We start from the raw sequence: 144,179 nt of genomic DNA, 5'->3' as shown, positions 1-144,179 counted from the left end.
CCAACCTCCTCAGTAGCTACGGAATACAAAAACTTAAGACGCAAAAACCTAAAAACAGAGGGATAAATCCAGCTGCCTGCCCTTTCACCGCATCCCATAAAGGCGTATAGACCCCCTGGGTCAGGGGCTCGGCCTGAGGGTCCCAGCTGGGCCAGGTCCTCATGAACAAGCACAGCTGTCCTCCCAGCTGCTCCCACCTCCCCCTTCAGAATCCTTCCCCTGCTCCCACCTTCCAGAGATGCCTCAGCAGCCTTCGCACAGACCACCCTTTCTGCCCGGGACCCTGTCCCTCCACTCTGTCGAGCAGCCTCCCTCCAGAGCACAAGCCTCTGGCCACCCCTGCCTGCCTCCTTCTTCCTTCCCCAGAGCCGACGCCCGCCTGGGGCTGGCACATGTGTCTACTGCTTCCCGCTTGCAGACCATGCTCCCACGGTGACCGGGCCTGTGTCTGTTGCTCTAACTGCCCCGGAGTGCTCCTTAAAGATCTGCTCAGCTGGTGACTTCCCTAAAGTGGCATTTTCAGGCACAATGGCAGGACAATATTTTCAAGATGGTCCCACCATCACCTCTCAAAAATCTACTGACGCCAAGCACCATCCAGGTCCTGTGTGAGGCCTGATTAAGTCGCTGGAGTGGTGACCTATCTTTCTTCTTTGTTTCCTTCTGACCAACCATGGAGCTGTTGGATCTATTCCAGAAAAAAATTCACTTTTATCCTGAAAAAGAAATGAGCCTTGCCAAGAGCCAAGATGACAGGCTAGAGCCGAATGCTCGGCTCCAGAGCTCCTTCCTCAATGTCCCTGTGCACGCCCAGCATCCAGGAAAACTGTCCAGGACCCGCCACACTACCCGGAAAGAGAATGGCCGGGGCCAGCTGGGGCCTTTGGGGCTGTGGCTGCAGATGCTTTTGTCCTGTGGTTTAGACACCAAAGCCACCTCCACACATTTCATGCCACTGGCCGTGACTGACCCCCACTGCCCCTGAGTGACGTCACACTTGGAGAACCCTGCTCCGTAATTAGACCCCTCCATAGGGCCAGCTGGAGACATTTCAGAGTTCTCTCTTGCTACTTCAAAGCCTTGGGCTCCCCCAACCCCTTCCTTAATTAGATAGTAGCTAAGGGAGCCAGTTACACAATTTCAAACCAGAATCCTTTGCTGCTTGTGACTTTGCTGTCACTCCTTGGAGAATCCATTGTTAGCTTCCAAAGTATGTGTATGGGGGGTGGCAAACATAAAAGACCTCTAAAGCAATTACCAGTTCCCTAAATTCCTGTAAAATCCTACCCCAGGACAAGGCTACCTATGCCCACCTGACAAGGCAGAGCTGAATGAGGAGCTGGGTACATTAATACTCCTTCTAGCTCTCTTTTCCCACTAGCCCCACATCCTGCAATCAGCCATTCTGCAAGTCTTATTGTTCCCTCCATACATGACCCTCAATCTCAATTCTGAGCCTTTGCACACACTGCTTCCATTCGTTCCCAGAATGAACCTATACCTTTACTTAACTCAAGGACTCCTGCACATCCCTCAAAGCCCAGCCTCAATAACCCCCTTCCAAGAAGCGCCTCCTCACTTCCCCCACAGATTCTGGTTCCTTTCTCTGTGCTTCTTCAGCCCAGTGTGCACAACCCAAATTGTCCTCCAGCACAATAATGTGGCAAGATTGTCCTTGTACAATCCCTGCACCAGCCCTAACCTCAGGCCTGGTTTATCACCGGCACCACGAGTGCCTACTTCACTCCTGAGTGTTTGGTTTAAGACCTGGACTTGGCACTGATTGCCTGTCTGAGTCCAGGCAAGTTACTCCACTTCTTGGGCCCCCAGATTTCTTACCAGTGAAATGAGGGACAAGAACCTGCCTCACAGGGTTCTTGTGATGAGGGTTAAGAGAAACGAGGAACGTGGAAGTAGGATGAAGGAGCACATTCACCTTCTCGATAATGAATCTAATAAAGGGATCGTTACCACTGCCATAGCTTCCTTTCTTCCTTTCCTCCTCCCCTTCCCCTCAGGTCCTCCCCACTTCCTGCAGCATACAAACGGGATCTCTGGGGCAGTTTCCTCAGTCACTGAGAGACACACCGGCGTGAAAACCCCCAAAGCCGCACGGCCCAGGGAGGTGAGCTCCACTGGAGTTAGCAGCGGAGTCACTGCACCATTTCACCACTCTGTTAAGACCCGATCGATCTCTCCGGCAAAACCTCCTGCAACAGCAAAACTGTGGCCAACAGATTATAGGAGGATTAATCACCCCGCCCCCGCACTCCCACGACATTTTGTACCTACCTCCTCTAAGTACAGTTAATCAAAGGCTGTACAAAGGGCCTCCCCCCGCCCACTGGGGTGACATCACTTTATGCTGTACAACACCACTCAGGCGTGACCTCTGGGGGAACCTCTTCCAGACTCCCTTTCCTGGGCACGTGCTTGGGGCCCACCGTGCCCCCTCCCACTCGTCCCCACTGTCAAGCTGTCTTGCCAGCCTTGTCTGTTGACATCTCTGCATTCCTGGGGGTCTGGGTACCTGGGCAGCAAGGTGCTGGGCTTGGAGACCAATTTCACAGCTTCTCTGGGGCCGCGGAGACCCACTTCAAGAGATTTGCATTGGAAAATTCACATCAAGGCAAACCACTTCTCTTGAACCCCAAGGCATTTATAGAAGAATCACAGTTTCTGCAGAGAACGTGGAGGGCTCCATTTACCCTGTCTGAGCCTCCACGTCCTCATCTGTTAAATGGGGATTGTGATTCTCTGCCTCGCTAGGTCGCTGTGAGCTGTTGTCAAGAAGCCCAAACACAGGGCTTAGCCACTCCTGAAGCTCAGTACCAATGGGCGAGTTGTGTCGCTGCTGTTATCAAGACAGACACAAATCGATGCATCACACGGGAAAAAACGGGGTCTGAGGGGAAAAGAAAGGACGGATTCTATTTTGTGGGTGACCATTGCCACGTTTGGGGGGAGGGGAGAGGGATGGAGGAGCTAGAGCAGTAGCTGCCCCCTGGGGGGCTCCCACAGCTCCGCCCCCAACACTGCAGGCAGACCCCACTCCGAAAAGATTGTTAGCAGGGACTGAGAACAGAAAGAGCCTCTGGCCCCATCTGACCCACAAAGACCCTGGTGACCAGAAAGGGCCAGCCCTAAAACGGAATGATGTCCTCGTCCACGCTACGACGTGGAGGAACCGGGAACCGTGAAGCTCAGTGAGAGAAGCCAGACGCAGAAGGACCCCACATCGCACGAGTCCATTCAAAGGAAACGTCCAGAACAGGCAGATCTGCAGAGCAGGAAGCAGACTGGAGATCACGTAGGGCGAGAGGGGATGGGGGCAGTGGGTGAGAGCTAAAGGGTACCAGGTTTCTTTTTGAGATGGTGAAAGTGTCCACAAATGACAGCAGTGATGGTCACACAACTCCGTGACTATACTAAACACCGTCGAGTTCTACACTTCAAATGGGTGAATTGTATAGTATGTGGATTGTATCTCAATAAAGACTTTGTAAAAAGAAAGAATGAGAAGAAGAGAAACGGCAAGGCACGAGCCCAAAGTCAGACAGCCAGAGAGTCTCGAGGCGGGACTCAGCCCCAGCGCCATTTCTCAGCGCCCAGGCATCAGGGACAGTTCTGGTGCTCAGCGCCTGCCGAGCGTCCACCCCAGGGCAAAGCCCACGGGGCCCTGTTTCCAAAAGCATGAACCAATGATCCATTTCCTGATCACATAAACAGTCTGAAGCTGTGAGTTTCCAAGGGATGGTACTTTCTGGAAGCCCCCCACTTCCACAAGCACCAGCTTATCTGATCTGGTGCAGACAACTGTAAATAAACAGTTACAGACTGCCCTGTCTGGATGAGACATTTTCCGAGATCATATGAACTTGCTTTTAAGTAGCAGCTTTTCACAGATCGGTTGCTATGAGGCACTTTATTAAAAACCACCCATTTGCAGCTAAAATCCAGCTCTAACCAAATCCAATTTTCGTATCTGCTGCTTTTTTAGACATAATGATCAGGACATCGTTTCTGTTTCTATGGGGAAGAATGGATTCAAAGGGCTGTTTTTCTCTGTGTTTTCTCTTTCTTAGCAGGCAGGTAGACTATGCATGTTTAAGGCTGCTGTTTGCCATGGCCCTGGAGACCTTCAATATAGACCAAATATTTATGCTTTGTTCTCGCATGCAGACATTCTCGGTAATGTTGATTAGTGCTTGGGGCTGATCTAACCAAGGTCAGGGGCTTGTGCCCCCCTAAACTGGGCCCATTAGCTTCTCTTAGAGGTAAAGTTTCTGCTTCATTGTAGCAACTGCAGCTCACACAACAACCTCTCTCCAGCTAACATATATTACTGATCATAATGCAGATTGAACGGAATACATTGGTGGGTGGAAAATGCTCTGCACTAGGATGAAAACAAAGAACATGCCCTCTCCATAATGGGTCCTCAACAGGACTTTTGCATCATTCAACCTTTTAGAAGCCCAGAGATGGCACGCATGGCAAAGAGAGGCAGGAACTCGAAGTCCACCAACATGGACGCGCTTGCTCTGCTCAGGCAGCGCCTGGCGGGGGGATGGGGGTGGGGCTCCATCTCCAATGAGGGGGAGCACAGGCCCCCCGCAGAGGATCTGGGGATGGCCAAACAAGGGAACAGGTGCAAAGCTTTCGTTCGGCCCTGTAGATGCTCAATCCACAGCAGCCATGTCATAATGATAATGATTACTCTGGTTCTAAAGGTGGTATGTGTATATTAAGAGTCTTTTCAACTCTTTTTTCCAGTCATCATTTGATCTAATAATTTGCAATTCACTTTAAAATTTGTTAGAATGGTGGATCATTTGGTTGGGCGCCGTGGTTCATGTCTGTAATCCCAGCACTCTGGGAGGCCAAGGAGGGAGGGTCACTTGAGCTCAGGAGTTCAAGACCAGCCTGAACAAGAGCAAGACCCTGTCTCTACTAAAAATAGAAAAATTAGCCAGGCGTGGCAATGCACGCCTGTAGTCCCAGCTACTAGGGAGGGTGAGGGAGGAGGATCGCTTGAGCCCAGGAGTTTTGGAGGTTGCTGTGAGCTACGATCATGTCACTGCACTCTACCTGGGGCAGAGTGAGACTCTGTCTCAAAAAAATAAAAAAATAAATAAAATGGTATTAATAGATCTCATGTTAAGTGTATTTACCACAATAAAATTCAAAAAAACTGATTTGAGTTGGAAACCGTCTCTTGGAAGCCTTCTGTTTATCAAACTGTCCCTTGGATCTTTCTCCTCCGTCGTCCTGGGTTTGAATCTGTGTTCATTTAATAAATGTTTGTGGAGACCTGCTGTGCAACAAGCCCTGCAGGAAAAGGGGAATTTCAAAGGAGCAGGATGCAGACTGTGTCCTGGAGGCCCTAGCATCTCCTTGAGGAGTCAGATGGAAACAAATCCAGTTCATAAGCCCCGTGATCCAATACATATAGCAGGAATATATGTGTAGCGGGTCCAGAGGAAGGTGCAGCTGTCTGTGCTTTGGGGGATGAAGGAAGGGGAGGACCTGCAGGAAAGCAAAGGTTTAAAAGACAGAGAAGAGGGGCAGGGCATGGGTAAAAAAAATAAAAATAAATAAATAAATACATAACAGGTAAGAGCTGCCCATGGGGACAAAGGAGGGGACAGATGCACTGCAGGAGAAATGTCAAACAAGGAGTCCAGTGTTGGCTCTGGAGCACAGAAGATGGATGAAAACTGGAGTTAGAGACTGGGGGGCCCCTGTGGTCTGCAAATTGTGGGAGGGGGCGCTCATCCAGGGAGAGTGGGCAACTAGGGAAGAGCTAGGCGGGGTGACACTTGTAAGAGAATGCGAGGGAGGTGCTGGAGAGGGCTGCATCGTGGTGCAGTGAGGAGGGGCCCTTCCAGAGGGTGACCCTAAACTCAACGTGCAGTCTGTCGAGGGGTTCTCCCAGTTCATCACTCACTTTGCGTTTTGTGAAGGCGGCTGGTGCTAGCCCTGGCCTTTTCCTGTAGGAGCCCTTTTGGTTCTCTCTACCCGTCTCCCAAACCAGCCCCAGCACCTGGGCTGCTGGCAAGGACCTTCTCCTGGGAAGTGGCCCCTGGACTTCAGTGTTTGGGACAGGGAGGGAATAGCTCACTACTTAAAAAATTTAAACACCCAGCCATGAGGCTGCAATAAAACTCTTGCCTCTGCAACAACTTCAAAGTAGAGATTAAAGGCTGATCTTAAGACTTAAAGGCACTGTGTTGATGGCTTTGGGTGGGAGCTTGTTTCTGCAGAATTACTAGTAACAGCAATTCTAGAAACAGGGTATAATAACAGCACTTACCAGAGACACACTATGTACTAAGGTCTCTGGGATGATAAAGTAGATGGAAATAGCTTATTTCCATCCCCAAATTCACTAACGGAGAACAGTTAGCTAGGACAGACCCTGGATAATGACGCTTAGTTGTCCGTGAATTAATTTCTGGACAGTACTGCCAGGAGCTAATGCATTTTTCAGTGAAGAAGAGCATTGAGAAATCTTGATGCTCCTGTGGATTGGTTAATCACTGCATATACATCATCTTGGTGGGGTGAGGGGCCAGCTGGAATGTCCTCTGGGGTTAATGGACATTTTGGAAGATGCGAGAATGCAGCCTGGGTGGGGGGGAAAGACCCGTAAGCCGTCTATCTCCCCCCCGGGGCTGAGAAGCTGTCCACCCTCAGGACTGCTGACCTGCTGCTCCGTCATGTTGGAATTAAGGATGCATTTATTTTCTGATTAGCAGAGTTCAGCTTCTTTTGTGAAACTTCTCAGACAGTTTTATTTCCTGGTTACCTCCACATTTATTCTCAAATCTCTCCTGCGCGGAGAGGTTGCTGTCAGGGTGGAATTGATTCGGCAGCTTAGTGTTACGGTGATTTATCGATAGCGGTGTGAGATAGTATACAAATTTGCCTCCTCATCGTGATGCATTGGCCATACCTGATGATAAGGTATGCATTACTATAAAAATAAACTCATTGTGGCTCCTGAATGCCTTTTTTTTTTTTTTTTTCTTTTTTGGCTGCACAGCATTCCGGGGAAATGATTAATAAGATGTTTCATTTAAGTACCAAGCAATCTAGAAGGCAAGCAGGAGCACAGGCACCCGGATGCAGGAAAGCTTGAAATTAACAGGCAGCCATAGAAAGTATAAGATTAATTTCATTTTCTTTTCTTATCTTATGCTCTCTTTTATGTCTTTCCCTGTGTAAAGGTGAGATTAATTAATCCGGGAACAATCTTTTTGTTGGCAATTTTATATTATGTTTGACTACTTAATAGAAATCCGAACTACGGCGAGGCAGGACGCGGAAAGCGTGTCCCGCGGGAGAAGGAGAAGTCATTTTTGAACAGAGGCAGCAGATTTCACGGCTACTGTCAAAGCCAGGAGCTGGGAGAGTAAAGCAAAGGCCCCAAGGCGTCCATTCATTCACTGACTCATTCATTCCACAGACATTGTCCCACAACGGGACGCAGAGCCATGTTGAGGAGCTTCACTCACTCTGCCTGCTCCTTGAGAAAACCTCTGGGCTGCACCGATCAAGTTTTTAGGGGAATTTGGAACCAAAATGAAATGCAGTTCAATTTAGTAAATATTCACTGAGCAGTGGCCATATGCTCTCCACCATCCTGGCTGTGTGGGGAATATCAAAAGGGGGTGAGATGCAGTGGCTGTCACCAAGGATCCCACATCTAATTGGGGAGATGAGATATACACACACAATACGAGACAATTATGGTAATAGCACGCATTTAAATACCACTCTCCTGTTTGCCCACATTTTCATATCACTCTCTCGTACATTGCTGGAACCTCTCAACAACTCAGGGAGAGGAGGCAGGGCAGATATGAGTCTCGTTTTGCAAATGAGGTATCTGAGGCTCAGCGGGGTGGGAAGCCTGGCTTCAAACCACCCAGCCATAAACGACAGCACAGGACCCCAGCCAGGGTCTCAGACTCCCAGTCTGTGCTGTGTTTCCACTAATCAGCTGCACTGATTAAATGCCCACAGCGGGGGCAGGAGGCGGGCTGAAGGCAGCACCAGGATCCCTCGGCTGGCTGCGGACGCTGCCGGGCGGGAGAGCCGGCCCTCAGCCAGCCTCCAGGGGCTCCCTTCTGGGCAAGCAGGGGCAATGTCAGTCTTGCTGTGAGTCCTGCCCTAAGTCTCCACCAAGGACCCCAATGGCAGCAAGGCAGGAGGCCCCCCTCTCCTTAGTGCCCCCGTCCTCTGAGCAGTCTGTTCCACCTGGAGGGGGAAGAACAGGCGGTGAGTCAGCACAGGCCATCTGGGAGGCAGCCTGGGGGCAAGGGGGCCATTCAGGAGCTCTGGATGTAGCGAAGTGGTGCTGACCACGTGCAGACCACCTTTTTACCAACAGGCAGCACGGGTCTCAGGGTGCCACACCAACCAGGGCACAGGAGAGGGCAGGCCCAGCCCTCCCCAGGACCCCGGCAAGGGGGTGTGGCGAGCCAGGCACGGTCAGTGGACAGCCCTCCTCCCCGAAGGGCAGCCTTCCCTGGTGCCCGGCCCATTTTTGCTCAGTTTCTCCTTCGGCCCCTTGTTCCGAGTTAGAAGACGGTGAAATCAGTCCTACTCAGGCCCATTAACCACGTGGATCAATGGCAAGAAATAAAGTTTGGATTTTTCAAATATCTGCACAGCAGACGGCCCCAGGAGACCAATTGCAGGCTAAAATATGACAAGATTCCTAATTAAATATAATTAAATAAGCATTAAGAGAGAGACGGATGCTCCCCTCTCCACATCACACCACTCCATGCCAAAGAGTACAAAGCAGAGAATGTCATCTGGAAAAAGCCACAGAGATCCATCGGCCAAGCCTCCGGTGACTGAGGGGGGACTGAGAGCACCAGGTTACAGATGCAACAGGGGTCTGCAGGGATGTGGAGAAGGGCAGGCTCAAGCACAAGTGCCTGGTTTGGGGTCACGCCACTGGCATCTAAAAGGCCCTGCCATGGGCATGCTGTGTGACCTGGGCAGGTTACTTTACCTCTCTGTGCCTCTTTTCTTCCTCTAGACCAGTGACAGAGATATAATACGAACCACATCTGTAATATTTTTAATTTCCTAACCACACTTAAAAAATAAAAACAGAGGTACAAAGTCAAAAGAATATAATTTTAACAATACATTTGATATAACCCAATATGTCCCAATTATTATCATTCCAGCACTTAATCAATATAAAAATTATTAATTAAGTAGTTGACAGTCTTTTTTTTTTTCCTGCCCTAAGTCTGACATCTGGTGAACATTTTGCATCTGCAGCCGCTGTCCACGTGGACCGGCCACAGGTCAAGTGCAGTGGCAAGTGGCTACCAGTGGCTGGCGCATGTGCGGGAGATGGGCCTGAAATAGAGTCTAGCACACTGTCATGAGTTTTCAGGTAAACAAGACGAGAAATGCACTTAGCAACACCCCTGCGTGTCATTAGCAGCCAGTAAATATTAGCTGCAATTATAATCAGAAAGCCCATGTTCAAATAGTTTACCCAGAAAGAGCTATGATCCACGGCTCCTATTTATAAAATTTTCTCTTTCAAATCCCTTCCACAAAACAACCCTGAGCAGAGCAATTGGAGGGGGGGGATTTCTTCAGTCTCTGGGCAAAGCTATTAAAAGCAAATGGCGGCTTCTCCAGCTGCCCTTAAAGCAATCGGTGGATCCCAAGATTAAAATTCAACGGCAGCCAAATTCTGTTATAAACGGCTTCACTCCACCTGGGGTCTGGATGCCGGGCAGATGTAATCCCCTCTCCTGGGCATACAGTGATGGAAACCCCGCCTCACTCCATCACCCAAAGCCTTTAAATCAGCCGTGATTCCCGGGCCGGACGCGAGAGTTACAGCAGGGTTTACAGGGCCTCTGCCGGGCTCTCTAAATTTCGTGGCAGTAGCTTCCTGAGGCTCATTCTTACCCAGCAATCCAAATAAAAATAGCGCTATTGATCACAAAGGCATCAATAATGTCAGCCCCAAAGCTACTCGTGCACATTTTTAATTGTCCTGTCCCTTTTTATGTCTTTAAATATTACCATATGCGTCCTGGAGACTCACTACCTCTGGTTGGGAGCAAGGAAATTATCCCTCCTCTCCGTCCCACGCATGGGAGAGCAGTAGGGGGTAGAGCTCTCCCACAATGAATAATTGCAAAGTCCCTATCTGTAGAAAAGAAAATAAAATACAGGCTAGGCGTTTATAACTCGTCAGGAAATGCGCCCAATTACACTTAATTTCTCATTGTTTTTCCGACCTGTTTGCATCGCAGTAATTATGCTTCGTTTGCAGTAACAGGGAAAAGTAAAATGCCCAGCTGGTCGGCTGATCAGAAAGCCGAGGTCCAATAAATTAGCCAAGGAATAAGGAATGAACGCCATATTCGATGTTTGCAAATCACACATGTGGATCTCCAGATGTTTGGACTTAATTTTTACCCCCATAAAAACCAAGAAAGAGGAAACTGGGCGTGACTCCAACAACCAAGAGAACCCTCCTTGGCAAAGTGACTGCCGAGCAGCCTCTGGAATCTTCTCGCCTTCTCGTAGGCAAGAGAAATGAGCAAGGCTTCACTTCAGAGCCTTGAACACAGCCCTTTCTGGGGCCCATGCAAGTGTGTGCAATGTGGAATGAAATTATTGCCTCTGAAATTCGACAAGAAAGCCGCAAAATCGAAATTAATAAATGCTTCGTTAAATGCCTGCCGATGGCGGCAATGTGTCCTCCTCACTGCTTGTTGGATGCAGTATTCATGATGTAGTAGTCATAAAAACTTCATTACGTTTGAGAAAACAGTTGCAAGAATTCCTAAGGATGCCTATTGGTTGTGGGGTAAATCACAGGTAATTGCGACTTTGATGAATGACCCACTGCCAGATAATTTAAGAAGCAAAATCATTAAACTCCTTTCAAATACTTTTACTGCAAATAAATTATAGTTAAATCGTGGGTGTGTTTTAATTTGTTTGATATGATGGGGAGCGAGGCTGCCAAATGAAAGACCCCCTGGAGCTACCGAAGGGCTTAATGCAAGCTCAGGTGTGCAGCCTCCAAGAGGTCCCCGTGCCTGGGAGGCCCCGCTCCCTGACACAGGTAGGTCAGGCAGCTGCAGTCACATGCAAGGAGCTGGCAGCTGCATCCCAACAAAGGCCAGCAATGCACGTGCATCCTCCAAAGGGGACGGACACCATCATCCCCGGCATTCTTGTCATGCTTCCAAGGCCCCCCCGCCTCCTGAAATGAGCTACCCACTTCTGCCACTGCCGTTCTCCTGTGAGCCCACGGCTGAGGGTGTACAGAGCTGGTAATTACATGCTCGCTTAGGCAGGGACACTTCCAAGCAGCTCAGGAGAACTGACTAATAACCTGGTTTGCGGGCGCAATTTGAAGGGGCACCTGGGCGGCTGGCCACAGGCGGACGTGCACACAAGGCAAACATGCACTCTGCACCAAGATGCTCTCTGTTGTCCTGGGGTCTTGGTCACTCGGCCGGAGGCCCTGGGGCTTTGCACCTCCCCTGCCAACATGAAGGCAAACCCAGGGTCAGGTGCGAAAGGGCTCAAGGGACTACACTTCACCATGAATTGCTACCAGGGTGATTTTTGCCCCCTCCCACCCCCGAAGCATTTGGCAATGTCTGCAGACATTGTTGCTTGTCACAATGGAGAAGGGGCTGCTAACAGAAGCCATCAGGTGGGGGCCAGGGGTGCTGCTAACATTCTACGATCCTGAATGACGCAGCCCCAAATGTCAGTGGCACTTTGGCTGAGAACCCCTGCCTTAGCCGTCCAGACCAAGGCAGCTTGTCTCTCAAAGGGCCTTTCCTGGGGACCAGTGACCACCCAGGAGGGCAGGAAAACTCACCAGTTCCCTGCAAACAACAGACCCAGGTCTCTAGGCTGGCGGGGAAGCTGTGTGGGGTCTCCTGGGTGGGAGAAAACCTACTTTTTTGGCAGCTCTTGGAATGGGATGTGTTTTTGATGGAGTCAGACCTCAGATGAGGCTGTGAATCACCAACTTTCAGGAAGAAAGAGCCTCCCTCTTACAGCCATAAATTAATGGCCAGGCCTCATCATGGCAGTCTCGGTCGCCTCAAACCTCCGCCAAAGGGCTCCCTGTCCTTTCTCCTCTGCAAGCAACATTCTCTCCCCTCATGTACATTTCGTACATTTCCCTTTTAAGAAGAGTTGATTCTGTCTGGGGCCGGTTTTAGATTATTTTTTCAAATAAAATAACATCAGAAGAGATTAATCATAGCTTGAAATTGAAAGGGATGCAGTCACATCCCATTCTGACCTTCTCATTTCTGTCGTGATTGCCTGCCCAGGCTCGGATGAAGCCTTGTGCCGAGGCGGATGGGGGTTTTTTCAAAGTGGCCCTCAGCTCTGAACCCCATTCACTGCCATGGCTACGACAGCTTCTTGGATTTATGAATTAAGTGGCAACCTTATGAGTATTAGCTCGGAGCCTCACAATGGAAATAATGATAATAAACACAGCTCACTAGCAACTACGCTTTCAGATATAATTTGGGGGCTGTTGATGGAATTGCATTGTGTTGGCAAAGGTATGAGATTACCGCTCTGAAAAACAATGACTAATTCCTGTGTTCCTGTGAGCAGGGCAGATATAACTCTATTTTCCAGGAGATGAAACTAACACAGAAAGGTTAGGCAAAGCTTGCCCCACTCCATAGGGAACTAGTGGGGTGGAAATTAGAACCCCAATGTTGTGGGCACCAAACAAGAGATAAAACCTTCATCCACATGATAAATTACGGTTTGAAAAATCCGTGCATCAGTGCTCAGGCTTGAGAGCACCACATAACCACTGATACGAATGAAAATGAGGATGGAGAAGAGAGGAAAGGGTTGCTGAGCAAGACGGTAGGAGCGGGAAGGGTGCTTATTCCCAGAAGACACGAGAGTGCGGGAACCGTGAGCCTTATAGTGAGATTTTCCCCGTGAGACACTCCAGCTGTTTCCCAATTCCAAACACCTTCCCCAGAAATAGGAGAATGCGAGAAACATCTTCAGAGGCAAAGCCCAGTCAGTCAATTCCAGGGCTCACAGCTCGGCTGCAAGACGCACGAGAGGCCCAAGAATGATGATTATTAATCGTGAGGAGCAGAGTTCTGAAAAATGACCCCATGCTTCCTTTCATAACTTTCCTGGAAACGCCGCACAATTATCCTTTCTCTTCCCTCGCTTAAAAGTTGAACTGAAATTAATTTTTTTTAAACGAGCCGGTTATAAAAGAAAAGCATAATGCCTTGCCACTGGGTAATTCCTTCTTGATTAAAGACAGGGGCTGTTGATAAAATTGATGCCCACTGAGCTCATAACGGATGAAGACCCTTGTCTGATGCTCTTTTATGACTTGAGCTGCATCTGGATGGGTTTTCCAGGCGGGGAATGAACATTTTGGGGTATAATTTTTCTCCTATGAAAATGGAACAAGGCACACAGGAGCGAGATGACTGAGGAGAGGGGGACACCATGGATGAGGGGTAAGGAAATCATATGGGACAGTTGGTAGCCTGCTCCTGCCCAAAATTAATTCACAGTTTTTCTAGTAATAATCCTTCAATTTTACCTTGAAGTTTCTCAGTCCAAGTTGATAAAAGGTTGCCCTGGAGGAACCCCTCCCAACCTCCCTGCCTCTAGGGAAGGACACATGACCCAGCCTGGTCATTCACTCTCCAATTAGTTCCTGCTCCAATGGGGACAAGGTGCTCTCTTTTTGAGGTGGTTGCAAAAATGGCAGGACACAAACCTGCACTGCTGACAGTCATCATTGAAGCCAAGAGGGGAGATAGTTCTGAGAATAGAGCCACTCTGGAAGAATCCAAAACCTGGGAACAAGCCAGGGCCACCACATACAGTTGAGCAGGTTGTGCACTGCACAATGTCTTCCAGCTGAAGGGGCAAGTAGGGACTGAAAGCTAGCTCATACTCTGTTCATCAAGCCACATACCTGTAGGGGCACCTCTTTCTAATCTGCACGAAGGCATGAGCTGATCATCTGGAGCTGTGTCTGCCCAGAGGAGGTTCGTCTTCTAAGTCACACAAAAATACTACATCAGCTAGTGTTGGCCCAAATGGTTTGAAGCCATTCTGATCCTAAGCTCCCCAGTTAAATAATCCAGTAAGTTGTTGATTGGTTGCCTAGGCCATTGGAGCTGGATATTTATCACTTGCATCAGAAGAAGAGACAGGAATCAGTACTGAGCACCAGGACCCTCTTCAAAGATCAAAGGTGGGGGTGGGGCGGGCAGGAGGTCCTCCTTGGAGGGGAGTCAGCCACTGACAAGACTAACCAGGCCAAAGGGGCTCTCTCTCTCAGCAAAAGCCAGAGATGCTATCAAAAGGGCATTAAGAAAAGCTAGACTTTTCCAAATGTACTGTGTTTTATAGTTTTGGCTTTGGAACTATGAAACTATTTATATAATTATATAACAAAGGAAAATTTAAGTTAAAAAAGCAGTCCTTAATAATTGCAAACAAAGAAACATGAATGTGGTCGTCAAGGTGGTGGTTTAAGCCAGGGGTTGGCAAACTATGGCTTGCAGGTGGGCCAAATCCAGCCCACTGCCTGTTTTTGTAAATAAAGTTTTATTAGAACACAGCCAAGCCCACTTGTTTACATAGTGTCTATATAGCTGCTTTTGCACTGTATCAGCAGAGGTGAATAGTTGTGATGGAGGCAGTATCGCCTGCAAAGCTAAAAAGATTTATACTTTGGCCCTATAAGAAAAGATTTGCCAACCCCTGGTTTAACCAATCAGAGAAGAACCATTTCAGGTGATTTTTAAAATGCACTGACATGGAGGTACATTCTGGTGGGACAAAAAGCACTGCAAAGAGATCTTAAGCTGTTTTCAGGAATAATCATATCATTAGCAATATTATTGGTATTGCTAATTCAAAACATATACCTATATATAGCCAAAAACAATTATTTTAATTATTACCAGCCTAAAAGAAAACTACAAACACAAAATCAAAGTAATTAAGTAAAAACCCATCATCTTAAACTTGCAATGAAAATATTAGTATGAAAGAATTGTTCTCGTATCTGTGCCCTAGCTCTGTCCACTGAAATTGCCTGGAGTAAAGGTTCAGTCAGTCCAGTAGCATCAGGCACCCACATGGCCCAGTGTTTAGTGGTCTCTAAACACTAATTCCCCCTGAAAGAACCGGAACTCCTTGGAGAAATGTCTGATTCCAAGTCTGGAACAGGAAATGTACAACATGAGCGAGCTGGAACTTTTTAATACCGCAGAAAGCAAGGATGTCATCAAAGACTCCTGGAGGCCCAGAGGAGGGTGTCAACAAGGCACAGACAGCAACTTGAAGAGGCTCCCGCTGGCCAAGAACAGAACAATTCGAACATCAAAAAGAATAATTACTGCAATGAATTAAAACTCATCAAATACGTTGGAATCTATGAATTCATAATGATACTCAAATTTTAAACTCATTGGTCCACCTTTGGAGGTCCTAGGGACTTAACTTCTTTATTCTGAAAATTACTAAATAAAGAGAAAGATGTAAACGTTTATTCTGTCTTTCCTCTACCAACTAGATCTCAGGACAACCAAAGACTTAATGAGGAGATGTTCCTTATCAGAAGAATCCCATCTAACGAATGCAGAAGGAATAATACCATCCAAGTACCACCACTTTGCAACTCTACTGATGCGATGGATCCCGGCAATGATCGTGATTGGCTGATGCAACCATTCCGTGAGAGGCCAAAGGGATGCTTGAGCATGGATGGGTCAGGCCGACCGCACCGGAAGCCTCTGATCAAACTTAACAGACAAGTGGACATCACCTGCCTCCTGGGAACACACAAAATCAAACGTGAATCCCGCCCAATTTCTAGATCTCACAGAGAGTTAGAGCTAACTAGGGCTAGCAGGAAGCACAGGGGCCCCAGGGACATGATAAAAGATGCCACGCAATCAGCAAAACCCAGAACGTGGTGAATTCTACAGGACAGATGATGTGGTTTTTGACAGAAAAACAGCAAGAATAGAATAAAGGGCAGGGAGACTCATCCAAGATTTCCAAAGACGAATCAACCAAATGCGACGTGTGGCCCCTGGTGGGATCTCAGTTTGCATAAGCACTGCAAAGAGGCGTTTATGAGCCCATCAGTGGGATTGCAACATCGACTGGGTATTATACAACATTAAGGAATCATTGTTCATTTCTGAAGCACAATAACGGTGTTACATTCTAGTGAATGACTTATGAACAAAAGGATAGGATGTGTTGGACTTACTTTGAAGCAACGGTGGGAAGGGAGTATGAGAATGAGACACGACTGGAATGTTGATAACCGTTGAAGTGGGAGCCAGGGACGTGAGGATACACTAGTCTATTTTTTTATAGATCCAAAAATTTCCACAATGGATTATTAAAAGAAAACAAAGGCACCTAGAAATGGCAGGATGAAGAGTCCAGCACCCACCCCTCAGTGACGGGCTGGCACCGGTGACAACTTCTCAAATGCTACAGGGGTAAGTGACAGAAACCGGGATCCAGCAATAAGCAGTCCAGACCCCGCCCCGTGGGACTCAGCCTTGTGGGGGAGACAGACAACAATCAAATAGTCACACCACACATAACTGCACGCTGCTGTGTGTTGGGGGGCGTCTCATAAAGTAGCCAGTTGGGCACACAATAGAATGCCCAGACCCAGCACAGGGGTCAGGTACCGTGTCATCAGTCATTGACGCAACTCTCCAAATATCCCCGTTCTCGCTCCCCTTCTGAGCACATGGTCAGACGGAACTCCCTGCCCCCGTGGTCGATGTGGCCATGTGACCAGCACTGGTCTCCGAGGTTAGAGTGGGAGGGCACATGAGTCATTCCAGGCTGGGCACTAATACCCTGTGTGAGACCTGCCTGAGCCTCTCCTCCCGCACCACTGCACCTGTCGATGTCCCAGGTAAGGACTGATCTGCTGGATTCAGCCCTGGAACAAGGATGCAAAAATATGGGAGCAGAGCACCCAGCCACCCCACAGGGGACATGAGGGAGGGGTGGGCAACAGACTCTGACGATTTTAAGCAACTGAGAGTTTGCAGTTGTCTGTTATTGCAACTTAATGGAGCTTGTGCTGCCTGGTACGAGGACTTCCCTGAGGACGTGACTTTGGAGCTGAGATTCACAGGATGGGTGGGAACCAGTCAAGGGGGATGAAAGGAGAGGTCACTTCCCAAAGCAGAACCTTAACGAACAGTAAGTGATGACAGCAAATGCTCCCATCCCCTTCAGCATGTGCTCAGCACCCTCCAGGGCCTTCCTGTAACTCACAGCTACACCCAAGGGTGGGATGATCACTGCCACCCCTGCGTGACACACAAGGAGTGGAACCCAGGCCCTCTAGCTCCAGAGTCTGGGCCTTAGCCTCTAAGTCACATTGCCTTTTGCCAGATTTGAGGACAGAAAGACAGGGGCATTCGAGAGGCTACAATGTAGCTGAAGGAGAAGCCACACAACGGGCAGCCGCTGGGGGGCTGGAGAACTGTGGCAGGCCACGGCCCCTCCAAGGCTCTGATCTATGAAGGAGGAGAAGCCAGGAGAGCAGCATGACCAGATTTCTCCTTTGAACAGATGCACTTTGGTAATTAAGTCATGCACATGACAAAAGAGTCACATCCAGATTCTACAAGGAACTATTACAAGTCAGGAGAAAATACAATAACTTGATACAAAAATGGGCAAAACCTTGAACAGGCACTTTGCAAAGAGATATCCAAATAACCAATAGGCACATGAAAAGAGGCCCAACCCAACTAGGCATCAGGGAACTGCAAACTAAAAGCACAGTAAGACACTCTACACTTTCAAGGAACGACAAACTAAAGAAACAAGAAAAAAACAAACACAAAACCCCCAGACAAATAAGCCACATAAGCAAGGGTGCAGAACAGCTAGACTCCTCGGTTGTTGCTGCTGGAAGTGTGGAAATAGGACCACTGCTTTGGAAAACTGTCTGGCCTGATCTGTAGAAACAGAACCTACAGATACCCCGTAACACAGAAAATCACCTTCTGCCAACAGCAGTGTACACACCTGGACAAGAATGTTCATATATATGTTGTTTGTAGTAGCCCAAAAACAGAACCGACACAAACATCCACCAAGAGAAAAAGAGGCAAATTGTGGCATGTTCATAAACAGGCCACTATGCAGCAAAGACAATGAAAGAGCTATACCCACGACAGCACGGATGAGCCTCAAAAAATGTTATGCAAAAGGGCATCAGATATAACATAATACAGTCCAAGTTATTAATAATACACCATTTAAAGAAATACAGGTGGCCGGGCGCGGTGGCTCACGCCTGTAATCCTAGCTCTGGGAGGCCGAGGCGGGTGGATCGCTCGAGGTCAGGAGTTCGAGACCAGCCTGAGCAAGAGTGAGACCCCGTCTCTACTAAAAATAGAAAGAAATTATCTGGCCAACTAAAAAATATATATACAAAAAAATTAGCCGGGCATGGTGGCTCATGCCTGTAGTCCCAGCTACTAGGGAGGCTGAGGCAGTAGGATCGCTTAAGCCCAGGAGTCTGAGGTTGCTGTGAGCTAGGCTGATGCCACGGCACTCACTCTAGCCCGGGCAACAAAGTGACACTCTGTCTCAAAAAAAAAAAAAAAAAAAAAAAAAAAAAGAAATACAGGCAAAATGAAATAATAACATTAGATGTCAAAACAGGGGTTCTCTTTCCAGGGTGAGGAGGGGCAGTGTCTGAGATGGGGCAAGGGGGTGACTTCCTGGTCAAGGTCAAGGTTGCACAGAGGTGCACCGTGTGATAAGTCTCTGAACCCCTTCTCTGAGTGATGTCACAGTTCAGTCGGGAGAAGAAATCCCTTTGGCTTTCGTGGGCAATAGGATGGGGGTGGGGCAGGAACAGGGAGACAATTTCAGCAGCTGTGACACTGTCAGGTGAGAGGTGAGGATGGCTTGGACCGCCGAGGTGGTGGGGAGGACGAAGAGGATATTGGTGAACACAGACTGGGCCAGACAGGCCTGTGGGAGGAAGTGCTGGGAGACGGGCCACGCACGACCCCAGGCTCCTGCGTGCTGAACGGCTCTGTCCTCCTCTTTCCGTTCAAGAGGGGGGAGCCCTTGTGGACCTGGGCTGTCTTGCCCTTAAGAAAAGGTTTGCCAACTCCTGGCTTCACTAATCAGAAACAAATCATTATTAGCAATAATATTGGCATGATTTTAAAATAGGTAGAGCCAATGAGCAATTATTTTAGTGATGTTCAGACTAAGAGCGAAACAAAATGCCAATACAAAATCAAAGTAGCCAAGTACCATAGTCAGGATTCGATATGCAGGTGTTGGCAGGGGCCCGGCCTGGAGGGCAACGCTTGTGCTGGAAGGTACCATGCACTCCCTCCCCCCACCGCCCGTCCCTCAGGAACCCCCCTCATCCTGCAAGCCTCAGCCCAAACTCGGGTTTTCAAAAAACCTTCCCAAGTTCTTGCCCTCTAAGGCACCATTTTTCGTCAATTGCATGTGCACATGCGTGTGTATGTGTGTGCGTGTGTGTGTGTGTGTGTGTGTGTGTGTAATTACTTGGTACCATCAGCCCCATCGGCAGCATCACAGCCCGCACACTAAGCATGCCTGGCAGGACCTCCACACACTTACTGAGTGAAAGTTCGAAGACACAGGAATAGCTAATGTTCAGTGAGCACTTACTGCACACAGGCAGGGTTCGCTGGAATCCTCCCAGCAATAATAATGGCTAATATTTAAGGGGCGCATACTCGACGCTGGGCCCCACCCTACAAACGTGACGTACGATTCCTCATCTACTCTGCACATCAGTTCAAAACCATCCGTGATGATCGGTCTCACAGGTCGACGTGGCTGGGCTCTAGCCATTCAAACTGCAGGCATTGCTGGGAAGGTATTTTGTCCACGGGGTAACACCCGCAGTCAGGTGACTTCAAGTAAAGATTACCCTTAATAGTCTGGGGGCCCCATCCAATCAGTGGAGAGGTCTTAAGAGCAAAATTGAGGTTTCCTTGAGGAGGAAGAAATTTTCCCTGTGGACTGCAGCCTCATCTGCCCAAACCCAGGGACCTCCAGCCCCCCCTGCAGATTTTAGACTCACTAAGCCAGACCCCACAGTCCCGTAAGCCAATTCTTTAGAATAAATCTCTTCATGTGTACATCCTACTGATTCTGTCCGGCACAACCCTTACCAGTACACCATGCCCATTTCTCATCAGGACACCAAGCCACGGGCAGGTCTCTGTTGCTTGCCCAGGGTCGGTGCATGCTGGAGCCGGGATTCGAACTCAGGCAGGCAGGCCCCAGAGCTGGCACCGTTGACTCCCACCACACTGCAGCAAAGAAACCTTCCTTCCCCACCCATTCTCCTCAATCACCGGCAGGGCGGGGTGGCGTGTGGAGGAACCGTGTGCAGAAGTGCGGTTCTGCTGCAGCCAGAGCTGAGTTAGAAATTCCTGCCGCGCCTGGACGTGGGTTGAGCTGGGTCAAGGGTGGCAATCGATACGATTAATAAAGCATAGCTGGAGTTTTTATTCCCCCTGTCGTGACGGATGAGGCCTTTGAAGCAACGAGCGGAGGCCTCACCCTGAGCACCCAGGAAAGATTTGTGGGCACATTTATATGAAGGAGCGCCTTCCAGCTCCCCACGCGTGTTTAAGTTGACTTGCTTCAAACCAAGATCAAAGAACAGGCTGGAGATATTGTTTCACTGCTTTGTATAAATCAGGCAGACAAACCGTGGCCTCGACAACTACTGATGTTTCTCCAGTTGGAGGTAACTTGTTAAGAAACATGTCAGGCAGCTGCAAAAATCCGAGCCTCCTTGGGAGAGACGCAGGGAGAGGAACTGATCGCTTGCCGCCTGACTTTACCTTAACTCTTTCCGAAGCCACAGTGGAGAAGGCCCCAAGGTCCAGTTTTCACGTATCCTTCAACCTTTCAGAGCGGATCTGAGTGCTCATTTTTAACACTAATGCCTTATGTGTTTGTGGAGCTTTCAAACGGTCACAGGCATTGTCCTGTTTCAACTTCATAACAGCCGTACGAAGCAAGGGCAGCAAAGATCTCTGCTCTCCTGCTGATGGGGAAGTGGGGCTCAGAAAAGTCACGGGGCTGGCCCAAGGTCACCCAGACACACGCTGACAGAAGTGGGCCTAAGCTGGAGGTCTCTCCCCAGCCACACATCACTCCCTCCCTCTGTAGATTTCCTTCTTCCCCTCACTTTGCCAATGTTTCCCGGGTGCTTTCTGTGACACCCGTCTTGGGCTGGATATTTTCCCTGTCTCTTGCTCTCTTTAAACATTTCCGGACCTACACATCTTCTCTTGCCTTGAGATATGCTTCAGATGGTGGCAAGTTCAGAGAATCCCACCAGTGAGCAATCTCACACCACACACACACACACACACACACACACACACACACACACACACACACACACAGCTAGAGTCTGGGGGACATGGGAATTACACAGACAAAACCCACTTCATTTCCCATCCGTGTGCATCTGGGCTCCTTCCATTGTGCAGAGATGTTCTTTAGATCTATGTCAATTAATATCCTCCATTGATTTTATTAATCTAACAGAGAGCTTAACAGCAGCCAAGCACTTTTTATTTACTAGCTCTTTTCATTCTCTGGGTAACGTTTGATCTCCTTTGTACAGATAAGGAAACAGAAACTGAGACTCAGAGCGGCCAAGCACCTTCTCCGACGTCACGCGGAAAGCATGAGATGGAATGCTGGTCCCAAGGCCCTTTGTCCCTAACCTGGCTTAGGTGCTTTGTATCATTTATTTTCCTTCATAGTATTTGCTTTGCTTCACAGTAATCACTTATCAAAGGACACATTATTTTTACTGGAGAAAATTTATTTTTAAAAGAAGGTGACTGCTTTAGAAAGCCAGAAAGAGCATCACTCCCATCCTTACCACTGCAACAAAAAACAAGCACGATGATGTGAAACTTTGCAACTTTTCTTTAATCCAATAGAGAGCTGAGACTACAACCAACTAACCTGAAATCTAAGGAAAGAGCGATGCCTGTAAGGAGAGACAAGACTAAAACACATGTTTACCTGGATGAGATACCACTGGACACTGGTAGAAAAAAAAAAATCAGCTAGAATATTTACCGAATTGCTAAAGGCTGTGTTAGCTGGCAAGATAATACATCACTGGGAGCCACACAAGAGGAATTCACTCCATACACAGGTTTGTTTCCATGGCTGCCCAGGTGCTCACAGAAAGGTGGGATCCTGAGAACACATCCCTCACAGAGTATCCTGGGAGAGGGGAGCAGCAGCCACTGCAGGAAAAGCACCAAGCCCCACCTGATCTCCCCAAAACATCTAGAGGAAGGGCAATAAACCTGTGACCATCAAGGCATGAGTGAAAGCCATTGAAGCTGACTGAAGGAAACAAGAACAACAACAAAACCTCCATTCCTGTGGTGCTTTAGGGTGGGCTGGAATACATCCTGAGCCCAGACCTATAGCTGGAGCTGGACAGGATCACATAGGGCCTGGCTAAAAGTGGGACACATTCAGAACAAGACAGAACACTCCCCACCCCCACCACCAGGCAAACAGGCATGGAGTAACAAGTAACACTGGTCCACTTCTGGGAGAGGGACAAGAGCAAGGAGAGATACTCACTCAGTACAAAAGTGCAAAGGAAGGCTTAAAGCTGAGGGTGGAGCAGATGTTGATAAAAACCCGTTAGCAAAGCAGCCCCCCAACCTAAACACAGGCTAACGAAAATGGACTTTGAAATTACACTGGGGTTAACTATGGCAACAACAAAACCTAAGCCTTGCTGAACTCCTAAGTAGATCAACTCTACTCCCCATACTAAAGGCCTAGCAAGAATAAAGGCATGTTCCATTCCCAGACATTAAAACTATTTACCTCAGTGCCTACTGTCCTACACAAGATGTTTGGCTTTCAATAAAAAAGTGTGAGGTATTCAAAGAAGTGAGAAAGAAAACAACACACTGTCAAGAGACAAAAGAATCAATAGACTCAGACGCAGCTATGATATAGATGTTGAAATCACTAGATAGGAATTTAAAATAACTATGATTAATATGTTAAAGACTCTAGTGGAAATGAGGACGTCATGAATTGTAACATGAGTAATTCCAGCAAAGGAGTAAAACTATAAGAAAAAGTCAAATGGAAATGCTGGAAATAAAAACCATGCTAACAAAGATAAAGAAGGATTTTGATAGACTCATTAATAAATTTAACGTAGGTAAGAAAAGAATCAACTAACTTGAGGATAGGTCAATAGAAATTATTCAAACTCATACTCAAAGAGGAAAAGGAGTTTAAAAAAAAGCAAAGTATCCAAGAGTTGTGGAACAATAATAAGTGGCCTAACAGAAGCATAACTGGAATCTCAGAAGGACAAGACAAATGAGGCAGAAAAAAATATTTGAAAAAAATAACTATCTAATTGACATTCATAGAACAGTCCATCCATGTACATAAGAAACATTCACCAAACAAACTATATTCTGGACAATGTCAATACTTTAAAATAATTGAAATTATACAAAGAGCATTTTCCAAAACTAATGACAGACCCCAAACCACAGACCCAAGAATCTCATAGAACACCAACCAGGATAAATGAAACAGAAACAAACACCTAGGCACATCATACATTCAAACTGCTAACCCTAAGGATAAATAGAAAAATCTAAAGATGGGCAGAGAAAATGATACATTAAATACAGAGTAAAAAAGATAAGAATTACATCGGACTTCTCATCAGAAATTAGGCAAGCCAGAGACAATGAAAATGACATCTTGAAAGTGCTAAAAGAAAAATACTATCAACCCAAAATTTATGCCCAGCTTGTGGGCCAAATCCAGCTCACTGTCTAATTTTTATAAGTTTTTACTGGACCAAACCCATACAAATTCATTTATGTATTGTCTATGACTGCTTTTACACTATGGTGGTAGAGTCAAGAAGTTGTGACAAAAACCATATGGCCCGCAAAACCTAAACTATTTACTATTTGACCCTTTACAGAAAATGTTTGTCAACTCCTGGTCTAAAAGATAACTGAAACAAAAGATAACTTGAAAACAAAAGTAGGAACAAGTCATTGTGTACTCACAGCCTACATAAAAGTAAAACATATGACACCAATGACACAAAGCATTGAAGGGAAGAATTATTAGCATATATTTGTAAGTTTCTTAGACTGAACATAAAGCACTATCATATTATTTAAGGTTAGAATTTTTAATTAAACATGCATATTGTAAACCTTAGAGCAACCACTAAAAATTTTTAAGAGATATAAATAAGCCAATAGTGATGATAAAATGGAATCATAAATAGAAGGAAAGAAATAATAAAGATAAGCATATAAGTTAATGAAATTGAGAACAGAAAAATAACAGAAAAAAATTAAACCCAAAGCTACTGCTTTGAAAAAAAATCAATAAAACAGGCAAATCACTAACTAGACTGACCAAAAAAAAGAGAGAGAATAACACAAGTTATTAATATCATCAATGAAAGATTGGACATCAATCTTTATGCCCAATAAGGGAATATTACAATCAACTCTATGCCTCCAAATTTGGCAACTTAGATGAAATGGGGAGATTTCTTGAAAGACACAAACTGTCAAAGCTCACTCAAGAAGAAATAGATAACCTGAATAACCCTATATCTACTAAGGAAATTAAATGTATAATTAAAACCCTCTGGAAGAGAAAACTTCAGGCCCAAATGGCTTCATTGGTGAATTCTACCAAATATTTGAGGAAGAAATAATACCAATTTTACACATATTTTCCCAAAATACAAAAGAAGAAATGACACTTCCTAACTCATTTTATGAGATCAGCATAACCCTGATACCAAAACCAGACAAACACATTACAATAAGAGAAAACTACAAATCAATAATTCTCATGAATATAGATAAAATCCTTAACAAAATGTAAGCAAATCAAATCCAACATTATGTAAAAAGGGCACTAGATTATAGCCAAATGAGGTTTATCCCAAGAATCAAGGCTGGGTCAATAGCCAAAAGTCAATCAATGTAATTCATGATGTCTGCAGAATAAAGATTAAAAATCATATGATCATTACAAGAGATGCAGAAAAGCATTTTATAAACATACATTCATAATAAAAACTCTCAGAAAATAAGGACTAGAAAAATCATGCTCAACCTGATAAAGGCATCTATAAAAAAACCTACAATTAATGTCATACATAATGGTAAAAGCCTGAATGCTTTTCCCCTAAGATCAAGACTGAGGAAAGGACACTGGCTCTCAACCCTCCTGTTCAATATGGTACCAGTGCAACAAGGCAAGGGGGGAAAAAGACATCCACACTGGAAAGCAAGAAACAAAACTGTCTGTATTCATATATCACATGATTATCTACATACAAATGTCAAAGACTCTATTTTAAAAACTACTAAAACTAAAACGTGAGTTTAGCAAGGTCATAGAACACAAGGTCCATATACAAAAATTAATTATACTTCTATAACCTCCCACTCCCCCGAGGCTAGCCATAGAAACCAGAATCTTGTTATCACCTCAGATTAAACAAATATTTCTTAGATATGGTCCTAAAAATATAATCCATGAAAGAAAAAAATCTTAAATTGTACTTCATCAAAATAAACAACTTATGATCTTCAAAAGATGCATTAAGAAAATTAATAAGGAAGCTAAGGACACATCAGGTAAAAGACTCACATTCAGAATATCTAAAGAATACTTAAAGCTCAATGATAAGAAAATGAACAACCCAAATAAAAAATGGGCAAAGGATTTGAAATCTTTACCCCTCCCCCCACAAATATGATTGCAAATGATCCCATGAAAAGATGCTAAAATCCTCAGTCGTCCAGGAAATAAAAATTAAAACCACAGTGAGATCCCACTCACCACATGCCAATTAGACCAACAAAAGCCATAAAACTGTGACGGTATCAAGTGCTGATGCGGTTGTAGAGTAACTGGAACACTCATACCCTGCTGGTAGGAATGCAAAAACAGTGTGGCCACTTTGAAAAACAGCTTAGCAATTTCTTACAAAGTTAAACACACATTTGTTATACAACACAGCAATCCCATTGATAGGTAACTACCCAAGAGAAATGAGAACTCATGTTCACATAAAAAGCTGTACATGAATGTTTAGAGCGGCCTTATTTGTAACTGCCAAAGGGAAACAACCCTAATGTCCCCCAACAAATTATGGTCTATCCCGACAATTGAACACTACTCATCAATGAAAAGGAATGCACCACTGATAGGCACACAACGTGGATGAATACCAGATGCGTTCCACTAAGTGAGAGAGGCTAGGCTCAAAAGGCCACATGCGATGTGATTCCATTTATGGGACATGCTGGAAAAGGCAAAATTATAGGAACAGAGAACAGATCATTAGTGGCTCAGGAGAGTGAGAAGGGGTTGTCACTCCCAAGGGAGCATTTAGGGTGATGGAACTCTTCTGTATCTTGCTGTGCTGGTAGTTGCACACTGCCTACACTTATGAAAATGCACAGAACTGTACGCTAAAAGGCTCAACTTTACTGTACACAAACTATACCTTAATGAAAAATGGGAAAAAGCAGAAGAGGGAAGCAGTCTCTCTCATGGCAAATAGAAGATAACCATCATTTTCTAAGGGCAGTGAAAACAAAGTGTCAAAATTAAACTTTGGTGAGATACTGCTCCCTACTCACAAGCTCTGAGCCTGAGGACTCCTTTACCTTGGAGTGGGTAAGTGTTAAGTGGTGTTGACGAGACAGCAGCACCCAACAGAGACTTTCTCTTTAACCATACAACAACTGAGAAGGGAGTCAATGATATTTCATGCTGTGTCCACAAAGCACCTGAAACCATCTCAGCTGTCTCCAGTGGGGAACTGCACACCTCCTGCTGGGCCCCATGGCAGGTAACATAAGCAGGGTCCCAGCCACCTTCTCACTGGGTATCCCCACCCCCTTTCTGGAGGACACACACTTTGCAGCCTTCTTCCTAGGCCTCCTTCCCCTAGGTCTTGCACTCTGCCACCCACAGAGTTGAGAAAACATCACTGCCTGGTGGGCCCTAAGCTTCAGCTCCTCCTTAGAAAAGGAGCTCTTTCCCTGGGGACCTCAGAGACTCAAAGGATCCTCCTCTCCTGGTACAACTGCCGACACCTGAAAGCAGACATTTGGCTTGCTGTGCTGCCCAGCTGCCCTCACTTCACCCACAGCAAAGCCCACATTTTCACCCCATTCCCACCAGGGGCTCACCTCCTATCCCTCCCAACGGGCATTTGTTGAATGAATGCTGAGTGATGGGTTTTCCTGCTTTTTACAGCTTTCTGCAGTAGTGATGTATTCCACATTGCAATAAGTAAAAGAGAGGAAAGATACCTGCATTCCAGGAGACAGACCTTCACCTCCACGCAATGCACCTTGGATGTCTTATGGATGAACAATCTGAGTCCAGAGGGGGACAGAGACTTGCCACCACTGCTGGACGGTGGTTTGGCTGGGCTAGAGCCAGGACTCTGGGCCCCAGTAACCTCCTCCTCCTCCTCATCGTCGTTGCCAGGGATCAACATTATCCAATGCTGCCTTATGCCAGGCTCTGGGCTTGGGGCTTGACCCATATCATCCCGTTTACTCAGAATAGCTGTCCGAGACTGATTAATGTGGTCCAACAAACGTACACCTTCAACATCAGTACCCTCCTCAGAATGGTGCACCGCCCCCACTAGCAAAGGCCATGGGACCCTGTGTCCCTGAGGGGAGCAGCACGGTTGTGGCTCCTGTCCTGTGTCCACAGGGTCTTAGTGGTAACCACCAGGGCAGGGTCACCAGCACTGGTGCCTTAGCTTCCCTCCCCACCCCTTTTACATTTTGTGTAGAGTAGAGATTGTTGAAATCCACCATACACGCTACTTCCCAATAACCACGCAGCCCTGAGACACAGCAGGACCTTGTGGATATAGGTGAGGAGCAGGAGCAGGCCACCCACAGCCACCTTGGGGACTGGCTTCTGCTGGTCCCGGGTCTGCAGGTGGGTCTGCCAAAGCATGCAGACACCCACCAGCTTCCCCCTGTGGACCAGCCCACGGTCTGGGCATGTCACCCCAGAAACCCTTTCTGTTCCCCTTTCCCTGGAGCTACCAGGCCACAAGCATCCGAACTGTGATAAATGTGGTAGCAGAAAAGGGCACAAGGTGGACCGTCCCTCACACCACCCTGTGGCACCCACGGCTCCCTTCTCACTCAGTGGCCAGCCTCCACGGCTGGCAGGGTCCAGAAGCAAGGCCAGGAGGACTCACACCAGGATCTCGGTCGTGATCCTGGGCCTTCAGTGGGAGATTTTGTTTTAGTTTGTTTAAATTGTTTGCTAAAACTAACAGCACGTTTCTTAATCTCCCGGAGCTTTGGGAAAACAGGCCAGAAAAAAATCAGCCTCTGATTCATTTTCTCTCCACCTTCCCCAAATGAAAGAGAAAACTGAATGAATGTCTGTGGTTGATTAATGTGAGTGGCTTAAATCAAAGCCCTGCTTCCCCCGTGGCCGAGTCTCAGCAGAGTGTAGGAAGCTGGCTGCTTTCAACGCGTTTTGGTGAGAGTGCCCTGCTGGTGACGGCACGAGCAGATCTCAGCTGCATCAAACCCAGGTGTTCATCACCCTGAAGCCTGGTGGGACTCTTGGGGTGAGGGGGTGGGGACAGCATGGAAGGGACAATATCTTGTTCATCTTTTCTCTTGGGGGCAGTTTGCACCCTCACTGCCACCCCAAGCTGCACTCACCTTGGTCTTGAAGAATCGGGACATTCTGCTATATGGTTTACCGAGTTCTTTTTTTAAGCTAGCATGAGCTAAATAAAACAGGTAGGTGTCCAGACCTGTTTAAAAAGGATAACCCCCAGCTAAGCGCATAAGTAACAGCCCACTGCCTTTTATCATGCAAACACGGCCAGAGATTCGAATGCACTAAACAGCCTACACACAGATTCTCGTTGTTATCTCGTTAAGCCAGTTAAATATGTAGGAAAGAAAATGCCTTCGCATCTTGGGCCTGTTTTAACCTATCAGGCAACAGATTAGAGTTAATTAATGCTGTGAACTCTGAAGCTGCCAGCCGGGAGGCTCTCCGTGGGATCCAGGTCCACACCTGTCGCAGATGTAGGTTCAGAAAATCTAAGTGGACACTGATGTGCCCCCTACACGCCTGCTGCCCCAGGCGCTGGAGCCCCAGGTGCCTGATCTGTGACTCACAAGTTGGGATTGAGAGCTAAACCCCCACCTCTGAGACAGAAAGTCGGTGGACTCCAAGCAGAAACTGTGTGAAGGTCTCTTGCCGGAGCTCTGGAAATTGCCAGGGGTTCCAGGCCGCAAGGCGAGACTGCTAAGTTGCTCAGGCAAGTTGGAGAGAGCTTATCAATTATTCATGCAACTGGATAAACACGGATTTTATCTTGTAGCATGAATCAAGAGATAAAAATTCCATTTCAAGCGGGGGTGCGGTGGTGGGGGTTGGAGATTAAACCCTGAATGTTAATTGTAAACTGAAAAAAAAAGAAGAGAAAAGGAAGGAAGAAAAAAATAAGTAAGGTCTTCTGCTTGGGTTGTGCTGTGAGCACTTGTACGGTTCCCACTCCCACCCCCAAATGTTGCTTCTCCCATTTCCCAAGACCCCTGAACCCGGCAGACAGCCAGAAGAGAAACAGAGAGCACCGTCTGTTCACCTTGAAGTTAGCCAGCCTGCCCCTTGGCGCTGCACCAGCCCTCTTATTGACTGAACGCGCACGTGGTAGCTGGTGGGGGGGTGGATCTGTAAACTCTCTAAACAATACCCCTTTCAGGTATTTCTATTTAAAATCTATTTGCTGTTGCAGACTGAAATCCAAAGCTGAGGAAAGTTTACAAACAGCTGCCTGACAAGGCGAAAAGCTCAAAACACAACAAAGGCAAAACCGACATGTGGATTATTTTGGCCAAACAAGGCTATGAATTCCTTTTTGTGCCCCTCCCACCCTGCCCATGGTCCGGCACTTGACAGTTCCTTAAAGGCTGGCAAATTAAGCCCAAAGATGAAATTGGGAAATTAGTGGTTTATTTAGACATTCACATTATTAAATTTGACCATAGTTTGGAAAATAAATATCAGTGGAGAAAAAAAATCATACATCCAAGTGACAGCAGGGGCTGTCCCCGAGTGTAGGACTATGCAGGACTTTCATTTTTCTTCTATTTTCTCTGTATTTCCCAAATAGTGTATTAGGAACACTGTTACTCTTATAATGGGAGAGAAATAATAAACGTTGTACTTTTAAAATACTATATTAGGAACAGATATTGATTTTTTAAATAATAGGAGACAACAATAAACTTCACGATTGACATGGTTTGAAGACACACGTTCCCAAACTTTTCTTCCCCCTGCCCCAATAAAAGCCCCTCAAAAGGCAGGAATCTGTCACAATGGGTTTGCCTTTTCTTGCCACCCAGACAGTAGATGGGTCGGGGCTGATGGGTGTGGGAAGATGAGACCCTGTCCCCACCCTGCAGCCCCTCTGCAAACGCTGGTGGGAATGAGACAGAACCACACCCACTCTCTGGCCTTGGCAGAGTGGCACTGAGGGGAAAACCAGCAGGCGTCGGGAATTCCAACTCGAGTGTGACACCCAACCACCATTTTGGCAATCCCCTTCCCCTCGCTGTGCCTCAGTTTCCCCGTAGCTGAGAGAGGGATCAGAGGTTTATTTTCTCTTTAGCTTATCTTACTTTTTGCTGCCTCAGATGCAGAAAGTTCCGTCAGTATTCCCAAGTTCATGGCTTGCTAATAACCTCAGTCTATGTTAGGATCCTCATTTGTCCTGTTTTCTTATTTTATAGATTTTCCTCTTTGCTGCCCCATCCGCATGCCCATTTCCTTCCTTCCCCGAGTATGTGCCATGGGCTGCCTTAGACACACACACACGAAAACCACGTCTGCGTGCAGGTTTGTGGTCTGGGTTTACACCAACGAGCTGTTCTGCCTCTTCTTTAATGAGATGCTGTCTTGCTTCTCGATCTTTCCACCACCAGCATCTCGTTCAATTTCCAACCGCCATGGATCCCTCCTTGTAGTCCTCACATTTGACAGACACCTGGGGGACACCACTAGGAGGAGGGAGGGCTGGGGACTGTTCTTTCTGCCTGGCTCCTGTCCTCTCGTCCCTGGGAGGCCCCCAAGGAGCCATCTGTAGAGGAGTGGACCAGATGATGGGTAGAGGCCCCCCAGCTCCAGCGCCTGCAGTGATAAGCCCAGCATGGGGTCCTGGGCAAGGGGAGCCACTCACCCACAGACCCCCGTGTCCCTGTGAAACAGTGGTGACATCCACCACCTTACCCAGGACCTACAACCCACAAAGCCCCATGCCAAGAGCTGTCCTTGCATCACCTGGCTGCATCCTCCCCCAAACCCTGCAAATTCTCACTGTTTAGGTGACCAGCACAAGGCTCAGAGAGGTTGTGCCCAAAGGCCCACAGTCACACAACTCATGAGTGGCCGCACCAAGATGTGAACTCCACCGGACGCCCCACACCTTCCTTCTCCCTGGGGTGGGCAGACTCTCCTCAGTCCCGGCATCGACAGAATTTCTCTCTTGCACTGAATTGTCTTGTTCTCAAGTAAACTGGACCTAGCCAGCCCATTCTCTCTACAGACTGCCTGCCAGCCTGGTGTGTCTAAACACCTCCAAATGTCCATCAGTCCCATGGACAGAGGGCACCAACCAGCACCAAGTAGACGAAGCTATCGTGACCAGAGGGGACAAATGAGTGTCAGTCACTTGGTGACCATGGGCTCTTCAGGAGAGCAGACACATTGTTTCCCTGCCTCAGTTTCTCCATCTGTAACATGAGATCTGGGCGACTCTGGGCCTGGCCAGCATGCTCACTCTGTGGACAGAGACTGTCAGGTCACCAAGAGGGGCCCAGCCCACGCTGGCCAGCCGTTCCCAGCTCAGGAGGCCAGCCTGGATGTTTAGCTGGTTATTAGATAACCAGGCCCTGGGCCCGATTTCTTTGATCAGACTCCCCTGATAACAAGCAGAGGAAACAGACCGTTTTACAGCCAGATTTTGTGGGGTCCCGTGGTGTTTGTAACAGGGACAAGGATGAGGAGAAAGGTGTTTGGAGGGGCGGGCTTAGGAAGAAAGGCCCTGTTCTGCTCCTGCCCACCTTTCGGGGACACTGATTTTGGGGGAGGGATGGGGTGGGAGATAAACACGGAGCAGGAAGACTGGCCGACACTCACCACACCCTGCTCACCGCCGCCTCCCTCACACCCGCTGTGCCTGTCCCCAGCAAGACACCCTCCCCCGTCCTCGCCAAACCCTGGGCAACTCTGACCACCTGGGGAGGGCCCTTGTGGTTAACAGCCCAGAAAAGCCCAGCTCTGGAGGCCACAATGCTGTGACGCCCATGGACGCGACTCCCAGCCAGCACTGAACCGGCCTCTCCCCCACACAGCCATACAGTTGCTGCCATCGAAAATGCCTCCAGTGCTGCTCTGTACCTAAGAAAGAGGCTGGGAACCCAGCGAGCATCACCCTTCCTCGAGCAAAAGGCAAGGTCTGGACAACTTAACTATTTTCTTTTTCTCTCTTTTTTTTAATTGGTTAAAAATAAATAAATGTTTGAAGCCAATCAATGAGTTTTAGCTTTGGTTCCTTCTTTCGCTCTTGTTTGATGTCCTTGTGACTCAAGGAGAGTCTGTTCCAATGCTATTTGTCCATTTTCTTTGCTTTTTTATTTTTTGGGAGTAAAATCTGCATGGCCTTGGCACGTGTGTCCTCGCCTGTAGGACGAGGATGGCCGGAGCCGGTGGCCCGGATGCCCTTCCTGGTCTGTCCCACTTGTCCAAACATGGCCCTGGCGCTAGCATGAGGGTGCAGTGGGCACAGGTCCCACTTGTGACTCTCAGCCTTAACAGCTGGAGTTTCACTAAGACTCAGAAAAAGCACTTGGGGACCATGCTTCCTCTGTCACCCCTACGCCTCTCAAAGACAGGCTGTTATTCCAGAAAGGGCCTTTTCACCTGGGATCTTCACATTTGGACTGGATCTGGGTGAGATGGGGCAACCCATGGGGACAAAAAGCACCGCGGTCACAAGGGACCCTGAAGTTCTGATGCCTCCCAGCTGTGCGCCTCAGGACAGTCATCCACGTTCTCTGAACTCAGTTTCCCCATTCTGTAAAATGGGGCTGACAATAATTCCCACTTCTCATCAGGTTGTTCAGATTTAAGGTGCGTGCACATAAAACACTTAGCCCACTCCACACCTGGCCCACGCCACAGTCACGGTCACAGGCAGCAGTCCCTCTTACACGCACCTAAGCCAATGCAACTGTTAACACGTGAGTGCCGTACTTGGTGGAGAGGTTTTTAATTTTAATAGCTGCACGGTAAGTTCTAAAAGTACCAGATTATGACCTCCACCTGTTGTCCCCCCAACAACAAACCATTAATGCTTAGATCCCCACCAGTGGCCTGGGATTTCAAAATGTCCACATTCGGAAAGCCTAGAGGGTGATCTCAAACAGTTATGGCCAGAATAGCGTGTACTTTTAAAACTACCCATAATTGTAAATTTTGCAAATTTGCCACAAATAATCAGAATTATACAATCATAAATAATCACCCTGCACAACTCTCCTCTTGCCCATAAAGATCATCCCTTTCACGAGAACTTAGTATGTGGCATGTAGCCATTTTCTGCCAGGGAAAGCATGTACCAATTTCAGTTTCAGCAAAGCCACCTCGAGTCTCACACTGTTCTCAGTAATCCACAGAAATCAGAAAAAAAAGTCATTTTCAGGAAGGAAAGTGATAGTTTTCCTCACATTTCCATTTGTGTAAGATCGTGCTGTGGCTGCACTCTGCACTGTTTTCTCTGGAGAAGGGGAAAGCTAAGGACAGCCAGGGGACCCCAGTTAAGGGTCCCCGGGGTTGAGGTTGACCGACTCTGGTGGCTCCTGGAAGTCTCACCCGAGTGTCTGGTGAGGAACCAAAAGGTGAGGCGGTGTCCCCGATCCCCCAATCCCCTCGGCCCACAAAAGCAGGACAGATGAAGCTATGAAACCTTTCAGAGGGGCGGCCAGCTGCTTGGACGTGCACCCCGATGCTCAGACGTGCACCCCGATGCTCAGACGCACACCTGGCACGGGCACTGCCCTTCTCCAGGCCCTTCCCCAAGGAGAGGTCTCTCCTCTCTGCTCTGCTTTCTTACTCTCACCCTTCTCCTCCCCTTCCTCCTCCCCTTCCTTCCTCCGTTCCTTTCACTCCCTCCTCCTGTCTCTCTCGCCTCCTCCCTTTCTCTCCCTGTCTTTCTCTCCTTTTCTTCTTTTCCTTTCCCTCTTTTTCCTTCTCTCCCTCTCAGTTCTCTCCTCTTTGTCTCTCTCCTCTCTCTCCTTTCCTGCTCCGCCCCCTACTTTCTTTCTGTTCTCTCTTTCTTTCCATCTTCTTTTGCTCTCTCACTTTCTCTCCCCCTCTCGGCCCACGGCAGCACAAGGACACGGAGCTGTGGTCCACACATCTGCAGCCCCCCCACCCCCACCCCACACAGTTTTCCTTCAGTTACCCGGATGATCCAGGCAGGTAGGAACAATCCAGTTAGATTTTCCCATCTGAGTGATCCTCTTTCTTCCTCCTCATTCATAAATCCAATAACTCGCCATGACTTTCCCCCCCAGGGGCCCACACTCCTTTCTCTAAGGCTTGTCAGCCAGCCCGGATGCCACCAAAGACGCCTGGTGCCTGGGGTGGGGTCCAGAGGGGACTAGTTTGGGGGCATCTTGTCCGCCCGCCTCACAGCTGCCTTGCGTCTGAGCTGCCACCCTAAACTGACTCACTTGGATGAGAATGGGGTGGAAGGGCCGGAGGAGGAGTCGGGGGGAGGAGGAAGCCTGCCTGGTCGGCTCCCTGCGAGCTTCAGTGTGTGCAAGGAAAGGGGGTGGCGACCTAATTACAGAGAGTGGCTGCTGGCTCCTGGGCGCCCTGGGCTTGGCAACTCTCACTGCGCTCCTGCGCTTGCTGGGATCCAAGTTGACGCGACTTTTCCAAGAGAATCTGGAAAGCCCGAACAGAAACTTCAGGGGTCCTGGGACCAGAGAGGCTTAGAGAAACTCCCTGCCACCCTTGCCCTTCCAGGGAACGGCCTGGCTACAAGTGCGCTTTGGCGCGAGGAGCGCATCGCTCAGTCTTGGCCAGAGCAAGAGTTTGGGGGAGGCCTCCCTGCCCACTGCGAAGACTCTGGGGGAGAGCCCGGGGACGGAGGGCGTCGGCTGGGGGTCTGCATGGCAGGAGGGGCCGCGCCAGAGGGCTGGGCGTGCCGCGCGGGTGTGCGCAACGCCCGGGGGCTGTCTCCACCTCTTCTGGCAAGTTGGACCTATGAGGGCGCAGCTCGACTTGCAACTATCAACAGCCCGGGAGGGTGAGTGCATGTGAGCCGCCAGGGGGGCGCAGGACCCTTGCAACTTCTCCGCAGGACCCCAGCCTGGCCGCCCGCCTCCGCTGCCGCCGGAGAGCCCCGCGTCTGCGCTGCCCTTGCGCGCCCCGTGGCGGCCCCGACGGGATGCCCGCAGCCATGCTCCCCTACGCTTGCGTCCTGGTGCTTTTGGGAGGTAGGTACCACCCTCCCGCAACCCGCTGGCCGGCCGAGGTCGGAAGGGAGGGAGCTCGCCGTCTCACGTCCCCCAAGGGCCCTTGGGGCCTGAGGCTCTGGGCCTGTGCACCGGCGGTGATGCTGTGCCTCCGCAGCCCCCTCTCTGTCTCACCTGGCCCACACCTGCCGCTGAGGGAGGGAGTCGCGTCACCGCTCAATGTGTGCGACCCTCGAGGAGGGGCAGGACAAAAGTTCTGAGCACCCACGGGTCCAGGACTCAGTGGGCCCCAGCTGGGCCCCAAGACCAACCTCAGCAACCTTGGTCTGGGTGGCTCAGCGTTTGTACCTTGCCATTGGGGGTCTCAGTGGGCCTAAGATCCTCTTGCATCTTCTTGGAGGCCCCTGCTCCCCCGGGGGCCCAGCACAAGGGGCTTTCCCAGGGCCCTGGAGGCCAGGCCCCCCGGGAAACCCCAGTAGAAGAGATAGCATCTTCTCCAGGACTAGTAATGGCTTCTCTGATGGCTCTTCTTGGGGGTTGGGGGGTGGCCAAAATTCTCTACAATTGCCAAATGACTGTGACGCTCCATCGTGGGGGCCAATCACCACGAGCAGAAAACGACAAAACGGCCACAGTTATTGAAGTGTGCCCAGCCCCAGGCTCAACCCCAAGCACTCCCACATTGTGAAGGGCTAAGAATTCTGGCCCTAGAGTCAATCTGGCTGGGAAGCCCAGATCAGCTTCCCATCAACCTGCATGGCCTTGGGCAAGCATGCCCATCAGTTCTCTCAGCCTCAACTTTCTCAGCTGTCATATGGGCTCCCAAAACCCCCACCTCCGTCTGGGATTATTGTGCAGGTTACGGGAGAGAGCGCAGGAGGGGCTGGGCACTGAGCAAGTGTTCAGCGGATGCAGCCAGTACCGCAGGGCTGTGAGGTCCTGCAGGAAGATGTGCTGCCCACGATCCCACAGGGCACTCTCTGCTCCATTTACAGGCAAAGAGCAATGATCAAGGCTACTCACAGGGGCTCACCAATGCCAGTCTTTTCTCCCCAGCCCCAAATTTCTAAGCAATGTATTCTGAGAAGAGATGAAAGGGGTTGGAGCCAGGGCCCAGGGAGGGGCCCAGTAGCAACCTGGAGAGCTGTAGATGCCCCGGTCCAAAGGCACGTTCATCAGGGGCTGCTGTCCCTGCAGGCTGGAAGGGAGCTGTCACAGAGTCCCTCATCATCGTAACAAGAGGCTGAGCCAGCCCTGCTGGTCTGTTGGACAGGGCAGGGAAACAGGAACTGGAAGGGGGGCAAGAGGCTGACCAAGGTTGCCCACGCTGGGTGTTGAGACAGGGAGGATGGGAATCGAGTGTCCCCTGCTCTCCTCCACCTCCTCCCCAGGCTGTTCCATCCGGGCATGGGGCAATAAGAGCAGGAGGACACACTACCCCAGGAACCTGCAGTCTGCGTCACAGCACGGGGCTGTTGTCTTTGGCAGGCCCTGAGCTTCCCGTCATGCCAATAAAATCAGTGCAAGTTCAGCGTCGTGGCTCGCTCCTGGGGAGACTTGCTGCTTTGCTGGTCGGTGGCCTTTTGCCACAGCAAGTCGGACAGACTCCACAGCAGAGCAGCCAAGAGCGCCCGGTGGGGCCGACGTGAGTGGGGGAGCCGCTCCCGAGCCCACCGGCCCTCGATTCGGGTGCAGCTGCAGTTCCCCGCTCTAAGTGGGACACCCTTTTCCACACTGGATGCTTTTTTCAAAAGTCCTTTTCACCACTGGCTGAATCACCAGACGACGAGATCCTTTCGCTTTAGTGAAAGGAAGCAGAACCCGCTTAATCCTTCAGCTACTTACATAATTTAGGTACCTGAGCTGAGGCATGCCTGAACTCCATGCCTCGAGGTTCCAGAAAGTTTATGTAATGGTGGCACTCCAGCCCCTGCCCAGGGGAGTTTGGAATGAGTCTACACACACATCAGGGGTTCTCAATCTCATCACTGTGGATGTGTGGCACCCGCTGATTCTCAGCTGGGGGGAGCAGGGCCGTCCTGTACATTTTGGGGAGTTTAGCAGCATCTGTGGCCTCTTCCTACCCAATGCTGGTAGCACCTCCTCCCAGCAGAGAATCCCTGGTACGGATGTATCAACCCAACTGGTAGCTTTTCCGATAAATCTTTGTCAAAATCACTGGGTTGGATGAATTTTGTTATTCTTGCTCGGAACAATCAGGAAATCAAAGGCGCAGTAGGGCCCCAAGAAAGACAACATAGCTTAGGTGGTTTCTAATTTGGACGTTGATTTTTCCCATTCGTTCTCCCTCCCTCTTGTATCTGAAAATGTCTTCTTGGTGGACGAGTGAGCCGGGTTGTGGGTATGGGCAGTTACCCGCTACAGCACGCCTTCCTCCAAGCCCTGCAATGCCAGATGTGTCTGTGACAATCCTCCAGCTGCCAGCTTTGGTTCACTCCACAGCAATTTCTGGCTTTTAAAAATCTCCTTACTCAACAATTTATGCTTGAGGGGGAAAATGAGAAACCATAGCTTCTTTTTTTTTTTTGCACTTGTATTTTTTTTTCTACTTTCAGTTCTGCTTTTATCTCTAGCCATATACTTTGCAATGGCAAGTGATCATTTAGAGACAGATTAACCAAGATGAAATCACAGACTAGTCCCTAATAAATTAGTTGTTGATGTGGAGCTCTGTTTTGAAACCCAGAATAAAAAGTGGGAGGAAAATTAACTTAAATACATGCATCCAAAAATCAAATGTGAATGGAGATCAGTAATTGTATTAGTTGTTTAAAACAAAGAAAATTATCAACGGGAACTTCCTCTTGCCGGGTTGTGGGTTGCGAGGCGCTTGGCGAGGACGCATCATTGTGGCCAACTGTTTCACTTATCTCCTGACCGAGGCTGTAATCTCTAAATTCAAAATAACCAGCTCAAGGCAAATATGGCAGCTTTCTTGATTTCAAAACCATCTGGATGGCAAACCAGTTAGGAGCTACACGTGAGGAATGTTTGCACAATGTGTTGGAAGTTAACTCTGCTAATGGAAGCTTTAAGCCGGAATGAGCCCTTGATAAAACTTCTAAGACACAGTGGTTCACCCTCAAAGTCGGTCTGGAAAATGGAGATCTGTAGCCCAATGTGAAGGAAAAGGGAAGGCAACTTAAACCAGTTTGAACTTGAGGGAACCTCAGCTGAGCTGGGGGACAGTAGGGAAGGATTGGAATTCCTGAGTTGGTGCTGGGGGTGATTATGAGTTATAGCCAGGGGTTTGGTGTGGTCATTCCTTAAATGGGAATGACTTGCAGAGGCCTTTTGTGTGAAGCCAGCCCTGTCCACCCTTGGATTTCCAGATAGTTTCAAAAGATACAGGAAACTGTCTGAGTCCCCCCGGGGAGTGAGGTGTACAGCAGAAAGGCAAGAGTGAAGATGCCACATTGAAACCTTGTCCCAGAGAACGTCAGACCTCTGGGCTAGAGGGGCAAGCAGCAGGCCTGTGGGCACTCAGGTGGCAGCTGGAGGCAGAACCTGTTCCCGCCCGAGACCTCTGCCTGTGCGCCCAGAGCTCGCAGGGCGGGGCTCAGTCCCCACGTTGCATGTGCTGCGGAGCTCGGGGGCAGCATCTTTGGAGTTAGACAGACCTGGGTCCTGCCTGGCCTTGTTACCTTTCCGCTCCGTCCCCTGGACTCATGCAGACTCCCTGGGCCTCTGTCCCCATCAGAGAGTTGGGAATGGTGGTAGCTCTGGCCTCGGGGGTGCTGGAAGGGTTCACCGAGGTGACGTGTGGTCAGTACTGAACACTGAGACCCCAGCGAGCCTGCTGTGCTGCTCCTGCAGGGAGGCAGACCCTGCACGAAACTCCCCAGACCTGCAGTGGAAAGAGGGGGGCACCCGGCTCTCTGCAACTGGAGTTTCAACTTGAGCTGGGGCGAGTCACTTCATGTGCATCTCCTTTTCGGGGGTCTCCGTTTACCATCTGCTCGTCACTACAGGGTGGGCTGCGCAAGGGCAGGAACTGGCCTGTTTTATCGACGGTTGTTTCTTGGTTTCTAGAACGGTGCCTGGCACACAGTAGGTGCTCAGTAAGTTCTCACATATAGTGCAGGCAGCAGCGGACACGCAGCAAGGGCAACAGCTGAGCTCCAGGGTCCACCTGCGCCCTGTGCTGCAGACCCTCCTCGACTCCTCCAGCCTCTCGCCAACCGCCGCCCATAGCTCAGTCCCCTGGCTCCTCTGTCCTCATCTCTTCCCACCACCGACAGGCACCTAAACAAGGACGTCAGCCACTTCAGGGGCATTTGGAGATTTAAAACACTTGTCTGCTGCCAAGATGTAAGGCACGTGAAAGGCCACCTGCTGGAGTCTCCCCCAATTGACGGCACTCAACCTCAGCCAGTCCCAGGATGGCCTCCTCTGCTCTCTCCCTTCCTGTGCCCCACAGTCCCCATGTGGCCTTTGTCCCCACACACTCACAGGCAAGCTCTCTTTCTTCTTAGAGGCGATGGTGGCTGCCAGGTGGGAAACCCAGGGCACACCATGACACGGTCACACAGAATCTGTCAGTCTGTCCACAGAGCCACATTCCTTCACACTGTAGCCTTCGTACGCACACAGATGCTGTTCCTTCTGCTTAGAACACTATTCCCTGCCACCAGCCTCCCCTTCACCTACAGATTTTAGTGTAAATACCTAGCAGTGGAATTGTGGCAAAGTGTGTGTGTGTGAAATTCTTTCACTAGCCTTCCTTCCAAATGGGTTGTACCAGCAGCACCTATGAGATGGCCTATGAAAGCACCAATTTCTTAGATCCTCGACAACCCTCACCATTATTATCCTTTAACAATCTTGCCAGTGGCAATGCTTGGTTGTTCTGATTTGCATTCCTATAATTATGAGCAAAGAGGAGCATCTTTTTGTATTTTTATGGACCTCTTATATTGCTTTTTGGATGAACAGCCTGGTCCCATCTTTCACCCATTGTTATGTTGGACTTTTAAGAAATTCTTTTTTCTTATTGATTTGTAACTGCTCTTTATATACAGAAAAGTAGCTATCTCCTATACATGTTGCAGTTTTTTCCCAGCTTGCTGTTTGTTCAAGCAAGCGTCCTGAAAGAGAATTTGCTGTTTCTCTTCTCCTTCCCCTTCACTCCAGTGAAACGTGTGCAGCGGCGCATGGGTTATCAGCAAATGTGCACCTTCCCCAGAGGGGAGAACAGATGGCCAGACGTTCCTGCCGCAAATGACCACATCTGACGCGGGTGTTTGGGGCTGGGGAGATTGACTTTCCTTAAAGGAAAAAGACAGCTCAACAGTTTGCACCTTGTGCTAAGTATGTTACAAACGCCACCTCATTTGGTCCCCACAACCTATCTATGCAATAGACACCATTTTAGGGAAGCAGGAAGCGAGGCCACACACTCGAGTCATCCAGCCAACAAGCCCAGCAGTGTAGCTTTGAGGGCCACCAAGCTGAGTGCCTCACCCACCCCCTTCCAGCGAAAACTCGGTGCCCAATCCGTGCACACACCTTCCCACTCTGCTGCCTGTTTGAAAGAACCACAATTACAAGCTGAGTCTGGGCTCCAGGAGACACACGTGCTCAGAGGCATCTGGGCTGACTGTTTACATAACATGGCTTAATGGGGAAGATTGCAGTGGGGAGACCACAGACTTGCTACAAGAACAGTTTTTAAAATCCCCAATTATATGTTAATCTGAGAGTTGTTGAAAAGAGGAGGATCCTAATTGTCCATCTGCAAACACTGCAGAGTGGGCTGGACTCTGGAATTCTGCCACCCAGGTCCAAATTCCAGCTGCTGCGCTGACTTGCTAACTACGTCATCCATCCGAGCCTCAGTTTCCTCCTTTGCAAAATCACATCTACCCCATGGGACTGCTGTGAGGAGGTGACACTGTCCACGTGCAAAGCTTATTACAGTGCCAGAAGGAGTGTTCAGCAGATGTCATGCATGTTGTGTATGACAGGACACTCCCCTGCAGGTTCCAACCTTGGAACCCAGCGAGAGATGCTCTTAGAAATGCTGGTACTTGTGGGAGTTAGCTCCGGGAACAGCAGGGCCCCAGATATTCATGTTTTGAGAGAGTCCTGTGCCCTCCCTGCTGTGAGGAGAGGGGGGTGCCAAAGGTATCCTGTCCCCAGTCTAGCGGACTGGAATTCTAGTAGGGTGACTGAGGCCAGATTCTAGCTATGGATGGATCAATATCAGCAATACCTAACATCCACCGTGCATTTTGCTTATTAAGCACTACAGGAGTATTATATTATTTCTTCACAACTGTCTTGTGATTTAGGTACCACTGTCTGCATTTAACACCGGAGGGAATAGATGCCACTGGGCTGGGGTGTTTCTGAAGGGACAGAAGCCTGGGAAAACCGCAGCCTGATGGGCTCTTGGTCACTCATGAGCCAACCAAAGCATGTGAAAGACTGGACCCAATAAGCCCAGCACTCACTGCTGCCTGGTAGCCCTGACGTGCCAACAGCCTCTCTGCATGGTCATCCCAGAGGCAAGGAGACCCATTGCCACCACAAGAAGAACCAGGGCAGGTGGGGTCCTTCACCAAAGCCAGGGAGATGCATTCTGCTGCTTGTTGGTACCATTAGCAGTGGGGCCCTTGCCCTGAGGAGTCCCTGCCCTCCCCCCTGCCCCTACCTCAAGTCCTGTTCTGCTGGAAACAAAACCTCAGTGGACGCGTGCTGGTTTTGCCCACCGAGGCTCCATTCTTCTTCCTTTGGCTCCAGTCCCGGAGGGCTTGTCAGTCAAGGTGCCTGGGCTGTGAGTCTTCAGCTGGGCTGATGGGACTCTTGCTCTAGGACCTGGAATCTTAAGTGCAGTGACCAGAAGCTAAGTGAATTCATGCCCACGGGGCAGTCCTGGAGAAACCACAGAGTGTTTCCCACCAGCCGGATTCCCAGAGCATCCCTTGGCTCATGGAGGACCCATGCTCTCCTAAGGAATCCCTTTTTAGCTTACGTGAGTCACATGTAGCTTCTGTTGCTTGCAGCTGAAGCATCTAACCAATATGCCTGCAAAGTTTATTTAGAGATCATGCTCTCTGAGCGGTTAGGTAAATAGTGTTCATTGCCATACACCCCCATTGTTAGCTACCCCCAAAGCTCAGTGTGCATTAAAAATATCTGAGCTACTCCCCCAAGCCTCAATCTTAAATCACATAGAAAATAGGAAGAAAAGCAATAGCTCTCACCCAACCCCACTCTTTTCCAAAAGTATCCATAAGTACAGAGAGCAAGATATGGATGTATTTAGCTCGGAATTACTAGTGACCACAGTAAAACAAAATTACTTGTTCTTTGAAATGTATAATTAGAGTTGTTTTAACATGTATTTTTGGTGGTTGGGTGTGGTTTCTAGATAGTTTGAAACTTAAGTCTACTGCTTGGCCCATCAGCTTTAACCAAATTCTGATGGGCTCCAATTTCCTTAACAGCAGCCCACGGTTACTGAAATGAAACCAGCTTGCCAGTGAGAGTGCCCGGGCTAGCACGATAATCAACGTTTAGATGTGTCATTTCTCCTACCGTCGTACTGTACTTTTGCATTTTCATCTGCCTCTTGCAGGGAGTCACTGTAAGGTAACCATCGACATCTCAGAGAAGGTAATAACCTCCGTGATTGAGTGAGTGACTAGCTGCATTTTGCTAGTAAACCCCATGCCAAGCTTTCAGGGACTGTAAATGCCGGCTTGGGATATTCGGAGATGTGTGCATTTCTGTCTCAGAGGGTGATTGGAGGCAGTCTGACCTCCAGCAAAATCACAGTTCCAAGTTACATGTGAAGAGCCAAGTCCGTTCCCATCCAGAACATTCATTACTGCTGCTGACAGGGACCCAAGGAAGAGAGGTTAGGACCCTGAGGCTCCACAATCCTGTAAGGGCTTCAACAAGGGCAGGGAATCACTTTGAATTTGCATATTTATTGCCCAAGAGCTTCTAAGAGTGTGTGAGACCAGAGCACTGGACTTCATTATTAAGTGGGTGAAACACATTCCATGTTTACATAGATAATTTGCTTAGAAAGTTCTTCTCTTTTTTTATCCTGCTTAAGTACAAAGACAAACTTCTTTTTCTCTCTGTCTCAGATTCTAATTTAGGAGAGTGTAAATGCATGAACATGTCTTTACTATGTTTTTAGGTAACTTCCTCTAACTTCATCTCCGTGGTGGGAATGTCTCTTCATTCAAGGATTCAGCTCTTCAAGGAGCATTCAAGCGGCACCTACTATGTGCCAGGCACTGTTCTATACCCAGGGACACAACAGGGAAAAAAATGGGCCTGGGGTTGCACCCATGGGGCTTGAATTCTAGTTGCTGGGTGGGGTGGAGATAGCACAGACAAGTTAGAAAACAAATAAATAAACGAGAAAATGACAGGTGGTGATAGGCACTACGAAAGGAGAAAGAAAGGGAGTGGTGTGAGAGTGTCCAGGGAGGGTGGACTGTTAGATGAGGTGTCCCTGGAAAAGCTTCTCCAAGAAGGTGACACTGAAGCTCAGTCCTAAAAGACGAAGGGAGCCAGCCCTGTGAAGGTCTGGGATGAACAGAACCAGCTGAGGGAAAGTCAGGCTGGCCGGTGGAAGAGGGATGGAGCAGGGGGACAGGTGTACACCAGTCATGGAGGCACTTGCAGTTAAGTCTCAGGGCTTCGGAAAGCCAGTGGCATGTTTAGGGGTCCAAAAAGGCCCTCTTGTTGCCAAGTGGAGAATCTATCAGTGTGAGGCAGCGATGATGGCTTGGTGACATTTGTAGGGAAGGAGAGAGGGGCAACTATTTCTGATGCATTTGCAGGCAGAACTGTCAGGCCTAGTCAGAGGATTGGATGTGGGGTTGTATTTGTTTTCTGTGGCTGCCATAACAACGTACCACAAACAGGCTGGCTTAGAACGGCAGAAACTCATTCTCACAGCTCTGGAGTCTGGGAGTCTGAGATCAAGGTGTCAGCAGGGTTGGTTCATGCCCAGGCCTCTCTCCTTGGCTTGTGGAGGGCCGTCTTCTCCCCACTGCACCCTCACTCGGCTGCTCCTCGGTGAGCACACATGGCTGGCGTGTCTCTGCATGTCCACGTTTCCTCTTCTTATAAGAACACTAATCAGACTGGATTAGGTCCACTCTAATAGCCTCATTTTAACTTAATCACCTCTTTAAAGGCCCTGTCTCCAAAATACAGTCACATACTGGGGGTTAAGGCTTCCACATATGAATTTGGGAAGAACGTGGTTCAGCCAACAACAGAGGCCCTTAAAAACCAACAAATATATCTGAAGGTATACATTATATACTGTATAGTCAGTCATAACCATTCAAGGGCATGATTAGTCTAAAATTCAGGACTGCAGTTGCCTCTGGGGGTAGGGCAGGGAAGAGGCACACAGGAGGCTTTGGAAACAGTGGGAATGTTGTAGCTCTCAGCCTGAGGATGCGTTCCTAGGGGTTCATCTTGACAGTGGCTGTGTTATATATTAATATAACACTGCAGTATGCTTGGCAGCATGCGGAACCTCAGCGAGGCTGTCACAGTGGTCACCAGGATTGACGGCAGCAGGGCTGCGGGAAGCAGGCAGCTCCAAGAGTCCACAAGAAGTAGAATTATCTGGACGCGGTGACTGGCTAATAGAGAGCTAGGAGAAAGGGTCGCCTGGTGGGTGGTGGCTTCCTTAACTGGGTGGCTGGAGCAGCTGGGCCTATTCCCTTGTGAACTGGTTGACTTTGAAGTGCCTGAAGACCTTCCAAGAGCATGCTGCCTCAGGACAGTCAAAGGTGTGGTGAGAGGAAGGACAGGATGTCCTAAGGGGATGGGTGGGCATGGTGAGGGTGTGGGCGGGAAGGAAAGCCAGGGGGTGGACGAGTGAGCAACCAGCCTTGGCTTCCCCACCTGTAAAATGGGGACACGACACTTCCCTACTTCAAAACACTGCTGAAAGCATCAAATGAAATAATATGTCAAGTACCTAGTGAAGTTTCATTCTCGAATGTTTCTGAGGAGCTGCCTCGGGCCAGGTGCAGGACTGAAGCAGAGGATGGAAGGTGAGCAAGGACAGACCAGTACGGGAAAGCGCATGGCAGACAGGCGACGTTGTGTGGATGGAAAACACTCTCTACAAATTCAGTGAGGGAGAAAAAAGGCAAAGTGCTTTAAATTTATATATTAATATATATATATTTCCCCCAGAAGGACACTCAAGGATCTGAGTGGAATGTTTGCTTAGGGAGAGAAGGACGAGGGTTGATGGAGACAGAAACTTCATTTTATGCCTTTCGGCGTCGAACACTTTGGAATTTGTTCTTTTGTTTTCCTAAGTGCCAGCTCTACTTAAAAACTAAAATATTGGTTCGGGCTTTTTTTTATTCCTGGTGTGCGATAGAAGTGCCTGGTTCATAGTAGGCACACAGACAGAACAGTTGTTGAAAGCGTCAATGAACAAATTGAGGCCAAGGGAGGGTGAGCGGAAGTTGAGCAGGCTTGAATATTTATGAGAAAGGCTGCAGATACAGGAGGGAAGGGGGCTGCAGATCCAGGAGGGAGGGGGGCTGCAGATCCAGGAGGGAAGGGGGGCGCAGATCCAGGAGGGAGGGGGGCTGCAGATCCGGGAGGGAAGGGGGGCACAGATCCAGGAGGGAGGGGGGCTGCAGATCCGGGAGGGAAGGGGGGCACAGATCCAGGAGGGAGGGGGGCTGCAGATCCAGGAGGGAAGGGGGGTGCAGATCCAGGAGGGAGGGGGGCTGGGCTGGAGAGCAGAGCTGGCGAGGGGAGGGGCTCCGCGCGGGCTGAGGGCTGACGGTGTCATTGTCTTGGTGACACGGGCAGAGAGCAGGGGCAGGGGAGCAGTTTCGGGAGTGAGGAGGTTTGGGAGGGGCCCCAAGGTGCCGGGAGACAGCGGTCCCAGGGCAGTCCCCGTGCCTGGCGAACCCCTCCTGTCTGGGGACTTTCTCCAGAAGCTCCCGGGGGCTGGGGAGCTGGGTTGAGTGACTGATCTTCGTGAGACCAAGTCGCAGAGGTTGTGGCCTTGAGAAGGCTGACAGGATAAGAGACTGAAAATTGTGACCTCGTTCACTGAATGAAATGAGAAGCTGGAGGGCTCTGCAGGGGACCGTCACCCCACGGATGTGTGACAGAGATGAGATGAGATTCCAAGAAAGGAGGTAGGGAGGTGAGACAGGTACCTGTGGCCTCGGGGCCACCAGCAGTCAGGGCCAGTGGCTGAAGACAGCATCCACCAACAGGGCAAGTATGGGGTGAACCTCCCAGGACAAGGGTTTTTTCACAAAGGAGGAGGCGGTGTGTTCTAGAAGCTCTGGCTTAGCAGGGAGGCTGACCTGCAGCGGGAGACCAAGGTTACCAGGGCGGGGGCAGGGGATGCAGCTGGCCTCGAGGTCCAGACAGAACTTGCGTGGCCAGTTCAGATGGCTCTCAAACCTCCTTCAGCCCTGCCGGCCCTCAGCACCCCGTTCCTGGCCACACCAGCCCTGGCCGAGTGCGCCCCGCCCAGTGGCACCTGGCCTTTCTTTATGCACAAGTGCCCAATTCAGGAAATCCAAGGATATTAACTGAATCCTCCCTTTTTTTCTTTCTTCAAGAAATTATATCCTTGTTAATCAGGAAATGCAATATCTGAAAACTGCATTTAAGCACCCTTTAATAGGTTCCCAATTACAGAAGGGGTTCATTTTGGAGGCTAAAATTTCAGCATCGCCGCGAGCAGCCTGCCCCCCGGCTCGGATTAGAATGCTGCCCCTCCAAGGAAATTTCATTATTGAGCAAGATGCTTTTGAAGCTAGTTTACATTGTCTTTGCATGGCTGACCTCGTATGCTATTGAATTGGAAAATGTGGTTTGTATTGTAAGGCCTCTTAATAATGTATTTTTTTTAAAACAAGGGACTTTTCCATTGCAAATGAGACAAAGAACACCATATTTAGCACAAAGAATGCCTCAGTCTATTTTGAAACATAATTTTCATTAGCCAGGTTTTTCACTGTAACAAAGATTTAAATTTTATTTTAAAAACAGCCTGCCAGCCGCACCCTCCCCACACATATATTTTTGTATATGCCTCCATAGAGAAAGGTCTGGAAAAACACACTAACCAACAACAGTGGTTGCTGCTGAGAAGGGGTGAGGAATGATTGAGGCGTACGTTATGGGAATTCTGCTTCCCGGCAGGGGATTATCTTTTAATATGAGAATATATTAAGAGGCTGCGCAGGGTCCTGCCTCCCCGCTGCCTCCCCACGGTGTGATCTTGAGTTGTGGGTTGTGGATTGAATGTGTCCTCCCCAAAATTCGTATGTTGAAGTCCTGACCCCTGGGACCTCAGAGCGTGACTCTGTTTAGAGGGAGAGTCTCTACAGAGGTCATTAGGGTGGGCCCCAATCCAATGTGACCGGTGTCCCCATAAAGAGAGCATTTGGATGCACAGAGGGAGGTGACGTGAAGGCGCAGGAGAAGGCTGTCGTCTGCAAGCCACGGAGTGAGGCCTGGAAGATCTTTCCGGAAAGGGCCAACCCCATCGACCCTTTGACCTCAGGCTTCTGACCTCCAGAACTACGAGAAAGTAGCTTTCTGTTGTCTAAGCCCCCCATCTGTGGACCCCCCTCCCCACCTGCAGGGAGACTCCAGGGCAGGGGGCTGGACCTCCCTCGAGAGCCCAGGAAACCCACTGCCCAGGTGGCTCTGGCCAGGCTCCAGCTTCCTTCCCCCATTCCGTACCTGCCCCCCAGGCCTCCACCCCTGCCTGCACCTTGGCCCCCGAGGGGCCCCCAAGCACCTCAACGGCAAGGCTCAGCTCCCCTCCCCCTCCAAAGCCATTCTGCCCAGGGCTCTCAGCGCCCCTGCCCCCATCCCACGGCCTCTGCTGTCCTGGCCGCCCGGAGCCCTCTCTCCAACTCACCCCTGCACAGTCTCACTCCTCAGAGGGAGCTGTCTGACCAGGCTGGTGTCTGTAAGTTCGGACATTTCCGTTTACATCTGCATATTTGCACCGTGACTTTTAGTCTGCGGTCCCCAACCCCGGGTAGTACTGGTCTGTGGCCTGTTAGGAACCTGGCCTCGTGCCCGCGCCCGAGCTCTGCCTCGTCCCCACCTGCCCCCACCCCCACGCCGGTCCACGGAGCAATCGTCTCCCGTGAAACACAGCGGCGGGAGGGCGGTGGAGCTTCACCTGTGCTCACAGCCGCTCCCCATCGCGGGCATCACCGCCTGAGCTCCACCTCCACCTGGTCCATGGAAACGTTGTCTTCCATGAAACTGGTCCCCGGTGCCAAAAACATTGGGGACTGCGGCTTTTAGTGACTTTTCTACATGGTTTGGGTAACTTTTTTCTTTCACAGAACAGTGGATGAGAGTGTTACAGACCACACTTCCCCTCTGCTGCTCAGACCGGGCCGCACCCACCCTTGCCCAGCCCCCTAGGGGCCTCCCCAGGGGTCTCCCTGCCCCTCCCTGGGCTCCCCGCTGCTAGGAAGCGCCCCCCCCCCCAGCTCGGCCTGCTCAGGGCCTTTGCACTTGCTGTTGCTCAGTCCCGCTGGGCGCCCCCCCAGCTCTAGCTGACTCTCACCTGTCACTTCCCAAGTGGGCTTCCCGAGCCCCCAGCCGCAGGCAGCCCGCTCACTAGGTTTCCTCAAAGACCTGTACCAGCATCTATCATCACAGTTTCATCTGTGAGGTGACTTGAACATTGTCTGTCCCCCCCCAGTCTGAGGGCAGGCACCAGGCTGTCTCGCTGGGCCCCGTCCTGCCCCCAGCCTGGCACCTGACGTGAGAAGGGCTGCTCCAGTACCTGGCAAACATGGCCTGCGCCCCCTGGGCCCCCCCCTGCAAGGATAATTTATCTGGGGTCTGGCTCGGGCTGGCCTGTGAAGCCCTCAGGCGCCGCAATCACAGTTCCTCTTGGTGTCTCTCCCACGCCTGACCCCTGGCTCGGCACAGGTTATTGCTAAATAAAAGCAGTAATTGTATACACTAAAATGCCTTTTCAGGATTCAGAAAACCAACCTGAACTCATTAACCTTGGGAGCGCTGGACTGAGTGGAAATGCCCAGTGCCCTCCGCTGCTCATAAAAATGATCATGAGGCGTCGGCCTCGTGTCGGCCCGTGGCGTGGCAGAGCCGCGAGCTCGGTGCCTGGCCACCCTCTCCCTCGGTGCCCCCTCGGGTGCTGGGGATGGAGGATGCGGGTGCACTGAGCCCTGGGCTGCAGGCGAGGAGCTGCGAGTGCAGAGAGGTGAAGCCAGGTGCCCCAGGTCACTCAAGCCCCGGACTCAGAGCCCAGGGGGCCAGGCTGCCGCTCTGCTGGCGGCCCCGTCGGCAGCTGAGGAGATCAGGGTGCGCCAGGCCGGGGCCCAGGGTGACGGGTCGCACGTCTGTCCTTCTGTGCTGCAGGAGGAATTGGCGGCACAGATCACATCCTCCCGCGTGGCAGCACCACGAGGAGCGCTTCACCTGCGTTATCTCTGTCCCCGCACATCTCTGACCTGCCGTGCACATGAGGACACGGAGGCTTCTCGGGTGAGGCACAGGCATCTTGCCCAAAGTCACATTACATGGAGACGGGAGGGCCTGGGTTCCAACCTACATGTGTCCGATTCAGCCTGGCTCCAACCGTGGGACTCTGCAGCCGGGGTCCCTGCTCTAAGGGGCCCCAGGCACAGGCAGGACGAAGGGCAGGTGTGTGGGGGTGTGGGGAGCCCCTGGCTGCTCAGCCTGGGAGGTCCCACAGGCTCACAGTGAGCCCGTGCCACTGTGACCCCACACCCTGCTATATCTTGTTCAGGCTGCGGTTCCTCATGTGTTCATCTGGCCACGAGGGCCGCGTCCCGGGCGTATCACCGGCTGTGCGGTCAGGCTCAGTGCCCCACGCTCAGAAGGGCCTCGCACTGGCTTTAATGCTCTGCCGTCAGCATCTTGAAATTCTTAATATTTTTTGAACAAGGAGCCCTGTGTTTTCAATTTGCCCTGGGCACCACAAACCGTGTCTCTGGTCCTGGTGGCCAATATCTTCTGCACGGCCCTGGCAGGGACAGCACTAGGATTGGCAGATAACAAGTTGAGTGAGACGGAGGCGACCTCAGCACCCGCCGAGCTCACAGCTGGCTGAAGGACATGTGTGATCAATAAGTGTCCTCATCTGCACTGACTGGTCCGTGTCAGAAAGGGAGCACGCAGACCCCGTTATTCTTTCTCTGGGGAGGCAGAGAGGGGAGGGGCAAACGGTAGGGAACACCAGAGGAACCAGCTTGAGGTAAGGTCATCTCAGCTCACTGAAGAGGTGACACTTGAGCTGAAGGGTGAGAATGAGCTAGAAGGTCCAAAAAGAGCATTCCTCGCAGAGGGAGCCCCAAGAGCAAAGACCCTGGGGTGAGCACAGCTATGATGATCAAAAACAGACAGTGGTTTAGTGATGTTCAGAGCGCAGGAGAAAAGGATAAGAGAGGAATCAGACTTGTAGGACTTTGTAATGGAAGGGGTTTTAAACAGGAAGGTGACAACCAAATGTATTAATATATTTTTGTTACATAATATTTGATAAGTACAAAATATGTGTATACTTTGAAATACAGTTGACCCTTGAACAACAGGTTTGAACAACAGGTTTGAACTACATGGGTCCACTTACCCAGTGGGTTTTCTTCTGCCTCTGCCTTTCCTGCAATAGCAAGACCAACACCTCCTGTCCCTCCTCCTCCTCAGCCCACTCAGCATGAAGACCTGCATGCACCTAATGAATAGTAAATATATTTTCTCTTCCTTATGATTTTTACAATTTTCTTTCTTTCTTTTTCTTCTTTAGAGATAGGGTCTTGCTATGTTGCCCAGGCTGGTCTTGAACTCCTGGGCTCAAGTGATTCTCCTGCTTTAGCCTCCCTAGTAGCTGGGATTATAGGCTCGTGACACCGTATGAATTTCTTAATAACATTTTCTTTTCTCTAGCTTGCTCTATGGTAAGAGTACGGTGTATAATACATATACGAAATCTGTGTCGATAGACTGTTTATGTTATCGGGGAGGCTTTCAGTCAACGGTAGGCTATTTGTAGTTAAGTTTTGGGGGAGACAAAAATATGTGGATTTTCAACTTCATGTGGGAGTCAGTGCCCTTAACCCCCAAGTTGTTCAAGGGTCAACTGTACAACACAAAATGGACATCTGTGAGTCTACCTCTCACCCCCAAACCACACATTGGCTGGGTCTTTGTTCACCCACATGTACTTCCTTTCTGAATTTTGTGTTTAGCCTGTCCTTGCTTTTGCTCAGGGTATGATGTTCCCTAAACAGTGTATCATTTAGCCGTGCTTGTTCTTGAGCTTTATAAAAGTTATAGCTCATTGTATGTATTCTTCTGTGCTTGCTTTTGTCACTCAATATTGTGCTTCTAAGGTGTGAGCCTCTCTTAGGTGTGGCTGTGGTTCCTCCATTTTCACTTCTAGATAATATTCCAATGTGTGAGGAAGCTGCAAGTTATTTTTCTGTTCTGTCTACGAACATCCCATTTGTTTCCAGTTTCTTGCTCTTACAAGCAAGGCTGTTAGGAACCTTCTTGTACTTGTCACCGATGCACATGTGCAAGAGTGACCAAAATCGAAGTCATGATCTATTAATGAGTCATGACTCGCATTAGCAAGGCCACCCGGTGCGTTGTCTTTAATGACTACTCAAGAGCGCATGTTTCATAGTGAGGGCCAATACTGTTTCCTGGAACTTCCGTTTCCATTATATGCGTGTGTGTGTGTGTGTGTGTATACATGTGTGCATGCTTGCATTGTGTGTGTGTGAGCCCATGTATACATACCAGATGGTGATGTAAAACATATTTCTGACTGCGATTCAGAAAAAATGCTTGTAAACCACAGCTCTCACGCTGTAAACGTCTATAAAATTACTTTGACAAAGCAGTTATCCCACTTTACGCTCCCACAGGCAGGCTTCTCATTGATCCTCACCAACACTTGCTGTTTTTGGAATTCATAAATTTTGCTAAGCTAGTGAGCACACAATATTACCTCATTGGGTCTTAATTTTCATGGCCCAGACTATTAATGAGTTTGAATGTCTTCACGTGTCTTTATCTACAATTTCGGTTTCCTCTTCTGTGAAACGCCGATCCTGTCTTATGCTTATTTTTCTATTGTATGGTTTGTCATGTCCATGAGATTTGCAGGACTGCTTTACACAGCCTGTATCTTAATCCTTTGCTGGTCATATTTAATATGTGTCATGAATATCTCCTCCCAGTTCCTGGCTTTTCTTGTCACTCTGTGATGTCTTTTGAGTAACAGAAGTTCCTCATTTTAATGTGGTCACATTTACCAGCTTGTCTTTCAGCACTTTTTGCATGTTTGCATTTTGTTTAAAGAAATCCTTTGCTACCTTGAGGTCATAAAGATATTCTCCTACATTTTCTTCTAAAAGCTTTAGCATTTTGCCTCTTACATTTAAGTCTTCTCTCCACTGGAAATTGATTTGGAGGTATGATGCAAGGAAGGACTCCGATTTCTTTCTCCTTTCCACGTGGATAACCAGTTTTCTTGGCCCTATTTATTGAACCTCCCCCTCTTCTCCACTTACCTGCAGCGCTACCCAACAGCGAGTTTCTCAACATTTCAGGATTCAGGATCTGAGCTCTGTATTCCATTCTTTTGGTCAGTTTGTTTCTCTCTTTGTAGAATATACACTGTTACAATTACTTTAGTTTTCATAAATCTTGATCTCTGATACAGCACACCCCTGTATCTTTTTTTTTTTTCAGTTCCTGACACCTTTGCTCTTTCATATAAATTTTATAAGCATCTTCTCAAGATCCTAAAAAAATAAAGTAAGATAACCTGTTGGGATTTTGACTGGAAACCATTGTACCTACAGATCGGCTTGTAGAGCATAAGCATCTCTTGCTATTTCCTAGCTATGAATATATCTCACTTCATTTATTTTTATCTTCTTTCAAGAAATTTTATAATTTTCCTCCAAAAATGTCTTGCATATTTTTATGAAATTTATTTCTAGGTATCTTATACTCTTTACTATGGTTGTAAATGCTACCTTTTCCCTCATCTGTTGCTGTGACAGAATGTAATTGATTTTTGTACATTGATTTATTTTATCTAGCCATCTTGCTAAATACTTGTTTCTAGTAATTCGTAGATTTTGATTTTTTTCATAGACAATCATAGAATCCACAAATAATGATCATTTGCTTTCCTTTCTAGCCCTATGCCTTTTATTTCTTTCTCTTGTTTTGCTGCTAGTCCCTTCAGTAAAACGTTGGGAGTGATTGGCATGCACTGTGACAGGCATTCATGTCTTATCCCTCATCTCAAAAGTTCAGTATTTCACCACTGAGAAATATCATTTAGCATAGAGATTTTTGGTGCATAATACCCTTAATCAACATGAGGGCAAATCAAATTATTTCTCTTTTGATATGGGTTTTTAAAAATTGCAAATGGGCGTGGAATTTTATCAAATGTACTTTCTGCATCTGTGAATAGATCTTTTAATCTGATGAATGTGGTGATGACATTTACAGATTTTTCTAATGTTAACCACTCTTGTGTTATTGCAATAGACCCGCTAGGGACATAATGTATCATCTTTGTGTTTCATGTGCCAATATTTTATTTAGGACTTTTGCAACCATAAATGAGATTGGCCTGTAACTTTCCCCTCGCATTTGGTCACTAACATTTCTTCCTCATGCCATCCTCAAAGGCATCAGGGTCTCTCTCTTTCAAGGGTCTTTTCCAAAACCCAGACCGGGGAAGAGGCATAGGAACCCTAGCAATGTGTTCACATGGATGTAAGTTTTTGTAAATATTGAGAACATATTTGAACATTAATCAATGAAGAGACAGTCTCTTGCCATGCTTCCTTTCACTGGTTCTGTCGTCTCTGACCTGCTTCCATCACACTTTGCCTCTTGCTGTAAAGTACTGAAGTCATCACAGGCATTTTGGGATGCAGCTTAGGAAGATGAGCTGGGAATTCTTTTAGTTGGTGGCAGATATTTACATGTTCTGCAGCCACTTTCATGGGTCCCTGTGTTCTCGCTGGCAAAGTCAGTGTGGGACTGACTTCTGGAAAACACTTGCTTCTCACTCTAATACCCACCCACCGCCATGACATGACGGTGCTTAGAGAATGTGCCTTCGTACCAGGCATTTGGGAAAGCAAGGCATGACACGTGCAGAAGCAGAAGAAGCCAGTCTACAGAAAGTTGTTGCAAATCTCATAGCTCATATGTGAAAGAAACCTAAGAAAGGGTTTCCAAAATTTGATAACAATCCTAAAAATCTATGGCATTACAATAAGGAGTTGTGGGGCTGAAAAACACTTTCTAAATTATCAGTAACAAAAGATGTTTTTAATCAACAGAAGAAGACTGAATGGCCTCTCTAGTCCTGCCATAGAAAATGAAAATACAATGTCTTTGTCATATGAAGAGGCAATCAAAGATTATACAACCTAAAAAATGTAGAAAAACACTGTCATAGAGGACTCAAGCAGCCAATTAATAAAAGCAGTATGCTGTTTTTCCAAATCTTGTTATGTTCGTGGTATTTGTCAGCTTTATAAAATGTGTATTTTATTGTTATTTTTTTCCCTTCTAAATAAATATTTACTGTTACACCAATTTTGGATTTTTGTATAAATCTGCATTGTTTTCCTTAAGAGGGTCCTCCAAATCGAATAAACTTCAGGCTCCACAAAATCTGGATCTGCCCTTGAGAATAAGAACTCACAGCATGAGCTGGAGATTGCACTCTCTTTTCTACCCTCTGAAAAAGTGCTTGTAAAATTAGAGTGAGCTGTTTCTTTAAAGTTTAGTGGAACTTATTTGTAAAAACACCCTGGCCTGTTTTTTGTTTTTGGTTTTTTTTTTTTTTTTTTAAGTTTTTTGGTTTGGTTTGGGTTTTAGTTTTATTTATGTTTTTGGGGGGTGGATTTTTAGTTATTCTCAATTTCTTGAACAGTTATAGAATATTCAGGTTATACACACACATACGGAGAGGATCATAAATTTCTTTAAAAAAAAAAACCTGCTGGATCTATAGTTTTATCACTTATCATTCTCAATGTTTATTCATTTCTCTCTCCTCTCTTCTCCCCCCACCTACTCATTTTTCTTTCCTTTTCTTTCTTCTTTTTTTGACCAGTCTTACCAGAGGTTGATGTATTATAATTTACTAGGGGGTTCTGAGAACCATTCATTCTCTCTTAATGGCTTTGTTTTCCATTTTCTTAATGTCTGCTTTTTTACTTACTGTCTTCTTCCTTCTACCTTATTCGTGATTACTCTATTCTTCTTTTTCTAACTTCTTAAGTTGGATGATTATCTTTAATTTTCTCACTTTCTTCTTTTAACTGTAAGTTCCTAAGCCTATTATTTTACCCCAAAGTATTACTGTCTCTGCATTCCTCAAGTTTTGATGTGTACTATTTTCACTTTTTGCTTAGTTCTAAGATCTATTTTTTTGATTTTGATTTCTTCATTGATGCCTGAGTGTTTTAGAAGCATTTTTAATTTCCAAACACATAGGAAGTTTTAAGAATATTTTTATTACTAGCTTTAAACTTATTTGCATTGTGGTCAGAACTGTAGCTTGTATGATACAAATTCTTTGCATTTGGTGAGACTTATTGTATGGCCTAATGTGGGCTCAGTTTTTGTAAATGTTGCATGTGTGTTTCAAAAGAATGTGCATTCTCTAATTGTTGGGCACAGTAATTTATACATGGGTATACAGTAGTCCCCCCTTATCCATACAGGAGACATTCCAAGACACCCGGTGGATGCCTGAAATGGATAACGCTGAACCCTATATATACTACATTTTTTCCTATACTCAGTTGTACAGGGTGGCAAGATTTCACTACTCAGAATGGTGCTCAATTTAAAACTTATAAATTGTTTATTTCTGGAATTTTCCAGTTAATATTTTCAGACTGTGGTTGACCTTGGGTAACTGAAACTTCAGCAAGCACAATCACAGATGGGAGGACTACTGTATATCCTACACTTACACAAAACACACACATACACAGGCATGCGCGAAAACGCACACACACATATATAAAATGAATTAAACTTTGTTGTGTTTTTAAATCTTTTGCATAATTACTAATCTTTTGTCTACTTGTCCTATAAGTAATTAAATCTCTGATAGATTTGTCAATATCTTTCTGTAGCTATAGCAATTTTTGCTTTGTATATTTTGATGCTATTTTATCGTCATCTCCTCCTGGAAGATTGGATCTTTTATGGAGTGATGAACTTTATCTCTAATAATGCTTTTTATTATATATCCTACTTTATCTGATATTGATGCAGCCACTCAGTTGCCTTTAATTTAGTATTTGCTAAGTAAGTTTTTGTCAACTCCTTTACTTCCAACCTTTCTGTGTCCTCATGCTTCAAGTATGTCTGTTGTAAATAACACTGGAGCTTTTTAAATCCAATTTGATAATCTCTGTTTGTTAATTGGCAAGTCAATCAATTTACATTTATTCAGATTTGCTTTCAATCATTTTTTATTTTCTACCTATTATACTTTTTATGCACTTCTCGTCCTTTCTTGTCTTTTTTTTAATATTTAAGAAATTATTTCGGTCATGTTTATTCCTATTTCTTTCTTTTCTTTCTTCTGATTTGGAAGTTATACAGTATTTCTACTATTTTAGTAGCTACCCCTGAAATTATAATACCTAAGCCTTCTCCTGATTAATGCAAGAAATTTAGAATACCAATATAATCATTACTCTCCCAAATTACATGCTTTTATTTTCTATTATTTTAGTTCTGTCCCTTTTCCTCATTTTTTGACCCCACAAATAGAAATTATTTTATTCCCATGTTTTTAGGTTTACATTTTCCAATTCTTTGCTCATTATTTCTTTTTAAAAATCAGACCTTCCTTCTAATAAATTTTCCTTCTTCATAAATTCCTTTGTTTAGAAGTCCACTTAATAGAGTAGTAAACACTCTCAGTATCGTTTATTTGAAAATGTCTTTGTTTTGCTCTCATTCTTGAAAGATTATTTTGTTGGGTACACAGACATAGCTTGGTAGCTATTTTCTCTTCTTTTTGTCTTTGATGTTTTGCAGGTTCAGCTGTTGATTTCTTTTTATTAATCCTACTTGGTAGTCACTGTGCTTCCTGATACCAGTGAGTTGGTGTCTTTTATCACTTCTGGAAAATTATCTTTCTGCACCTATTAGTTTTCCTCTACCCTTTCTTTTCTTGCCTTCTGGGAGACATTAGTTAGACTTTATCATTTTAGCTACTATGTCTATTAACCCCTTTCTCTTAGTTTTCAACCCCCTCTCATTCTTTCCTAAATTTGGGGTAATTTCTTTATATCTATTTTCCAGTTCACTAATCTCCTTTTCAACTGTGTCTAATCTACTCCCTAAACTAGCCACTAAGTTCTTATTTCAACAATTATATTCTTATTTCTTAAAGTTTTATTTGATTCTTTTTCAAATCTACTTAGTCATTTTTATAGGCTCATGTTGTTTGCTCATTTTTTAAATTCTTTTTTTTTTTTTTGTGAGACAGAGTCTCACTCTGTTACCTGGATTAGAGTGCCGTGGCATCACCCTAGCTCACAGCAACCTCAAACTCCTGGGCTCAAGCAATCCTTCTGCCTCAGCCTCCCAAGTAACTGGGACTATAGGCATGCGCCACCATGCCCGGCTAATTTTTTCTATATATATACTTTCAGCTGTCCATATAATTTCTTTCTACCTTCAGTAGAGATGCGGTCTTGCTCTTGCTCAGGCAGGTCTCAAACTCCTGAGCTCAAACAATCTGCCTGCCTTGGCCTCCCAGAGTGCCAGGATTACAGGCGTGAGCCACCGCACCCGGCCTCATTTTTTAAATTCTATATTTTATTTTGTTAAACATTTCATTCACATTATTCTGCATTCTGTGATAGACAATTCCAATATTTGATGTTCTTGGAATGTAATTTTTCTTTTTGTGCTACTTATTACTTCATAGTGGGTTGTTTACTTGTTCATTTGGTGATCTTTAGTTGAGAACCCATATTTGTTTGATCTTAATCTGTGAAAATACTGGAATCTAAAATAATAATGTTCGTGAGCCAAGCATGTGGCATGCACTTGTGATCCCAGCTACTAGGGGAGGCTGAGGTGGCAACAGTGCTAGAGCCCAGGAGTTCAAGTTCAGCCTGAGCAATATAGCAAGACTCTATCTCTAAAAAAAATTTAAAAATAAAAAATAATGCTTTCCCCAAGAGATCATTCATATTTGTTTCTCCCAGGAGCCAAGAGGTGCAGCAATCAGCACTCTAGCCCCTGGTCCCCCAACCTCCTGCCACAGGCAAAGCTGACATTGACATTTGCCCTCATGAGGGGTCCTACAGGTCTGCCTTCAGCTCACTTTGGGAGCCAGAGGCTTCCCAACTTTATGAATAAATATAATTTATATCAAACCTAGTCGTGCCCAGTGGGAGAGTTCCTCAGAATGTTCAGATAGCCATATTGAAGAAGCAGAATGCTGATTTGCATATTTTAAAGATCATGCTTGCTGCTCCGTGAAGAATGAAATGCAGGGTCCAGAGTGGGTGCCAGGGAAACAGTGAGAGGCCCCTGTCAGTCTTTCATCTGAGAAATGATGGTGGCTTGAGCCAGAGCAGTGGCAGTGAAAATAAACAGAAGGGTATGAGTCCAAGTTACTGGAGTGTCTGCTGATTAACTCATGCTCCTTGTTTATTTGTTAGGCACAAAAAATGTGTGATTAACCACAAACCTTCATTAACTTGTCATTTCTCTTCCAGTGTTTTGTATGTTAGAATTGCAAAAATGAAAATTTTGCTTTTTCTATTCGATAATATTGAATGTGGCCAGAGGTCTAAGGACGCAGGTACTTTCATACATAATTGGTGGAGGATAAATTTAAACAGCATTTTTGGAGGACAATGTGGCCAAATCTGTCGACATGTTAAACACACATAAAATTTCTCTGTTTTCTCCAATGGACACACACAAATTTACACCAAGATATACTTAAAAGGATCTCCAATGTATTGTTGTTTTTGATAATCACACACCCAAAGAATTGACCACAACCCAAATGACCGTTAACAATGGAGGACTGGTTAACTACATCAAGATTCATCTATATAATGGAATACTATTTTGTCTTTTCCATAAAGAAATAAGTCTGAGATGCAAAACTATCTCTGATAATTTAAGTGTAAAAAGCAAAATGCAGAACAATGTGTATGGAAAGATTGCATGCATAAAAAAATTTTAATAGCCAAATAAAAAACATATACATTTATATGCAGAGATCGGCATGAAGCCATTTTCTGGGAGGATGCACAAGGAACTGTTAAAGTGATTCACTTTGGAGAAAGCAACCAGGGCTTCAGGGTAGAACTCGACTTGCACTTTTCATTTTACACCTTTTTTATACATCTTGAAAATTCCACTGCAAGCCACATATTGCTTTTGTTTGAAGAGTGTAGCCTGTTTTTATTGGACTCTTCTTGATTAGGGCACTTGCTTCCCTTAGCTATTGCGTCTCCTTCTGCCACTTCATCATCTCTGGTTCCTCCCCTGCAGACTGTGAACAGTCTGTGAATGTGTTAGTCTCTCTGTCTTAAAAAAAAAAAATCAACCTTCTACAAAGACCTCTAAAATCTATTATTAAGTTAAAACAATAGATTTCAAATAACATGTATAGGGTTATCCTATTTTTGTGAAAATAATTGAATAAATGCTTGTGTGTATAAGAAAGAAAAATGTCAAGGAAGATTTGTTTATTCATTCAACAAAAGTATATTGTCTGCCTACCACAGGCCAGGCATTGTTGTAGACACAGAAGTTCAGAGGGGAGCAGAGTTCCTCTGCTGAGACTCTGGGCGGCCCAGACTCACGCATCTGGAGGTCAGTGTGTACCAGCAGGTTAATGGCAACTCACTGTGGGTGAGGTGACTGTGCATAAGCTTTTAAATTATCTTCATGCTTTTCTGTATTTTCTGATTTTTTTGTTGCCCTGTGCATGGCATAAAAGAACTTATATAAAAATAATAATTAAACCATTAACCACAATCTAGCTCACAAATCTCTCTGGTTTTGTCTCTCTCCTGTGTCCACAGCCAAACTCCTACACTCATCTATGCAATATCAGGGACACACTGATACTAAAAAAATTTCTTGTTGTATATCTGGAAATCAAATTGAAGTAGGCATCCTGTATCTTATCTGCAACCCTACTTAGAAAACAACTTGCTCCCTGTGTTTCTGTATCTTCCCGAGTGTCCTTGCTCAGTCTCTGTGCCCATCTGCCCTCCAGAGCTGCTTCCCTGGGGGTTCTGCCTCTGGTGGGCTTCTGTAGCCACATGTACATTGTGAACTGGTGGCTGGTCCCAGCTGGGTGCTCTCACTTGATGCTCAAAATGCACACCAGAAAACGGAACCCCTCCCCAGTTCTGCATCTCAGCAACCCGCACCCCATCCCCTCATCCCCCAGGCCGAGGACCTGCATCCCCTCCCCTCTCCGGTGGCCTCAGGGTCGCCTGTGGTACACCTCGACACCCAGTGGCCCCAGCCTCGCCTCCTCACCCAGGAACTGAAGTGGTCCCTGCAGGTCCTCTCAGGCCCCTCCTTTTCCCAGACCCGCACACGTGCCACTACCACATCCTTAACACAAGCTGGCAGGGGCCTTAGCGCCTTGGCCCCCAACTGCCTGTCCCCATGTGCCACCCGGCCATTTGGCCACATCTGTTTGCTACTGTCCTATAATTGAGTCAATGTTTCTCTCCAGATCAATTCATTCTCACTTGCTTTTAAAAATAATCTGTCCCTCTGTGCCTAACACCAACCCAGGCTTGATGGATCAGTTATTGAGTTGAGTCAAAAGAGACATGAAACTAATCTGCTGTGAAACGTCCACCAAGACCACCCTGGAATCACGGGCAGCGCCACCCAGCAGGAACAGCACTTGGGAAACACTGCTCTTCCAAGCACACACCTCATCTCATGCCTCCCGCCCCCGCCTCTGTCTCCTGAAGGACACTCCAGGTCCCGAGGTGGCTGGCGACGCCTCCCTCTCCAGCCCTCCCCATGACAACCCTCTGCGCACCACACCGTCACAGGGACTAATTGTCCTCTTCCAGGGCTCTCTGCTGCTTCACACCTCCCTGCTACCTGTGGAGCTCCTGCCCGGAGTACCCATTACGGCTCTTGCCATCTGTCAAGCAGCTTCTCGTCTTGCAAGACAGGCAAGCCCCTTCCTGAGGGCCCCCGGTTTGTGTGCTTTTTGGTGCACGGGCCCAGCCTGGCCGAACCCCAGCCCAGATCATCAGGCCCTGAGCCCTTGGAGAAGCATATCTTTCCAACCCATGGCCAGGCACACAGTAGGTGCTCAATAAGTATGGAGTCAGGACTAGGGGCTGTAAGAGCAGGTGGAAAAAGATTGGGCCTTTTACAGTTACCAGACCCGGTTTTGGGTTTAGGCCTCTCCCCATAGGGGTTGCATGTCAGAACGCGCCTCTCCTGTCCGCGACCCGCCCCAGGGGCTGTCCTGGGGTGGAGCAGATGCATAACTGCGGGCTGAGCAGGCCCGAGAGATGTCTAAAACTGTGCGGCCTCGACACCCCACGACTAATCCTCTGTGGTCATCAGTGTAGTGCGACCTTGTCCCCTAGTGCGCATGTACTCCTCGGAGGAGAGGGCGCGAGCCCGGGGTCGAGAGGGAAGGCCGACTCGCAGGCCTGTCCGTCTAAGGTTTCGGAAGCCGACGCGTTTCCCTGCGCCTTGTCCGCAACACCTAAGCCGTATTTGCGTCTCTGGGATTCTGTTTGTATGGTAATTCAAAGATAGGGTTTGGACTTACCTTCGGCCTTTCTCCTGAAACCCTGAAAGCACATTAATTTTTCTAGACGGTAAAATAATGCCATCATTAAATATTACCATTTCTCTTAAAATGAAGTCTGGTAACTCCTAACAAAATGAGTTTTTCAAAACATGATGTTGGTTTTTCCCACAAAATTGCATTCGAAGGAAATTCCTTATCTGGAATGTATGAAAGAGACCACAGACTTCATCTCAACACAATGTAAGAAAAACCGATGTGTTAAATTACAATAATTTTCTTGCATTTAGAATCTTGGCGCTTCCTATGGCGGCGGACCCCCCACGTGCGTCCTTGGAGAGGGGCCCGGGAGCCCGGATGTTCTGTGTGGGTGGTGGCGAAGCTTCCGACACCCCCCTCTGTGTTTCCAACCTGAGCTGTCGCTCTCCTTTGTGTTTCCAACCCGAGCTGTCGCTCCAAAGCGTCGCCAACTCCTCCGAGAGGAGGCGAGGCCAGGTGGCTCCATGGCCATCACCTTGAGATGCCTGGGTCTCAGGTATGTGCTCCGTGCGAGGGCAAAGCACGGTCCCCACGTGGGCGGAGCCGCGGCCCGGCGCCGGCCTTCCTGGGCCGCGTCCCCCGACGGCGGCGGACGGAGGCCCCAGGAGGCGGTGCCGGTTCCGACCCGGGCGCCCGGGGCTCGCGACCGCCCCAAGCGCAGCTCACGAGGGCCCCCTTGTGGGGACTTCCCCGAACAGCCCAGTAAGCGGTGCGCTTCCCCCGCGCCGGGGCTGCTCCCCGTGACCTCCGACGTCTTCCGACGGTCCTCGGACCCAGAGAGGCTCCGTGGCGACCACCGGCCTCCATCCTTCTCTCCTCGAAACCTACCTAGTTCTGAGACGCGAGCAGGTGCTTGGCCCCGCTGGGGAAGACCCGGTGGAGCGCCGGTTCCCAAGGCCCCGTGTAGACTTGGGTCCCCAAGGTGCCGCCCCGAGATTCCTTCTCATGCGCCCTGTTCTGGGTTCTGCGGGGAGGCTTCGCCACGATGAGTACAGACGTCTTCTTTCTTACTGGGGGTGGCAAAGCCTCGCGGTTATCTTGCCAGATTCCTGTTCTACAGAACAATGAAAGCTTCAGTCTTCTGCCAAGAGAACGAATAGGGATTCGGTCCAGCGGGAGACTCCTAGTCACACGTTCTGTTTAGCAGACACTGACTGTAACTACCCCCCAGGGCAGGTCCCGGAATGCTCAGCAAGACCCACCGGGAGCCGCGGGACGCCCCCAGCCCGGCTCCTCACAGCACCAGGTGGAACGCTGGCATCTACGCAGAGCGTTGACCAAATCCGGCATAAATTATGAAGGTCTCAGGGCCAACTGCAGCTGGGAACGCGGGCGCCGAGGTCGGCCTGATGCGGTCTTGTCTCCAAGACACCAGAACATCTGGAAGGAGAGCGAAAAACTTCCATCAATCACCCTGATGCCTTGGCTGTTTGGAACAGCTGGGCTTTGGCCGGAATTTTCCAGTTTTCATCTGGGTGGAAGCCCTGGCCAGAGCGAGAGAAATTAGCATTATCATGGGGCTGAGGAAGAGTTTTGATGTGAACAGTTTTTGTTCTGGAACATTCCTAAACAGACAGAAAAACTGGTGGGCCCGATCTTGTCTCAGCAAAGCCCCCGTTCCTTTCCCATTCCGTGAGCTCTTCGCTTCCCTTTCCCTGAGCAGGACGTGAGGCCCCGGGAAGACGTCCTCAGCACCAGCTGCTCCCCTCACAGCACGTTGCACACAGACAAAACAATCGCCTTCTCTGGGAGGCGCCAGGTGAGGCTCACCCTTTCCAGCCGGACCTGGGACTTCTCATGGAGAGCTGGGAGGACAGTGACCAGCCAAACTGCGACTTCTCAGTGGGAAGGCCCTCCTGCTTCTCACGTCCCTGAATCTTTGCCAGGTGCCCAGTCTGTGTTGAATGTCTTGGGGCAACTGTCTGCTGAGCTCGCCGAGCACAGGTGGGCACACGTCAGAGGCCGGGCGTGCGGAAGGGCGTGGGGAGTGGAGTGTACTGGTTCTAGAGCAAGCCGTTTCTGCACTTCCCAGGATGGCAGCCTCCATCCCCGCAGCCCTCTCCCGGCCCTGAACACAAAGCCCCTCGGATTAGATGGATCAGGAGGTTCAATTATGGCAAATGAGAGACATGTGAGGTATCTGAGGACCAGCCGCCCACACCAGAGGGGAAGTCTGGGCTCCTTGGAATTCAAAGTTTGTCTTCACATTTGTGTGATTCGCTGGTACTGTCATAGCATGCCAATCTGCAACCTTCTCGGGGGAGTTCAAATGGAAATTCTGCCTGCCTTTTGTGCAATGACTTCATTGGGAAGCACGTCTTTTGCCGTGGCAACGTGGTGACGGCTGCCATTTCGACAGCCGGCTCCTGAAGCTCCCTGGCGGAGCAGCAGGTGTCCCTCAGAACGTGCCAACACATCTCAATTTGTAAGAGGCGGCCTCCTCTAATCAAGAGGGGTTGTTTTCAGTTGGGTGTCCATTGCTGAAATTTTTATTTAAAATGTGCGTAAGCTTCCAAGTTCACACATTCTAGGTGAATTACCTCAAGCTGAGGGTTTTGAAATAAACCAGAGGGTTTCAGACCCTTTTTTTAAAAAAACAAATCTTAACAGAATTTCAGTATTTAAACCAGAGCAAAGGGGAAGGGGGGCTGCTTGGGCCCACTTGCTAGGCCTCCCCCTCTGTGCCAAAAATAACCCCAGGGGCCTTGAGAAACCAACGTGAAAACATCTGTACAGCACAGTGTGACCCACACGCTCCGTTCCTGCGCCCGAGCTCTGCTGTCCTGCACGGCAGCCTCCAGCCACCTGTGGCCACTGGGCACCTGACATGTGGCCGGTCTAAATCGAGTTATGCTGTGAATGGATTAATAAAATATACACCAAATTTTGAAAACTTGGTATAAAAAAAGCATATAAAATATCTCATTAATAGTTTTTATATTTGTTACATGTTGAAATATAATATTTTGGGGCTGGATGACATATACTGTTTAAAATTAACTTCATCTGTTTCATTTTAGCTTTTATATAATGTGGCTACTAGAAAACATCGTGTGCTAGTGAAATCACATACGTGGTTTGCGTCCTGTTTGTGTTGGACCATGCCGTGGAGCCAGGGGGACCTCCCCCAGGAGTATGGGACCATGTCAGGGTCCTGGTTTAGCTGGGGCAGGTTCCAAGAGTGAACAAAGGCTTTAATGCAGAGCACCTGGTGTTAGGTTCCTAGGCTAGATCCAGCTCATCTAAGCCAGTGATGTGACCTGAGGGTCTCACAAATCTGCCTTCACCTCTTCTCCTCCGTCTTCCTACTCAGACCAGCCTGGGCCCCCAGCCTGCTGGGAACTCCCTGACTGACCACCCTTTCACCCTCACCCAGGTTCTTAGCAATTCCAACAGCTGTCACCGTCTCTTTCTCCCCTCCCACTTCAAGCCTGACCCTAACAGCCACATCCTCGGGGCTGAAGGAAGTGTCAACAAGAAACTCTCACATGTGCTCTTATGGAGCACAAGTCATTCATTCAACTAAAAGTAGTAATGATAACTAGCATTTTTGGAGCACTTAGTTTATGAAGGCATTGTTCTAAGCACTTTCCATGACTTAGCACAACAAATGCATATGGAGCATCAGTCAGACACAGGGCTAAGTGCTGAGGGATCAGCAGTGAGCAGGAGAAATGAGGACCCTGTCCTCATGGAGCTGGCAGGCCGGTAGGGGCACAGGGAGAGGGAAGGAAGGAAGGAAGGAAGGAAGGAAGGAGGGAGGGAGGGAGGGAGGGAGGAAGGAAGGAAGGAAGAAAGGAAGGGGGAGGGAGAGAGGGAGGAAAGAAGGAGGGAAAGGAGAAGAAAGAGAAGAAACAAAGAAAGAAAGCTGAGGAGCCTAGAGTGACACCCCACTACAGTGAGCACAGTAGCACCCAGATCTTGGTTTCTAAACACCATTTTCCAACAAAAGGAACCAGAGCTCCTTGGAGAAACAGTTGATTCCAGGGCTTGGGCTGAGAAAATACAAAATGAGCCTGGAAGATCTTCTGGTGCCAGAAAATGAGGACGTGCTTCAAAAAACTGACAAGGCCATGTAGGAAGGACACAGGAGATAAATTGGAGGTGTTCTCAACGGCCAAATCAGGGACAATTGGAGCAAAAAAATAAATGATAGTAATGGATTATAACTGATAAAGTATAATAAGATAAATATCTATGAGCTCGTACTAATATAAATAGCAACTGAATAAACAGGCAAATGGGGGAAAGGGACAGCACTTGCTTACAGCACAGTTCAATCAATAAACTTGGAAAGCATGAAGAAACTAAAGAATGGCCACTTGGCAAACACCACCAGTCATAATTGTTACAGGCAAGATAAAATTAGTGGGTGAATGTATAATGAAATACAAGATACTTCCATTTTCTCTGAGTATATTCCCATGAGATAATTATTAATTACAAAGAGAAAAGTAATAATTTAATAGTGGGAAAACGTGGCAGACACCTCCTTTAGCAAATGATCACAGTCGACGCCACCAAGAACGGGATGACCGGGTCTTGTCGGAGGACACACTGAGGAGGACACAGCATCACTTCCCGCATTCTGACCGAAACTGCACGAGCTGAACTCCTCGTGGGGAAGCATCAGACCATCCCAAGCTGAGGACCACGCCAGAATCACCGGCCGGCGCTCTTCAGAAGTGTCAAGGTCATGAAAGATGGAAACAAAGTGTCTCAGATGGAAGGAGACTACGGACACGTGATGGCTAAATGCAACATGGGATCTTATTGGATCTCGGACCAGAAAGGTGACATTAGTGGGGAAATGGGTAAAATGCACTGTATGGATGTTAAAGTCCTGGTTTTGCTCATTGTGCAGTGTCTGTGTAAGATGTTAACCTGTGGGGAAACTAGGTGAAGGATGTACTGGAACTCTTGCTACTGCTTTTGTGACATTTTTGTGAGTCTGAAATTATTTCAGAATGAAAAGTCAAAAAATAAAAATAAACCCAAAACAGAAAGCAGATAAATAATTGCCAGATGGGATGGGTCCTAGGAGGAGAGAAAGGAATAGAGAAGGGGGTGCCTGGAGAGGAATGCCAGCCGAGAGCCTGGCGCAGAGCCGAGGGAAGGAACAGTGAGGGTGACAGCCCCGAGGCAGCGAAGGGCTTGCCTGGTCAGCGCTAGGAAGGCGCTGTAGACGAGGACGGCAGGATCTGGTGGATGATTTGGTGGTAAAAGGGTAGGAAGGTGGCCAGTCTCCATGGGCCTCAGAGGCCGTAGAGGAAAGCCTGGACATCGCTCCAACTGCATTGGGAAGCCCTAAAAGCTTTTGGCCATTGTGTAAGTTTTCTTTGAGACACTTGGGATGGTTTGAAGTTATATTCCAAAGTGGGTCTATTTAATTAGTGTCACCCTCTCCCTGAGAACAGGAGCTCTGGCCATCGTGTGCAGCCTGTCATGGTTCTGGGCATACAACAGGCATTCAATAAGTGTGTGGGTGGCGGTAGAAGGAATGAATGAATGATGGTTAGGTTGCTTGGGGGGACCTAGGCTTCGGATGGCCCTTGATATCTGTTGTGGGTTGAATGTATCCCTCCAAAAAAAGACATGTTCAAGTCCTAACCCCAGTACCTGTGAATGTGACCCTATTTGGATATGGGGGTCTTCGCAGATGTCATCAAGTTAGGATGAAGTCATATTGGATTGGGGGGAGGCCTGATCCAGTGATTGGTGTCTTTATTAGAGAAAGGAGAGGGAGATTTGGATACAGAGACGCAGGCAGAGGAAACACACAAAGAGGGAAGACAGCCCTGTGAAGACGGAGGCGGAGATTGGAGTGACATGGCCACAGTGCAAGGAATGCCTGGAGCCACCTGACGCTGGAAGAGGCCAGGAGGGACCCTCCCCTAGAGCCTCAGAGGGAGCCTGGCCCTGCCCACACCTTGATTTCAAACTTCAGACTTTCAGACTCCAGATGGTAAGAGAATAAATTCCTGTGTTCGGCCACACAGTTTGTGGTCTTTTGTCACAGCAGCCCCAGGGGACTCATACGCTCCCTTCTGTGCTCCAAGGAAAAGTGATGAATTCACCTTGAGCCGCTCCCTCTTCCGTCTTCCACGCCCCACCCCAAGGCTATTTACCACATCCACAAGTCACTTATACATTTGCTTATTAAATACTATTTGCTTAAAAATTACCTAATATTTTAAAATCAAGTCTAGATCAACCCTCTTTCAAAAGTCCGTCCCCAGCAAAATGGGCTGTGAAAGCCCAAGTTGGCTACGAGAACCACGGCTACTTTTTAACACCCTCTAAAGTGGGCGTGTGACGTTGGACTATGAAGAGCTCACGACAGCATCTCAAATCCTCTCGCACCCCACCCTGGCATCCGTGCCTCGTGCCTCGTCTCAAGAACCGCAGAACAAGCCAATTAGGGGAGGAAAAGTGCTTTGCTTTTGCCTCTGCTCCAAAAGAAAGGGAAGTGAAGAGCTGTTGCCCCTCCATCTTCTCAGCCCCGCATCTCCGCCCCCCCCCCCCCCCGCCCCGTTCTGACCCACGCCTGCTCCTTTCGTGGTCTTGGAAGAAAGCGTGGATTGTGGACGTGGGAGTTAAACCTGTCTCAGCCTCCATTGCTCATTTGCAAAATAGAACAACCACGTCCACCTTGTTGTGAAAAGTAGGTGAGAGAAGGACACGTATTGTCCGTTTCCACTTCTGTGCAATGTCCAGATTAGCCAAACCCATAGAGGCAGCAGATTAGTCATTGCCTGGGTCTAAGAAGAGAGGGGAGTGACTGTCCATGGGTGCAGGGTCTCCTTTCTGGGTGATGAAATGTTCAGGTGTGAAACAGTGGTGGTGGCTGCACAGTATTCTGAATGTACTTAGTGCCACTGAATTGCACACTTTCAATGTGGCTTAAATGGTGCATTTTACATTAGTTGTATTTTCCTAAAATATATTTTTTAAATTGGCCAAGAAGCGTCTGCCTGTGGAGGAGTGGCCATAGTGAAGTCCCTCTGACTCTTTGAACCTCAGTTTCCTCATCGGCAAAACGAGGGCATGGACACCATCCACGTTCTGGGTGGTCGTGCAGACTCCACCTGTCGATCCTGGGGCTCCATCCATGCACTGACCTACTGCCTCCCCTGGGACCGCGGGGGGCTCACGGCCATAATGCAGATAATGCATCTGACCATGGGACTCCCATGACAGGTGCTCAGGCGGCGCTGGGCACCATTATGACCCCGAGACAATCTCAGGTGCCCACACTTGGTAGGGCTCAGCAAGTGCTCTTGCCCCTGAAGGCCCCAGGCAGGTTCCTTATGGTGTTTGTCCCTGCGGCCTGTCCCTGGTGTTCTGACTCATGATAACACCTCGAGCTGGAGCAGATCATATTTCAAACTCTGGTAGCCTGGTCTGAGCAATTGGGCATTCTAGATTTAATTCTGCAGGTAATTTGAACGATGCTATCTAATTTCAAATGTCCCTGCTCTTATGAGTGCAAAAGCAGCATAATTTTTAATTAGTGGGTAAACAGTAAATAATGAATGGCAGTAAGTGGATACCACTGTTAATTAAAAATCCATGGTTGATAAAAATCAATTTGGTCCATGTATTTAACTCAGTTTATCAGGTCCCTGTGAAAAAGTTGTGTGACCCAGCCCACCGCACCAGCTGCTTTCAGTGGTTGTTTCTTTGGTCCTTTAGTTAAGACCTTTCTGGGAGAAGAGAAAGAGGGAGAGGGAAAAAAACCAAAGAAAATAAAAACATCTACCCCAAAAAGATACAATTGAGAAAATGTCATGGAATCATTTAAAATTGGTTAATTTTATTTTTGCAATCTTGAAATTGAGGCTTCCGGAAGAACCAAGAGGCGACATTACATTCCGCTCTGGAGTTCTCATCAAGTTCTCTGGCTCTGTTTGTGTTTGCGTGTACAGGTTCTGAATGCAGTGAGATTTAGCTGTATCTCCTCATCTCCCGATGTAATTAAACCCTAATTTCTCGCAGAAAAACAAGACAAACTAAAACAACTTAGCAGAAACATAGCATCTGAGGATTCGTGACAAAATATAATGTCAAGGGCCATCTCTTCTCCTGGCCTTCAGGGAGGGTACAGGAAAAAAAAAAAAAAAAAAAGAAAAAGAGCTTGTTTTCTTTAGAACAGAAAACATTTCCTCAGGAACCCAAGTTTCGTGGAAACAATGACAAGATAATTTTCAGGGCCCATTCGCTATTCTGCTCTGAGATGTGAGCTCGATTTTCCCACCAGGCAAATAACACTGACCCCGTTTGATCTTTTTCTTCGCTTTGCTTCCATCCATTCTACGAATCAACACTTTCGGACAGGTTTCATTGACACCGAGATGTTCAAATTAACCTGCAGAATTGAATCCAGGGAACCCAGCGTCTGTGGACCGAGTTGATTGCAGAAGCCCCCCCAGTGCTGAGGTGCTGCTGCCGAGGGGTGTCTGCGTGTCGGGCTCAGGACTCTGCGTGGGGTTATGCCGGGACTTGGCCCAGCTTTGAGCCCACCTACCCACCCACCGCAATGTCGGGCTCGGGCTGCCCCGAAGTTAGATGTGCCACGTTAATATGGAAAAGCCACGGCTTCTCTCTTGCAAGACCCCCACTGGCATTTCAGTCACCCTGCCCTGAGCACCCTGGGCCGGCCCGAGGTGTGGGGTCCCCTCAGCGCTGGCTGGCTGGTGTCTGCTCTCGTGTCTCCTGTGGAGCCCGCTGGAGCCAGTGAACGGTGGTGGGGTCAGCCCGGAATACACGAGGACCCAGGGCTCCAGCAGCACTTTGACTCCTTCCTTCCCCCTCGCGTCCCACCATCCCTACCAGTCTCCAAATCAGCCCCTTTGCGCTCGCCGGGGATGCAGGACAAGCCACAGTTCAGCCATGACATCCCGAAGCCCAACCACCTGGACAAATCCTGGCTTTGTCACATTGGGGGGCACGTGCCCTGTGTAAGACGAACCCGTCTCAAGGAGCCCATCTCTCTGGCCCTGAGAGGAAGATAAGGCTGACGCCACCTCCCAGAGTTATTGCAGAGGCCAGAGGAGATGACATGTGGAAACACACAGAGCCACACGCGGTTCACAGAAGCCATGTGACCGTCGTCACCGGCAGCATTGCTCCTGGAGACCCCAAGTCTCCAGATGCGACCTCCATCAGAGTCTCCCTCCACCTCGAGGGAAGTGAGGAATCCACTCTGCCTTGCTTTCCTGAGAGGCCACTGGGGTGCGGGGAGCTTGGGGTCAAGGTGTCCAGTCAGACAGCTCCAAGGGGGCAGCATGGGGTCCCCAGGCCTCCCAAACCCCAGACGGGAAGGCATGGCTATGTGCTGGGGGACGGGGCAGAAGCTGCCATTGTCCCCCTTCCCACTCAGCCCCCAGCCCTTCCCGGGCCTCCTGGAGGGCTGCAGCCTCTGCCAGGCCCCCCAGCGCCCCAGGGTCGGCGGCTCCCCACCCGCTGCGGCCGCAGGCTCCGTGGGAGGAGCCGGCCGGCAGGGGGGCCAGCCCCCCGTGAGCGCAGCCCGTGGCTGCAATATCTGGGCGCTGCTCACCGCCAAGCTTCCCACAACATCCCGCCATCTGGGCCGTCTCAAGCCGTCGCTCCTGAGTGGAGATGACGGTCTCTGCGGGAACCCTGCTCCTCAGCAGCTGAAGGTCTCGGCGCCCTCGCCCCCGAGCAGCGCCTAGAAGAGACTGGAAACAGTCCCACACCCTGGGCCGAGCTGAGCGCATTTGGGGGTCGCTCCACCATGCACTGGGCCCTGCTTCCTGCGTCCAACCCCCAGGACCCCCCTCCCTGAGCCTGTCGATTCCTCCCCCAGCCCCCGGCTTGGGGATGAGGCCCTGCGAGAAGGGCCCGGCGCTCATTCGCTGACCACACACCGACTGAGCGCCAACCACGTGCCAGGCACTGGGCTGGGCCCCGCACACACGGAGATGGACGCCCCGAAGGCCCAGCACTGAGGCGAGATGGGAAGTGAGCGGCCTCCAGGGGAGGGCGGCAGGTTTGGCCTGCTCTGTGCCGGGAGCCTGGGCGCCCAGGGCGGTCACACCTGGAAGCCCAGGAGGTGAGTCAGGAAGCTAACTGTAGGTGCCCCAGTATGGGACGCGCATCCCTGGCTCCAGAACCAGGGGTGGTCTGGGGGGGCTCTGTGGCGGAGGTGGGGGCACAGCACCCCAAGCTTCCTGCTGCCTCCCGGGGAGGCCCCGGTGGTGGTGGGAAGGCAGGTGGGGTGGGCAGCGTTCCTGGGCTGTGTTGGGATCTCTCACCCAGGCCTGTCTGGTTTGCAGCTCACACAGCAGAGGCAGCTGGGGCAGCAGGGGGTGGCCACCTGCGCTGGGAACCCCGCTGTCAGCACCCCTTGCCAGACAGAATGCCCAGCACTGCAGTCCTGCCCCCACGCCTCGACGGGCCCTGGATCTCCACTGGGTAAGATCCCAGGTCATCCAACCATGGGCCCCTGGGCTGGGAGACTTCGGCCTCTCTGAGCCTTCACGTGCACATCTGTGAAATGGGCGCAGTTCACCCAGTTGTCCAAGAGGCTGGTACCTGCCAAGCCCACGGCTTTGTTTACCACCCCGCCCCAGGGTGCAGCGGGAGGCGGGGAGTGCGTCGGGCATCTCACCCAGCCACAAACAGCAAATGGATAAAATCCATTCATTCAGCATCTCAAGCTCCTATTACACAAATACTTATTGAGTACCCATGACAAGCTAGGTGCATGGGTAAGCAGTGGGACACATGCTAAACGTCAAACACAGAAATAAATAATATAAACTTGAGATAGTGCTCTGCAATGAAGGAAATAAATTCGTGGCTGTGATAGCAAGTGGCCTGGAGCATTCTTTAGAGAGTTCTCACAGGAGGCTTCTTTGGAGGTGGTGACATTTGGCTGAGAGCTGAAATAAGAGTCAGCCACGCAGAGCCAAGGGAAGAGCCAGGCAGAGGCTGGTGCAAAGGCCCTGAGGCAGGAAGTGGCAGGCCTGTCTGATTCTCTTTCCAACCTGACAGGCTCACTGACATGTCAGGGGTCCAGTTGCTGCTCTGCCCTCATCTCTGGTGCACAAACCACATAGCAGCCAGCTGAGTCCCCCCTCCCAGGGCTGGGGTCGGGGAGAAGGGGGCTGTGGCCTCCTCTGCACCTGGCCCATCCCCACTGGGCCAGTCCTATTCTGGGGTCAAGGAGTGGCCTCTGCACGTCCTCCACATACCTCCTGAGGTCAGGGAGAAACTCAGCTGCCAAACATCTGCTAGTGCTTTGGGTGGAGGGAGGGACGTGAGTTCTGCAAAGGCACTTTGAGCACATTCCCAGGCTCTGCCGGCTGCATGCAGCCCCCACCCTGGTGCACGGTCCAGGTGGGATCCAGGCGCCCACTAGCCAGGGTCACTCTGAGACAGAGCTGGGGTGCAGGCTGCTCCTGCCCCAGGACAACAGCATTCTGGAACAGTTCTTCTAAGAAACCTCTTCTAGAACTTTCTAGAAAGTTCCCCACTGTGCTCCCCAGGCAGACCTTGCTGCTTCTGAGAGAAGTGTGGGAAAGGGTCCAGTCTGGCAACCACTGAGATGTCCAGTGTGACTGGCCATGTCCCCTTAGGCAAATCTCCCCCCTCTCCAGGCCTTGCCTGAGACCCTCGGGGATGTGGGGCACCCCTCCCCATTTGTCACTACCACCTATACTAGTATTTACTATTTTTCTGTAAACCAACTTGCTTTTATTTACTTAAACATATTCATTTATTCTTACAGCTTTATTGAGGTATAATTGGCACACAGTACCACTCCACACATTTGCAGGGTAATAGAATTATTTTTAAAGGAAGCATAATATCAGTCTGGTTGTGGAGAACAGAGCCACTTATCATAAATAAGAGGCCACTGTAAAAAGAAACTCCATAACCACAAACAACATAATTAAACCCTCTCTAGATCTACTGCCTACCCAAAGCTCCGCGTCTGTTCTCTCTGGGAGGAACAGGCTGGCGTTAAAGATGCAGCCGCTCCCAGCAGAGACTTTCTCCTCAACATGAGCAGAGAGAGTGGAAGACAGAAGGGAGGTTCCGTCGTGCAGTGGTCAGCACTCAGGACTCTGAGGAGGAAGGGGAATTATTACTATTTCCTCGCAGGGTGATAAGGTGCTTCCTCTTCTCCAACAGCCCTGGTAGGAAAACATCAGGACAACAGCAGCCCAGGGGGTGCCTGGTTGGGGTAAGATTGTGAAGGGCCCTGCCTGGCATCCCCCCAAACGCGTCCTCCATCTGCCCCTCGGAGCCCTCGATGGGGAGTCCCAGAGGCCGTGGGCCCAGGAGTCATTTAGCCTCCGTCCCCCTGCAGCTGCCGAGCCCGGACCTGTCTGCACCACCAGCAGGACGGATCTGGGGTCCGGTCCAGCCTGCTGCCTGTCTTGTGCAAGACGTCTTGCTGGCACGCAGCCACGCCCGTTCACTAACCCATCATCTAGAGCTGCTGTAACTCTCCAGTCGCAACTTTGAGTAGTTGCACAAAACCAAAAATATTGATTACCTGACCCTTTACAGAAAAGGTTTGCTGACCCCTGGCTTAGGTCAACAAGCCCAGTCACAGACAGGGATGACCCTGGTCAGGGAAGCCAGCCTATCGAAGGGAGAGGCACCACGCAAGCAGTCATCACCCCGATTCACTCGTCCATCCCTCCCTCCGTCCACTCAGCAAGGGCTCAGGGGCCCAGTGAGGACAGGAACAAGCGGGACCCTGCCTCCCAGGGCTCACGGTACAGCAGGGTGCAAAGGGGCCCCCGGTTAGGGCGATCAGGCGCGAACGAAAGGAGAACTAGGTGGCTTTTGTTGAGGCCATAAGGCACCGAGTGGAAGGCCCCAGCCCCAAGGTAGGGCTGACCAAGGGCGGTCAGGGCAGCTCAGGATGTTGGGGAACAGTCCTGAGCCAAGCCCTGGAGTGGAGGCTGGGGGCAGCAGCACAGCCCAGGGGGGCTGGTGTTCGCTTCCCTCCCCAAACCCTGTCTCCTTCCTCCCCTGGCAGCTGCGAGGTGCGTCCCGGACCGGAGTTCCTCACCCGCTCCTACACCTTCTACCCCAACCGCCTCTTCCGAGCCTACCAGTTCTACTACAGGGACCCCTTCTGCCGGGAGCCTGCCCACTCGCTGCTCATCAAGGGCAAAGTCCGCCTGCGCCGGGCCTCCTGGGTCACCCGGGGTGCCACTGAGGCTGACTACCACCTGCACAAGGTGGGCATCGTCTTCCACAGCCGCCAAGCCCTGCTCGATGTCACTGGGCGCCTCAACCACACCCAGGCTGGCCAGGACTGCTCGAGGCGGCTGCCCACCACCCGGGCCTGGCTGCCAGAAGCGCTGTATGAGCTGCTGAGTGCCCGGGCTGAGGGGGACTGCATGGCGGCCCTGGGCTTCACCATGCACGAGCTCAGCCTGGTCCGAGTCCAGCGCTACTTGCAGCCCCAGCCTGGGGCCGCGTCCCAGCTGGTGGAGGAGCTGTACCTGGGGGACATCCACACGGACTGGGCAGAGAGGCAGCAATACCGGCCCACCGGCTACCAGCGCCCACTGCAGAGCGCCCTGGTGAGTCTCGGCCCCTGGGAGGGAGAGCTCTGAGCTCCAGCCCAACAGGCCCTGTGTGAGTGGGTCCTTGCCTAGCCCTTTTCTGCCTGCTCTTGTCACTGCCCCTCCCACTCTGGTCTGCCTGCCTCAGGACATTTGCACAGGCTGTTCCCGCTGCTGAAGACGTCTTTTCTCAGGCCTTTATAAGGCTGGCTGCCTTTTTCCAGAAGGAAAATTGTTTGGCCTTCCCAGCCTGGTCCTCTCCAGCCCACATCCTCCAGATTCAGTCGTGGGCCTGGCAGGGCCCCATTTCTGCCCCTGCTGGGCACATGGGCTGGGGCAGGTTTGCCCTCCCTGGGTTTTTACCTCAAAGGTTCCCTCCATTTCCATTCTAACATTTCCCGTTTGTGTCTATTCCAGCACTCAGCACACCCTGAAGCTCTGTTGTTTACTTGTTTATTACCTCCTGGCTCTAGTGCCAGACCCTCCACAAGGCCGGGACCGCTGCCACCTCCCCACGTGGGCCTGGCACATGATCAGGGCCAATAAATGTTGGTGAATCAATTAGAAAAAGATCGGCTTTCTCCAGGGCTCCCTCGCGCAAATGCCACCCCCATCAAAATCTCAGCGTGGAGCCTCACTGCTGACCTGGAGGCAGAGCCCTCGAAACACACCTTTTCATGCCAAACCCTGATGTCACAGCATCACCTGGGCATCTTGCTAGAGTGCAGAGTCCGTCTCAGCAGGTCTGCGGGGAGCCCGGGGTTCTGCATTTCTAGCAAGCTCCTAGGTGGTCCGTGGGCCACCCTCTGGGTGGGGGCCCCAGTCGGATGGGAACTGCCTTCTCTTTGAGGCTCCCCCAGACTCCCAAATGAATGTCACTCAAGCTGATTAGCTTAGACTTTAAGTGAAGCCATCGCAAATATACTGTCCTAATTTGGGTAAGATCTGGTCACCCTTTTTGCCTGATGAGCAAACAGGCAGGAAGCAACTTTATTTGTGTGGCTGCTCCCAGCACACTGCTTGGAACATAGCTGGTGAGGGGTGACAGAGACCTCTCTGGTGGCTGCTGAAGCCTAAGGACCCCTCCGCGGGAAAATGGTTTTAAAAGCATAAGATAAAATGCATGGGACTTAAGTGAAAAACAATTCTATTTTAAACGTTACCCAAGTCTTAAAACATTAATTTATGATACGAGAAATACTATGAATATGAATTCATTATTTGCTCTCATGTCAAAGCAGTGACAAGCGTAAATAACGTTTCCAGCATCTACAACACCATTAATGTGAGGCTGGTGACAAAGTCAGAGGTTCTACCAATGCTACTGGGGTTTGCTGCCTACATGCACAACGGGAAGAAATGCTAACTTTTATTAAAGGTTACTGAAAGTGTAGTTGAGTTTAGTACTTCTGCACAAGGCAGCCAGTGAATATTTTCTGAAAGTGAAAATGGATGGAAAAGGGGATGGATGAGCTCGGCGTCCCTATCAAGTGCTCTTTGAGCCCTTAGGCTGCCCTCATGTCACTTAGCATGTATTTAGTGCCTACTGTGTACTAGACACTCAAGGAACTAAACCAGATGGGGCAACTTCCCTCCCCTGGGAGCAGCCACTTGTCAGAGCCCCGAGCAGGAACACTGGGGATGGGACTGCCCACCCGTGCCTGCCCACCTTCTCCCCCTCCCTCCCCTCCTCCAAAGCCAGGATCTGGGTAGCAGAGAAGGAGCAGACAAGAAGTTCTCATAATCAGAAAATCAGCCTCACAGTTCTTTTTATGACCTCAAAATTATTCCCCTTTTGGCAACCAATGTTCTGGGCTGGTCTGGCGTTAATCCTACTTAGAGAAGAGAAGGCGCGGGTGCTGAGTTGATTACCGGCCCCCACCACCTCATTAGGAGGGAAAGTGCTCTGAATGCAGAGAGGGCAGATCCCTGGGGGCTACAGCCTGACAATTTCATGTCTCTCCAGGCAGGACTCTGGGGCCACGGCTGTCTCTGCCCTCCCTGCTGCCTGGCCAGCCCGGGTGGCCAGAGCTGCCTAGGATGTGACCGAGAAGCAAAACACATAGCAATGTATGCAGAGACAAGCAGTGCCAGATGCACAGACATTAAATTAAATGTCCGCGCACCAACTGCCCCCCTTCTCGGGGAAAAAAAAAAAAAAGAAAGAAAGATAATTTAAAAGAAGGAAATGCTGCAGATAAATCCCCAAATAACGAATTAGTCGTTACCTTATGCTCTCTGGGGCCCAAGCCTTGCCCACGACCCAAACCAGATGGTAAACATGAACATTTTTAGAAGTTAATTTAAAACCAATTTCATCCCCAAATTCATTGCCTGGGTATAGAATCCTAATCAATCAGCCAACACTCCACCAAAATCATCTGAGCCTGGTGTCACCTCTGGGGGTTAATTAGAAACTGTTATTTGCTGTTTGAGAAATAACTTTATGTAACAGGCTTAAACCAGTACGAGTTTGGCTTCCGCACAAGTGTGAATTCTGCTGGCTGGAGGCCTTGTTTATTAACACGTGCAACTCCGGACTTCTGCAGAAAGATGCCCGGAAGATTTTTGGTAGAGATGGGAATCTTATTTCAGCACCTTCAAAAGCACCAGAGAAGGAAATGCCTGTTCCATCTCCTCTCTCACCTTAAAAGCTTGCCAGTTCTTAATTTGTTTCTGCTATGCAGAAAACCACTTGCCCCAAATTACCAACTAGCATCCCCAAATGTCCCCTCTGCATGCAGAGGATATCTGATTTTTTTTTCTTTTCTTTTTTTTTTTCTTTTTTTCTTCTCTGTAGTAGGGAAGGGCAGCTCTGGGATTATTTTGATGTAACGCATTATGTCTGTCGATACACATTAGTGTGACAACAGTTGGAATGTGGGTTAAAATGCCTAAATTAAAGTAGACTCTTATCAGTCGGCATCCCAATTACTGACACTCTCTCTAACTACCAAGCTCGCTTGTTTCTGTCACAGTTTTGTAGCCATTTGCTGGCATTTCAGATGCCTTCAAGCACTCTGGGTCAAAAATCCCCCAACCAAAAGCAATGTGGTCTCCTATATTACGGAAATCAAGCAGGGTTTAGGTTAGTGATAAAAATAAATAATAAGAGCTTTTAAAACGTGGCAATCCAAATTCTCAATCATCCAATATTTTCTTTCTGAGCTAGAACTCCCAGACATCTCTTGTTTTGACATGAAACTCACCCAGAAGTGATCTGTGGAAATCTTTTTGGGTTTTTTATTGCAAGAAAAAAATATATTGGAGGCAATTTTCCAGTTGGGCCCTCAAAATGCCCCCACATCCTGGCCTGTCCTGCTCGGACCCTTAACCCAAAAGCAGGGGATGTTTGCTTGTTCCCACGTCAGCTGTGACAAGTAGCAGCTCCAAGGCCATTTACCTTTCAGAATGGTGCTCTGGACTAAATTCTGGGCAGCAGCTTCCTTTAAAAAAAAAAACAACAAAACAATGAGATAACTGCACCATTTCACTCCAAAATGCAGACTGACTACTCCCACGCAATTGGGTTCAGCATCTGTTTCCTGTTGACATGTTTTACTGTAAACCCAGCTCCTGAGAATCTGTAAGGCAGGACAACTGTAAATCAGGCCAAGGACAGAGGAAGATCAGTTCCCAGCCTGGGGCACCCACGGGCTGTGGCTACACCTGAAAACTCGAGTGTGGCTGGCTCTCTCCATTTTATGTAACACCAGAATGAACGTGTTTGAGCCACAGGTCTCTACAGCTTTCCAGCTGTCTCCTTGGCACAGATGCTGAGCAATGGGCTCCAAAGGCACAAGCATTCTGATGGCTTTTCATCCCTGTTGCCACGGTCACTTTCCAAGGGGGTAGAACGATAATGCTCACCTTCCAATGTGAAATTCCTAAGATAAAAAGCCTCCCCTCCCTACCTGGTATGCTATGAGGCTTTCAGGACAGAAAAATGGGTGCTCAGACAGGCGTGGCCTCAGCCAGGCTGCGTTGCGGCCGGCCTCTACCCTTCTGGGCTGGATGACCTGGGCGGGCCAACTGACCCTCTGGGTTTCAGCTTCCTCAGCTGTGACATGTGACAGGTGCCTGGGAAGCGCTTAGCAGAGCGCCTGGCCCTTCAGGAGGACGTCAGAGAGTGAGGACGCAGTAACAAGAGCAAGGAAGAAGAGAAGCTTAATGGTCAAACGTCAGGACCAAGCAGGCCGGGCGTGAGAAAGGACTTCTTTCAAATCCTAAGACATAAGGCCCACCTACAGCCCCGTTCATCTCTCCTTTATTCATGCAATAACCACGTGCTTGCTGGGAGCCATGCACTGTGCTAGGCCCTGGGGACTGAGTAGCCTCAGAAAGACAGCCAGGTTTTCTAGAACTTACAATCTAATGAAGGAGGAGGGGCAGAGAAAAGAGAAACTATGGGAATGGAGTGTCTATGAGAAAAATAAAAGAGGGCGCTGTGATGGCCCTCCAGGATACTTTCCATGGGGTGATCACAGGCCTCAGAGCCCCTCTCAGCTGAGACCTAAAGTAGGAGGAGCTGGCTGGTCCCTCTGGGTGGGAGCTCCAGGGGGAAGGGACCTCAGTGCCAAGGCCGGGGGAGGCACAGTGCAGAGGTCCCGGCTGGAGGCAGGGAGGAGGGAGAAAGATGGTGACCTCACCCTGCTTTGGCCGCACCCCCGCCTTGGCCACCTGGGCAGCCACCGTTGTCCTGTTTGTCTTTTGCCAGCATCACGTTCGGCCCCTGCCCGGCCTGCAGCCTGGTCGCGCGCTCCGACGTGCGCCACCCGCCCGCGCTGCCCGCCCCGCCGGCGCTGCCCCTGCGCCTGGGCGGCCGCTGGGTGAGCGCGGGCTGCGAGGTGCGCCCGGCCGTCCTGTTCCTCACGCGGGCCTTCGCCTTCCACGGGCCCGGCCGCTCCTGGGAGGGGCGCTACCGCCACTTCTCCGACCCCGCCTGCCGGCGCCCCACCTTCACCGTGGTCGCCGCCGGCCGCTACAGCGGGGGCGCGCCGTCCGCCAGGGTCCGCGGCGCCACCGAGCTGGTGTTCGAGGTCACGCGGGCCCACGTGACGCCCATGGACCGGGTCACCACCGCCATGCTCAACGTCTCTGAGCCCGGCAGCTGCGGGGGTCCCGGGGCCTGGGCCGTGGGCACCGAGAGGGACGTCACCGCCACCAACGGGTGCCTGCCGCTGGGCATCAGGCTCCCGCACGTGGAGTACGAGCTCTTCAAGGTGGAGCACGACGCCCTGGGGCAGAGCCTGCTCTTCATCGGACAGAGGCCCACGGATGGGTCCAGTCCGGACACCCCGGAGAAGCGCCCCACCTCCTACCAGGCGCCGCTGGTGCTCTGCGGCGGGGACACCGGAGACCCCTCCGGGCCCCCGCAGCGCAGCCCGGCGCCGCCCGAGGCCCCCCGCGGCGGGGACCCGGGCCCTCGCGTGGCCCCTCTGCCCCTTCTGCCCCTCGTGCTGGGGGCGGCCTTCCTCCGGTGGCTGTGACATCGGCCTTCCACGGCCAGGTGGCTCCCCCGGGCCCCTCTGACTCTGCGGACTGCCCCACCCCGCCCCCGCACGGGCGCCTCCGACTCAGCGGGGAAGGACCAACCCTCCTCCACTATGGCACGGATGGCCGCGCGGCCCCACTGCTTCCACGGCCAGCCGTGTCCCACGCGGCCAGCGCACGAGTCCAACACCTGCGAGGCCTGTGTCCCCGCAGAGACTGGGGTCCACGGACCCCCGGCTGGGGCGTGGCAGCTGATCGTTAGATGGGCTTCCAAAGGCTCAGTCCCGATTTTCCGACTTGCCTTATCATCAGCAGTTCGAGGATGGGCTCTGGCCAGGGGACCGCACCGAGTCTCCGGTCTCACAGTCCCTGCCCGTCCCCCACCCCTGGGAGTGTGTGAGGCAGGAGAGAGGATGCCCGGGTTGGTGCCTGGGGACAGTGCCAGCTGCTCTGCCAAGCCTGCAGGTTGTTGTTTAATGATTATTAATTCGAATCTAGCAATACATACTCAACGCGGGGCCATGAATTAAAGATGCAGCTTAGGGCTTTAAGTAGTTCTCAGCTTTCTGGCAAAGGGCTCCTCTCTTTGGGGGTGACTCAGCTTCCCTGAGTCCTGACTGCTGGCATTTGCCTGCATCTGCCTGTGCTTCTGCCAGTCCAACCTCAAGCTGTCAGCACCACGTGCAGATAAATCTAGTCCTCCTGGGCCAGCCACGAGTGGGGAGGGCTCCCTCCAAGCTGCGAAGCTGGCCTCCCCGGCAGGCTGCGGCCTCCGAGCCCCCTCGCCCACACGGATGCCAGCCTGCGCCGGGCTGGCTGCTGGGGCCAGGTCTAGGGAGAAAATCAGCGTTTCCAGCCTTCAGAGAGTAATTAATACTAATGATAGCAGTAGCACTAACACGCTCTGCAATTAGCCCTGCACAGCAGCCCTCTGTTTTCAAGACTCCCTGTGCTTGACTGACAGAGAGCCTCGGCATGTGATCTCTGGGACCACCCCAGGGAGAGGTCAGGGTGGCCAGGCTGCAGGGCAACATCTGGACATGAGGGGCCAGGAAGCTTTGCCTCACCCAGCTCCTTGCCACGACGCTAATGTAGGAGTGTCCTCGCCTGCTAAGAAGGGACTGTCATCCTGGTGGGGACCGGCTGTGCCCCTCCAGGGACCCTGCCTGTGTTCCCAGGGCCTCATCTGTACACTGCAAAATTAACCGGCATCCTGGTGGGCTCAAGGGTTTTCAGGACTGTGGGCTGATGGTTTGACCCCCTTCCCCCTCCAATTCCTATCTCTGGCTCTTATCACAGATCTTGAACAACAATTGTCTGTGAGGCTAATGATGCTTTCAGAAAGAAGCCCTTGTCCTCTCTGAGACTGTGTAGGGTTCAATCAGCCCGCTGAAATTACTCTAACTTATTACCCATTCTTCTTTAAAAAAAAAAAAAAAAACCTCCAAGTTAATATTCTCTGTAGGTCTCAGGCAGCTACGAGTGTTCCTGACATATTTACCAAAGCACAAGAAATAATTAGATTATTTACGACCTTAGACTACATCGGGGTTGGGGGGAGTTCCTGGTGGGGGTGTCGGTAATATGTCCACAGCTGAACAAGTCCTGTATCCAAGGCTTGAAGTAACCATGCCACCATTTATCATCAAATTTGAATCTTTTAATAAAATTAAACAGCCTGAAAAATGTTCTTGCTGGTTATTAAAGTCAACCAAGGGGATTATGGTTCTAAAGAAAGGAAGTGGAGTGTCTTCTAGAGAATGTGTGGAAGAGAATAAAACCAGTGAAGGTAAACTCCGGTGCTCTCAGTTCCGCTCTCATGCCACTGCCTGCCCTTCTCAAGACTCCCAGGGCTTCCATTGCACTCGGAATAAAATCCCAGCCCTGGGTCACGACTGCCCTCGAGGTTCAGCCGTACCTCCCAAGTGGCCTTCTTTCTGTTTCTCCATCCCACAAGCTGTTGCTGCCTTGGGGCCTTTGCACATGTCCTTGCTCCTGCCTAATAGCTCTTCCCCTAGACCTTCAGAATCTTGGCTCTTTCCCTTCATTCAAGTCTCAGACCGAATGTCACCTTTTCAAGGAGATACACCATTAGCATCCCAAGAAAAAGTCCCTCCGCTTGTCCTGTCAATTCGTTGCATCACAGTGTCGTATGTTCTTCATAAGGCATGCTAATCACTGTCTGAAACGATCTTACTTATTCATGTTTATTCTCTGCCTCCTCTGCCTGGAATGTAAGCTCCACGGGCAACGCTGTGATCTTCCCGCAGGGCAGGGAGCGCCCGGTGCCTGGAGGACTGCAGCTCGGTAAACATGGCTGACTACACAAACGGTGATCCCTGCCGAGCCTCGCACTGAGGTTGGCAAACAGGCCCTGGCACCTGTCAGGTGTGGTGTCCCCCAGGAGGCCCAGCTGAGATGGGCAAAAGGGTATGATTCTCTGCATCTTGCCCACGAGAGCATGAAGACACACAGAGAGGGGAAGGGGCTTGCCTGAGGTCACACCGTGAGAGAGACCCGGCATCCAAACCCTAGCGGCTGCCTGCGGGCTTGGGGTGTCGTCCTGGCTCCCAGAGGAACTTGGATTCCTTGACCGGATTTGGGGACAGCAATGTGGTCTGCTCCGTGGGACCTGCGGGAGGTGTCTCTCACTAGGGGAGGCTGGAGCAGGAGAGACGCTTCCTGGCTCCCTTCAAGTGGCCTCCGCTCCCTGCCTCCCTCCGGGGCTGCCTGGCTCCGGGCCAGCGGATGCTGAGAGCAAACACGAAGGCCGGAGAAAGGCCAGAGTCCCCTTCTCCTGGGCAGGGGTCACTGCTGCCCAGACTGACAAAGGAAGGGGCATTTCAGAGGCCAAGGGCCCAAGGAGGCTCTCCGGGAGGACGCCACGCCCTCCGGCCGTTTGCTACGGACCTTCACCTGCTCCCTGCCCCGCACCTGAGACCCGAGCGAGCTGTTTCCCACGGGGAAGGAAGACCCAGGGTCCTAGTGGGAGACGAGACAAAACACAATTAATGCTCTGCATTGTATGTTCAGTCACGTTTTACAGCGGGGCGGGGAGGAGGAAGCCGCACAGTTGATAATTTCATAGCGCAACTCCCAGGAGAGCAAATGAGCTTTTTTTTCTTAATAAAAAGTTTAAATTGTATACAGCTCTCAGAGGCCCATTAACTAACAGATGCTGGTTATCAAAAGAAGTTATTTCTTTGCCTTTCTCTAAGCGCATGTGTTTAATCTCCCAGCGGTGCTACCAGGCTGAGCAGCAGTGTGTGGCTTGGTGACGCGGGAGCCAGCACGTGGCCCTGGCCCGAGCGTCCTCTCCTGGGAGCCCGGGTGACTCAGGCGTGAGGTGCTGGGGCTTTCTGACGCAGAATGTGGAGCTGCATCAGGGCCCAGCCTGGCAGCGTCACAGCCATTAGTCACAGGTGGGAGCCGAGGGGGGAGGTGAACTTGGGCCGTAGTGTGCGGCCTCCAATCTGATCTTGATGGCTTTAAGTGACTGAAATCCAGCTCCTTCTCACACACATCAGCCCCCTTAAATGGATGTGACAATAGCAGCACATTACCTGTCAACATTCCGAGAGCTCACCTAAGCTTCCAGGCAGCTCCTCTTGGCACCTGCATCCTCCACCCAGCCACAGTGGCCTCCTTGCCATTCTGCAGTCACGTCGAGCTTGTTCGCTCTCAGGGTCTTTGCATCAGCTCCTCCCTCCCCGGGGCTCTCTGCCCACCCCAACCCGGCCACCGCCAAAGCACAGCCGCTGCCCATCTCAGCGCCCGTTTTGTCTTCATCACAGCATCATCACATCTGGAGTCTGAAAACATCCTATTTGTTCGTTTCCTTATTCATTGTTAGCCCTTCTCCTCTGGACTGCGTTCCTTGAAGGAAGGCCTTTCCAGCCAAGGTGGGCAGCTGCACATGTGCTTTTAGCTCTACTCCCTTCTGAAGTCCCAATAAATTATGAGAAAAGAATCAAAAGGCACAAAATCACATGGATAAACAGAAAAGGAGATGACAACATAACCAACAAGAAATGTCAGCAAATCCTAGACTTTGGAAAGCTGAAGGGCAGTTTATCATTAACAGCAAAGCACTGGCAGGGTGGTGGCAGGGCGGGGCACAGAAGGAAGTCCACTCGTGCCACTGATGCCCCCCAAAGTCTTAGGAAGTGCTGGCCCCAGGAACCTCAGAAGGCAGGAGAGCAGTGAGGTTGAAAACAGGAGGAATCTTTGAAATATGTCATAAGTCTATAAAAGGAGTTCTACCCCAACATCCTCTCTCCAACGCCTGTAAGAAACCAAAAGTTTAACCTGGCGATCTTTCAATGTAGGGACAGCCAGGGCAAGGTATCATGCTAAAAATATACATACATGTTTAAGTATACCTAATTTGAGAATCTGAAATCTGAAATGCTCTGAAATCCAAAACTTTTTGGGTACCAACATGACAATCATTAAAGCATTTTGGATTTTGGATTCTCAAATTAGGAATATTCAACCAATACGAATAATGCGAATATTCCAAAATCAAAAAAAGTCTGAAACCCGAAACACATGTGGTCCCAAGCGTTTTAGATAAGGGATACTCAGCCCATAGTAAATAAGACTCTATCCATTAAGTAGTGATTGCACAGCCTCCTCCTCCATGTGGCTCCTAGAAAGACAGGGACCAGACTTAAGGCTGCCTGGCAGGTCACTGGAAGATTCCTCTTCAGAGAAACAAGCCCAAGCTAAACTAGCTACAGACACTGACAGCTAGAAATTCCCAAAGGAGGTGTCTGTTACGTTCCTACCCAGTTAGCTTCATAGGAACCCACCATTAAACAAATGCTATCTACACATATGCAGCTTCCCATCAGGTTTTTAGTGCTCACTCATAAATACATAAGGGCAGTCAAAGATCTCCAGGCATTTGAGGAAAGTCTCTAAAATAACAGATGGAGACCAAACCTGGTCCAAAGTGACTACTGGATAGCAGATAAAAGGGGATATAAGGACAATAAAAAAGAACTATAATATCCTCAGTGAAACGTCAACCCTTTACATACCACCACCATTTTCTAGTTCCTCTCATAGAACAACAAAAAAGAACTTACACAACAACAAAGAACTATAATATCCTCAGTGAAAAAAATATACATCAATAGCAGGTTGCCATAAACAAAGAATAATAACTGAAAAAGAAAGAACTCTTGAAAAATATGTTAGCAGGAAAAAAAAAACATAAGAAGGTTAGAAAATAAAGTTGGAGAATTTTACCAGAAATAAAAAAGGAATCAGGAATTAGAATGGCATTAGATTTCTTAAGGGCAACACTAGCAGCTGGAAATCAATGGAACCATGCTTTCAAAATCCTCAGAATGATTTTAACCTTATCTTTTATACCCAGTACAACTATCAATCAGGTGAGAGAGCAGAATGGGACATTTTCAGAAATGTAAAGTCGTCAAAAATATATACATATATTTCCCTCGTACTCCTTTCTCAGAGACCTGCTAAAGGATATGCTCTCTGCAAATGAGGTAGTATAACAATGAAGAGGAAGCTAGTGATCCTCCCCAGAACAGAGGAAAGGGAGTTCTAAAGATGACAGTGAGTGAAGGGCCTTCCCGGGATGAGATCTGTACAGCAACCTAGACAGCAGTCAGTCCAGAGAGGAGCAAGAGAATGGAGAGCTCCGGAAGCGACCTCTCTAAGAAAACCAGAAAAATCACAGATTGCCTGATGTGTGTGAACATGCTGAGATTTACACTTCTGTCAGGGTCTGGGCCTGAATTCATGATAGATACATAGGAAACTAAGCAACTAAACCACTAAGACTTAGCAACTTCAGGAAAAACAAAGGGCTATGCCTAAAAGGGAAATATAATCAAAGAACATCCAAGGCACAGCTGTAAAAAATTTCAGTAGTCTTAATCATGCAAAAGCCAAAAATTATGACATGAGGTGGGGGGGGCAGTTAGGAGATCTGTGCTTGGGACATGGCTGGAAGAAAGATTATTAGAGCTAAATCCTTATCTTCCTAAAGAGGAAATCAACAAATAAGATATAGAAGTGAAATTTTTAAAAAGTAATGTAACCACATTATTCATAAATATAGAGGTTAATACCAGGAAAAACAATTTAAAGTGTTAAAATGGCTGCCTCTGGGAAGTGGAAGCCCATGGTGATATGGCCCTGCTGGTTTTCATTATGACCCTGTTATAACTAGTTGGCTTTTTATATTATGCACACAAAATGCTTTGGTAAAAAATAAAATTAAAAACACTGCAAAGCCAAATCCAACAACAAAACCTAGAACTTGCCCTCAAATTGCTTTCAATCCAGTAAGGGGAAGACTATGGCCAGAGAGCTTCCCGCTGTGGGAGGCCAGGGTGGGCGAGCAAGGGCGGGCCCAGCAGAGCAGGCAGTCGCAGCTAACTCGGAACACAGCACTTCCGAGCCTGTGCAAACTGGGCTCATCCTCAATGTCTGAGCTTGTGGGAAACAGGAGAAAAAACAGTGGGACAGGCCAGGTGTGGCGGCTCACGCCTCTAATTCTAGCACTTTGGGAGGCTGAGGCAGGAGGATCACTTGAGCCCGGGATTTTAAGACTTGCCTGAGCAACATAGTGAGACCCTGCCTCTACAAAAAATTGAAAAAATGAGCCAGGAGGGGAGGAGGCACATGCCTGTAGGCCCAGCTACTCGGGAGGCTGAAGCAGGAGGATGGTTTTAGCCCGGGAGTTTGAGGTTGCTGTGAGCTAGCCTGATGCCACTGCTCTCTGGCTAGGGGAACAGAGCAACATGCTGTCTCAAAAAAAAAAAAAAGAAAAAAAGTGGGACGACGACAGGGCCCTGGTCAGGGGCGGCCAGCCTTTCCTCACACATCAGCTGATGGATATTCTTAGATGGCTTTAGCATTAATAATGGGAAATATTTTGTATAATTTGGAGCCACTTTTAGGACTAGCAATGTGACTATATGGAGGTGGTTAAAATGTAACAGTGCATCTGGGCTTGACTTTAAAAAGCCTCCTGTCTTGAATCAGTATCTATTTCCTTAACATTTTTGAAGTAGCATAAAGGTACATTTTTTTCATAAAGTCCATAACAGTAATTTTGTGTTTCCTGAAATTTTTACTATGTCCTCTCTCCTTTGAAGTGATTTTTACAGTCAAACATGGCTAAGAAAACAGACACAGAAGCTCTACTTGGAAAAAAAGAAAAGTCTAGACTCTAAGTGCAATTTCTGAGGGTATTTTCAGTTTCTGATGGGGCATGTCACTCCCATTACAGGACCCTGGAAAATCCTCAGCTAGCTGATTTGTCTTCTAATGCATCACAAAAGATAATGGCAGATCAGCGTGGTCACTTCTTCAGAATAGCTCCTCGTGCTGCTGTTTAGAAAACTCCTTCTCAGCTTGGGTTTTAACACTTTAAAGACCATCACCATTCTTCAGTCCCTCCTACAGAAGCTCCCCATGGTCTGGGCTGCTGACGTCTGCCATCGTCCGCATCCTCTGTGAATGCCATGGTTAAAGGACCCCCAGGAATGCAAGTGTGACACACGAGCATCTGGACTAGCAGTGGTGAGGTGGCCCGCATAGGTCAGGGGTCAGAGCTCCAGCAGCTGGCCATAAAAGTTTATTTCCCCCTCCCCAATCCATTTCTATACCCTTTGCTGCAAGTAATTTTCCTATTAGTAAAACAAGGTAGATCCTAATTCCACATTCATGATTGTGCACCCTTAGCCTCTTAATTTCTGCTGCTCTACCATCAGCCCTGTGTGTGATCCGCTTTTACTCCCTTACCTCATTCCGGGCCTTCCCACGTGCTTTCAAGTGGTCTTTACGTGGATGAACAGCTGCTGAACCTCATTTAAAGAAATGCAAACTAAAACGAAGACACCAGGTGCACTTTTCATATGAGCAAAGTTGAAAAAGTTAGACGATGCAACATGCTGGCAACGTGCTGGCCCAGCTGGGCTGCGCATCGGTTCATCCTCTGTAGAAGGCAATGTGGACACCACCTAACAAAACTTAAAATGCAGGCACCCTGTGACCCAGCCATCTCTTCTAGGCACTGCTCCTGTGATATTCTTGCTCATTTATAGGGGTATTTGCTACAGCAGGTTTGCTATAGTAGGTTTGTCTGTAGCAGCAAGACTAGAAGCTGCTTAAATGCACCTCAATTAGAGGGCTGGTTAAGTAAATTACGGGCTCATCACACAGAGCAAAACTATAGAGCCATCAAGAAGAATGACAGCAGCTCTATGTGGGCTGACATGAAATAAGCTCCAAGATATATTTCCCCGTTAAAAAAGCAACATGCACAACAGAGCAGGTAACGTGTACTGTTGCTTGTATATAAGAAAACATAAGGCTTGTACATACACAGACATCTATGTACATAGAGGATCTCTGGAGAGTCAAACAAGACATGGAAAATTCAGGATGTCTCTGGAGAAAGGAAGTGGGTTTGGGGTTGGAAGAAAACTGACTTTATACCATGTATCCTTTGGTCTTGCAGGAAGTCTTATCATTTGCCTGTGTTACTTTTCCCAAAGAAGTTTTAAAATTGTTTTCATTAATATTTTTAAAAAGATAACATTGTAAGATGGAGAACTGTGAAACACTGCTTAAAGACAGAAGCCACCCCTCACCTTTTAAAGTTGGAAGTAATTTACACAGGTGGGTACTTTGTAAATCAACAGCATAGGCCTCCCCCAACATGAAAACAGTGGAACGCAAGCTGGGCCCTGTGCTTAAGCTCTCTGGGCAAAAGTTTCCTCATCAGTAAAATGAGGAGTTTGACCTAAATCATCTCTCATATTGGTTTTCTGATGCAAAATATCTATGATTTTCATTTAAACCAATTTCATGTTCCTAAGAAGCAGTGAGAGAGAACAATGGGCTCTAGTACATTCTCCAAATCATATCTAAATGCTCTTAAGCCATCCATTCAAATAATTTTACACTGAAGCATCCTTTAAATATATTCAGAGCACAGAATTTATTGAACATAATATAGAGACAGCTAGTACAAAAGTTTATGCCTTGGCAGGGCAAGTTCCATCAGGCTGATAGGGAACATGTGAGAACATGCTGTGAAGGGCTTTTTTGATCTGGACCCTGCAGAAATACATCTCCTTCCCTCCAGGAAATGTAAGGTCAGCTGTCAAACCATGAATTTATTACATATCAGATAACCAAAATGTGCAATGGTAGAGTCCTTTCCTGCATCAACTTTTTAAATGATTTCCATGTCAAAACAGGAAATACAAATGAAATTACATAAAGGAAAAATTACGAAAACTAAAGCATTCTAAGACATCTCTTAAAATATGCAATTCCTAAAGCGTTAACATACATTGAAGACAGAATAAACACAAATCACAAACTGCAGAGATCTTTTTTCAAGGCAGGGAGAAAGATGTAGAACAGGGAAGGGACAGCGTGCATTACTGAAACTTCTTATTTCTTTACTCAGGAGGGAGAGGGGAGGTGAAGGGAACATTTAAATAGATCCTTTTTGGTTTCTTATAGGAAGTTCCAAGTGGCAGCAGTTTATAAATTGCCTTTAAAAAGTAAATGCCAGCAACAGATATGAGAACCAAATGTATTTTTGCATTTTCTCTCTGTGTATAAGCTTGAGTCATCTTACTTAGGCTACATAAGAATGAAAAACAAAAACAAAATCACTCCCACTGATTAGTTTTCTCAGCACCTCACACAGAATATAACATACACAAGGCTCTTACTGAATGTCTGCTACGTGAGGGAATGATGAAAAGCAAAAAGCAGTTCTTACACACATGATCTTCGTATCACAGACAATAAATTCTGACCTTTGAATCCATGAAAAGATTCACTGGAAAAAAAATTTAATGAATGCTGAACTAGAGGATTAACAGCAGAATTCAGTCTACTTCTATATAACAAAAGAAAGATGGGAACGCAGGCAGCCAGTTCATAAAAAGAACCAGGGCTTTTTTGTATTACGTGGAAAACCGGCAAGTCGATGTGTGAAACACACACACTAATTTATTATCTTCTTAAATCATAAAAAGCTCAGCATTCTTGTTAGCACTACACCTTAATGAAATTGTGTTAAGATATCTGATTTGTCTCCCTTATTTGGTGCCTTTCTGAAGGGAAACAAAAAATAAAAGGTAACCTGCTTCATTGTGGCCAGCCCTGGCTTGGCTATCAGTGAAAGGAAGGTGCCAGCAGCCACCCCACCTGCAGAAGCCAGCCTCGCTCATCAGAATGCAGGCAGGAGAGCAGCACAGTGAGTGAGCAGCCGTCCTGCACCCCCATCCATTAGCCAAATGATTAAATCTACATCAGCCCCGTGGTGTAATAAAGCAATTGTAATAGGGCATTGTTACAGGATCAATGTTTCCTGGTTTAAAAATAAACATCAGCATTTATCTACCAGCAGAAAACAATTCTCCCACTGTACTGTTTTATTCAACTGACATCTTTTAATCAAAGCAATCCATATCGTGGCAACATTCCAAGGTATCATAATTGCAAATATTTATGGCAAGTTAGATAATAGCCATATTTTTGTTGCTCGATTTTTCTTCCTTGTCTACAGATTGGATGCAGACATTTTCTAATGAATTAATTCCATTAAGTAAAAAAATCAAGTAATTATATTCCTTCGAGACAACCTCTCATCCAACTCCACCAGTTTCTCTCTTAACTATTATACATAACTGTTTATGTGAGTTCGAGTCTTTTAAATTTTTCAAAATATCTCTTGTAATGAAAATAAATTAAAATGAAAGCTCTACTGTTAAGTGCCGTAGATACAGCTAAAAACATCCCCCAGAGGGAGGTCTGGGTCCCTGGGCGCGGGATGGGTGACCTCATGCACCTCAACTAATGCTCTCGGTGGCCGGGCCTCACGTGCTGGGTTCACGGCTAATGGGATTCGGGGTTCGGAGCAGGAGGCCTGTGAGCTTCGCTGCGGATCCTGCTCGCAGCCGCCCCAGCGCCTCTCAGCTGCCACTCGCCGTCAGGGTCTTTCTTCCACCGCCCGCTCCCTCCTGCTTTCCCGAGAAACGTGGCGCTGGCTCAGGGAGGGGCCTCAGACGCCGGCAGCCTGGCTTGTCTGCAGACCTCGGCAGGCCACTTCCGTGATACCAATGTTAATGAACTACCCTCGTTCACATTTAATTTACAAGTTATGTAAAGCCTCCCTATAGAGCACGTCCGTCGTCACCTCACTGAGACAGGCTGGTGATTTTCTTCCTAAAGCCCCCGAATTCATTCCCCAGGAGCATCGGGCATCGAAGAGGGTGGCATCGAAACAATAGCAGCTTTCTCTAAAAGGTTCCTATCAGAGCAGCTCCGCTGAGGAAGGGGGTAAAAACCCTTCTCCAAATCCAACCGGGCCACAGAAACCCCGAGGGACCCAATTCACATAAGGGACACGTGACTTCAGCGCTGCCCTTTATGTTCCGGAAGAGTGATTGCCGGCCTCCTGTGGTTTGTGTGCCATGAACTGGAGTCATGCATCGACACTTTTCAGGGGACTTTCTAAATACAGTTCCATTCCCACTCACCTTTGAGACCACTCATCCCCAGCAACAGCAGACACGGCCCAAGCTTAATTAAGACAGGTCTCCTACGAGGGGTGACTTCTGATTAATTGCATGGTTTTACTTAGTTCTCTTCCTCCTCCAGGCTCAACAGGAGAGGCAGGGGACACCGCAGCCAGCCGCCCTTCGGTGAACTGCCATCTCCAGCAGGGGGAGGCAGTGGCCTCGCCACTGAGAAGGTCTTGGAGGTTAAATTGTTCTTGATATATTTTTTTAAACCAAGAATTCACAAACCATAGCCAGAAATGTGTACATGGGCCAGTTCTTTAGGGAAGGAGCTGAAAACGACAAATAGCATTGAATTCTGGGATGGATTCTGAGTTTACAAAGATTTGTGTATGCAAAAAATGTAGGCACCATTTGAAAACTGTCAAGCTGCTTAACATATGGCACATATGCTACACACACACACACACACACACACACACACACACACACACACAGACACAGCTTGTTTTCAAATTAATTTGAAAGGCTATTTAGCTCTGCACTCTCATTGCATTCAGTTATATCTGACTCAACACAGCCTGCAAGCTGGGCACTGATATCTTTCGATAGCAATTCTGTTCCTGGGATTTGTTTGAAAGCGTTTAGGTTTTCACGGATCACTGGAGGTTCTTCATTTTTCCCCCTTCTGTGTTATGTAGGTATAAGCCGTCTCTCTAGGCATAAACTGTCCACTGGTAAAAATCAATTTTGATTTTATCAGTATTTATTACTGCTGGTGCCAGCAGTTTAGAAGACTAGAGAGGGAAAACATGCAAACTAGGAGAAAAAAAATTAAAGCCAGTTCCTCGCACCTACAAATAATACAGCCTTTAAGTGGTATTTTGCATCATGCCAAGAAAGCTTAAATTATCAATTTAAAAATTCAATCAATAAAAATTTAAGGGACTTTGTTATTCTTTCCACCTCTTCTGTATTTGTGAGCACTATGGTGGGCATTTCTAAAGCCAGGGCAGCCCTCTGGAGTGGGGGGCCCCTGGGAGCAGGTGCAAGGACAGCCTGCCTGCGACCCACCAGACTTCCTTCCTGGCCGGTATCCTTGCTCTTTCCCGGCCAGTTTATTCCCAACCATCTGACTCTTAGCCCCTGAGGGCAGAATAGACCATTGTGACAGAGCCTCACAGTCACCTCCTCTTTGCTTTACTCTCATTTTTTCCCCTTCTGTTATTCTAGAAAAGATACTGAAAATGTGTGTGCACCTCCATGTTCTCTTGAGGGAGCAGTGCTTGCTTGCTTCACACAAACACTCTTTTTCTGGCGCATTCTTTGCTAATCAGGCTGATTAGAAAATAACAACCATCCCACCAATGCCTTACTTCTCTCCCTGGGGAGTTTCCTTTTTCCACTCAGTCAAAACACCCCACAAACGAACATGTGTTCACCACATCCTAATCTCTAGAAGGGAAAGAGACTTCAGAGGATGATTAGTTAGAAGGAAGAAACAAGTCGATTTAAAAAAATTGAATTTTAGCTACAACCAAAACGTCTACAACCTCTGAGAAGCTGCACACCTTTTCCTACATATACACAAAACCCAAATCACCTACAAAGACCTAAACCAGAGTAGTTTCCCAGGCACTCTTTTTAAGAACTGTCATAGACTCATAGGCCAAATCCCACGAGCTGTTTTGTTTTATCGGAACACACAGCCACATCCTTTAAGAAAAAACAGACCCCTGCTCTAGCATGCTGGGACTGTAGTGCACCCCAAGGCGCTGCTTGAGGACCTCTAATTACTCTCCTTTCAAGACCATGAGGGACTGGGAGCTACAAAAAGACTAATTTACTGCAAGGCGTATACTCGGCAAGTGAGTCCACTAAGAAAACTAAGTGGCAGGAGGCGTGTGCCTTAGAGCTCAGTCCTTTCACACCCTTTCGTAAGTACTTGGGGCCACACGGAAAAGGTCCTGGAGACGAATGTATAATTGGATGGCCTCCCTGTCCGCATGCTCAACACAGTCCTCGCCATAGATATTCGGGTTAGATCCCTGGGATTTATAGTCAACTTCTTTTCATAAAGATGGGAAGTTACTTACTCAGACCAATCACAGACTTCGACTTTACCGGTGTCAAGGCCCCTGACCCAGTTGCCAAAGCCAGGCTCAGGAGCAGTGTGGCTTGAGGTATGTGTCTTAGAACTGTTTTCCTTTTGATGGATCCTCTCAAACCTGTGCAAGCACAGCTGTCACTAGTCTCTGTGGCATGGTTCCCCGACCCAGAAGGGAGGCTGCTTTTTACTGCAGGCCAAAGCAATGGAAGGCCAAAGGTGACCAGGTGCTTGCATTTTCAGTTTTATTTTTCGTACTCTCAATCAAAGCCAATCCCCTCCTCCCCAAAATACACACACACACACACACACACACACACACACACGTGTGTGTGTGTGTGTGTGTATAGTTAAATCATTAAGCATGTATATGGGCTCATTTTAAAATCAACCTTCCAATGGCAAAATAATAAAGATGATAAAATAACTCCCCCCATATAGCAAATGTGACAAAATGACAAAAGAACTCTTAATTTTGGGGCTTTATTGTAATTTTTTTTTCTTTTTAAGATGCTACATAGTCAAACAGAATTGGATTGGTCTTTTATGGCATAAAATTAATACACAGTCAAACTCTCAATTACTACTAGGTGGATCAGCTGAGGAGTCTCTCACCATTTCCCACTCCCACCTGCTGGTGTCTGCTCCCCTAGCCCTCTGTAGCCTCATTTAAGCGTCCTGACTCCAAGCCAGGGCCCCAAGGAGGGGTCAGGACCAAACCTGGGCCTGTGTGCTAGAAGTATGCATGGTAGTTGAGAGGTGGTGAAAGAACAATCTAGAAGACTAACTACTCTTCTCCATTAAAAAGGGTAACCTACAGTTGACTGTCACTACTAAGAATTTCCCTCCGTATGATAGCTGTTATTTATTGACAGTGAAAACCACTTCCTGATCACTCTTCTCCAACATTCCAATAAACCCCAGCTCCACACGCCCAGAACCTCCAGAGACAGAGGAGCCCACAGCCTTCCGACAGCAAAGCCAGCTTCACCCACTGGCGTTAGGGAGCACGTAGCATTCACTGTAATCTTGTAACAATAAGAAAACATTGAGATGAAATACATTAAATAAGTTAAATATGCATTAAACATCTCTGAATTACAGTTCAATTTCACTACATGAACCAACAGGAATTTAGCTTGGTCCCTTTAAGAGAACAAAGCATTGACGTTTATTTCCAAAGTATTGGGTCAATCAGTCAACACATGCCTCTCATTCGGCACGTCTGATGCTGCCACAGTGCAATTCTTTTTGGCTTCGGACTCTGTTCATCATTCCCAAGGAGCTGATGGCTTGGACAGAACTGAAGAAATGGAAAAGCAGCCTGGGGCGGGTGTGGGCAGCGTGGGGGACTACTGCGTGGAGCTGACCGCACTCCCCTCTGCGCTGGGCTCCAGCTCCCCACAGGCCAGCACCAACAGGCCAGGAAGAGTGTCTTGTTTTAAGAGAGGTAATCCAGCAACATGTACCAAGGCCCACCCATGTTTAAAATGACATTTACAGTATGCCATTGTGGCATTAATCATGGTTTCCCTCATCATTAATAAAGATTATTCTTTCCCCCCCAATCATTTACTATACATTTTTAACTTTCTAAAAGATTGTTATATTATATGTGCATGTGTGTATGTGTGTAGTGTGTGTGCAGGGAGGGGTAATTTAAAGGCAAGACCTGTGAGATGTCATCATACATTAATTTCTCTTTACACATGGTTATGATAAATTTAAATCCCATGATATGGTGGATCCATCAATCCAATTTACCATCCTTTGCATGCTGCCTCTACAAGGCAATCTTCCCAATAATTACACCAACAATAAAGAACAAAACCACCAGCGCAAGCAGACGGGTGCTGAGGCCCTCCTCCTTCCCAGCCACGGACAACACTGAAATGGGGCTGTTGCTCTGCACCGTCTTCCTCCTCCGAAGTCCATCTTCTTCCTACAGGAGCAAATGCACATTTCAAAGAGGATCCAAGGCACAAGAAAGAAACGTGAATCCACTGTACAGAGCAACAGGGTGGGCTGTTTACGCCCAGGCTTGGATGATATGGATACGGTCCAGCTTCCTTTTGCAAATGGAGAAGCTGAAGCCTACAGAGGAAGGGATTGGCCTGTAGCCAGAGGCCCCTCTTTTCTTTCATCCGTGCTACACGAAGCTGCTAGGTACCTTTCTACGACACAAATCTAAGCAGGCACTCCTTGGTTCCCCAAGACTTACAGGTAAAAAGCTTTTAAGAAGGTCAACCAGGCCCTTTACACCCTCGCATCCCGACCTTTCTGGCCTGGTCTTCCAGCTGCTCCACTTCATCCGATCCCAAACTTTCTGTCCCTCCTGCCTCTAATATTGCCTGTAACGAACAGGCTTCCCTAATCAAGCTGTCATTGATTTTTGAGTGATAGCCATTTCCCAAGGTATAAATACACAAATCACAAGAATCTACAAAGTGGGCCACCTGGAAGCTTTCAAATGCACAGCTCTATACATAGTTGGTTTTGACGAGTTACATGCAGACTGCTGGATAAAATGATAAAATCATCTCAAGTATTTTCAAGTGAATGCATGGATTCCTCACTAAAGAAGCAACATCCTTTTTCATACATATACAGGTAACTGACCACATTTTCCCCCCAACTACAAGGATGTGTAAGGAATAGAACCTTTTTTCTTCCTTCACCTCCACTGCCACTGCCTTCATTGCCTCACACTGCCTTAAGAACCTGCAAGTCACTCTGTAGACCTATGATGCCACTTCCATGCCCTCAAGGCAAGCCCACACTCCTGAAGAAGGCAATGCATCAAGCCTTTCCTATTCTGGCCCAGATGCATCTATACAGCCAGATCTCTTGCTAATTGCTCTATGGACTTGTCCCTGAACTCCACACACCAGCTCTGCTTTCTCCTCTTCTTTTCTTTCAATTCATTTATATTTACTGCAGTACCTAGTAGGTCCTGGAGTCCACAGGCAGATGAGCCCATGAAGCTGACTTTCCCTGCGATTTGTTGCTGTCACTAAGGGACATTTATTACACTGGGTTGTAATTATTTGTGTCTATGTCTCTCCCTGCTATGCCATCAAGAGGGAGCTCCTTAAGGGCAGGGACTGCTCACGTTTGAATCCACAGTGCTGGGCACATACTAGATCCTGAACCAACACAAAACAAGAAATCAGTGTTTAGCAGGATAAACAATCTTCTAATGTCAAGAGTGGCCTGATAATATTTTAAAGATATTCTGCTCATGGGGCATGGCCAATATCACTGCACAGTGATAAATGACTGGCGTTGTTTGATTAACTTTAAAAAAAAGGGCACAGCAAACTACAGCATTTATTTTATTGGGTTTATATAGAAGCTATTTCTATCTATTTATCACTTTAAACAGCACAGAACTCTGTTTCTGAAGAGAAATACACTCAAGGAGAAGCTTCAGGCATAGCTCAGATTTTTAGCCAAAAAGTAAAGTGTCAGCTTCATAATTTACTCTATACTAAAGAAGTTACTGAATGAGGCAAATCAAGATTACTGCAAAGGAAGAGGATGATGCCATTTCCCAAACTCCATCAGTTCTCCTATATCTACCTACCTCATTGTCAGAATAAAAACGAAGGAAAAGTCAACTTACATAAATTTATTATGTGTGCCTGGTGGGATGGCAGCTAAGGAGTGAAAGCCTATTACATGCTTGGGTGGCCTGGTCAAGATGAAGAGAACAGATAGGTCTGAAAATTTAAGCTGCAACAAATTTTCTATAATGTGATGTTTGAGAATGTTTTCCTCAATACCATGTCTAAAACAGACTCATACTTTTAAAGTTGGAAGGGGCTTAGAGGTGTTCAGCAAATGGAAGCCTAAGATACAGCCATTTCCACACCACAAGCCTCCCTTCACCACCCAGCACAAGCCCACCCTCCAAGGCCAGTGCAAATGCTTCATCAATGAGCTAGAGACTCTTCTATAATCTCCATCTCCTATCCACTGTGACAGCATCCCATTTCCAATCCTATCACCGCATAGGTTTATCAACTGTTTGATAAGCCAATGACTGCCCAGATCTACTCAGATTCTTTAAAAACCAGAAGTGTGTTAAAACAGAGTACATTACCCTCTTAAAGAGATTCTCACTCAAACGAATGGGGATAGAGTGGGGTTTGAAAATGCATATTCAAAATAACCACTGCTGACCGGGGCGGGGTGGCTCACGCCTGTAATCCCAGCACTCTGGGAGGCTGAGGAGGGAGGATCACTTGAGCTCAGGAGTTTGATACCAGCCTGAGCAAAAGCGAGACCCCGTCTCTACTAAAAATAGAAAAATTAGCCAGGCATCATGGTGTGTGCCTGTAGTTCCAGCTACTTAGGAGGCTGAGGTAGTATTACTTAAACCCAGGACTTTGAGGTTGCTGTGAGCTACAATAATGCCACTGAAATCTACCCAGAGTGACAGAGCAAATCTGTCTCAAAAAAGAACCCAAAAAACAAAACACTCCTGTTTTAGTCTCAAAATTTATTTTCAATTTATACTAATGGACATGGGAGGTTTTTTTGTTTTGTTTTTTTAAGGGGACAAGGATTTAAATAGTTGAGAAAACTCTGCTCAAGGGACAGTCATTTTTAATTTGAGAACATGATGAAAGCTATGGAAATTTCTCCCTGGGAAGGAAAAATAAGCAAATACCAAAAACAAACAAACAAAAAAACCCTACAAATTCAGGGGTTCATCAACTTCCCCACCCAAGATCCCAGAGAAAATGCCCCTGTTCTAGATTATCAGAAAATAAACTGCTGTTACCTTGAATTGCTTGTTCTCCTCCCGTAGCCTCTGAACTTCACTTTGAAGCCTCTTACATTCTTCCATCACCTTCTTAACTTCAGTGTCATCCAAGGAAGAACTCAGAGACTTAGACACTGTTGGTGTTTCTGTCTTTGATGCAGTTGTGGATATAATTTTATTTATTTCTACATCATGCTGTTCAGAAATAAATGAAAGCCCAAGTGTCACCAACCATGTAATAAAGGACTTTTTTATGCAAAGTAAAGTAGTTCTCAGCAAACACCAAATGTGGTAGCATTTCATCCACACTGAAAAATGTCACATTTATTTTAAAAATGGATCACTTTATCTAGTATCTTAATAATCTAAAACAACTGGGCCCTAGAAATTATGGATAAGGGCAAATAATGAAGTTCGGCTGAGATTAATACTTCAAAGAAAGAGAAAAAGGGCTGTGCATATTGCACTATCAAATTCCTGCCATGCAAAAATTAGCATACTGTAATTGTGCAAGCTCAGGAATTATTAGCCACAAATTACTGTCACCAGGAAGATCTGAACATCCTCAGGACTGGCTGGGTGGGGGAGGGAGGCCAGGGAGAACATTGCATAGAGGGCAATTTATTTTATCAACTCAGAACTTGAAAACTGGGATGAAGGTGAACCAAGCTCAGTGTCTGTTAAGGTTTCAATTTGGGGAAGCCACATACTCCCCCCATACCCCCTGCCAAGATTGTGTTATGACACACTCTTGAGATTTACTGGGGATGAGAGTCAGTCAGTAGGGGGAGGGCACGGAAGCATTCAGATGTGCCAGGGCATGAGTGACTAGGGGTCGTTACCCTGGGGGTTCTGGGTAGCAAACTGAAGACCAGGGCATCTGGCTCTGCCCTTCATTTTCCCAGTAAGAAGAGTGTGAGACCAGGTGCAGTGGCTCACGCCTGTAATCCTGGCACTCTGGGAGGCTGAGGCGGGTGGATCGTTTGAGCTCAGGAGTTCAAGACCAGCCTGAGCAAGAGCGAGACCCTGTTTCTACTAAAAAAAATGGAAAGAAATTATCTGGACAACTAAAAATATATAGAAAAAATTAGCTGGGCATGGTGGCGCATGCCTGCAGTCCCAGCTACTTGGGAGGCTGAGGCAGAAAGATTGCTTAACACCCAGGAGTTTGAGATTGCTGTAAGTTATGCTGACGCCACGGCACTCTAGCCCAGGCAAAAAGAGTGAGACTCTGTCTCAAAAATAAATAAATAAAATAAAATAAAATAAAATAGAAGAGTGTGGCCCTGAGAGGGAAGAACCTATCACAGAGATAGGGCCAGAATACAGTTCTCACCACTTCCAAACTGACCTTCCCATGACAGAATATACTCTTCGAAGGGGGGAAAAATGACTCTATCCACCAAAGAAACATGATGATGACAGTGGTCAATTATTGAGCAGAAAGAAAATAACTATGTAGTTTTGACAGGAATCAACAGCATTCCTGCAGATCATTACGGATAATGTTAACAGAATGCTTCAGAGCATTTCTATTTCCCAACTCTAGCTATTAATGGCCAGGGTAGTTTATATTCTGCGTGTGTTTTAAATTCTTTTTGTTTTTAATACAATTTAAATTTTTTTGACTAGGTTGAAGGGAGGTCCAAATTAGCATTTCAGATACAGTCTCCCTTCTTCAACTGGTCACAAGTGAAGACCCTGACAGGCATATCCCTTGTCTTCTGGCAAAGAGAAAGTGAGCTGACAGCCTGGGGGAAGGGTCTCCTTCCCCTCCCCCTCAGGCAGCACAGGAAGTCAGGTCACTCTCAATGCAGGGAGACAGCATCTTCTAGGACACATGTGGCAGTATCTGGAGACATTTTTCGTTGTCATAACTGGGGAGTACTACTGGTATCTAGTGGCTAGGTGCTTAGATGCTGCTAAACACCCTATAGTGCACAGGACAGTCCCCACTACAAAGAACTGTCCAGCCCAAAACGTCAATAGAGCTGAGGTTAAGAAATCCTGATCGAAAAGCAGATTTTGGTTGAAGAGGTAGATGGGATTAGGGGGGCCAGGGAGAGGTGGTGCTGACAGGGGCACTTTGTAAAACAACAGAACCTAAGAGCTTACCACCTAGCACCATGATAAAGGGCAAATTATTCCCTGTTTTAGTCTCACCCACTGTTTAACAGCAACCTATAACTTTGCCAAGCCAAACAAGCTCTTTGGGATTTATGACATCTCAAACAACCATCGGGTTGCACTTTTCAAGGGGAAAAATTGGTTCAATTAGTTGTCTTTCTGAAAGTCTTTCAAAGGCTGATTTCATAAAGGCCCACTTATTTGTTGACTTCAGCTTATTTTTTTTCCTCAGACACCAGAGGGAGGAAAACAATTTGCCAACTTAAATCTTGGTTTTGCAGGAGATGGTATGCAAATAAGTATCAGCTTGCAACATTCAATTATTGTTAACTATAAACATACTTACTGGTTTATCGTTTTCTGCTGGCAATTCAAACACACATCTAAGTTTTGAATCCATAAGGTCTTCTGGCTTTGCCTCCTTCCACTAGAACAATTTAAATTTAATAATCAAGATATTATAAAGCTGTTGGAAGAATAATTTTCTTCCTAAAACTGACAATTTCAGAAAAATACTCTTAATGAGAAAGCTCTGATGTATATCAAATAAAGAACTTAAGTCTGCTGAGATTTCGATATTTTTAACATGACAAGATTAAGTACACTAGCTTCCCTGAATGTTTACTACAATTCACCAGCCCTGAAGCCCTGCTGCCTGCCGCCTCAAAGCCACCCAGTGCCCGGTGTGGTGGTCTGTGGGAAGCACGTGGAGGAGAGGGCACCACTGCTGAGCAAAGAGGGATTCCCTAAATCACGTGTGGATGACCAGAGGTAACTTTGGCTTTTTTTAAGGAAATAAAAGTTATTCTACAGGGCACACCTTTCTTAGGCAGTATAAGCACATACTATCTGAGAGTGGTTTCACAATAGAACCACTCTGCCAGCTACTAACAGAGCACATTAACTAGCTAGCCCTCCTCTGCCACTGTGGCTGCATTTGGGCTGCCCCTGCTCTGGGGGCCCACCCCTATCCCTCCAGTCTGTGGTGAGAGTACCTTGCTAGCTAAATCCCATACTCTAGGAGGATGCACTCCTGGTTTATAAACTCCTTTTGGCAGCAGAAAATGGGAATTCCAAGGTGTTCTGAGTATTACAGACCAGCACGGTAGCAAGGTTATATAACACAGAAAAAGAAGGCAATCCCCTCCCTGGCCCTCCCCAAAACTATGCAGGAGGCAGCTAGCGCAACATAGGTACCAAGAACCAAAAATGGGAAATAATCTACACATCTGACACTAGGGGACTGCCACATAAACTACGGTAGATCCATTAAATGGAATAGCATGCTGCCACTCAAATGATACTGAAGAGCATTCAATTACATGGGGGAAAAGTCCAGAATATTAAGTGAAGAAACTATAAACAATATCGAAGTCTGCTCCCCTGCACACACGCACCCATGTGTGTGTGTCAGAAGAACATGAGGCAAGGATCACCACTGGGTGCTAAAACCACCCGGTGAAAGACTGCGGGCGAGCAGGATGTTCATGTAGTCTCAAAGTATCAGATGACTCAGAGTATCACAGATTACCTATTAGCCACCGGGGCAAATGAGCTTTGACACTGGAGACAGCTGGCAGCCACTACCTTAACCAAGTGATCAAACAGTGTCACAAATAGAAGGACAACCTGGCATGAAATGCCTCCTGCTGTGATGCACACACGGTATCAACTATGGAATATCCTTGCCAAAAAATACTTAACGTGAATTGAATCAAGAGGAAATCAGAAAAACTCAGAATATGGGACATTCTACAAGGCAACTGGTCTGACTCTAAAAAATTCAGTCTGAAAAACAAAAAGGGTCGGGGGTCCTCTACTAGAATAAGAACAACTAAAGGCCATTTTTGGAACAACTGGAAAATGATAAATATGAATTTGTCTATTAGATAATAATACTGAATTAATGTTAATTTCCTCAGCTATAATTAATAGCATTGTGGCTATATAACAGACTGTCCTTGTTGTGAAATATTTAAGAGTGACGTGTCATAAAGTCTGCATCTTACATTCAAATGGTTCAGCAAAAAAGAAAATTTATGATAGAAAAGAAGCAAATGTGGCAACATGTTAACAAATGGTAAATATAGGGAAAGTGGACACTGCTATTTTTCAACTTTCTATATATTAAAATTAAAATATTTCAAAATAAAGAAAAAGCACTAGGCTCCCATTAATATTAATAGTGGTTAAGCTCTAGAAAGAATTACAGGTCACTTTGAGTTTTATTGTTTGTCATTTGTGTATTTCCAAAACTTCCTACAATGTACATTTTATACAAAAATTGTTTTAAACTGTTATAAAAATAATCATCCAAGGAAATGAAACGGCCCTTTAGTGTGTGTGCAGTGCCTGGCCTATACTGATAAACAAGCCTCGGAGACTGGACGAGGATTTACACGTGGCACACTTAATCCTCACAATTGTGAGAGCTGTGTCTTTGTCCCTAATTTACAAATGGCCAAAACCTTCAGAGGGTTAATGAAGCCTGCTCCAGCCACAATGTTAGTAAAAGCCAGAACTCAGCTTCAAAACCAAGACACCCAAGCCATGCTCTTTTCACTACGCCATGCGTCAAAAGCCAAACAGAACATACATACTCTTGGATATTCCATATTTTGCATCTGCCATACCTTTCCTTGATCACACAAATTAACACGAAGTGACACATCATGTTCCAGAAGATAAAAGAGAAAGTAATGAATGCCTCAATCATCGTTCTTATGAAAAGAAGATGGCCTGTGATCACTGCTCTCTCTCAAACTCAGAAATATCTGGCTTCCCTTCATTTCCTGCTTAAAAGTGAAACATCAGTGGAGATGGTCAGTTACACTTTTCTAGAACTAAACAAAAAGGCTGTGAGGCAACATGAGGGACATGGATGGGCTTGGCACGAAGCAGCCTTCGGTATAAAACTCAGAGCAAAGCCACAGCATCGCGTGGGGACAGCTAACTCAAAATTGGCAGATGTGCCTTGGGTGACTTGGGTCTGCTGCTCAGGCTGGCAGCAGAGTGGTACAAGGCTCCCCTGCTCTCCTCTCCCAAGCTGTGAGGACTAGCAAGTCTCTCCCTGCAGCGCTGTGGATTTTAAGGCTTGTCTGTAGATTTCGATTCACAGCACCAGAATGTCTGTGGACTTATTCAAGTGTACAAAAAGCTTACTTTGGGGCAGAATTTCCATTATATCCTCTTTTTGTCCAGAAATATCAATAATATACTATCACTTATTTATTTTATAAAAATGAAGTCATCTTAATTTTACCAAAATTAGAGACAGTGTTAAATATGTATTTAAGGAGGGGGAAAAATACAGGAATCTAGGGAAAAACAATCATGCTTACTAGAACCAAGCAAAAAAAAAAAAAAAAAAAAAAAAAGCCTAAGTCAAGAAGGACATTCAGTATCAACACTCTCATATCCCTCTGGTTTGTGGGGAGACAGGAAGACAAGGTAAGAAACAGCCCCTAAGATAAAAAGTACCCCTTTGTGTGGGGAGCGAGGTGGGATTCCCACCATTCAAGGGATTCCCAACCATTCAAGATAAAATCTGTCAGAGCAAGAAACTGCTAAGCAAATGGAGTTTATAAAAGTCAGAAAAGAATACAATTCTAGGAAGTTATATAAGATGTTAAGATTATTCATCGAAGTTTTAGAAAAACCATAAACGTAGTCAAAGTACAAACCTCCTTGAAAACATCATTCCCTTTTAAACAATTTTGACATATTTTGAAATGCATGCACCCACAATTCTATACCTAATCAGTTTTTTAAATGATTATTACTGAAAAAAAATAAGAAGCATTCAGTACTTACTACTGCTTCCATATCAGAAGTGTCAGATGGAGCAAACATAGACTGAACCATAAACTTGTGTTTACTTTTCTCATTGGGATCATAATCGAAAGGCTGTAACATCACTGAGAAAGAAAATATTTCATTAGGAGGGTCAGAGCTTGGTCATCAGTGCCATTTGTTATGCCAATACCTGTACTTAGGTTGTAAAGTAGCTTACCAGCATTCTCTCATCTGACCCTCAGGACCCCCCTGGTGACGTAAGCAAGAAGTGACCAACACCTTCTCCACTTTGCAAGTCACCAGCCTAAGGTCCAGGAATGTTGGGGACTTGCCCAAAGTCAGACAGCATGTAGTGTCACAGCTGGGAGAAGGGCCTGTCTTCTGATTCCTAGTCCACTGACAACTTTCACTCCCACAAACCTACTGCAAATGTCTACCACAGGCCTTACGGAATCAGTAAACTGTGTAAAACACCATATGCCTGTTTTGCTGAAGAAAACATATCCAAATGGTCTTTTCAGGAACTAAAATAATCTAAGATGTTTAGGAACGTTTAAGAAACTGTTTTAGCTTCTCTCCACCCCATTTCCCATACAGCTAATCAAGGTAATGCTTGAAATACAATTTTGCCAGTAGAATGCTAGAAAATATTCACAACCAGGACATTCACAGAGAAGCGAAAAAAACACCACCAGCTTACAGCCCCTGCCCTTGTCCCTCAGAATGGAGAGGAATCGCACAGAGGAGACTGCGGGTGAGTGCCACCCACTGCACTGTGGGAGGTGCCTGTCCACTCCGGCCAGCTTCCTTCAGCCCACTTCCTGGAGCAGATGAGGGCCTACTCCTGTTAAATGACAGCTGCTTTAAAGTATGTTATCTGCTATTAATACAAGGCTTTGGCTAAACCACAAATCTAATTAAGTTCCCTGAAACATAACTTCACGTGCAGGAAAAGCCTACTGTGGCCCCAGTCGTTAGAGCCGATGTGGACTTAGTGTGGCCATGTGCATACTGCTGCTCTGTTCCTTGTCCGCTGCTCTGGTGAGCTCTGAAGATGAACGAGGGTTATTTGTAAAGAGCGCTGATGCTCAGGTGACAGCAATCTGAAGACCATGCTTGTTTTTAGAGAAGCCAGCACTTCGGATGAAACACAAAACTGATGGGTCCAGAGAACAGAGCACACCCCAGACGAGCAGCTGCAGGAAGCTCGCCTTTGCTCCCTGTCTTCTCTACCTTCTCAGAGTCAGTGCAAAGGAGGGAGCTGCCAAGAGCACTCTGCCAGAGCTCTGCCTGAGTTCTAGCACACCCCAAGGCCAAACAGGCCCTTCCTCTTCATCTCTCCACCACCTCCACCTTCCCCATCCCCAGTACCTTCACAAAGGCCCAAGAAGGAAAGAAAGGCAAACAACCTTTATTAGTGCCTACTCCATACCAGGTACCACAGAAGGCACACTCCCTTAGTTCTCCCATTTAATCTTTACAGCAATCCATCAAAGAAGCTCATGTCTCCATTTTCTAGATAAAAAGACAAGGGCTTAGAAAGGCTAAGTGGCCTCACTTGGGTCCCATGGCCAGCATATTAAGCAACAATGCCAATGCTCCATCCTGGCTTTGACTCCAGAGTCAGCCTTACACACCACAGGTTCTCAAGCGGGATCCAAAGACCCCAAGGGTCCCCCACGGGGTGATTCCATGAAGTCAAAACTATGGTCATGGCCAGGCATGGTGGCTCACGCCTGTAATCCCAGCACTTTGGGAGGCTGAGGCAGGAGGATTGCCTGAGGCCAGGAGTTTGAGACCAACTTGGGCAACATAGCAAGCCCCTGTCTCCACAAAAAAAAAAAATTATCGGGTCATAGTGGCACATGCCTATAGTCCTAGCTAGTCAGGAGGCTGAGGTGGAAGGATCACTTGAGCCCAGGAGTTTGAGGTTACAGTGACCTATGATCATGCCACTGCACTCCAGCCTGAGCAACAGAGCAAGGCCCTGTCTCAAAAAGACAAAACAAGAAAACCTTCATTGTACTACTGAGACATTGTATGCCTTTTCCACCATGCTGACGCTTGCACTGATGATGCAAAAGCAATAGAGGTGCCTTAGTGGTTTGAACTGTGAACTGAACTTTCGCATGGAATACCATTTTTACTTGAACAAACAACTAACAGATAAACTCTGGTTATTCAGAACTGGGGATATGGCATATATTTTCTTGAAAATGAATGAAGCCTGTAACTTCAAGGAAAACAACTTGCAGTAGTTGTTGCCAATGACAAAATCCAGGCTTTCAAGGAAGAATTATAATTGTGGGAAACTATTATATCTGATACCAAGAGCTTCATAGTTTCCCAAAGACTTCTCCGATGAGATCAGTGGGAATAGTAATGAATATAATTTTTTGATATTATACAATGAAATGTGTCAACATTTGAAAAACCTGTATAACTCAACTAAAACTGTCCAAACAACCCATGCATGATATTACAAAATCCATTGAAAGTGCAAGAGAGACTGATATATTTTGGTGAAACAAAGTTCAAAAAGCTCACAGACATGGTCTCAGATTCCACTCCACACTAATAACATTTTAAGAAAGTACACCTGTCAAGTTTTGGTGTAATACCAAAGAAGAATGTCCAGAATTACCTGCAAAGTCTATGAGATATACACTTCTCTTTTCCAACTACACATCTGTGATGAAAGCACATTTTCTTTATACATGTTCACCAAAAGAACACATCATAACAGACTGAATGCAAAAGCAGACATGAGAGTACAGCTGTCTTTTATTAAAACAGACATTAAAGAAATTTGCAAAAATTGTCAAATAATGTCAGTCTTCTCACTGATTTTTTTGAAAATAGTTATTTTTCATTAAAAATGTTACTCTGATACTGTGTGATTTGTTATTCTTAAATGAATTAATAATTTTTTAATTTTTCAGTTCAATTTTTAATGATAAATATCAAGACAACCTACAAATAAAAAGATTTTGGGGTCTTTTTTTTTTTTAAGAGATGGGGTAATGCTATATTGCCCAGGCTGTCCTCGAACTCCTTAAGCAATCCTCCTGCTGCAGTCTCTGGAGTGGCTGGAACTACTGACAAATGCCACAGCGCTCATCTGGGTCTTCAGTTTTCAAGAGTGAAAAGGGGTCCTGAGATCAAAAGCTTTAAGGACCATTACTCTACACCAAGCTGCCTCATAGTGCCCTCTAGGAGGAAAATGATCTGATTAAATAATTTAAGTGAACACACTGGTGGGTTTGTGTAGTACCACTTTTGGGAGAATCTGCTGTTTAAAAAGAGAAAGGAGCTTTACACAAACCAAGCCTTGGGTTTTCAGGATGCACCAGGCTCTCTGGTGGAGACAGAAGCACGTGTGCATGTACACCCGTCCCTTACGGAAGGAACTGGGGTTCCTTGTGCTCCTCTAATCAAACGACTTTGCAACTGCTTGCTCTACTTCTGCAGAAGAGTGCTGTCTTTGATCCACTGCCACTTCACTGGGGACCTTCCAGCTGTCACCAGCACAACTCCAGGCCTACGACATCCCTGCCAAGTCACCACAGTGTAGATCTGGAAGGACCATTTAACAGGGCAGGGGAGAAGATGTAAACAGGAATGCAAGCACACAAAACAGTGGGTACTGGTGGTTACCAAGGACTCACTTCAAGGGAACACTGGAGAGGGCCTGAGGCAGCAGGTCAAAGAGCCCTCCCGCAAAGCAGAGGACCCTCGAGACAGAAACACAGACGCCAAGAGGCACAGGTGAGGATGGCGAGTGGAAGCCTTTCAACTGGGAATAAACCTGTGGCCTGAAGCTTGTGAACTTCCAGGAAGCTCTGGGTGTAAGGTGGACACTCGGCCCTTCCCCAAGTACGACTCTCCTCCCACCTGGAGCAGCAAGCAGAGAAGGTGTTTGCTACGCACCGGCTCTCCTTGGCTTGCGAGCTCCCAAATTGGCAAGCCAGAGTGAGGAGGTCAGGTGGCCACCCAGATGTTGTGAAACGTCACAAACCGTCAGAGCAACTCAGTATCCACACCCTGCTTATCAGGGCCCCTAACTCACATCAAAAATTTTATTTCTCGCTACTATCATCTCATGTCAGACTCAATTTGCTATACCCTACTAGCTGGAACTTTACGAGAACATGATAGAATAAATGTTGCTAATCGTTTGTTCTTTCAGCTCCATACATGCAAATTGTGACAGAAATTATGTACTTTTTTCCATGACAGGCTATAAAAGAGCTTCCCATTAACTTAATTTATTTCACTTGAATACCAGAGACACTGATGATAAAATCCTCTTAACTGAACCATCTATCCTACTTTTAAAATGTATCTGCTGATACTACATTAAAAAGAGGCTTGTTACCAGGAGACGGCCTGGAGACAGGGTCACTACTCAGCCACATTAACACTTTGTGATACAATGCCTGTTGTATTACAGATTGCAAACGTGGGATCCTGTGAAGAAAGGGCCTTTGGAGTCATAAAACATTGGATCAATAAGATCAGACTTTTTTCAATAGAGAAGAAATGCAATCTATATGCTACTTAAAACATACACACTCCTTAGAGAAATGATGACTTGATTAAATACAGCATAAATGCTGCTTCTGAGAACCCAAGCAAGTCACAGATCATTTTCATCTGCATCATAACGGTAACAGAGCAAATGAATAAAAGTCTAACAAGCACCATGGCACATGCTTCATTTTTTTTTAATCTCAGAATTTTATCTTCAAAACGTCTCTCTCCACATTTTACAAGCCCACAATCTCAGCTCAGTCCCCAGTGACTCACTTTTAGATTTCTGCCAACTAGGAGATTTTCTGACATGCTCCCAGTTTCTTTCTCATCCAAATCATCCTGCATAGCCCCAGAAATACAATCTCCCCTAACACCCTATTCACATCAAATCCTCATATCAAAGACCTATTAAAAAAACAACCATTTCCCGTGTAGGAGACAATCAGTTCAGCTCTTCACACTCTGGTCCTCCTCAGATTTGCTGCTATCTCCCAACGACAGGCCTCCCTTCTGGACCAACAAGTGTGCACACTGCTCAGGCCATGCATCCATCCCTACATCCTTATACCCCGGGATATTCTCATCATCACTAAAGTCTCCTTGTACCACATCGGCCCTACCTGGCACGCTCTTTCTGATTCTCCCCTCCCCTACTCACATCTCACTATACCACATCTTCCAGGGCTTAATCCACTAATAGAACTGTGTAAGGAGAAGTTCCCAAACTTCAGCATTTATCAGAATCACCTGGAATGCTTACTAAAACACAGATTGCTAGACAGACGCCACCTCCAGAGTTTCTGAGTTAGCAGAGCTGGGATGGGACTGAGAACTCACATTTCTAACAGGTCTGAGGTGCCGCTGATGCTGCTGGCCCCGGGCCCATGTGCAGGGAACTGTGCTGTACTATATGTACTTCCTCACGCTGCAACTCCTGCGGGGATGAATGCCATCGTACACCCTAGATCCTACCGTGGTGCCCTACTCTACTGGGAGACATTGTCGATACTGAGACTCCTGAGCTTCTTCCTACATGTTTGCCTTTTCTCCCCAATTAGACTGAGACCAGGACTTAATGTTTTGATAGCTCAAATTCTGGGTGCTAATTTGCATGTTTTCATTGCCTTTTCTCCCCAATTAGACCTTCTTCCCTTCCAACATTCAAAGCACTCCTGAATCATGCTCCCTCTAGAAATCTCCTTGGGGAAGCCAAAAGAGAGAACCCTCCCCAACTCTCACAAGCTGGCTTCTCTTCTGTCCCACTTCCCATAGCTGCCCCCTCCACGTGGCCAAGACAGTGCCTCCCAGCTTCTCAAGGTGGCTTCCTCCAACTCCAGGTCTGCCTGCTCTCACACAGCCCACGTGGCAAAAAGCTGTCCTCCACCACACTGCATTCATGGCGTCACAATGAAGTTGTGCTCTATTTTGAAACTAATTAAAGGCATACATAAATAAATGCCAACCAGAGCTCCTGATCCGCCAAAGATAACCAGTGTTACCACAATGAGGTGGGATAATTCTAGCCTAAAGCAAAGAATCTTGACATTTTAGAGTATGAGTAAACTTATCATTTCCTTTAGGATTATCAAAATGTTGAAATCATGACTGCCTTCCTGGACCTCTGCGTAGTCAGGGACCCATGGATGGAACTATGAGTCTAGTGAGTAAATAATTAATTTTATCTCTTTATAAATAAGTTAACACTGAATTGTCTTTGTATTCAATATAGGACTTTCCAGTTTGTGTAGTCTGTCTTAGATAACAAACTCCCCATAGTGTCATTACTTTCCTTGGTAGACACTAGTACAGATGTACTGACGGTGAGGTCTCCTTTCTGCAGTATCAATGGAAGATGAGGTGTACTATATACAGGCATTGGCCAAATAGCAAGGCTCACTCATTCTCTTTTATAAATACCTTTTTTAATATAAATCTTTTTAAAAACTCCAACACACTTTCCCAACTCCTATAACACTCAGTAATGGAGTATGACGTAGCCTCTTCTGATTACTCTCAAGTTGTGACACAGAACCCCCATTACGCACTAACTCGGGGAGCCCTACAAGCCACGTCTCTTGAAATTCAGCGCCTGAAACGTGGTGAACAGTCCACCCAGGGTTTACACAGACCCAGATCCCCACTGTTGTTTCTGGACACTCCCCGCACCTGTTCTCTGGAGTGTTCTTGCCCAGCCCACCACTGTCTGATCTGTACTGTCACACCTGCCACTTTCAACGAGGCCGCCTCTGCAGTCCTTTCCCTTCCTTCCGGCTGTGATGAGCTGGAAACCAGAATAGGGTTAACAGTTAAGTGTAAAGTGGAAGTAAACAGGACAATATTCAAGGCTGGAGAGCCCTCAAACGTGTAAGTATGCAAGGAACTGTAGTGAGAGAAAAGAACATCCCCTTCTGGCTGCTCGAAAACTTTGCTTTCTGCTTCTTAGCCGTGTTGTGGGGAGCTCAAGCTACCTTCAACTAAGTGAGGTGTACTGAATGTACTTGATAAGTTCTCTTCATTGTGATGTTTGAAAAGAAAGAATTGTTAACATAAAAAGTAAAACACAGGAACCTTAATATTATAATAAACTTTAAAAAAATATTTAAAAGCATAATTAAGCTGAAATTTTGTTGGTAATTTTTTTTTACCAGAATCTTGTCCAGTGAAAAAGATTAAAGACATCTTTTAAGCATGAATGTGAGTTGTTCTTATCTGAGAGTAATAAGCCCAGTTCATGGAAACCATTTATAAGAAGGTTTCGCTTATCAGAGACTTCCAAAGCAAACGATCAAACAAAGAAGAATGTTGCTGTTAAGAGGCCTAAACTCCCGAACTGCAGCTTCCACTATCAGCACGTGATGGATAAATGCCTGGCTTCTTTATCTAAGGGCTCTGTGCACTTGCATTCTGGTGCTAATCACCAGAAAGTGACACCCAAGCGGGGCTGGTCCAGAGCCACCAAACAGCTACATTAAACTGAGTCAGCAAAATCTTAGCAGGATTAATTATCAATTGCAATACTACCCAATTACATTAATTGACCAATGTTTCCATCTAAGAAGAGTTGCTGATATTCATTCTCTGCCCTCAGGATTTTACTGGACGAACTTTATGCGTTAAATGTGATTGAGAAGAATGCCGAAAAGAGCTATATGTCAGGAATAAATACTGCTCCTTAATTCTTTGAATTCTAATTTAAAATACAGATTCAGACACTGGGAGATTTGTGTTTGTTTGTCTTTAATCCATTTTCAATTCCCAGGGTACACTTAGTAAAGTGAATCTGTACCTAAATATTGGTATCTTTAATGACTCTTTCCAGCACCCCCCCACAGATATTTTGCATTTCTAATTTGCTTGGTACACAGGCAACCAATGTGCATAATTGAACTGCAAATGGAAGCGTGCTTGCTACTTTAGTGAAATTAGAATTCAGTGAAGGTTATAAAAATATTAAACTTAATATCATATTACAGGAAGCGTAAGTATTTTTGATGGGCCCATAATTTTACCACTTCACCTGCTGTATCCGCTGGCAAACATGGTTTGGAATATTAATGGAAAACTCCCTCATTATTAAACTGCAGGATTAAAAAAAAAAATTCACAACCACTAACAGCTTACCACAAAGACATTTTCAGAAATTATCTACCTTAAAAATATTTTCCTACCATACAGTTCAGAAAATAGATTTAATTCTGCAAAGCTAGAACAAATGGGGAGATCCCCCACTGCCTCAAACAATTCATTAATTCAAAAAGTTCTATTTTCCTTGCATTTCAAATCTTAGGAAGAAAAAAAAATCTAATCTCCTCTTCTCCAGTCTCCATTTAAGTGTGCCTATTTTGCTGAGGTCCAGATTTGAATAATTCAAAACCATCTCTAGTATATAGTATGTACCAAGGGGCAAGGGCCAAAACCATGGCATTTTGGGTCAATTAATGCAAACAGAAAGCTCCCTGCATCCCCTTCACCTACCACGTTGCTTCATGCAATAGGCACAGACGCCAGAAAGGGCTACAATAAGAATGTGATGAGATGAACACCTATGTAAAGGACAAAGAAAAGCACTCAAATTATAGGTCAAAGGGACCAGATCGCAAAGCAATTTGGCAAAGTCCACACATCATAATCCACTGACACAAGAAGTTTGGGTTATGCCTGTGTCCCACTGATACTTTACCACCTGAGCTTAGCAAAGAACCCAATAAGTGATTTGTCATGTTCTGAAGAAGAAAGGCCAGAGACTGAACTTTTGAAGCATAATGTAAGGTCCCTTGAATATCAGGTTAATCTGAAAGATGAGAAGAGCTTCACAGGGTATGTCTGAAATATATTTGGCTCTCTCTGCCCCCCCCCACCCCCAGCCAGGCCAGGGGCCAGCTCCACAGGTGGGTATCATCATCACCATCACCCTCCCTCTCCCCTCCCCCTTCTCATTTTCCTTCCCTGCCTCCCCACCTCTCTCTCTTTAAAAGAATGATTTATAACCTTCCCTAATAGCTAGCGCATCCCAAGGGTTTTCAGAAACAGGAGAAGCACACTAGGCATGTCCTTTTCAGGTATGCTGACACTATGGGTGGCAGGCAGGCCAATGCTGGTAGTATTTTAAGTTGATTTGATTGGCCACCTTTTTATAGATTATATTTGAAAATTTACTAGCAGCTTTTCACTATAAAACAAAAGGACATCATAGAAAGAAGAAAAATTCTTATTTCTTCTCAAAATTAGGAAGGGCTCATAAATTAAAATGTGGGATTAATTTATTTCCAAAAAGGCAATTCAAATATTATATATCCACCTTCAAATATTAAACAATCCACCTACCCAGTTTTTGTCAAAGCTAGTAGAAGAATGATGCAATCCCACTCTTGTACCACGCTTTCAGTTACATAGTATTTGTAAATATTCTGTGAGGCAGAGAACTATTCTCATTTTAAATGAGAAAACTAGAATCTAGACAGGTTAATAGAACAGCCAACTGGTTAAACAGCAGAGCTGGGTTTCCTGCTCAGGTTTCCTAACCTCAAATCCACTGAGCTTTGAACTGAGTTGGTAAAACCAAACTTGGCCATGTGTGCCCCTGGGGAGAAGGGAAGGCAGGCCTGTGGATAATATGCGCTGCCTGTGTCCCGTTATCCTCCACCTCCTGGGGACATCCTCTCTCCCAGAGGAACCTAGGAGCTCTACTGACTTACCAAGATGTCATTGTGTAGCTGCATTTTAAGAGGACCCCTGGAAAAGAGCAGTGCTTTTTATTCCAAGGTATGTATGTCTAATAAATGATGCAGTGGCCCCTCAGCACATACTACTGCAGCACAGGGGGCTAGCCTTCTTTGCTGACTTGTGAGGCTGTCTTGGGAATGCAATGACATCTGGCTTCACCCAGGTTCCCCTCAAGCACTGATTAAATATCAAATAAAAACAAAGAAGCCCTTTCTCATATGCAAATATAATGTTGTTTCACCTAGGAGGAAAGCCTGCAGACACCTGGACATTTTTTTATTCAACTGCTTTTCTGCCAAATACACTAAATCTTGAGAACAATGGAACTGAACATTTTATATTCATTTGTGAGTGGGGCCATCCCCTAAGACTGTGAGGCAGGTTAGCACCCTAGAAAGAACACTGGATCAGGAACCAAGACTCAGATCAGCCACTAAAACACTCACAGGACCCTTCCTCTTTTATCTGCAAAATGGAAGGCCACAACCACAAAATCTTGGTCTTCCTCAAGTAATCATAAATCAAAACAAATGTGCAGTTAATGATTACTTTAAAAAAATTCCTATGACAGTGGAGGAATGGATCTTTCTAAAAGAGAGACAGAGACACACATAAACACACATACGTTTATACTTAGCATCAGAAAGCACACCTACATTGTACAACTACCTACTGAGATTATTTTATTCAGAAAATCATGCTGCTTCCCCTGTATTTACTGTGAAAATTGGTAATTTTCATCTACTGACAACCTTGCTCAACTGTGATGTGGACAAGGAAATCGAGGGGTGGGGGAGTGGATAAAAGAGGGGAATTAAAGATTTCAGCTCCTCTTGGTATCAACAGAAAAACTTAAAGCATGTGGATCCAGAAGACACATAAATACCAACATCCCAGGTCCTTTCCTTCTCCAGTATGCTGCAGAAAGAGCATGGGCCTCAGAGCCAGACAAAATGATCCACATCTTGGCTCTGTCACTTGCTAGCTTCACGACCCTATGACCACTAGTCTCCTAAGTAAAATGGAGGTAACAACGCATGTCTCCCGGGGCAGACAGCAGAATGACACGAGACAGTACACGTGCAGCTCCAGCACACAGGAGCCAATTCTGCCCTCCTGGCTTCTTCTGGATAACAAACCTGATTCGACAGTCCAGATCGGGCCTTGCAGCCTCAGAGAGAAGCACGGGGAAAGAGCTGGAGCAGGTGCACCATAATGAGAGAGACCAACTGATGCAGGGAATAAGAGTTTGCAGAAATGATCAGATAATGAAACACCTTGTATCTTTCCAAAAAGGTGAATCATTTTCTTTTAGGTGTCAAATGAATAGCCAAATGTATCACAATCAAAATCTATCGTGGGAAAAAAAAGCCAGACACGTACTCATTTCAAATTAGTAAGTCCTACTGCTGCAGAAGTCTCTGTGACACTGAGCCGCCTGATATTTAAAGGGTAAACACGCACTCCCCCATAGCTCCCCCTTGGCTCCAGAAGTTCTAATGAGCTAAAAGTTTATTCCATTTCTAAAATACATTTAAACTCCAACCCATCACTTACATCTCCTTAATTCTGAAATCCAATTCTCAATTTGGGCACTTTACCAGCATCTTTTCAAAAGTTGGACTTTGGAAAATATATGCACTCTCAGACAGAAGGAGGGAAAAGCCATCAGACATGCACCAAACTGACACCCTTGAATATATTCCAATTTCCTCAGCCCTCATCTCCCTTAGCATTTCACAATCAGTAAAGTGCAATGACCAATCATTGGAAATGACATGAGCTTAATGTCAGAAATCATTTAGTTTAAATAAGAAAATAACTCCATTTAGCTTTCTCCCACAAAGTAAAATTAAGTTTGTTTAGCCCTTTTTTATTTATTGCCAAAGGGCAGATTTAATTTCAAGGGAGTGAAAACCAAACTCATTCTGAAGTGAAGTCTACAGTTACCACTTTAATTTTGCTCTAACTATTGAGGCGCAAAGGCTGAAAGCATTAAAACAAAGAGGCATTAATTATGGGGGAAAAGATGTGAGTGGGACCCACTAAGATTTTTTAATCAGGGGGTGGAGGATGGGGGTTGGAGAGAAGTCTATCATCTTATTTTGCTATGCTGCAAATACAAACGCTAAGAAAACCCACTGGTTCTAGGGGCCTTGTGAGCCCGCCCTCTTGGGCTGCAGTCTCAGGACTTACCAGATACATTAATTGAGGCCCCTGCATCGATGATCCCACTGTTGGGCCTCACACAGTACCTGCGCGGTGCTGTGGTCTTCACTTTAAAACACACATTTCGGTCTGTTGGGTTGCCAAGCTTTAGGTTGGTGGTGACAACATCAGTGAAGGGACCTGTGGAATAAGACAGAGACTGATTGGGAATCTAGTGAGGAATGTCTAGAAGATTGACTTATTAATGGTAGGGAGGGAGGTAAATGTAGTTAAAGGAAGATTTGACATCCAAAATTATCTCATTAACATGCCAATGGATGGGAGAGACGAGCTGAGGTTAATGCATTAGCAGTAACAGCTAATATTTACCATGTTCTCACTATTTCAGCAGGTACTTAGTAAGTGTTCTGACATATGGCATCTCATTGAAGCCTCACAATTTTATGATTATTGCTGTTTTACAGATGAGAAAATTGAGGACTGCAGAGACAAGCTGCTTGTCCAAGTTTCCACGTTAGTTAGTAGTAGTTAGGATCTATAACCAGATGGCCTGAATCCAAGGCCAGTTCTTACCTATGTTAAATACTGATTTCCACAGTAACAAGATGAAATCTAACAGAAGGAGCATAAAGGACTAAACTTGGTCCAAAATGATTATCAAGGGCAGAGGGTGCCGAGAGTAGTAGATGCAGGGAAGACTTTGAGGTGTTAATGGTCTATAAACACAGAAACCCCCAATAATAGAGTGTTGCTGCCAGAAAAGTTAATACCATCGTAGGCTACAGCAAGAAGTTCAGCGTCCTGCTGGGCAGTCCCCACCTGAAACCTCACATTCATTTTTAACTACGTAGGCTACTGGGAAGACTGAAACAAGGCTCAGTGCCCTGAAGATATTTTTTATTACTATTATTTATTCATTTCCTACTTTATTAGATTTTTTAATTAAAAAAGTAAAACATGCTTCTTAAAACGAACCAAACAATAAAAGATGTATAAAGAGGAAGTTAATAAGCTTTCCCTTGTCCCCTGAGGTAACTAATATTAATGATACGGGAGATCTTTCCACATCATCTACGCTTACACAAACATATATACATACATACATACGGGTGTGGGGGGTGGAGGGGGCTAACAAAAATGAGATAATACTATTCATGTTACCCTGAAACTTATTTTTCATTTACCAATCTACTGTAGACATGTGATCACTAGGTTTATTAGTCAGTCAGGTGGGAAAGGTTGAACTACAAGACCACTTAGGTCCTTTTCAAATTTACACATTTTCAACAGGTAAGTCAACATCTTTGTGTTCCCTCTAGGCAAGTTCTTACTTCTGTCTTTACATCTACAAGGAAGTAGGAGAAGGGGTGGAGAGCGGTATGTTAACAAAGAAGTACATAATGGTGGTTCAACTGTACCTTAAGAAGATCCAACAAAGACATTTGAATTTGTGCTTTGAAAAGTTTTCAATGAGACTCCAAGCTCCTGAGGACAAGGATTATATCTTACCCATCTCCGTATCCCAGCACTGTGCCTGACATGGAGTAAAGGTCTCAATATATTAATATCCATTCACCAAGGAGAAAACTACCTGTGAATTATCTCTAGCAAAATTAAAATCTCAGGCTGGTTCCTCTCCTCTTGAGGGGCTCAGGGTATGAAAAATCAACTTGATATGCGCTTAACTTAAATAGAAATTAAGAAATCAATAATGGTGGAAAGGAAGAAAGGAAATTGGACTCAATTCCAAAATCAAATAAACTACAGCCAGTTCTGCTATAAGGCTTATTTTGAAAACACAAATTTGTTCCAATATGACTGATGTGCATATTAGAGGGACAATCTGAGCATGAAATGATTTTCACATTTGCTTATGCATGATTTTGTCTGCAAGAACAATAGGTGAACACAGAAAACTGTGCCCAGCTGTATCCAGCTGCACAGAAGTACATAAAACACTCACCCACACACACCTCAACCACCTATAGGATGCCTCAGTTCATCTTGTGGGCAATGAACCACACCTGTCCCACTTGGCATTACAACTTTATGTCCAATTTCAGGTAATCCTCCTTCCTCCACATCACAGTAATGCACAGAACACAACTCTTCTGACATCTATATCCACAGGCAAACTTCAGGTCTTTTTCAAGGTAACGTGCCAAATCTGCTGCAGTATTTGCTGCTTTTATCTTTGTACGTGTACCACTGACAAAGTCGATCATGGACAACCAATGAAGTCTCCACAAAAGGCCCAAAAAACAGGGTTTGGGGAGCTTCTGGGGAGCTAAACACATGGAGGCTTGCAGGAAGGTGAATAAGAACTTATCTGTGTGCTGGGAGGGGGCACATCCCAACTGCATGGGGACAGAAGCTCTGTGCTCAGGATCCTCTGGGAGAGGTCCTTGCCCTATGTATCTCTTCACCTGGCTGTTTATTTGAATCCTTTAAAATATTCTTTGTAATAAACCAGTAAATGTAAGTAAATGTTTCCTTGAGTTCAGTGAGTTGCTCTAGCAAATTACCTGAACCCAAAGAGGGGGCTGTGGGAACCCCAACTGGAAGTTTTGGAGGCCCAGACTTGCGACTAGTGGGAAGGAGGGGGCAGTCTTGGGGACTGAGCCCTCAGTCTGTGGGACCTGATGCTATTTCTGGGGAGACAGTGTTGGATTTGAATTAGAGGACGCCTAGCTGGTGTCCACTGCTCGGCGTGTGTGTGAGAAAACCCCCACATTTGGTCACAGAAGTCTTGTGTTGGTGGTCGTGGTGTGAGAGTAGGGGAAAAGCACAGTTTGAGAGTTTTTTCGAAAACAGCTTACCTTCGCACTAAGGCCTGCCTTTGGACTGCTGGAAGCCACGAGAGGAGGCATTCTGAAGGGTCTGTAGGTATAGTTTTAGCCAGATGTGGGGGAAGGCAGAGTCTTTGGTACTGCACCCCACCTACTGACTCCATCACAAACAACCCTCTCTCCACACTTAGGTCAGCTCCCTACTGAGAACAAAAAGCTTACACAGGAGGGCAGGTACTTGTGGCCCAAGAGGATTTTCAGCTAGACAGGGAGAGCCAGATGCTGACGATGCTTCATCCTGGCATCAAGTTCTTGGCACCAAGGGAGAAACAGGACACTTGGTGCTGAGGCAGTGTTTGAGAGACTAGAGACAGCAGCTCTCCGGGACTACCCTTTCTCCAACACATGTAGTCTGACTCGTAATAAAGATGGAGAAAGTCTGATCTCCTGTTAAGTCTCTTTGCTTGCTTAAAGTAGATATCACTTCAGCAATGGTTAAAAAAAAAAAAAAAAAGAATAGCTAAACACAACTATGACTTTCTAGGGTCAAAGAAAGCAATAAAACATACACACTCATGCACACAAATGGTACACAAACCTACAAGGATACAAGCAAATCACCACATATGTAATTCCTTGGTCCTCACATAAAAACTGCCAATCAGAAGAACCACACAGAAGCATGGTAGCTGCACAATGCTGGGGGAAGGGAGAAAAAAGTAGAAAAATGTGTGTCTACATAAAAAGACACCTAAAAAGGGATGAGCTTTCAAATATAAAGCCAAGGAGAAAAAAGCACTCAGTGAAAGTATGAATGTAATTCAAAAACTATCAGGCCTCAAAGCTTTCTAAATATTAATATAGGCTGAAAGTTACTGGTTTCAACAAGATTCTGCCTCAAGAACATGGAAGTATCTTTAGACCAGAAGGTCAAGAATTCCTAATGGCCACTCCCAAAACATCCAAAAATATGTAGATATTTTTCTAAGATGGTTTGAAGTCTAGAGAGAGCAGAAAGTAGGGATGCTGGCAAGATTTCACTGCAGTGAAATTAAGAATACTTATTAACTTCCAATTCACTACCTAGAGTATCTTTCTCATCCTCCCCATGAGGGTGGGGCATGGGTACCCCAAATTTAAATATTTGTTTATCCCTTACATCGATCTTTTCTTCAGAGCACTCTACAAAAATAAGCCAAATTTAAATGTAAACACTAAGCTATTTTTGGAAATTTCCCAGGTTAATCTATTACATAGCAATCTAAATGGTGTTTCAACTTACCTGAATCACATAAAAGGTAGTCTAAATTATTAAAAGACAAGCAATATTTGTAATAACAAACAGGATAAAGTAAGCATCTGAGATTTCTCTGTCAACAATCCTGAGTCTTCAGGTGTTAGGGATTTCATGGGCTTTCATAGGCTTTTATTTGTAAAAATCTTGGGGGGAGCTATAGTGAAAATCATATGCAATGGAACAACATTGTTGGTAAAATAGCAAAATCTCATGGGTGAATGTCAAGACACTTTGTAAAAACAGGCCAAACGCCGTCTCCCCACTCTGGGCAATTTACTCTAAGAATTTTATTGAAAATAAATTCTATTTGATTTGAGTAATTATAGGAGATAAAGCATGTTAGTGTTCTCCTTTCCCCTGTATTAATGAATTAGAATACACAAAAACCTCAATAAAAATGATGTAAAGGCTTATGCGCATCATTCAGATTTTTACTAGTCACTTTCATTTCATAAAACTGCCATTTCCATTAAAGCATTATATAAAAAATAAGATTTTACTAACCAACATGCATAGTTATCACCAATGAATTTAAACATGGCTTATAAGGTACAGAGTCAATTTTACAAATGAAATCTCCTTCAAAAGTTAGAATTTTTTCTTTTAAGAGATGAAAACAATGATTTGTGTCTCTGGAACCATAGTGTATACTCTTAATCATTTTTCTTTCTAATCTTCTATTCCTTCAGATAATATCCATACAAAACTAGAAACTTAGCATCTAAAACATGAAACGGAAGCTAAAAAAAATGAGGGAACATGAATTTGGGAGTACTCTTTAAAAATTTTATTTTTCTTCTATTCTTTATGTCCTATATTAGGTGTATATTCATCTGTGGAAACTGTTATGAGTTTGATAGAGATACTCATGAAATAGCACTAACTGAACACAAATTCCTTGGCAAGCTCTGGAAGGTATCTAGATAAAGCCAAACACAGTATAATCTATTTCCTCCACGAATTTCTTCATGGTCCTACTGGTTGGATTTTTCTCATTTTCAGTTTTTTTTAAGACAGCAAAAAGACCCAGAATTGAACTGTTTTAGAAAGCAAATAACATAATACCAGCAGAAATGTGCACACAATTAAAAGTGAAAGGAGTAACCATTGCTTTTTAGTCTTAGTTACTAAAATGGGGCATGAGATTTACAAAGTGATGGTTTAAAGGTCAAAGAAGGCCGGGCGCGGTGGCTCACGCCTGTAATCCTAGCTCTGGGAGGCCGAGGCCGGTGGATCGCTCGAGGTCAGGAGTTCGAGACCAGCCTGAGCAAGAGTGAGACCCCGTCTCTACTAAAAATAGAAAGAAATTATCTGGCCAACTAAAAATATATATACAAAAAAAAATTAGCCGGGCATGGTGGCTCATGCCTGTAGTCCCAGCTACTCGGGAGGCTGAGGCAGAAGGATTGCTTAAGCCCAGGAGTCTGAGGTTGCTGTGAGCTAGGCTGATGCCACGGCACTCACTCTAGCCCGGGCAACAAAGTGAGACTCTGTCTCAAAAAAAAAAAATAAAATAAAAAAAAAAAATAAAGGTCAAAGAAGATGGTCACAGTCCAGTAAACTTCTCAACAGAGGTCAGGTTCCAGGTGTTGAAAATTTTATCACAAATGGCTGCATAAACTTATCAATCAGGAAACCTAACAGTGTTTTGTAAAAAAAGTATTACATTAAATCTTCAGACACTGTCATGACCTATGCACAATTAAAATACTTCTTTTCCATAATCATTCATTCAGAGACCCATGGAAGAAAAAATTAAAACAAAGGTCTTGCCTTCAGGAAGTATAAATACCATCTTTACAAAAGTGCAATTTAAGAGTTATGTACCAATTATAAAAAGTAACAGTGAAAACTTCCCTTGAACTCTAAACTCAACCTTGGCCTTATCCAGCTATATGACCTCAAGCACAGCAAGCCATCCCATCTATTAAATGGCAGGAGAAAATTTTTTAAGGGATAAATATACAATTTTATTTTTAACCCAGCAATTCAATTCTACCAGAAAAAAAGATTAAAATGTACTTATAACATCAAACTATAAAACTCCTAGACGATAACAGAAGAAACTCTAGGTGACCTTGGGGATGACTTTTTAGACACAACACCAAAGCATAAGCCATGAAAGAAATAGCTGAAAAATTGGACTTCATTAAAAATAAAAACATCTGTTCTGCAAAAGACACTGTCAAGAAAATAAAAAGTAAGCCAGACTTGGAGGAAATATTTTTTAAAAACTTACCTGATAAAGAACCATCAACCAAAATATACAAAGAACTCTTCAAACTCAACAATAAGAAAATAAACAAACTGATTTAAAAATGGGCAAAAGATCTGAATAGACACTTCACCAAAGATGTGGAAAGCAAGATATAGACTGCAAATAAGCAAGTGAAAAGATGTTCAACATCATATGTCATTAAGGAATTGCAAACTGAAAAAGCAATGAGCTACCACTACACTCCATTGGAATAGCCAAATCTAAATCACTGCCAATACCAAATACCAGTGAGGATGTAGAGCAACAGGAACTTATTCATTGCTGTGGGAACGTGAAGTGGTAGTTACTTTCAAAGACAGTTTGGCAGTTTCTTACAAAACTAAACATATTCTTACCATACAATCCAGCAATCATGTTCCTTGGTATTTACCCAAATGAGTTGAAGACATATGTCCACATGCAGACCTGCACACAGATGTTTACAGCAGCTTTATTCCTAACTGCCAAAACTTGGAAGCAACCAAGATGTCCTTCAGTAGGTAAGTGGATAAATAAACTGTGATATATTCAGATGTCGGAATAGTGTTCAGTGCTAAAAAGAAATAAGCTATCAAGCCACGAAAAGATATGGAGGAAACTTAAATGCATATTATAAAGTGAAAGAAGCACAACATTCTGGACAAGGCAAAAGTATGGAGACAGTAACAAAATCACAGGTTGACAGGGGTTAAGGGAGGAAAGAACAAGTGGAGCCCAGAGGATGTTTAGGAAAGTGAAACTACTCTGATACTGTAATGGTGGACACATGTCATTACATTAATACATTTGCCAAAACCCACAGAATGTACAATGCCAAGAGTGAACCCTAATGTAGACTATGGACTTTGGGTGATAATGATGTGCCCATCTAGGGTCACCAATTGTAACCAATATACCACTGGGTTGGGGGATGCTGATAGTGGAGAAGACTATGCATGAGTGGGAACTCTGCACATACTTCTTGCTCAGTTTTGCTGTGAGCAAAATTGCTAAAATTGCTCTAAAATATAAAGTCTATTTTTTTTTTTAAAAAAAGAGGTAGAAGAAAGTATTTGACCTTTTATATTAATTCACTTTTGGTGGCACCCCCCCAACATTTCTGATATTAAGTATTATTGAGACTTTTTAAATATGTGTATGTGTATGCATGAATAAAGATGCTTTGTTTTTCAGAGAGACTGCTTCTCTTCCTTTTCTAAAGTTCATGAAATTCTGGTGTCACAAATACATATCCTTCCTTGTAATTCATCTCTCGATGTAGCTACAATACTTTGAAACTCAAACTATTATGTGTTACCAAATAAGTTATAAACCAATTTGATACATAATGTATCAGGTCTCAGCTTTCCAGATGTAAGCTTAAAGTTAATAGCTTCACAAGTTTTATTCACTCTGCATAAAAAGAGCTGTATTATTCTACACTCTTGCAAACACAATTTAGATACAATATCTCTCCTTTTCACAGCCCCTCCAAAAAAAACAAGTTACCATATTTCACTTCAACTCTAAAAAGATTACCTTCTGGAAAGGTAATAATCTGTCTCCAGAAGCCTAAGACTTTTGATGGATTTTGTTAAGATGATAAAATTGTGCTTGAGGTTTCAATAAAATACACTCTGTATATTAAAATGGAAGAATGTGGACACTCTAAAGTAAAATCTGTTGAGTATCTTATAGATATCTTTAAATTTTACCCTTTGACAGTCTGTTTTCATTAAAAAGCATCCTGTTGCTTTCTGCCTTCTCTACCCATCTGCAATGCACCAATTCCCACATTATTTCTTTTCTTGTTTGTGTAAATCTTCCCCTTCTAATGTTGAAAGTCCATGAACACAGACGTTTCTGTCTTTGTTCACTACTTACTGATCATCAGCACTTAGAACACTAACATTTGCTGAACGAACAAATGGCTGTGCATGCTTCTATCTATTTTATACAATAGCTGTACCCTCTCTACACGCATTCCCTTGTATGCACATCCAGGCTCCAGATGAATGAACACTGAGATTGCTGCTGCTCCCTCTCCAGCATTATCACCCTTTTCATCTTCTGCACAGCACATACACATTTTGTTTGTTCTTTTCCTGTTTCCAGGAAACAGGAAAGGGGGGGGTGTTGGTTGTGCCTATCCTATTCATCACCACATCCCCTGAGCCTAGAACAGTGCAATACATGTAGTTAAAGGACTCCATACATGTGTGCTGCATGAACGTCAGACTTCCTCAGAGATAACTGTACTCTGATTCTGAGGCATTTCCTGTAAACAGATGCCCACTTCAAAACTTGGATCTGAAATCATTATAAATTTGTGCTGTTCATATACAAGTTGAAGGTATTAAAAATGTTCACTTGTGTCAATAATGCTTTCATCATAATTATTCTATTTTTTATTAATAAAATTTGCCCTCTTCCTAAAAAATGGAAGAAAGATAGCATAGTACAGATATTCAAAGAGGATAAGCTCTTAAATAACCATGAATTCAAGATTAAGAACACTAGAGAAGTTTTTTAAAATATTTATTTTCTTGATTGAATTGTTAGCTCACACATTAAATCAATGCTTTGGAAACAAAAAATAAAGCTTTGCAACCAATGAGTTTTTAATGGCAGACACTGTACTCCAATATTTCAGCAGAAAGTCTAATGGTATAGCTCTTAGTTTAAAATAACTGCACATAAAGAACCCTACACAGAGACACAACTTTCCTGAAGATGTTTTAGAATGCAAAGTTCTAAATGAATAAAGTATCTTCCCTGATATCCTTGGGAGACAGCCAGCTACTGAGAAACATCACACCAGTTACAGCAAAGGAAATCAACACCAAGAACTCTGACTGAGGATGCCATCAAAGGCACACCTGAAGCCAGCTTGATTGAAATGGACAATACCAACCTTCCAGGTTGCTTACTCAATTCTCTAGTTTCCTAGCTCCTTCAGAGCAGAAAGAAATAAAACTCAGCCTGCTACCACTTCCCTCCACAGGGGGGGAAACTAGACCGCAAGGCACTCTATTGTAGTGTAAGAATTCAACAGATGAAAGTGCCTATGAAAGGCCTAAGATCAAACTCAAGAAAGCTAACCAAAAAAACACATGAAGTTAGACAGTAAGGAACAGCTTGGGAAACTAAGAAGATATTTGCAGCTTATCAAACAAATAAGTGATTAGAATCCAAAATATATACAGAACTCTTACTTATAAATGTGCTAAAATTCTTACGGAGGAATACCATACAACAGTTTAAAAGAATGGACTAGATCTGCATTTCAACAACTGATAGGTCTCAAAGACATGTTAAGTCATACATACACCATGATACTATATTAAGGGCCTTAGAAAAAAATGGGAATAGTTCACATTAAATTCCTATGGGGAATTAAAAAAAAGGGAGTATAAATGGGCAGATATGGAATACAGACATTTCTTTAAATTATTTATGAACTTTCTACTTGTTTTATTAAAGAAAGATTTAAAACAAGTCTAACAAAGTATTAGCTTTTAGTTACTCTGTATTTGGGTATTTATTATATTATCTGTACTTTTCCATAGTTCAATTTTTCCACATAAAGAAAGCTACCTGTAGTTTACATGAGATCCAAACAATGTTCTTTGAAAAAAATTTTCTTCTTGTCCAAACATGTAGACTTGTTAAAAACCAATATACCAGGCCAGGCACGGTGGCTCACGTCTGTAATCCTAGCACTCTGGGAGGCCAAGGCGGGAGGATTGTTTGAGTTCAGGAGTTCAAGACCAGCCTGAGCAAGAGCGAGACCCCTGTCTCTACTAAAAAAAAATAGAAAGAAATTAGCTGGACAACTAAAAATATGTAGGAAAAAATTAGCTGGGCATGGTGGCACATGCCTGTAGTCCCAGCTACTTGGGAGCCTGAGGCAGGAGGGTCACTTGAGCCCAAGAGTTTGAGGTTGCTGTGAGCTAGGCTGACGCCATGGCTCTAGCCCGGGCAACAGAGCGAGACTCTACCTCAAAAAAAAAAAAAAAAAAAAAACCAACAAAAAAACAAACAAACCAATATACCTCAATATACCTACAATGATAGTCACTCTTGTATAATTTATAAAAATCAAGGTTGTCACGTAAAACATGTCTAGAATAGCCGTGGTCATTAATTCAAGACAAAGACCCACACCTACAATTTTTACAAAAGCTATTATATGAACTTTGAAACCTAGAAACATTTACCCATCTAAAGATAAATACTATGACTACTTTTCTTTAATGTACTATATTTTTTTCTAAATAGAAAAATGGCTAAAAGTATTATATAAGAGTTGAGGCTTTATACATTCTATCTACATCCAGCAATAAGATAGATTATAGTACACAAAGGTTATTCATAGATGAATTTTATGTATCAGTTCTAGATGGAACTTAGACAATTTAAACTTAATTTTTTCAACAATCTTTATCCTATTGACTAACAAATATCTAGTAATTTTTCTCTATTTAAAAGACCAAAATTTGTGATTATAGTGATCAAAAAAATAAACATAAAGATAAGCTATATTCTACTCCAAATAAAATTCTACCTAAATAGGAAGGTGGCAAAACATTCACTTTTACATAAAGCAGGATGACTCAAAACAGAAAATATGCCCTAAGTTAGAGGTATGAGTGATAAAATAGCAAAGGGTCCCAATTCCTCCTGGTTGTAGTTGTTATTTTAACTAGACTGAGTTATAAATTAACAGTTCAAGTGCATGAAGTCAGTACCAACAGAAGAAGTAAAAACCTCCATGATGTGCTCCATCTTTACTGGAGATGACAGACAGAATGTGAAAAGCCTCCACACCAAAATCAACACATCCCAATTCACACCAGACACATGGAAGAATAGAGCACAGCATGTTTAACATTCTGCACCTCGACAGCCCAGCTGGGATTTTCAATCTGTGAACAATGAGAAATAGCAGAATGTGGTTTATCAGTTAGTGTGTAATCTGGTCTGGTTTCCTTTCAATAGAGAACCTAAGTGGCTAACCCAGTGAAAAGAGATTATCAACCAGGTCAGCAGCCTCTTAAACAAATTCAACAAGAGGCCAGGGGGAAAAGGCTGTGAGACTTGGATGGAAAATATCTTCTGTTTTCCCCTTTCTCTGTCTTTGGAAATTATGCTCATTCTTCAAAGTTTTGTTCAAATGCCTTCTCCTTTGGAAAGGCTTACCTAATCTCTCCAGTCAGAAGAAATTATTCCTTACTATACTATGTTCCAACAATAAGCTGATGATTGCCAAATGTATACCTGCAGCCTGGCCTCTCCCCTGAGTTCCAGAAAACAACTGCCCATTTAACATCCTTCTTTGCAAGTATACTGAGCATCTCAAGTTTATCAGGTCCAAACAGCACTCTTGAATCCCACTCTTCTCCCTCAAACTCATTGCTCCTCATTTCAGGAAAAGAAACGACCGTTCACCCATCTGCTTGGGCCAAAAAGCAGTTACCTTGGTTTCATGTCTTCCTCCACATTTAATCCATCAGCAAGTTCAGTTGCTTCTACCTTCAAAATAGGTTCAGAATCTCAGTACTTCTCACCATATTCTTTCTACTGCCACTACCCTGGTCTATGGCACTGTCTCTCTGATACTTTCAGCCTGGATTATCGCAGTAGCTTTACAGCTTCCACACAAACCTCCATCTACATGTCTCCCATACCCTACTCTCCCCATGGCACCCATGGTCTTTTAAAAACAGACTCCTGCTCAAAATCCTCCATGGCTTCCCATTTCACAACAAAATCCGAAGTCTCTCTCATGTCCTGCCTACCAGCAGGCTCCTGCCCTCTTCTTTGAGACCATCTCCTAGCTGGCTCCTCCATCACTTCAGTGCAAGCAGTGACCTCGCTGTTCCTTGAACACACCAAACTCATTGCTACCTTGCCACCCCAGCAGTCTGAAATGCTCTTCCCCCAACTACGTGCACTGTTCACACACTCTTTTTTTATATAGGCCTCAGTTCAAATACCACCTTATCGAGGAAGTGGCATTCCCTGATCACCCTATTTAAAATACAATCCACTCCCAAATCCCTTTATCTTGCACTGTTCTATTTTGTTTTTTCATTTCTCACCTGACACCACATCATATATACTTTCTGGTTTTATTTAGCATATATCTTCCCCACTAGAAAATGAGCTCCATGAAGGCAATGGTTTTCTCAGTTTTTTTAATCTCGGCCTCTCAAGTATCCAGAACAATGCTTAGTGAGCTGCCGGCACCCAGTAAGTAACTGATGAATAGAATGGTCCAGCTACTGTGCTAGGCTCTCAAGCCACAGAGATAAACAGGGCACTGCTGCTCCCACACAGAATACCAGGAAGACACAGTAAACACACTAACAGATCATTGTGGGGCCCATTCAGAACTAATGAATCAGAATCTCTGGGACTGAGACTCTATAATCATGTATCTTTTTAAAAAATTATCAAATGTGACGTTAGCTAACATTTAACAGCGCCAGGTCTATCTTAAGCACTTTATATGCGTTAATTTATCTTCCTAACATACCCCAAAGTGAAGAATCTCAGGCATAGAGAGGTTAAATATGTTATTGAAGGTCATGTGACTTTCGGGTAGCAGATCTAGGATTCACACCAAAGCAGTTTGGCCTCAAAGTTCACATTCTTAACTGCTGGGCTGTATTTTACCTCTCACTGCACTGAAGACTGTTTGAAAGGTAATATATAAAGTATCATGTCAACACAGGAGGGTGGGGAGCGTAAGGAATTAAACATTGACACGAGCCCTGGAGTCTGGAAGGCAGATGAAGCAAAGTGCATTCTGAGATGCAGGGAAGCTCAGGTGCAAGCAGTGTGAGGAGCCTACGGGGCTTCTTGGTGTTCCCCATGGCTAGAGTGGAAGGGCACCAAAGAGATGAATGAAGCTGAGGCTGGAAAGATGCCTTAGTGTGGCCCGATTTTGAAGGGCTGTGATGCTGGCCTAAGAATTTTAGGCACGAACCTATAAGACCTAGAAAGCCAATGAGTATTTTTAAATAGAGAAATGACATCAAATTTTGATTCTGGAAAAGTATCTCTGGAAACTATGGACAGGACAGTTCAAAGGGTGACAGAAACAGGTAGAAATATTAGAGACAGAGGAGAGGGTTGGGATGCGGGGCTCCTACAGTAATCCTGAAAGGAGAGGGCCTATACTCGGGATTTGGCAGTGGGATAAAAGGAAGCAAAGGAGTACACGAGATGCTGCTGATTTAAACAGATCGACCAGATGTGAGGAGGGGGAAAGGGGAGTGGAAGATGAGTCTACAACTTCTGGCTCACCCAACTAGGTGCAGGGGCAACTCCCAGATAGGGAAGCCACATTCAGTAGTGATGAGAGGGTAAATCAGGACTGTAGTGTAGAATACATTGCGTTTAAGGTGTTTCTGTGACAACCAGATCGGCAGGGATGTCCACTAGGCAGATAGCCTAGAGATCAAAAGATCTGCTTGGAAATACAGACCTAGAAGTTCTCTGTGTAGAAATGAAAGCTAAAGGCATTCTTAAGGAGGTAACATACAGAGAATGGTTATATTGAGAAGACTAAAGCCAGAATGCTGGGAAATGTCAACATCCAGTAAAAGATATGATAAAGAGGTGGAGAGTTCAGCAGAAAGGTCAAAGACAAGTGTGACAGAGAGAAACCTGGGGAACTGAGAAGGGTTTCAGTGGAGGGATGAGGTCTGAGAATTGAAAGAAAAGTGAAGATGTAAAACAGTATGTGAGATTCATTGTTTCCCCAAAATTAGTTGTGATAGAAGACTGGACATGTGCTTAAGTGGGGAAGAAGGGGCAAAGTCAGTGTGTTTGCAGGCACAGGGAGGAATCAAGCAGAAGAGAAATGTGAGACACCAGAAACAGAGGGATGACTAGTGGAGCGAGACACCATGAACGAAGGGAAAGCAATGCATAAAGAACACACACCAAAAAGGTAGTCTTGACCCTCTGAAACAAGGAAGAGGATACGTGAAAACTTAAGTTTGTATAAGGGAGAAAAGTAACCAGCATTTGGTAGAAAATCCTTGAATATTTTCTGAGCAAACATACTGTGTCCACATAACCAGCTGCGCATAGCAGTCCCTGCACCACTGAAAGTCTCTCTTCCCTTCTCTATGCAGCACGCTCCTAAACACCACCCCTTCCTCACCTATACCTTAGACTCAGAGCCCATTAACCCCCAGAGAACCACCACGTGCTATGCACAGTGCTAGGCACTGGGACCCAGGGAGAAGAGACACAGTCCAACAAAGACAAAGAGCTTGCTGACTAATGGGGAAGGGAGTCAAGTAACCAACAACACACTGTGTCAAGTGTGGGAGCCAACAACACACTGTGTCAAGGCACAATATGAGTGAAGAGTGTCAGAAAAGTGTCCTTGAAGAAGCAAAGCCTGTGATGAGTCTCAAAGGTAAGCAGGAGGAAGCAGTGAAATAGGAGGAGGAGGAGGAGGAGGAGGAATAACTAATTTTCAGTGTTGGAAACAGCATATGCCAAAGCCCTGTGGCCATGGAGAACTAAGAGGCTGGAGCACAAGCATGAGGAAAGATGGCACTGGAGAGATGGTGGGGGTGAGGGATGGGGAATAACTGATTTTCCAGGTTTTGTTAAAGGATTTAAGCTTTATTATTTTGGCAATAGGGAGATATTTAATGATTTTAAACAAGCAAGAGATAGGCTCAGATCTGCATCTGGGAAAGCTCTATCAGGGTGGAGAAAAAGAGAGGAACCAGACAGGAAGACCAGGTAAGAGGCCCTCACAGTCATCCAGGGGAAGGAGCCAGCCACAGAGGGGACAGGAGGAAGGGGCCTATGTGGGTTGTAGGCTCTGAGTCTCTGTGAATGTGGGTGCCATTCGATGAGACAGTAGGAAGAGGAGGTTTGCAGGAAAAAGGAAAAGGCAGTGGTGAGGGGTGCGGTTGGGGCCTGCTGCATTTAAAGTATTTGCAGCCTTATATATGGCTTGGCTCAGGCCTGGGATCGTACACAAGTGATGTTAGCAGCTCGGGGTACTGGCAGAAGAGCTCCTCAAGGAAGAGAAGGGACGACAGGGAGGGAAGAAATCTGAGTGAGAGAGAGAGAGAGAGAGAGAGAGAGAGAGAGGAGAGAGAAAACGGGGAGCAGGAGAACCTGTAACCCTGAGCATTATCAACAGGACGGAATGAGGCCAGGGCAAAAGTGGCCACATAGGTAGCAGAAAACTAGAGAGAGAGCAATTAGGGAGGTCAAGGGAAGAGTGTCAATGAGCAGGATGACAAGAGTGAGATACTACAGAGAGCACACATGATGAAGAATAAAAACACAACAAGAGGTGTCATGATGAACCAGCAATTGAGCTCCTGGGCAATGACTTGACGAGTGAATGAATGCTGAGAAAATATGTGATACTATTCTTTCTAGAAGCTTGCTGTGGTAGGAAGGAAAGTGATGGGAGTAGCTAGAGGGGGCAAACACGACTGAGAAAGCAGTTTTTCTTTTTTAAAGGCAGAAGAGACAATACTGAGTTGTTTACTGAAGATGACTAATTGCCAAGCACTATTCAGTGCCAGGTATGCAAAGAAAGAAAAAAAACCTTGGTTTGAAGGAGAAAGGCAACAAAAGCATTCATTTAAAAAAAATTTTAAATAAAATTAAAATAGCTCAAATGAGCTAAGTTTTCTCTGAACGTCTCCAGATGACCGCTCTTGTTTCTTCAACCTCTGCCCGTTTCCAAGCGAGGCGAGAGGGGAACTAGGCACTCACGATAAAATGGGATCTCCTGCCCTCAAACTACAGGAGAAGTTTTGAATGCAGATTCCCTCACGAGTGGGCCACGGCTCTCCTTCACCCAATTAGTAAGGCAGGGCCTGACTTTACAAAGGTCACAGGACAAATTTAGATTTTCAGAGGAGTCCATCAGGATACATTTATATGCCAAAAAAATCAATTCAACCAACAGAATGAGAATTCAAATAAACCTCCACAAGGACAAATCTTAGGTTTTTCAGCAAATTTCTCTTTTTATTCTTGTGAATGCTTCTATTTCAAATGATCATACCAAACACTGAAAAGATGACAAAGTCCAGGGTTGTATCCCTTCGAGGTACCAGAAGAAAACAATGACAAGAACATAATCTATTAGTCACTACTGGGAAATACTAAAACAAAAACCTACAGGGGCTTAACACTCTCACAGGGGACACCCACTAGTAAGTAAATGAAGCACAGGGGGAGTAAAACAAAGCATGAAAGTGATTTACAATTTGTACAATTTGAGGTGATGAATAAAAAAAACTGGATCAGAATATCTCCAAGAGTACTCAGGAAAGGTCAGTAGAAGTAATAAGCTTTTAAACAAAAGGGTTCATTAATTAAATATGCTGGAGCCCACTAGTACAAAGTACTGTAAGTACTGTGGTTCCTGCCCCCAAGGGGTTTTCCATCTTTCTTCTTCAGCTAAAATAAACTTTAATCTCAAGTTCTCAAGCTAGAAACACTAAGAGGTATTGTGTTCAAGCCTCCTCACATGACCCAGGAAGCCAAAGTTGAGGAGGCTGACAAGTGCCTTAGGAGACAGCAAGGGTAGGAGCCCAAGGCTCCCCTTGCAATGCACGGCACACAGGCCTAGGAGTCCGAAAAGGTGAACTTACATTCTGCAAGTCCTAGGCCTAGGTTCTCTCCTCTCCAAAACAGAGATGATCATAATATTGACTTCTCAAGTAGGTACCATTCTATTCCTTCCCTTTTTCTACTATATTATAAATGCCGAATGATGAGACTAAATGGCTAAAACAGTACCCAATTAACCCAGAAACACACAGTTTGTATGATAGGTATTAAGAAAATAAAAGACTTAGAGTAGGGATTGGGGTGATAGAAGGGAGACATACTTGATAGTATTAGCACATAATTTTCAACACTAATAAATAAATGACTCACAGTGAGAAGTGATCAAGTTAGTTCACAAGTTCTTAGGGGAAAACACAGAATTTGCAGAAAGATTTTTTGAAAGTCAGTCACAGTCACTCTAATGTCCCAGAGCAACTACACTTTATGTAAGAAGTGCCAATAAGACAATTACTAGACTACAAAGCACGTTTCTTTCTTCTTCTGTGCTGTTTCTCTTTCAATCCTCTTCCTCTATTCCTGTTCCCAATCCTCCTGGCATCTTCTTACCAACATAACGAATTGGAAAGCCAAGGGCAGTCACACCCCCACTCACCTTTTAAGGGAAGAATATAGCCAGCATAATGATAACCAACGTGGGCTTTGCAGTCAGACAGACCTTGGTTCAAATCCCAGTTTCACCCTAACTCAGGATCATAACTTTGGCTAATAAGTTAAGGATCATAATTGTACCCACTTCCTAGGCTTCCAGTAAGAATTAAATATATGAGCACTTAGCAAAATGCCTAGCACACAGTATAAGCTCGCCAAGTGACATATCTCAAATGCCATTTTCCCTATGAGAGCCAAAGTCCAAAGAAGAATTAACAAAGCTTTTCCTAAGCTACCGACAGGGACAGGCCATAAGTATCCAGTCCCCATTTTCCTTCCTTGCCCCCAACAACTAGAGGCTGGAAACTTTAAGAACCAGGACTTCTTCCCCAGTCCCCTACCCAGCCCAGCACCTGGCCCACAGGAAGCTTTCAGAACATGGTGACTGAACCAAACCTGAATCAGAGTCATGTTAAATTCCCCCAAAAGGAATCATGTATCCACGAAGAACACCTCAAACGATGAGTTGTGCAAAAGGAAGAAATTCAAAATATCACCTATTTGGACAATCATCTATTGTGTACAGATGGTACCCAACTTAATGATAGTTTCACTTACCATTTTTCAACTTTACAATGGTGTGAAACCATCACAATTTCAATATACTTTGAATTTTGATCTTTTCACAGGCTAGCAATATGCAGTACATGAGATATTCAATGCTTTATTATAAGACAGACTTTGAGTTAGATGATCTTGCCCAACTGTAGGCTAACCTAACTGTTCGGAGCTTGTTTAAAGTAGGCTAGCCTAAGCTATGATGTTTGGTAGGTTAGGTGTATTAAATACATTTTTGACTTGGGATATTTTCAACTTACAATGGGTTTATCGGGACATAACAACATCATAAGTTGAAGAGCATCTGCACAAGATTACATCCGTGTGTGTCTCTAAATCCTTTCCTATGCTTGAGATGTCATCATTTTGGGAAATAATGACTTCCCAAAGTATACCTCATATACAATAAAACAGTACTTTTTAGTCACCTTAAGTTTACCTCTTTGAACATTTGAGAGAAGTCCCTAGTTATATATTAACTTACCTTTATTTGTTTCTCTGCCCAAGACAATCGCCTGTCAGGAGCATGCAGAACTAAAGGCTTTGTGGCTCCACTTATAAAGTTTAAGGTGGCACCTATAAAGACCATTTATAACATTCCCATCTTAATAAGCACCCTTTAGAACTTCTCTAATTCCCCTCTACAAATCTGCAAGCTTATGAAATCTCTATCACATACAAGCTTTGCTCTACTTTCCAAGGACGGGATAGAATTACGATTCACAAGTTAACGTGTTCTAAATATATAGAATCATGAAATACCATCAAAATCTGATATAAAAGTAAATCAAAACATACTCTGGAGTCATCAGCCTGAATTTTTTTTTAAGTATGATAAGAAATCCCTTAATGAATTGATGTTTTTAAGAAATTATCCTGACAGCCATTAACACTTCCTTAATGGTTATAAATTCTCTGCCTCCCTCCCTCAAGAATGAACCCCTTTAGGAGTTAAGGCTAAAGAGTTGATAGTGGTATAAGAGAAAATACAAGGGCTTTGGCACTTAGCAAACCTGGGTTAGATCCCTGCACCACCATTTACTGTTGTGGCCCCATCTAGGGGCAAGTTACCTAGCCACTGAGTAAGTCATCTCATTGAATTGTTAAATAGATTAAATAGTAAGATAAACAACATATAGTACCTACCTATCATAGTCTCCAGACTTTGTGCCTATCTTCTAGAATTAAAGCATTTATCTTCCAGAAATGTTTATTCTTGCCATAACTTTTCTTTACCCTCATATTGCAAAATGTACGTCAGCCACTGCTTTTAACTCTAGACTCAACCCAATGGGGATGGGGAGGGTACCACTTTACCCCTTGCAAATATTTCCTCTACTCCCAGCTCCCTAGGTTCCATTTTCTTTTCCCCTCCATTCTCTGAGCAACCTTCAGCCTTTAAAGACAACCCAAGTAATTCAAATCTAGGTAAATGGTCCAGGGGTATAATCCATTGTCTTAAAGTACAATCTAAAAGATGCAAACAACAGCAGTCTCAATATCCCACCCCCAAAATATTTATTTCCCTAAGCCCCCTTCCAAGATGGACGATAGTTGTAGGAGCCTAATGGAATGCCAATAGCGTGGTAATCCAAACACACTACTGGTATCAGCAGAATGTGTCCCCACCATCAACACTCGGTGCCCACATGGGCATGCACACACCTACCAGAAGCCCGATGAAGACATTACTTGACACAGATAAAAAGAAAAACTAAACAGCTAATCAAAAATTGATATTAACCTTTTGAAAGGATGATGGAAAATTCTAGGAAAGTATTTCTATACCTTTACAGTTCTGTATAATTAATGTGTTAATAAAAGAAAACAGTTCGAGGTTTTCCCATGAGTCCATGTACCACTTTCTTAACAGCTTCCTCACCCCTCACCCTCGCATGCTCAGAGAGAAAACTCTAAAGCAACATAAGAGATTGTTTCTAGACAATAGCTTCTGTTAAAACAATGCATTTAACATTTTGAAAAACAGATATTCTAGAGATATTATTTTGCCACAATTGATTTTTTTAAAAATTTTAAAATGACTGTCAAGTTCAGTAACTTGGTTTCCATAACAAAGCTCCTTAAACAACTCTTGCTTTTGTAAAGCCAGCTGCCCAGGTAAAAACTTCAAAGAATGCACATACCCACTGAGCAAGAGCCAAAGCAATCCTGGTTATGCCATGCTGATGACAGGTTGAAAGAGGCCTAAAATGATAGAAAAACGAAGAGGCCAACCTGGAAACCATAATGCAACTTTGTTTTTAACACAATCCCCAGTGCAAAATAACTGTGCGGAAGGAAGGCTTTTATTTTATTTTATTAAAGACACTCTATGGCAACCTTGTCTTGACTAATGGAACTCAGCACTCTTTGTGTTCATCCTTGTCATCTTGCAGAAAGCTGTGCTCATTTGTTCCAAATCACGGTCACCCTTTAGACAGCAAATTTTTCAACAAATAGGGGATATATGAGGCAATCTTGGAGATAATTCCTTATGTAAAAATTCAAGTTTCAGGTTCTAAAAATTGAGCGTAGGGGTAGTATTTGAATGATGACTGACATAATCTACTCCCTTGACTTCTCCCCTAATTTTCAACTACTTAGTGGTAATAATGCAGGGTCAGAGTTCTCAGCATTTTGCCTTCAGCATTTGAAGGAAAGATGTTATATTATATTAATAAATAAGAGATACGGTGAATAATGTTTAAGAGTTCAGCTCTTTAATAAGCATCAATTCAGACTAATTATTTTAATAAATCCACGCTTGGATGAAAAACTACCAGGTAATTATGAAGATAACTGTGATGTCTGTTACAACTGCTCACATCAAGGAAACATCACCACTTTCCAAATATAAGCACATGCCCAAGAACTATACATTTTCTCCCCTAAGGAGTTAGCTGCGGGGAAAAAAAGGAAGTGAATAAGTAGATAAAAGCAAGTTAACTTCTTGTTCACATTTTTCTCCCAGGAATAAGATTTCAAAAGTAAACAGTACTATCTATGAAGATTTAAGTTTGACTCAAGTTTAGTAAGTTTGATGCCACTTGCTTTTGATTAGCAAGCTGGTTAATAATTAAATAAATGAAGATAATCTATTCAGGATGGATTTAAACCACTACCATAAAGAATCTTAAGCACACTGCTGACACTTCGTTGTGTTGTAAAACACAGTCTGCTCTACGTAGTCATGAAATGTTAAGGAAATCAGTGCTATACTAAAGCTAAAGAATTAATGCTGTACTTAGCATCTGAAAGATAATTACTGCTTTGAATGGACTATATCCACAGGGTTTTAGATTTTTTTTTTTAACTTCCTAAACAATCCTATATTACACATCACCTTGAGGGGCTGAAATAAAGATTCTAAGCCTGCTTTCCATACACAAAAGACAATGTCTCTAAACTATCATTTATAGTGTCAAAGTTCCCATTTTCTCCCCAAAGTGGTAATCAACTACACCAATCCATCGGTGCTAGCCCTGCTGACCAATGACAGGACTATCCAAGACTTCTTGAAGGCCACTGTTTTAGTCTTAACATAAAGCAAAAGTTAATGGCTCCACAGTGGGTTTAAACCTTACGCAAGTGAGAATGGTTAACAGACCACTCCCAAGTGACAGTGTCATTGCCAGACGGGTGTGCTGCAATATGAAGGAAGATTAAGTCTTGGACAATGACCAAAAAAATACAAAATACACTACTGACCACAGATGGCATCTGACGAAAGGGAGGGAGAGAAGAAAGAAGAGATATACAATGCCTTGAAAGTGACTCACTCATTCAGAAAGTTCTCTCTGAGCTGGACAACAAGTTGGATCTCAGAGTGAGGAGAAAGGATTAGGCCTTGGAAGAACTGAGATCAACAGAGCAGCAATGAAAAACACACACACACATTCCACAGGTTTCCAAAAACCTTAACTCTCAGAAAGACACCCTAGTCTGAAAGAGCTTCCACTAATGCTAACTTCTGAAAACTATCTCATGAAAATCAACTTTATTCATTTATTTTTCCATTTTTCAACACTATACTACTGAGGAGAAAATCAACTTTAAATCTAGGCAAATCCACTGTGGCATGCTTCTTTTAGGAAGCCACTAATCTTTCTCCTTTTGATATTTAACACAATGTAGCACAGAACTTTCTATAAAACTTGAAAAGGTAATATAAATTTGTGTTCTCTTTCTCTTCTGTAACATTCTTAAATGTAACATACCACACGAAATTCCCAAGATTAAAAGGAATTTGAAGATATACAACTCTATACCATCATCTTAGGCTTAAAAGATATTTCTTTTCCCTCTGAAACCTTTAAAATAGGCATTTTAGTTATTACCTTCTTAAGCAAAGTTAGCTTAGAAGTTCAATTCATCTGGGTGAACCACAGGAAATCAGAGTCGTCACTCTGAGTAACCTGAAGAAACCAGTTAAATGTGCCAGTCCTAATCCTAAAATGAATTATCTCTATACAGTAAACCAGAGTACTAAGTCTCTATTCTAATTTTATTGTCTTCGCGTTGAGTTTAAAACAAATCAACCAACAAACAAAACACCTCATAAGGTGATTTACACATGCCTGCAGGTACCTCTTCTAGAGTTCTGAGCCAATAGCTGTCAACAATTTGATACCAATTCTCTTGGGCCACTTCCCTAGCAAAAATATCCAGAGACTTGGGCCAACCCAAGACCAGAGATATCACTCTTCTCTGCTATGTTTTTCAGGTAAAGAGACTGAAGTGATGAAACCAGTTGTCTAAATACAACCATCAATCTCTGTCTAGTACTATGCATTTACAAAGCACCTGAACAGCCATAGTATTACCCCTAAATAACAACAAAACTTTCTACAGGAGGCAAGGTAGACACAAGCATCATCCCAACTGACTGAAGAGTGACCCCAGGTTTTGGGGAATGAAGTGGCTAGCCCAAGGTCACACATCTTTAAGTGAAAGAATTGGGACAAAAACTTGAATTTACAAACTAGAGCCTCTTTCCATAACGTCACATTAGAGAAGGGGTTTGGGGTTTCAGGGAGTCAATTCAAGGAAGAGGGACTGTTTCAGGAGAGGCAACACAATTTTAACTCAAACACTGGCGGTGTCTATACACAAAGAGCCTTGGAAGATCTCACTCCTGTCTACTCACCAGCCTTGTCTCCTGCCTTGCCCTGCAACCACAACAAATGCTCTTTGCCACTGTGACTGGCATCCCAAAGGAGTTCAGCCATCCCAGTTTTTGTGCCTCTATGCATGCAATTTCCTGCTCCTGAAACATTCCACACCCCTTTCTTCTTTTAGCCTGCTTACATTTGACCTTTGTAACTCAGCTCAAATGACACCTCTTTCAGGAGTTGACCTCCTTAGTGCTCCTGGAGCACTCTGGATTACCCATCATTGCGCTGTCCTGGATGATTTTCTCATGTGCCCCTTCCCCACACATAAAGTAGCGGGGAGGAGGTTGAGGGAGAATGGGGTAGTACAACTGACGTGACTTGGCTTCTCCTGGATTGGACACATGGAGTAGGTACTCAGTACATGTCTGTGGACTAACGGAACATGCCAATTCACAGGAGTAGCCAAGCGAGGCTTCCTGGACAGACAACTTCAGACAATGCAGGATACTGCTCACCACAGTCACGTTAGCTACTTGGACTCTTTTCCAGCCTGGCTCCTCCACCAGAAGGCCCTGAGAATGAACATCACGCCAGCTTAAGGACTACCATGGAATTATGACCCGCTAGGTTTTTGTGGGTTTTTTTGTTTTTTTTTCATTTTAAGTGGAAAACTTTTGGTTCCTTATACATTCAGAGTCATTTCACATTGATAACCCAGAAGACAAAGTGACAGCCACGTTTCTGGAGTATGTCCCTGGAGTCAGAAAGCATAATGGTTAAGAGCGTTAACTCTGAAGTCGCAGTTCAAATGTACATTTGCCAACTGGGTGACTTTGGGCAAGTTGCCCTATACTACTTCCTGACAGGATATATAAACTGGTATGCCTCTGGCCAGCATTCATTCCACAAATACCGACTGAGCACCTCCTGTGGGCCAGGTGCTAAAGATACAGACTGGTGACCTGGCCGTCCAATCTAAAGTACATCTCCATCAAATGAGCCTGCTTTGTTTCCTTCACAGCATTTAACACTCTGCAATGACCCTGTTCACTGGTTTGCCTCCCCTCCCTAGAAGGCAAGCTCCATGAGCGCAGAGGCCTTGTCTGTCTTGTTCATCTGTCACCTCCCGGGTGCCTACTACACAGTTGGTCGATACATGCAAAAAGGCAAAAAGAAGTAATGAGCAAGTCAGACAAAGTCCTTATTACCTCATGGCCCTGGCATTTTGGTGGAGAAGGTAGAGAAAAAACAGAAACAACATAAAAAATACACAGGTACGAATTACAGGGGTGGCAAGTGCAAGGAAAAAGCCAGGACCATGGCTCCCCCCAAACGCAGATGTTTCTCTAGGCTTCCTCAGGCTCCAGCTCCAGGCAGCTCTGGAGAGAAAAAGGGTCCCCCTGGCAGCCTCGGTCTGCCAGCTGCACGGAGGCCAGCGAGCACGAGGAAGACAGAGGGAAAGCTGTGCCAGTCCCATCAGAACTCCTGAGGAAGCTCAGCTCCTTTACTGGTTCAACAGATATTTATTAGGCACCTAACACAGGCTGGGTGCTTAGCAAGAACCGACAAGGTCCTGTCCTCATGGAGTTTCCCTTTTAGTGCCGAAACAGTGATGTTGGGTAGCGAGCGGTTCAGTGCTCGCCTCGAAACAGGGCGATGTGAGGGGGCATGATAGCAGGTGTCTACGCGGGCTGGGTGGTCACGGCGGGCCTCTCTGGGCCGGTGACATCTCAGCAAAGACCGGAAGAGTTAAACCTTGTGCAGAGCACAGTTAAACTCTTGTAGGCAAAGGTAGCTGCCAATGCTTACGCTGCAGAGCAAAAGACCACAAAGTCTTCACAAGTTACTACGGCAACTGTGACAAGTGAGGAGGAGCAGGCCCCGGGCTCCCGCACATGGCCCCCGCGGCCCTCTGGGGTCCGGGCAGCTCTTGACGGCGCCGGGGCGCCGGGCGGACGCCAAGGCCCGCCCGGACCCGCCGGCCCCCGCGGCCGCGCCGTCGGGACGGGGGCCGGGCCGACGTCCCTCCGAAAGTCGGGGTGGGGGCCGCGGGCCGGAAGGTGGAGGGCCTCCGGGGCTTACCTCGGAATTTGAGCTCGTGCTGGGGCTCGAGGCTCAGGACCTGCTCCACCTTCGCCATGTTCCTCGGCGGCGGGGCACCTTTGGCGGGGAGACCCCTGAGAGGTCACCGGAGCGGGAAGCGTTAATGCTGCGCCCCCTTTAAATTTTACGGGGGGGGGCCGGCGGGGCGCGGGCGGGGGTCGTCGACGGGGTGCGCGCGGGGGGGGCAGCCTGCGCGGTGCAGGCGCAGGGGCGGAGGGCGAGGGCGAGGCCGCGGCGCCGGCGAGCTGACGGCACGCACGCACGCACGCACGCAGCGGCGCACACGCGCACGCACGCAGCAGGCCGGCCGGCTCCAGCGGCGGGAAGCTGCGCCCTGCGCCGGCTCCGGGGGCGGGGGGAAGAGCTGCGCGCGCGGAGCCCTTCCAGGCGCAGTGCGCAGGCGCAGCGCAGCCACAGGGGCGGAGCTGCTGTGCAGCGAGGGGCGGGGCTTCTCTGAGCTTGGGAGGAGGGGTCTGTCAGGGTGACCAGAAACGATGACAGCCACCGCGGAAAGTATTTATTAAGGGCCCGCGGGGGAACAGCCGTTTTGTTCAGTGCTTTATTCAGTAATAATAAGAATAAACCTCCACTTTTCTTTTGCTTATGTAGTGCCAGACACTGTGAGAGTCTTTGAATAGCAATGAAAGTACTTCTTGTTAGAAACATGGTGTTTATGGGCGAGTGATATGTGCTAGGCACTGCGACATATCGTAAATAATAATTATAAATATCATAAACTACCAATTATTGCTTGCTGATTTTGTCCCACTCTGCTGAATGCTTTCAATAACAACAGCAGCAACTAAGATACAAGCTACTCTACAGTATATGTT

General features: G+C 46.3%; 2 protein-coding genes across 2 annotated transcripts; one reads left to right on the top strand and one right to left on the bottom strand.

Annotated features, from left to right (window-relative positions):
- The first annotated feature begins 72,629 nt into the window (after positions 1–72,629).
- Positions 72,630–81,697, top strand: APCDD1L (APC down-regulated 1 like). The gene is given in 5 exon segments (XM_045528441.1): positions 72,630–72,727; positions 72,934–73,089; positions 75,674–76,226; positions 80,926–80,937; positions 80,939–81,697. Coding segments are annotated over 5 exon segments (1,578 nt in total).
- A 14,112-nt stretch (positions 81,698–95,809) lies between these two features.
- Positions 95,810–143,703, bottom strand: VAPB (VAMP associated protein B and C). The gene is made up of 6 exons (XM_045529587.1): positions 143,326–143,703; positions 117,991–118,143; positions 106,054–106,157; positions 102,587–102,667; positions 100,132–100,308; positions 95,810–97,284 (listed from the first exon to the last, which is right to left on the bottom strand). Exons 1-6 carry the CDS (start codon positions 143,381–143,383, stop codon positions 97,126–97,128), a joined length of 732 nt encoding a protein of 243 aa, XP_045385543.1. The 5' UTR covers positions 143,384–143,703; the 3' UTR covers positions 95,810–97,125.
- Between the last annotated feature and the right edge of the window lie 476 nt (positions 143,704–144,179).

This window comes from Lemur catta, chromosome 17 (genome assembly GCF_020740605.2).
Source record: "Lemur catta isolate mLemCat1 chromosome 17, mLemCat1.pri, whole genome shotgun sequence".
In the NCBI taxonomy this organism is placed as follows: domain Eukaryota; kingdom Metazoa; phylum Chordata; class Mammalia; order Primates; family Lemuridae; genus Lemur; species Lemur catta.
This window is presented reverse-complemented; position numbering and strand designations above follow the sequence as displayed.

Bases quoted from the DNA above. Each gene is read 5' to 3' on its own strand.
- VAPB (XM_045529587.1), bottom strand. From the start codon at position 143,383: ATGGCGAAGGTGGAGCAGGTCCTGAGCCTCGAGCCCCAGCACGAGCTC. The intron at 102,668-106,053 runs GTAAGTACTGAA...AAATTGTTCTAG, and splicing joins CTTCTGATATGGAAGCAGTA to TGGAAGGAGGCAAAGCCAGA. The intron at 97,285-100,131 runs GTAACAGCAGTT...TTGCTCCTGTAG, and splicing joins AGGAGAACAAGCAATTCAAG to GAAGAAGATGGACTTCGGAG.